The 144,179-nt window shown below is 39.4% G+C and overlaps 3 protein-coding genes across 4 annotated transcripts; 1 reads left to right on the plus strand and 2 right to left on the minus strand.

Annotated features, from left to right (window-relative positions):
- Positions 1–26,059: 26,059 nt before the first annotated feature.
- On the plus strand, positions 26,060–60,043 carry ITGA4 (integrin subunit alpha 4). The gene is made up of 28 exons (XM_021531305.2): positions 26,060–26,259; positions 26,347–26,468; positions 32,289–32,395; positions 32,486–32,615; positions 33,893–33,960; positions 34,612–34,741; positions 38,052–38,137; positions 38,462–38,521; positions 38,615–38,752; positions 39,382–39,493; positions 41,106–41,200; positions 41,511–41,601; positions 42,890–42,935; positions 43,300–43,454; positions 44,812–44,966; positions 46,766–46,915; positions 48,332–48,408; positions 50,654–50,804; positions 51,517–51,615; positions 52,044–52,123; positions 52,459–52,545; positions 53,129–53,219; positions 53,900–54,007; positions 54,219–54,338; positions 55,726–55,845; positions 56,377–56,475; positions 56,684–56,803; positions 57,667–60,043. The coding sequence occupies exons 1-28, from the start codon at positions 26,075–26,077 to the stop codon at positions 57,757–57,759; spliced, it is 3,075 nt and encodes a 1,024-aa protein (XP_021386980.2). The 5' UTR covers positions 26,060–26,074; the 3' UTR covers positions 57,760–60,043.
- Positions 60,044–60,664: 621 nt separating this feature from the next.
- On the minus strand, positions 60,665–112,603 carry CERKL (CERK like autophagy regulator). Its single transcript, XM_031505397.2, has 13 exons — positions 112,381–112,603; positions 90,972–91,214; positions 82,494–82,625; positions 77,422–77,485; positions 74,651–74,793; positions 68,556–68,630; positions 67,286–67,463; positions 66,954–67,019; positions 66,602–66,627; positions 66,410–66,518; positions 63,403–63,499; positions 62,053–62,219; positions 60,665–61,241 (listed from the first exon to the last, which is right to left on the minus strand). Exons 1-13 carry the CDS (start codon positions 112,601–112,603, stop codon positions 61,160–61,162), a joined length of 1,605 nt encoding a protein of 534 aa, XP_031361257.2. The 3' UTR covers positions 60,665–61,159.
- A 9,322-nt stretch (positions 112,604–121,925) lies between these two features.
- Positions 121,926–124,315, minus strand: NEUROD1 (neuronal differentiation 1). Of its 2 annotated transcripts, XM_021531306.2 has the most exons (2): positions 124,200–124,315; positions 121,926–123,119 (listed from the first exon to the last, which is right to left on the minus strand). In XM_021531306.2, exon 2 carries the CDS (start codon positions 123,108–123,110, stop codon positions 122,019–122,021), a length of 1,092 nt encoding a protein of 363 aa, XP_021386981.1. In that variant the 5' UTR covers positions 123,111–123,119; positions 124,200–124,315; the 3' UTR covers positions 121,926–122,018. The 2 variants fall into 2 exon arrangements, with proteins under 2 accessions (XP_021386981.1, XP_031361256.1); XM_031505396.2 differs by lacking the exon at positions 124,200–124,315 and having other exon boundaries at positions 121,926–123,125.
- Between the last annotated feature and the right edge of the window lie 19,864 nt (positions 124,316–144,179).

Consider the following 144,179-nt stretch of genomic DNA (forward strand, 5'->3'; position numbering starts at 1 on the left):
TATTATGTTCAAGCCTTACTCATGTGGTGAGCACTTAGACACTGAAGTTGAAATCAATCGCACTGGAGGATACATGACTGCTCATGTATTCAGGTTTGCACAAGCAGACTTGACTTTGTAGCAATCTCATCCAGTCTGAAGCAGGGAGACCCAGAAAATTGCAAATACATGGCTATTTCAGGATTTTGGCACAGAGACCAAGTCCATTTTCCCTCATATAGCACCTGTCCTTTACTGACCTATTTGGTCTCAGATAGGAGCCACCAAAGGTGGGTGAAGGGAAAGGAGCACAGCAAGATTTGGATATTCCATTAAATCTTTGAAGTAACCACTGATTCCTGTAATAGCTCTATGTTCACCAGACATACTGTGCAAATGGGTTGCTCTCCCTGGAAATTGGAACAGAGACTCTATGCATCCCAGATGTTCCTAGGCAGTTTACTTACCCTCCCCTGTGTGCATTTAATTCTCAAGATGGATGGAGAAGGAGCATAAATGGGAAATGAAATAAAAAGTCAGTTTTGGCTCTAAAGTGAAAATGTTACTTATGCTCACATGCAAAATGTAAAGCTTCAATAAAGGCAGATAAACACAGTTTTTATGTGGGGGCAGACAAAGGGCTAAATGCCCAGCTGGTACAAACTGGCATAGCTTCACACTGAAGTTGATTAAGCATAGTGCAGCTTGTGCCAGCTGAAGATCTGGCTTACAGCTACTGCTCAGTATCCCTATTGTGTGGGTGAAATCCTATCTGTTTAGGACAGAATATGGCAACCAGTGATGGACATATCCTGTGCAAAGGCTACAAGAACCTCATAAGATTCAACCTGAAAACTTACACAATTTTTAAACCTCATGAATGCCATAACAAATTCCTATAAATTGAGAGAAAGTACTACTACACAGAGCCTGAAGTCTGGGGGAGGGGCGGGTGTGTGTGTGAAGAGCTTCCAAACAGTAGAAAAAAGGGAAATCAAATTTAATAGCTGTACATGTTTCTATATAGAGTGAGAAATATTTAATCTGTGGCACTTCTACTCAAATATTTCACATCAGATCTACACTCTGAAGCAAATCAGATCTTTCAGCTGAGACAAGAAGCAATTCACCCAGCCTTTATGTTTGTGCACCTACCCTAATGAGGGGGTAGCACCCCAGGCTGCTCCTGGGGCATGCCAGGACCCAGATGCCAACCTTGGGAAGACTCTAGCAGCAACATCTGGCTTTGTGGCGAGGTCTAAAGGCGTTTGTGCTAACAGATCTGGAATAGCCTCTGGGCTATACTCATGCTCTCCTAGGACACATTTTCCTTCTGCTTACCTTTGTTTTGTCAAATATGTGGGGTTCTCATTTATTACACATTAGAAGAATAGGAATTGTCTTTCTATGTGATTCAGCAAGGATGTTTCCTGTGCAATACTTCTTATTTTCCCACAAATTCTTGCCTCAATAACTGCTGTCCAGGTAAAACTCTTGCCACTTGATTTTTGCCTGTTTCATTTTATCAAAAAATACTTCGCAAGATCTAATTGCTGACTGAAAACTTGTACCATGAATTTTTCATCTCATTTTTAAACAAAAAAATGTATTTTGACAAATCGGTTTGCTAAAGTTGAAAAACAGCAGGGTTACTAGTATCTTTCGATTAGTTATATTTCTACACACAGAGAGGTAGAATCAAGCAATACTGATGGTGCACTAGAATTTGATCAAGTTGCTTCTGTTAGTACAAAAATACCAATAAAGGACATCAAGCTGGAAAAGTTGCTACTACATTAGTAGTTGCTACTACATTACATTAGAGGTAAATCCTTTCATGCTAATCTTATGTTTTTAAGACTTTGCTGTTTACTTTATATGCAATACAAAGCTTATGAAAAGACAGATCCTCACATCATAATTATACAATGAAAAAGGACTTCTGAATTCATGGTAAATTTTGTTTCTTTAATTGCTTAACATGTACATATATGACCTACAGAAAAAAAAATATTCCAAGGGTAGGGAGTCTGTTGCATATTTACTTGTGGGCTTCTAAAAATTGTGAGTTTTCTTTGTATGCTTTAATTTACAACAAAAATTTAATAAAAATGGCAAAACATTTTAAAATAATGTCAATTAGGCTTAAATGGATCATGGCTTAGGAGCAAACTAGGTAAGCTAAATAATATCTTGCAAATAGGGCACTAGCTTGTGGCCCTGAGCTAGCAAGAAATATGTCATCGCACATCTAACATTCACCAATATTTAATAAATTAATTTTTACAGTATGCAATTTTTTCTACAGGCGGAGTACAAAAAGAAATATCATGGGATTGCATATGTTAGGTGTAATGTTCTGTGCACTGCAAAAGGTACTTAACAAATTTTAATGCAAGCTGAAATTTGCTTTTATAAACCTCTACAAAGCAAACAAAGAAATATACCATAGAAAAATAATGCTACAAGCATTGTAGGTGTCTAATGGAAAAAAATTCTTTTCCCTTTTTCTTGTGGGAATGAAATAACTGTGATTGTTTTAATTCTGTGGAACTAAGGAGACCTTATTCTTCATGGATTAAAAAAAAAATCAAGAAAGCATAAATCCAGAAAACATAATCCAAGGGAATCAAAAAGGACATGTAGATTAATATGGAGAAAAATTAATTGGAGCATTAAATGTTAAAGAAACCATGAAATGGATAAACAAGAGATCTCTAACTTAACATGTTTTTTAGGGATTTATGTGCAGCTCTGCTTAGCTACAGGCCAATTCGTGGGCTCAGGCTCAGTCTGTCTTGAATTTAGAGTTGAATCTTATGGTGCATTTGTGTTCCCATACTAGGGTTTTATCACATGTGAAATGTCAGAGAGCCAGAGCTGGGGATAGAGATGGTGAAGTGACAGCCATTGCCATGACATTGTGCTGTATTTGAAACTGTCTTGTGGAAACTGAGTGGACTGTGACAACCTAATTTATGCAGATTTGTGATTGAGCTAATTAATAATCTGGGGTTATCACTAAAAAATAACTCAGAAGAGTGAGAAAGAGTTGCTGTTAGTCTGCAGGCCATATTTACACACACAAATTGGAATTTTGGGAAGATATTTACTAATAACCTAGTTAGTACAAACCCCCAGCTATTGTTTCCTTGTATCTCAAGGAAGAATGTAGCCTGCTGTTCACAATGTCCTAGTACATCATATACTAATCTTTTCTGCTTTTTCCGTGCATCTGTGGGTGGGTAGGCTACTGAGCGCAGCCATTCCTTCTAAATTAATTCAAAATGACTGGAGCTAACTTCATAGGGGAATGAAATGTGGAAAAGAATTTTGGCACCAAAAAAAATTTTAAGTATGTCTGACTGATTTTTCTTTAATGTCCAAACACAGATGAATTATACTAGGATGAATGATTAACTATGATTTAGAGGTGATGTCACAAACTTTTAGCACATAGGAAAAACTACATTTACTCGATGAGAAAGAATTTATAACTTACTGTTACAGTCTTGCCTTGTCATTTTTTACACAAAAAACATAAAAATAACTCCAAAAGTGTAAGAATAATGATCAAAGCTTCACCCTGAAGGAGATTTCACACAAGTTTCTCTTGACAAGGGACAGCTTATCCTCATAAAAAACTTGCCTCTCTTCCAGGAAAAACAATGAAAGCCATTAATTTAATTTCCCTTCTGTGACATATTGAAGAAGCATGGCACTAACCCCAGAGGGTGTGGGGGGCCACCCCTAGGGGGACAAGAAGAGAGAGCCACACAACCTTATGGATCAGCTAAGAGTAGTTAAATCTGCTTCTTGTCATAAATGTCGACATCTAGGTGATATTACACAGAGCTTTATGAAATAAAATCACCTCACTCACTGTTCTCCATATTGTTTTTCTTAAATAACGTGCTTCAGTGACAGAAATTTGTCCAAATCTCTTCACAGAGTGGTGCCTTTGTGCTTTGCTACAAGCCCTGACAAAGCAAGTATCAATGTTTTCTTTATAGCAAATCCAGATACAAATACATGTACATTATCTGGTCCACAGCTACTCTTCTTCTTCAGAGATGATGTACCTAACCCTGTCTGATGAGTGGTGAAGGTAAGTAGGGAATCTAGGGAATCCTTAGTGATAATAAGTGTCTCACATTTTTGAGAGACTCACATTTTTCAGTGGATTTCTTCATAGGGCACACAACAAAGTCCTACTTCAATTTTCAGTAGGATAATTTTTCAAACATTATTGTTTAATTTTCAAGCATTGTATTGTTTAATTTCACTTTAAGAACAGCAAAGGTCATAGTAATGTATATTCTAATCCTTGTCTATTTCTATTTATAGTTATCCTGCTCATCTTATTCCTCTGATATTACTCCAAATAGCAGAATGTAGCCTGTTCTTTTTAAGTTAAAGGAGTCTCACAAGACTATTGAAAACATGAACAAAGCCTGTCCAACTTTGCAAATGTGGATCCAACATTTCCATCTGAGACACAACTCAAATTTACATGACTAGGACTAGCAGTGAAGCATTCATGACTATGATATGACTGCTCAGGGCATCAAAATCCAGGTGATTTGGAGAAATTCTCACTGAATGTTTCTTTTTTCCTGGGCATACATTTTCCTGAAGGTTTACAGAGATTTCAGATTTTATGATTTCTGCGTTTCTAACAAATAAAATAGTTTAGTTTCTTCTATAATATTTAGAGTAGAGCTGTCTTTTTTAATTAATGCATACTACAAATTAATGTAGTCCACTGACTGACATACAACATTTGATGACAAATCCCTTATTTACAGTGCTGCATCTGCTAACAAGTGTGGTCTCACTGATGTATCCAGCTCTTTAGAACTGTTTTGTTACATAAGTACTCTCCAAACTGAAAATTAATATGAAATGTTGTATCACATTCATCTTTTCTAAATTAACATTCTTCAGTATGCCTCCTTGGTTAATACAAAGAAGGCACAGATTAGAGTCTTTTCCATTGGGTATAACAAGGGGAATAATCTGTCATAAGATACTAGTTTGGAATGTATCTGGCAGATTTATGGCTATGACTTTGGAAAATGCTGGGTTCAAGAAGTAATTTCAAGCATTCTTTTCAATTCAAGCAATTTGGCTGCTCTGGGGAATTTCCTCTTGTTGGTACCAATATTGACTGTATAAAGTACAGGGAGCTTGGAGCAAATATTTGGATGTCCAAAAATGTGCTTTCATAAAGGCCATATAAAATAAGCCCCTGTACCTATATAAGTAACAGCATCAGATCTGCTATCTATTAAATATGTTAGATCCAGGGGAACTTTACTTAAAATATCCTTGTGAAAGGGTAAGAGCTGCAGCACAGCTCTGCTCTCATAACCATGAGGTTGATTTACACAGCCTCTGTCCCTACCACAATTTATTCTTAACTTCATGACCAAGAAGATCAGTACTGAGACAGCAATAACATAGCTATCATTGATAAATGCTTTTTCCCTTGGGCATTCCAGCCTGAGTAGTTGAGGAAACTTGAAGTGAAAAGCTGACTTCATAACTTTCCAATTTCTTTGATCTGGGTCAAGAAGGGAATCAGAGTAAGAACAACAGAAAGAGTATATCAGATAGTGATCCTCTTAAACAGAAACAGCCTTTTAAGCCCACCCTGGGGCTGGCCTGCAGAACCAAAAGAAGCTAAACATGCTGGAAATACTTAAGAAAAGGACTCAATTTTAAAATGTGTGATTGATACCTGAAATTATTGGTGAATTATACAAAGAAAACTATTTCATAGCTCTAACTCTATTGGAAAGGAAAACCTTCCCCTGTTGGGAATTATCTAAATTAACCTTGTTGTTTCTTTAAATACTTTCATATCATTTACAGAGACTTGACTGTCATAATAGGTTACTCTAAGGTTTGTGGACAATAGACAGACGCTTACCACTGCAGTTCTCTCTGAGGTTAACAGGACTCTGCATGGTTAAATATCACTCATTGCCTTGACAGTACATAATACCCTTAATTCTTTACACACAGATCAAATGTTAATATTGGAGAACATCTGTTTCCACTCATATATTATAGAAAAATACCCCAAAGATTAAAAAATTAGTAGCAGAGTTGGGAAATTTTCTCTCAAAACTTAAGCAATCATAATGTTAGCAATCCCTTCTTTCCTGGGTTGCCTGGGCTTTATATTTTTTTAGTATTTCATTACTGATTTATTAGTTTATTCTCATTTTAAATTAAGCAGCAACAGATACTCTTGTTAATACTGAAAAAATATATTTTGCAGTTGAACTTTTTGAAACTTGAACAGGAAAATAAGATATTTGAAGGTCCGTCCATTCCATTCAATTTAGGAGTGACAGGCTATTTCGTTCTGTCACGGGCATTAAGAAAACAGCAGCAGCAGGAAGAGAACCACATCACTCAGTGGCACAAAATCTCCCATGTGTCTGCTAAGCAAAATGGCTATGGCAGGTACATGGTGATTTCTGTTCCAAGATACGTCACACCCTTTGCAGCCACACAATTGCCAAGGGCTTGCCCCACGACTCAAAGCAGCACAATGCTCCAACAACCAACACACCCACATCCACCCAGACTTCAAGGTATAGTACTTCAGCCTCTGGCTCTGCACAGGCTTGGAGTTTGAGGAGGTGTGCCCAGGCAAACTATTTTTTCATGATTTACTGATTTCTAAGCTGGATGGTTAGGAAAAGCCACCAATGGCCTTATTAAATCACTTATTAAACCCCCTAGCATGGTCATTAAAGGGGACAGTTGGGAATCTCTGGAGCCAGAGCCTAAGGATGAAGTGACCCCATTAGTGGGCCTTTGGCTGTCCCTGGAGGTCACCCACTTCTGCGGCTTGCAGCCTTCCCACCCTGAAAGGCAGCAGCTCTACAGTGGCCAAAGTGCCCAGGGCAAAGGGGGATGGGCTCTCTCGAGGTCAGAGTCCCATCTTGAAGCAGCCCTGGCTCCACTGTGACTTTGCTGCGTGACCAGACAAGGGTTCACAAATCCAAGGAACCACATCTTCCTTTTTTATTTCCCCTGTGAAAATTGTAATGAATATTAAAAATTTCAGTCCAGTTGACCAAACTAAAACTGCATATCTCAACAGAAAAGGATTCTCATGGGAAATTTCTGCCCAGATCCAGTACTTCTGCTCATGACTGAGATATTCTTTCTAGCTTTTCCACGTATCAAGCTTTTTTCAACATATATATCACTGATACTGATTTACTAAATTAAGAATTTTTACAACAGTAGCCTAGACTTTTTTTAATTCAGTGGGAAAAACTCTAGGGTCTTGTCTCTACCACTTATCTGGATTTTTTAAACAGTTTAAAATCACATTATTACATTATATATGTTCTATTTGTCACAAATGGTGGCAATTTAATTCAATACAGTAGCTCTGCAGTTTGCAGGCTTTTATAAATACTTAACAAGTAACTTTACAAAAATGTTCATGCTTGTTTCTTCTTATTAATGTTTCATTGTTGCAACATTGTTCAGTAAGATAATAAAATTATTTTTATAGCAAGCAAGACATTAAACATTTTATAAGAGGTTTTATTTGGTGAGTTAGCCAGGTATGACCTCCTAGATAAAAATTCATCTGCAGGTGAAATACCTTCCTTTATGTCCTTCATTCCTTTTTCCACCTACTGCTACTAAACCACTGTATTATATTAAGAAAAAAATTATAAAGATAATGGAGAAATTACTGTATCAGCATCAACATTTTCTCTTCTTTTTCTGTATCTGCTTCCTATTCAGTATGGGAGTCATGCTAAGAGCAGACGTCATCTGGACCTTTCTCATGTAGAGTTCATGAAGGTTATCATGTAGATAACTCCAATTAGTGTAATAATACCTCAAATTTTTGCTTAGAAAATGTCTTATCTTCAGAGAGAAAATAAACCAGTGTAGGAAACAGGGAATAAATAAGCTGTGTTATTTTCTTCTGAGTTGTCTCCCTACATTTTAGAGAGAGCTGGTGGTACTGAAGATTTTATCTTTAACTACTTCCACCTGGCTTCATTTCTAACCCATGGGTACATGACTTGATCAAACCTTTGGGTTAGAAACTTGTTTAGAAAACAAAGGAATGTTTTCAGCCTATACAACTTCATTTTAATTTCTGTTGATAGCAACCAATATCTAACAACAGTGTTGACACAACCTCCATCTTAATACACCAAAAAAAACTATATACCAGCGATCCTGAACTTCTTCCTTTGTCCTGTTCTTCCACTCATTTTATTGTGTCCTTCAGAAATCAGCCCACTTTACCACTTACATAAAATAATCTCTTTGATCTTTACTTGAAATCAGATATAATGTTCATATATAAGCAGTGCTTCTACTTAGTAGTCTTTAAAGAATTTAAAGTCTTCTTTATTGTTGTTTGTAACTAATGTATCTCAGTTATATCCAAGTACCCTCTCAAAATTTTATCCACAGCCAAGGTATATAGGGATGAAAATGCTCAGTCTTCCAAATCCCCAGGCCTTATGGAAAAGTGGCCTGGAATGGCTTTTTCCTGGATCTTTTCAAAAAGTACTCAGATATGCACTCTGTAGGGCAGCAGAGTTTAGATTCTCTCAGGGCATAGTTTAGGACAAGTCAGAAGACAGTAGGAACAAAAAGGCATTAATGGGAAATAGGAAGAATTGGTAAAAATTAATCTGAAAAAAAAAGACATTCCATCCCTTCTACTCCCTTCCCTTAAAAAAATGTCACCAAAGCTGGAAATAGAATTCTCTTAATTTGTTTGACTTGTAAGTTTGTAAAGAAGAGGAAAATTATGTTTTATTGTTTGAAAACAGCAAATTATGTTGCATGAATATTGCTGTATTGAAACGGGAGTTTTAAGTTTGAGTGCTACACAATTTTCCCTTCTTTGCACAGGCTGAGCTGCTGGTTTGCTTGTACATTCCTTAATGCATTTTATACCATTTAGTATAAGGTCTTTGCAAGACAGAAGCCTTTTTTCTTGCATACCCCTGGAAACATAAGCTAGCTAGTATCTGTACTTATTTGAGCATATAGATGAAGCCAAACTACATGTTTGTAGCAGACCAGAAAGACCTATCCAAATAGAAATAGTTCATTGTAGCTGCTGTGTCACCTCATTGCCCACTGAGATGGTTAAAGTACTTGGCAAACTCATGTTACAAAAATTCTAGTAAAGAAGAAATTAGCTCAAGAATCTAAAATCCTAGCAGTGAGCAAGTTTTATTTTTTTCATAAGCCCCACAGCAAAACTGGTCATGCTTTAATCACTTTCAGAAAGACCAAAAGAAGCATGAATATTTTGACATTACATCCTCCTGATGGACCTGGTTTTGCTGAGGTTTAGAAATCAATTCAGTAAATGCCTAGCTTTGGTTGCTTCAAATATACTCTGCAAAATAATAGATAAGAAAAGTGTTTTATTGTACAAACAGAAGATAGAGATAAGAGACTAAGCTTAGATACACAGTTAAGATACTGAGTCTTTTCATGTTTCCTGTATGCATGTCATTTATTGTAGTTGATAAAAAAATCCAAAATGCCTTGCCTTCCTGGTGCTGTTGTTTTATGCTACATTCTGTGAAAATGAGTGAATTATAACATATTTCAGTTAGTAGGGAAAACCATAAATTTTCAATTAAAGAAAAATACGCATCATAGAACATAATAAAGAGGAAATCCACTTTGTTTTCTATTTTATGCTTTACTTTCAGCTCAAGAACATCCTAATCTGCATTGAAAGAAGATCAAAAAACTGAAGACTGTTTTAGTACAGAGGAATGCTTTAATAAAAATACCATTTAAAGCAGAAATGGTGCTTTTTCTTTCAGAGGAATCTTCCCAGATTCATTCTGCTTAAAAGGTGCATGACGTTTACACTAGGATATAAAAATCAGTAAACCCCCACCATATGCTATCCTGATAACTGAGATGCAGCAGTGTATGGCAGCTCTCATTTGCAAGAAGATAGGAAAACACCATTTCTGTGGGGTTGCAGTTGACACTTCTAGTGTTGAAAGCTGTGCCTCTATGAAGAAAACTGATTCTACATGGATATCAGAGCACACTTAACCTTGGATGGTCACCTGGGAACAGGGTCCACAAAGGAGCATCTAAGTAACCCAGCCAAACACTATTTCTCTAACACAAGATGATCAAAATGATTAAGCAAAGGTTTGTCATGCAAGCACACTTTAAGCCAAGGATGGCTGTAGAAGACCTGAGTGTGATTCAAAAGGTAAAAGAGCAAACTTGTGTAATATGTAAAAAGGACAAACAGCATCACTAGCTGTTGGCTAAAGGTTGGATTCAGTACCCATAATAATTAAAGCATGTTAACAAATAATTTATGTTACCCAATGTCTTTAATATCCTACGATTTTCATTCTAAATTTCTGAAATTTCATACTTAAAAGATGTCAGATAATTTGGACTGCTCTCCAGTGTACCTTGGCTCCTGAAAACAAAAACCTTAGGAGATGAAAACTGGAACATGAAACTCACAAGAAAAGCACACATGAGAATATTATACATCTGGCATTTTTGGATTAACATTGTCACCAAAGAATGTTTTATTGTACACACAGATAGAGTTGCTTACAACATGTTGTAAGAACATTCTTGACTTCCTATCTATGACTTATTTGCAATACAGAAATGAATGGCTGAAAATAAGAATTGAAACCTTGTCATCTTTTCCCTTCTAGTAGAATCAGATGAACATTCAAAAATAACACTGTTTACTACATGTCATTTTTCCTGTTAGAACTGAACAACAAACCAATGATTTTACAAAATTTGCTTGCTATTCATCACTGCTCACTGACACTTGTGCCAACAAATTACTGCCTATGGATTATCTAAAATGTAAGGATATTATTTTCACATAATTATATGTGATAGATCACTCAAGTCACATGTTATTTAGCTGTTAATTAGTTGATGTCTGTTCCATAAAAGTGAGCATACCTGAAAATCATTTACCTTTAGAATCCCTAAGTCATCCAGTTCCTGGAGTTGGGGTTGGAGTTGCTTGTTTCTGTTGTTGGTTTGGTTTTTCTTTGTTTGTTTGTTTTTATTTTGTGCTGAAGATATAATCTGACTAACTAGAGACATCTTTCCTGGTAATACACGGAGACGTCAGATTTGAAAGCTCATTCTGGTCTGAGTAAGCTGCCTAACAAATTTTTCATTTCCTTTTTCCTTGACATACAAGTCTCAAGTAATAGGAGAGACATGCTTGATGTCATTCATATACACTGTTCACAGATCCTGCTCTCGCTTTGATTACCTATATGTGCACTCTTGTCTCACTCTATCCCTCCTCAATGGCACACCATTTCAGACACCTGTTTCATCCTTGGCTTGAAACTTTTGCCCTTTGTATTACCTTGAAGAGTCATACCTAATATTGCTCTTACTTTGCTCACTTTAGAACTTATTGCACCTGTCCTGAACCAAAAAATCTATATGTAGTGATTACCAGTTCAGAGGGTGTAGCCCAGTGGCGGTTACTTGACAAGTGGTTACCAGTTCCAAAGGCTGTAGCCCAGAGTCCTGCTGGAACCCTGGGAATCCCAAACAACATCCATACTCCTCTCCTCCTGCCAATGAAAACTTGGACAGGAGACAGGAAACCTAGACAAATGTTAGCTTCATGATTCCTTCTGCAACAAAGATCCCCAAACATAATTTTACTGATGAGCGGAGGCAACTTTTTCAGTACCTATTTATGTTTTCTTTTCAGAACCTAATTATTTTTTCTTTTCAGCAATTATCTCAAGGATGAGTTCTAGTTTCAGATCTACTGCACACGTCTGAAAGAGGCACACATGATTTTTACTTGGAGTTCCTTACAGTTTTTGGACATTATATTTATGTTAAAGTTACTATAAGCAGTCTGTTTCATCTGGCATATCACTCACTTCAGTCAATGATACTTTTGTGGAAGAACTAAAAGTTGAGCCCAAGACTTCCTTCCACTATGTTACGATGGTGTATCTATATTTCAGACAGAAACTAAACACAGTTTTCTTTCTTTCTAATATGAAGAAAATAGAAGAAATTTCTTAATTTCCTTAATTTGAAATTGTGCAGGCCAAGTACTAATAATAGTTTAAGAAAATATGTGATTTACATCTTTTATATGGGGGGGTCAATATGATATTCAAAGTATTTCTAATAAGATTTAAGTTAAAACTGTACTGACACAAAGATTTCAATGTATTTCCTTAAGTAAGCATTTTCTTTAGTATCCTCTAGCTCCAATAGTTCTTCTTTGTTAAAGAAAAGATTCAGTGGCTACATGCTGCGGGCATTTGCTCTGACTTTTAGGAGTAATTTCCAATGCTTTATGATTATTACATTTGTATGGGACAGTGATTATAGCACAAGAGATTACTGAAATACAAGTATTTTTAGACATTGGGGAGCTGTACATAGCTCCTGACTGCATCTGTTAAGATCTTGTAAAAACCAAAGCAGATGCTGCGTGGTATGCAAACACTCTCAGTTGCAGAGATCATGTGTGCAAAGACTACAAAAATACTCTCTAAAAAGTAGCTGTGATTATGATCAACGTAACAGGCAGCTAAGACTGAATTCTGTCCATTTAAATTGCATAATCCACACAAGTTTATGGGAAAACTTCAGCTGTCACTGAAACTGGTCCTACTTGTGGTAAAATTGCTCTCAAACATTTCATGTCAGAAATGACTGCTAACAGAGGCAAGTGGAGGGAAATATTTTAGATAGATAAAAATAAATACCTACTGCTCAAGGAGTGATTGAAAATAATTCACCATACCAGATTCTCTGCAGGCATAAATCAGTTTAACTCCAGTCACCTCTCATCCCCAACCCTCTCTCAGGCGCACACTATTTAGCTTTGAGACATGGAATAAAAGTCTGCAGTCTGCCTAACAAACTGTATTGCTGCATGTTATAGTTTTTAATATATGATCTGCATGATTTACTATGGTGTATTTCTCTACAAGTCACGGCTCACTGTAAGCTCAGCTGGCTGCTACAGCCTTAGATGGCAAACACTCACTCCTACACATGCATCTATTGAAGTCATACCCTGTGCTCAACTGATTGGATCCAGAGTTGCAATTCTAATCTAAATACCAGAACTATACATGACACTTCCTTTGTGTTTATGAATCTGCTTCAGATATCTCCCCAGACTTAAACAAACCTTTCCCTACTTGTAAATAGCACAGTGCTTGCTGCATTCTCTCTTTACAGCTACAACAGCCCTTGTTGAAATACAGTTGGCCATGTTTAAAGTGTAATTTTAAAAGATGCATAGGCATCAGTTTTAACCCTTTTAAGACATAGTGATTTTCCCTTTCCTAGGGGTACGTGTGTATATACAACTGTATCTATAGCTACATCTGTACCTACATTCTACATCTTCCCGTATTTAAAGTGGAGGCCAACAAGGATAAATAATGAGCACAATACTCTTTAATATTTTCATAAATTATCTCGGTGATGGGATCAAGTGTAGCCTGACGAAATTTTCTGATACCAAACTGATGAGGGAAGAGGTCATTTCAGAAGGGAGAGTCATGCTGCAGGAAGGCAAGAATAGGCTGGAAGAGTGGGCTAAAAATAACCGTAAAGGCCTTGAACCTGGTAAAACATAATGCAGGAGCACAGCACAGGCTGGGATCTCCCTGGGGGACAGCTCTGTGAAAGGGATTGAGGATCCTGGTGGACAAGCAGCTCAGTGGGAGTGAACAGTGCTGCTGCAGCAAAGAAAGCCAGCAGGAAGGACACTGGGCTGCATCAACAGGGGCATCACCAGCAGAGAGCCAGAAATCATTATCCTACTCAGTATCCCAGCATTATCTTCCACCTGGAGGTGCTACTTTCTGGTCACACTTGAAATAATGTGTTCAGTTTTGTCCCTGATACACCAAAGAAAACCCCAAAAACCATAAACAGGCTAAAGGGGATGCACAGAGGGGCCACAGAGATGATCCAAGGTCTGGGAAGCCTGCCATATGAGAAAGTGCCACAAGAGCTGGGCTTGTTCAGCCTTGGAGAAAGGTTTAGGGGAGACCTTATCACCGTGTTCCCATATTTAAAGGATGGATGGATGGATGGATGGATGGATACAAAGATGAAAATTCCCCTATCACAAGGACTCATATGGAAAAGACAAGTGGTAATGGTTACAAGTTGATCCTGGAGAGATTCCAATTGGACACAAGGAAAATTTTTCACAGTGAGAACAACCAGCCATTGGAATAGTCTCACCAGTGAAGTGATGGATTCATCAACACAGCACAGTTTTAAGATTCAGTTGCACAGGGTGTTGAGCCATCATGTCTAGACTGTGCTTTTGCCAAGGAAGGTTGGGCCAGATAATCCTTGAAGTCCCTTCAAATCTGGTATTCTAAGATTTTATGAATCTTTGACTCATTACAGTTATAGACTCCAAACAATACATGATTGCAAGTGAAATATTTTTGTTTCCAGATTACTCTTCTTTACTCTGAAATTTTACTGCCAATACTTCTTATTGCTTTATCTTTTGTAGAAATTAATATGCAAAATAAGGAAAAGCAAAATCCCTTGTGAAAAATTACGTATTGCTTATACTTAACAGCTAGCAGACATGAACCATGATTAATAGAAGAAAAGTACAATAAAACAAACTTCAGGGAACACTAACATTTGCACTGGGATTTCCATCAGTCAACTTGTGCCATTTAAACATGAAGACATTTGAAAAGCTAAAATTCTCTTCTCTTGTGGAAAGCAGGCCCCTACTACCATTAACTTTTGGGATTAGTCTACCCTTTTCTGAAGAATAAACCTGAAATCCAGCTGTCATTGCAGCTGCTAATGGTTTAAAAAGCACTTTTTATAGAAACTTTAAAAAATACTTAACATTTTATGGCTACATGAAGCTGAGTGACTGTGAACACTGGACCCTAGTATCTGTTTTGGGGCAGAATTGTACTACTGACTGACACATGTGACTAAACAGAGCTATTTGATTTCACAGTCTGCATAAACTGTGTCTAATAGCATTTTCAAGAGCTAAACCATGAAAGGAGAAGAAGCAGCCAACACAAGATGAATACTCAAAAGGCTTCTAAAAATGAGATTACACAAATCTATGTTTAATTTCAAAACAGGTACACATCTCTGGCCTTGAAAACAAAAGATAAATAAAAGAAAGGATCTAGACAAGATGAAAGAGAGAAAAGTTACTCAGTTGGTTCAGAAGGTTATTGCTGTAAACATGAAAGGATATGCCCAACTCAAGCTTTCCAAAATATAAAAGTTTGGTTGATTATCAGGTTTGCTCATGTATTATTCACTGTCTCAGACAAACAATAGCTTTGAAAATGACTAAGTGGTAAAATGGTCAAAATTATCTGAAACATATTTCTTTTTAAACTGATGGCTGCCTTTTTAACTCGGTATTTTCATAAGTTTTATGTTTGTAAAGACCTTTAAACTTAACTTTGAAAGATTTACAATCACTGGGACATGAGGAAGGCTGTTTATTGACTTGTGCTTATAGTAACTGCAGTAGGAGAAACAAAATTTGTTCAGAAAGAGATGTACAATATTCCACTTCCTTCTACTTCTGAAGAAAAAATTGTATCATCTTTTCAGAAAACAGGTTTATAACACTGATACTACATAACAAAGACATTATAACACACTGAATCATTTCAAAATACAAATATCTTGGGAAAATTAATCTAACTAGAGAACCAATTTTTCATACGTTGTACCAAGTATTTACATAATCATATTTTAAACAAATATGCCAGAGTTTTTGTGAGGGTTTTAATTAAAAGATTAACTTTCATTAACCTAAAAAACAATCCAAAAAATCACACTGCAAAGCAAATTTAATCTGATTTTATCTAATGATCATACTTAGTGTTCACGCAGTCCCAGATGAATACACAGATTGTGGCCTTGTTGAAAACAATGGAAAAACTCCATTAGCTATTAAAGGGTTAGAATTTCAAACCCAGTCTAAGCTTGAATAGTGAATAGTAGGGAAAAATCTCTGCTTCATTAAGTGAAATGCCAAACAGCTGTAACAGCTACTGAAGGTCACAGAGACACAGCCCATTGCTGAAGATGTTCAGCCTGTGGTAGCTCTAGATCTGAGTGTTTCTCTGTGAAGCACACAATTTTCTCTTAGCTACACAAAATACATATTCAACATCTTATTTTTATCCGTCTGTGATGACACTTAAATTCTGGTATACTTTTCTCCAAACTGCCTTCTGTGATCTCAGTATGCAGAATTTTTTTTTAGATCAGTAACACTCATTTTTCAAAACAGATATTATGTCTTATTACCCCACAGGCATGTCTGTGGTGCAAACTGTATGCTCATTTATGGTCAGTTTTGTACATGAAATAATCCTGACAGCGACAATAAAGAGAGAACAGTGATTCAGATATGTCACAAGAAAGAAGAAAACTAAATTATTTTTGCTGTTTTCTTATGTGGAAATGGGCTCTCCAATGTAGGTTAATACTAACATAATTTTTCATATAAAAATAAAAGTGCTGCCACATAGGATTTATAATGATGTTTAAATATAGGTGTGGGGTTTTATAAGTAATCTTTCTACTTGCTCTAAAATCATGACCATAAAAAGAAAACTGTACTCTGCCTAAAAGAAGAAAACCTTTTATTCTTAAAATTATGGTGCAATTGCGTATCTCTAAGCATTATGTCATAAATACAGTGCTGTAGATTCTCCACTCACCTTATCTCAAACTGAAAAAATTCACATATAGAGGACAAGATCCTCAATTGTTTTTAAATTCTGCAACCCTCTGTACAGTCTCAGGAAGGATTGTCATGGGTAAGCTGTAGTAGGAAAGGGCTACCAGAGGTGACACTTGTAACAGCTGTAAACCTCAGTGAGATATTTGTATAACCAAGAGCTGGAACCTTTGCTTATACCTCGTATGAGAAACTTAACATCACTTTAAAATCTGTAAAAATCAAAAATGTATGGTTTCTTACTGTTTAGTTATGAAGAATTAGCTTGTTTCTTCTGCAGGCACTAGATCTTGATTATGTCTTCGTTTATCATGACTCTCATGGAACACTGCACAAAAAACACGTTTTTTTAAAAAAGCACTAAATCATGCTTTATGTAAGAGAGTTAAATAGAGAATATAGTTGTGATATGACATAAATTAATTTAAATATACCTTGAAAACTGTCCTGAATATTGGTTATACCTCAAAATTTATGGCTCCAGTCTACTTAGACTAAAGCAATATTGTGGAATTCGAAAAGGCCTGGAATTTTGTTTTGGGTTGACTTTGGCTGCCAGAGAGCCACTTAGCTTCTTTCTCACTGTCCCACTCAAAGAGGATAAGAGCAGAAAGTATTATGAAAAAGCTTTTGGGCCGAGGTAAAGCCAGGGAAATCACTTACAAGTCACTGGCATCAGGAAAAGATTGATCAAGTCATGGGAAAATAATTTCATGCCAGTTAAAATAGATTTGAAGGCAAATTAAAACACCACCTTCCCCAACACTAACACTTTTGTCTCCCACTCAATTTCACTCTTTCATTCTGAGGTCCCGTATATCCCCCAGCCATGTCCAAGAGGTGCAGAGGGGATGGGGAGTGTGAGGTTACTATGAGTACATGAAAGTCCCTTCCTGCCTCTCCCTCCTTCTCACATTTTTTTCCGAGCTCCAGTGTTCATCCTGTCCACAGGCTGCAGGTTCCTGTCTCTGGGCTGAAGTTTCTCTCCACAGGTCTCAGTTCTTGTCAGGAGAAGCTGCTTCAGTGTAGGCTCCTCAGGGCCACGGTGGCTGCCAGGAGAACCTGCTCCAGGCTGGGTGCAATTCCTGCCACTTGCTACAGTGTGTGCTCTGCGGGGCCATGGCTCCAGCCAGGGGAACCTGCTCCAGGCTGGGTGCAATTCCTGCCACTTGCTACAGTGTGTGGGGCCATGGCTCCAGCCAGGAGAACCTGCTCCAGGCTGGGTGCAATTCCTGCCACTTGCTACAGTGTGTGGGGCCATGGCTCCAGCCAGGGGAACCTGCTCCAGGCTGGGTGCAATTCCTGCCACTTGCTACAGTGTGTGCTCTGCGGGGCCATGGCTCCAGCCAGGGGAACCTGCTCCAGGCTGGGTGCAATTCCTGCCACTTGCTACAGTGTGTGGGGCCATGGCTCCAGCCAGGGGAACCTGCTCCAGCACAGACTGTCCATGGCCACAGGACTTGTCAGGAAAGCTCTGCACCAGTGTGAGCTCTCCAGGCCCACACTCCTTTCATTGCTACACAATGGGCTCTCCAAAGGCAGTAGCTCCTCCAGGCCATATCCACTGGACCAGGATGAGGTCCCGTTGGAGCCTGGGTACCTTTCATGGCGTCTCGTCTTTGCAGGCTGCAGGAGTCTCTGCTCTGGCGTCTGTGGCGCCTTTCCCACTCCTGCCCTACCCCTGGTGCTTGCAGGGTTGTCCCCCACTCTTTTCCTGCCACGCCTCAGCAGCTGAGCAGCACTTTGTCCTTTGTCAGGGACTGCCAGCGGTGTCCTGAACATGGCTGCCCGGCACAGCCCTCAGGAGCCACTGAGGGAGCCGGCCGGAGCCGGTGGAACCGGCTGTGCTCACTGCAGGGTGCCCGCCAGCCTCTGCCACAGCGCGCCTGCACCCCTGGAGCCCATGGCCTGCCAGGGACACCCTAAGCAACCTGCCAGCAGCCCCTCCAGGCTCAAGGCACAACACCTTCCCTGCCAGGCGACACGGATTCACCCGAGCCTCTTCGGTCGGGACAAGATGGGGGAGGAACACAGGGAACGTGTGGCGGACATGGCCAAGCCCTGAGGTGCCCAGCGCAGCAGCTGAGGGAAAACAAATACACAAATCCAAGGTATATTTACATTAAATCCAGCTCCCAGATAGAGCTGGAAACTGGTACAACTTCAGTCACTGAGTCTCTAACAAGGAGCTCATGTATGAGCTGATCTTGCAGTTCACTAAAATTCCAAGCCACAGCTGCATGGTCCTCTAGGACATGAGTGATTGTCTCACTGGAGTTATTAAACAGCCGGTTTCACCGTGCTTCCCGCTTCTTTATAAATGTGTATGCAGAGAGTAACTGCTCCACGTGTCTGTACAGATCTCCCCACAAAGACACAGACCAGCAAGCGAAGTTGGATGCAAACTACCACTCATGTGCAAGACACACACATGGCCTTTCCTTGACTTTTGGAAGTACTTCTGTTTCATTAAAAGGAAAGAAAATAATAGATCTTATTCCTTCCTTAGGAAAACAAGGGTATCTTTGAATTGTAATATGTTGTTTTTAAGGGAAGACTCCTGTGCTGAAGTTGGTTAAGGTATCTTATTTATTGTGTTGCTGTAACACACAATTGTTTTGGGAGTGGTGTATTTTAGCCACAAAAGTTGAGTATCAATATTCTTTGAAGAAAAAATGCACTCAAGGTATTCTCTCCTCAGACCAGATATACTGTGGTGCACCTGCTCAGTTATAATAAACACTTGATTTAAAAAGTTTTTCAGACCTGATCCCAATGTATCTAGCACCTGCTCAGTTATAATAAACACTTAATTAAAAAAGTTTTTCAGACCTGATCCCAATGTATCTAGAATGTGTAAATTTTTAGAATAATGGAAAGGAAAAGCATGAGTATGCTATGAATTCTCAGGTCCATTTTGCAACAGAAGACATAGCCCATGCTATATGAAATTAAAATATTAATGTACATGGTTTATACATGTATACTGGGCAATAAGTCTATAGATTTTACAGCTGCACAAAAGGCTACATACATTTCAAATACATCCAGCTACAATAAAAACATTTCAGAAATAAACTGAGAATTAGGACATGTGAAAATCAAACCTAAAAAAGAAAATATTAAAGCTACTACATGCAGTACTCTAAAACAGAGCAAGGACAACTCAAAGAAACTTTGTGAAGCAGAACAGTATCTCATTGGTTTATTTCATTACAAGTTTTCTAGCAACAACCTGTAACATGGTTTATAGTGCCCATTATAAAAAAACAGCCAAAGAAACAGGCAAATAGACACAGACTACTTTGGCAAAATAACAGGAACAGCTAAGGTTACCTGTAAGTGGATGAACTCTTAGGAGTATACCCTCTACATTCTTTGTTGTCTGCCTAGTCTCAATACTACTACATTTTCCTTTAATCCAAGTGTAACTTGAAAAAAAGTTCTCTTTCAAATTTCAAGACAATGATACAGATTAGCTCTTGTTCCTAGAAGCCAACAAAAATTCTTAATGTCTAAATTGCCAGAGTCTAAACTTTTATTGGACCTGATAACTATAAAATCACAGATACACAGCTGTAAAATGACTACTTACAAATGTAATGCCAGTACTTGGGCATTTGAAGTTGACATTTTAACAACTCTGATAGCTTGCCAGAAAATTTTTGTTTTCCCTAATTTTTAAAGAGGTTAATAAATTCATGAAGACACAGTATGGGGAATGGATGGGTTTTGAACTCATACTAAGAGTATCCATGAAAGGAGTACAAGAAAAATATTAATATACTTACATAAGAAACATAACAATCTAGAAAAATCTTTTCATCTCTTCTGAAGAATGCCAAAAGTCTCATGTTATTTATATGGCTATAAAAAAATCACCCAGTTTTCACTGCCTTCTACCATAATTCCTTCTTATCATATTGCTGTACTGGATCATATACAGGACTTCAAGCTAGCATCAAAAAAATGACCAATTGATGAGAAATATTTTTCATATACTCTCTCAGGAAGCAGAATCAGACATAATGATTACCATCCTTTATAAAGGTGACCTGGAGTCCATATTCAGAGGTATGATCTCATTGTGATGTAGTCTGATGAAGCACAGGATCACATCTTGAAAAATGTATGTTATGGTATACTGAAGACAAGACTGAAATTGGAATGGCATTTCCTCCAGGTGTTTCCTTTCAACAGTTCTCTTCCAACAACTGTTTCAGTTTGAGTTTTTGGTGGATTATTTTCAAGAAATAAGGAGGTCTTGTGATGTAGTTTTCCTATCTGAAATATTAGCTGCTTTCACCGCTGGAAGAACATGGTCCACACACATCCAACCTTTCTAATTTGAGGGCTGTTTTCATAGTGCTTAGTTTTTCTATGGAGACAAAAACTTTCAGCCTCAGCATCATTTGACTCAGTTTCTAAACTCTTAATTGCCCAACTTGCACCAATCATTGACCATACATATTTTTTGTTAGAAATTATTAAAAAAACTTACAAATAAATGACAGAGACAACAAAGAACCTTATATTCCTTTCAAAATATTCATTTAAGTGTTCTTATATGGAAACCTTTGTAAAATAAAAATAATTAAGGCAATCCTGTATAACATAACACTGCCATTGTATTGATACATGCACATACTTAAACACTGATGCAAATTGAAACTAACATTAATGGTAAGTGCTCCATAAAATCATACCTGAGTACAGAACTGATCCTCCTTTTCAGCAAAACTAATATCTATTGTTTAAATAGCCAAGCTTGTGCTTTTACTTTGTGCTCCAGTTTATCTTGCTTAGCAGATGTAACAGACCAATGTCTAACTTAAAATGGCTTTGCAGCTAAGAAATAAATTTACACAAAGTTTTTTCAGATTCTGTTCCATTCCCATTGCATCCAATCTCATCAGCAGACATGTGGAATCTATGGAAGTACAGAAATATGAAAAAAAAAAATAGAAACACAATATCAATAAGTGGTCAGAATGTTTTCAGTGTAGAGATGAATGTGTTGAAATGTTGATTCATTATGGAAAATTAATTATGGAAAAGTGTTGATTTAAATAAATTATTATTTTTTATGTTGAAATTCTCTGAACATACATATTTCCTTTTTATCTCAAAGAAATTAGATCTAACTAAAATATTTGTTTTTAAAAGTTATAATAATGAAAAAAATGCTACAACTCTGCTGAACCAGACTTTTACAAAGAAAGACACAGAAATGGTGCATGAAAACACTCTTTGTTTGAATTTCAGATGGGAAAGTTTCAAAAGTTCAGCAATTCCTTTGGGATGGGAAAAAAGGTTACTGCCCAATTCCTCTCAGAAACAGATATTTTGTTGTGTCTGATCTTGCAACTCAAGAATCTTTGACAAAATTTTAAAAAATAAAAAAGGATATGCAATGCATCAATCACACATATACATATAATGATTAATTTCCAGTCCTACCTATCTGTAAATCAAAATGCAGTTATTAGTTAAGCTGTTATTAACAATAATTATCTTTTGTTTGCTTCTTCTAGTCAGGTTGTCATAGTCATTGTCTGTATGACACTATTTTATGTTTAAATTCTGGAAAGCTCTTTTGGCAGATCAGTCTTTACTTCAGCAGCACAATTTTTCAAGGGAAGAAAAAACTTTTTAAAAATATTTCCTAAAAGGACATTATATGATTGTAAATATATGATAAGCTGATTAAATTAAAAGATTGTTTCTCTTTAACTGATTCTAAATGAAATTCAGATCTCTTAAGAGAATATAAACAAAATGATACAATTAAGACCCTTGCTAACATTTGCTTCTTTTTGGTGCATCAGACATCTGTGCTTAATTGTATTTGTCAGTGGACAATGCAACCTCTTCATGAGAACTCACATGTATCTTACAGCAGAGGGAAGATGAAGTTTCTTGAAGACAGCCTTAGAGGTAAGAGTGTATTTGCCTTCTATAATTTCTCAGATGACAGCATATGAATAGTAGCTTCTGTGGCCAACTGCCATTGTTGGGGGGTGGAGGAGGAGAAGCTTACATAAAAAGAAGATGTAGTTATGGTCTGACCAAAACCCTAAATTTTCCATGTTTCAGTAAATCAGAATGGTTTAGAAACTTCAAATTTGAAATAGCATTATTTAAGTACTTAGACAATTTAAAAATTAAACTTTCATGTCTTTCTAATTAGGAACAGGATCCCAACCACTGCTTGTTTTTATTTCGAATTCAGAGTAGATGTGGAGACACTCTTCCATAAGCAGCAGTAGGCTTATGTGGCACACAGGAGACCAGGGACAGCCACAGCTGAAAGCAGCCATATCCATGAAGATTTTTATCAACATGTGCTTTCATGTATTTATAACACAGCAAAAGCTTTTATGTGATCAGTTACCCAACACCAGCCCATACACTGGACTTAATTTAATACAAATGCCTTCCAGCTTAGGGAATCAAAAAGTATATATTCCAAAGAAGAAAGGTGACAAACATTCAGTATGAATGAATGTCAGAATCAGTATGTTCTTTATTCAGTAATTTTCTTACCCTTCTTCTCACTAGCACTGGTGAAAAGAAAGGAAAGAAATTGCTTCGTTTTAAGTCAGATGTGTAGGTTTTAACTTCGTAGACTTGCTACTTGTAGAAAGCTAAGGCTGTTACCTGAAAAAGTTCCTAAAGCTGCAGCATCAGGTTAAACCATCCTATAAATACAACCAATACAACTGGCCAGCTACAAATGTGATGTAGGTTTGGGGGCTTTTGTCTGAGTTATTTTTAACCCAGATCACTTCTCTGATGTGTTTCACTGCTCAGACACTGAACAGTATCAGCATAACAGGGTCACTGTATGATTCAAGAACAAGCAGCAAGAGATGAGGACAGTCAGATGAAATGCACACATCTGCTGTAAAAAATGTTGCCAAACTGCAGACTAATATAATTAACAAATCATCCCACTGGCTCCTCTGAAATTGCCTTAGATGGTGAACCAAATTCAAGCACAAGAGGCAAGTCACTGGGATATTTTTCTTCTAGTGTTATTAACCCACAAAGGACTGTGAGAGATGTGCTGTTGAGAATGAATAGCAGCAAGATGTTTTGGGGAGAACTTTTTTTATTATTTCAGGATAACTTAGATATAAACTGATACATAACTGATATTTGATTTGTAAATACAGGTACTTGGCTTCCAGTGTTGGTTCCACCTTTTCTGCAAATTCTCTAAATCTCTAATAAAACTCAAATTCTCTCTCCATTACTCCATATTGTCAGTTGCATTTATTCTGATCTCTTTCTAGTACCTGAATTGTACTGAAACCTGCAAAAATTTCTCAAAATATGGATTTCTGACTCTCCAGTAATTTGTATTCCACTGATTTCATGGATGCCTGATGGATCACTATCACATGCACTCTAGCAGAGTCTAGGAGACAACACACACATTTCCTCCTGACAGGTGATATAGAGCTCTCAATTTCATATCATAGCTGATAAACAGTTATGTATGCATCAATAATTGAATCCCACCACTTTACAATCTACCTTTTCCTGTCAGCTAGGAACACAGCCACTATCTCAACATGGTTCCAACATCACGGTGGTACAACCATGTTACAATTTTTCACCAACTAAACCACAATTTAGCATTTCAGTTTTGATTCATGCTTGTTTTGCTGCTTTGAAAATGAGGGTGAAAACTTCTTGAGTAGTAGAAATGCAGATTCACAGCTGCTGTTGATTGTTTTAACTCCTTTGATGTAAGTAATTGGAAGGAAGATGAATAGCAGCTGCGGAGCTGTTTGACTCCTTTGCACGAAACAGCCACCGCTCCACATCAGTCTCATCCGAAGAAGCCCTCTGATGGCTCTAGAGATGAGGAATCAAAAAAAGATACACTGATGACTGGCTGTCAGATCTTCCACTGTGCTGATCTCATTCCAGAAACTACACATCTGCATGTTTCACTCTGCATTGCCTCAGTGCCCCACTCTGGTAGTTGCTCAGCATTTTGCAGAAACGTGAAACTTTCCAAGGGGGGTATTTTCCCAAGAGTTTAAAATGCCATGTTCTAAATTTACATTAGGGAAATCTCACTGTTATTTCTAATGTGTATAATATTCAATAGTTGCAATCATACTGGATTTTAGTCCAGATTCAGTAAGTAATCTTTGTAAATAAATTTTTTTTTAGAAGTTCTTCTGTTCTTGTTTCTCAGATTCAAAATACTGTTATACATAGCTTATCCATATACAGGGATTATTTTAGCAACGGGGAAGACCTGGTATTCAAAGGATTTCAGTAAGGCAAGGTTTGCAGATAGAAATAAAAGCCTTGATTTCAGGATGAGCACAACTCAGTATGAGCTAAATCAAGAGTCAGCAACTGATTGCTGAAAACACGCACAGAAATGCTCCTCACTAAGATCAAGGGAGCCCTTACAAATACCAGATCTCTTGCACAATGCTCAGTTTCCTTTGTTCCTTTGCTGTCTGGAGGCATGGCCGCTAACTTTGTCAGCAACTGAAGAACTGAATAGGAATGTGCAAAAGTTACTCTAAAATGTACAAGAAGCGATGGGGGATTGTTTTGACTACATGACACGTGAAAAGGAAGGCGCCATCAGCAGTCTTGTGCAACAAGTCTTGGGTAGGCCAGTGCCCTGCTTGTGCGGCACTGGTTTCAGGAACCAAATACCCACACCGGGGGACAGCAGGCAAGGCTCCCTCAGCACAGCGACTGCGTGGAAGGCTTTCAACACAGGGGTACTGGGTTTCTTCTTAAATCTAAACAGAAAACTCAAATCTTCTCCACGCTTCCTTTCTCAGAACACGGTTCTGCTCTTGAGCCGCCCGCCCGCTGCTCGGCGGGAGATTTTAGGATAAGTTTCCAGTAACTCCTTCCCCCTTTGCGGGCTGGGCCGGGCAAGGGTGTCGAGGCGAAGAGATGGGGACGCGGCCCTCTCTGCTCCGCCGGTGCCTGGATAGCCGCGTCCCACGGGGGCAGTGCCCGGGGACGCGGGGGCCGTGTCCCTTCCGCAGCGTCCCCGTGGGCGCGGACGGGGCGGAGAGAAACCCGACCCCCGCCGCCTGGGCAGGGAGAGGGGCTGCGACCGCGCGGGAGGAGGCGGCGGCGGGGCCGTGCGACTGCCCCGTCCGCGGGGACACCCCCAGCCCGCGCTGCGGAGAGGGCGCCCCAGGGCGGGGCAGGGCGGGGCGGGGCGCGGCGCTGCCCTCTCGCCGAGCGGAGAGGGGGGAAGCCGGCGTCGGAGCGCTGCCGGCCGGCGGAGCCATGCGGAGCTGCGGGAGGGCGCGGGGCGCCGCGGGCTGGGCCGCCCCGCTGCTCCTGCTGTGGCAGTGCCTGCCGACGGCGCGGCCCTACAACCTGGACACGCAGCACGCGCTGCTCTTCCGCGGGAGCAACGGGACCTTCTTCGGGTACTCTGTTCTCCTGCACCGCCACGGCGAGGAGCGATGGTGAGTCCCCGGCCCGGCCGCCCCCGCGGGGGCCCGTCGCGCCTGGTCCTGGCCACGGCTCCTCACGCTGCCGTCTCTGCCCCGCAGGCTGGTGGCGGGCGCGCCCCGGGCCAGCTGGCCCGCCAACGAGTCGGTGCTCAGCCCCGGGGACGTATTCCGGTGCCGGATCGGGGGGAACTCCAGCGGAGGGTGCGAGCAGCTCCAGCTGGGTGAGTCGGCGGCGGGACGTGGGCGGCGGCCGGGGCCGGACGGTCCGTGCCCTCCGCCGTGCGCGCACCGCGGCTCCGCTCCGCTGCCGTGCGGGGCGTGCTGGGCCCTTCCGGCTTAAACTGCGGAGCGCTCTGCTTCTCGCCCAAGGGCCAGATCAGCGCTATCGCCCAAGGACTGCAGCGGCGGCATCAAGAGAGATAACAGGCACCAAAACTTAATTTGGAGAAGTTAGGTGTGACAGATACCGTTCCTGCAGCCGTTTCGCACCTTTCAGCCTCCGAGTCAAAAGCCCCATGAAAGTTTCGGTCTGAGCCTGCTCTGCGGAGAAGAGCTGGTGTAGCTTTCAGGGCAGCGGGTGATTGTAATAAGCGCAGGGATGGGAGGGTGGAAGTATGTGCCTAAGTCCTGTTTTCTCCTGCAAAGCATTCTCTTTGTAGAAGTCACCCTGAAGTAACTTTGAACCACAGTTGTCTTGCTGATAGGTTCTCCCTGCTTGCAGATTTATTGGAGTTTCAGGTGAACAGTTATTCATTTAACTTCACTTCTCTCTATCTCCACAGTCTCTATACTTAGGAGATGTAACTGGCTGCACTTACTCAACTTTCAAGCGTTTGATACTTGTTAAAAAGGGGAAGGCTTTGCACTGGGTTGCCATGAACACGTGTGAATTACTTTGGTTTCTCTTCCTGTCCCACTTGCATACAGTGCTGTTCACGCTATTTGTGTGCTATGAGAGAATCCTCCTCCACTTGTACTCAGTCACCCTCCGACCAAGAGTATCCCATCCGTTATGAGCACATCGCCCAGTAAGAAGCAGCGCGGGAAAAAGGCTATCAAAATATTTGAAAGCAGTAGCACACCATGAACTGGTGGCTGTCAGGGTGGAGCTCAGCGTTCTGTAACCAAAAAAATACTAAACCAATTATTTTTCTACATGTCTGTGCATAATACTTAGAACTGACAGGTTCTAGCCTTTCTTTTTTTTTTTTTTTTTGGCTACAAATCAATATAAGAGTTTCATTTTGTAACTGGTCTACAAAACCTAGGGTACTTCAGTGGTGTTTTTTATGTAGTCCTATAAGAAATAGACAAGCAGTTGTTGCTAGAAAGAATGGAAATTAAATTTATACCAGGCCAAGTAGTTTTTCGGAGTTTTGTTGATTAATTTCATTCCGGTACTATAGCCGTTTAAAAGTTAAACATAACAAAGAGATTTTTTTTTTTCTGACTGCCTGTTTATTATGAGGAGGCTTGCAAAAAGTCTAAGAGGTCAACTAAAATGGTGAAGTAACATATGCTAAAAGTCAATAAAAATAGTCCTTTACTGTGTGGGGGAAATAAAGGAAGGGTTGAAAGTTTCAGGTTCTTTGAAACCTACAAACATCTGCAGTGGCTCTCAGTTTGCTCATTTAGCCAATGGAGAAACAAAATCTCTAAAGAAATAATATGATGGGATTTTCTTCAATAGTGTAAGGGATTCTAATTGAAATGAGGCAACAGGTATATGAAAAAGTTTATGTGGTTCCAAAGGCTTAGCTTAACATGGCCTCTATTCCCAGAATTAAAGGCTGCAGGTTGCACAACATACTTTTTAAAACAACAGTTATACCACATGATATTTTTGCAAACTAGGTTTCCATTACTGCTAGATGACATCTTTGCATCACTAAGGTTTGCCTGTAGTATTTCTGAAGTTAAATAGAAGCTGAAAAGAAGTGCTGTATTGTAATACAGGTCATTGAGGTCAATGAAGAAGCCAAAGGCAGCTGTAGTCCATGGGATGTGAATGAAGTGGTATAGTATCTGAGGTCAGAGAAATATGCAGGGGAACTTGGAATTACAAAGCTGAACTTAATTAACTCTCATCTAACTCATTCAAGTTTGGGTTCTGATCTCATAGAATAGGGAATTTCCTTAGAAAAATGTGTGGCAATATATTGCACTGCTGAACAGGCACAATGAGAAATAAGTGTTGCTATCTTGCTCTTAAATAGTTGAACTCGCATTTTGTTCTGGTAAAAACATCTTTGAGGTGGTAACTTTCTAATTATAAGTCATGAAAAAGTATAGGTGATAACAGGCAATAGATGTGGCTTTCCAAATGTGGGGGCACTGTAAAAAATGGGTGTGAATTACTTAGAGATACAAATATGTTAAAATACTTTGTCGCTCCTTTTCACTAAAGTAGCCTTGAAACTGGCATAACTAATTAATGAAGGATTCATGAACAATTAGGAAGCCTCTGATCACACAAAACTGCTGTTGTCTTTTTATGTGTCACAAGTTCCTATCTGCTTCTTCAGTAGTAAAAGAGCTGCTGGGAGCAGTCTTATGCTGCAGTCATCACAGCATCTGGGATAACTCATCCAGACATACTTTAAAGAATGTTATTGTTCTTCAAGATGTTGCAGCCCCTGGGCCGGTTTAAGAACTGAAAAAAGTAATGAGATATGCTAGCAAGTCTCTGTTTTCCTAGCCCCTCATTGGCACTTTTAAATCTCTCTCTGATAGATGAACAGAAGAGTTTTCAGTCTCTTTTTGAGTACTAGTACTTCTGTTTAAGGTGTCAAGTGTTCTAGACTGCAGATTAATTTGTATTTGGAGTATTTTTAAATAATGGCTTATGTTAGATGCAGAGGCTTGTAATCAAACTTCAGGCACAAGTACAAAATACAGTGCTTCAGGTCGAAGCACTAAGTGTCCATCTTCTCGTCTTGAGTGTCAAATCCTTGCTCGCATCAGTTAGGGGTACTCACAGATTAATGCAGAGGAATTTACACAAAGTTCCTTATGTTTTGACCTATTGAATTTTGGACATATAAAATATTACAGAAATTCTTCAATAGCACTGCTGTCTGATTTGAAACGGTGATTGACTGGTTAAAGTATATAGGAAATAATTTGTGCAATTTGCCATCAAGTCTAAAGAAAATATTAGTTTTAGTCACAAATGAATGCAGTAAATTCAGTGTGTACTGTTTTACATAAGGCCAGAAAACTGCCTGCTGTTTCAGTCTTGCTCCCTTCCTTTAAGTCTCTGCTACAATTAACCTGTGAACAAATTGCCCTCTAGCTCCCCCAGCTGAATCGTTACAATGGAAAAGTGAACAGTTAATGGTTTTCCCCAAAGACAGAGCTGTGTCTGTTCAACTTTGATTTCAGTAACTTTGAGTTTTGGTAGTGTGGCTTTTTAATGTTGCTTGCACTGCTCATACATTGCAAGTGACCTCTTTCAAATAGCCATACTATTTATTCCAAGGAACATGGGATCTTCTGGACCTAGGTCTGTTACACAAGGATGGAAACAGGTATCATTTAAAATGTTTGAGGTTGAAGTCATTTGAAATATGTCTGATATTTGAAGTCATTTTCATGTCTGTGAAAACAGAAAATACTTCCTGGGTGAGTAAAAATAGACTTTGAGGCCCTGACACCTAGGAGCAGGAGATGTCAGAAAGCTTATTGCCTTTGCAGCAGACTTCATCATTTTCATCAGTTAGCAATAGGACCAGAGGAGTTATGGGAGGATAAAATGGGTGATGAGAGGCTGTTGGGCATGGAAAACACTGGAGCAAGTTATATACAACTGGTTTCTCAGATGACATTTCAAACATCTGTATTGTGATCCTTGAGGCCAAACCCAGAAGTGGCTTTATAAGTTATGACTATATTTTCTGTGGTTGCATTGTTTCTGTGGATCTGTTCAGAGGGGATTATAGCAGAAGTGTATCTTCCAGCTGTGTAATGTACACAGGCATGGGCAATTACTTATTTCTCAGTGACTTTGTGATAAGCACGTGCTCCTTTTCCCTGAGGCAACCAAGCTGCCGTGTCCTCTTGAGCTTATGCAGTGCTGCTCTGTTGCTTGTGTATAATACTGCATTTTCTCATTTGATAAAGCTTTTATAATGTCATACCCTGATCAGGGACTCATCAGTGTGTCTGGATGTCAAGTTCTTGCTTCTCTCTCCCACAAAAGTGTGTACTTTCAAGGTGGTTGAATACTTGCCAGTCAGAAAAAGAGAGGAAACATAAGGCAGCATGTCAGCAGAGGGCCAGAATAATCCTGAATCAGTATATACTGGAGCAAAGGAAAAGGGGAATGCAGTCCAATGAGTGTTGAGGAATGGTGGTGCTTTTTCTTGTTACAAACCTCTGAAAGAGGCACAGGAAGGAAACACTGAGACAGGCTGAACTTACTCATCTCTCACATCATCATTGTCTGGTTTTATTTGATTTACTGATAAAAACTCTCAGTCTCTTGGGGTCTAAATTTTTTGCCCTGGTCTTCTCTACTTCTTCCATTTCCTGCAAATCCACATACAAGCAAGTCCCAGGTAAGTCATTGTTAGAAGAGGATGGAATGCATTGCTAGAAGGGATTTACCAGAAGTGCCTTGTGCAATTTAAAGGAGGACTAATTCTTACTTATTGGAGTGAATTGGAGTTTTCTTTTCTGGGGAGATTTCAATCAGATTAATATGCTCTATAATTCATGTAAACCATGGAAATGTCTCCCTTAGGAAGTGAGAAGTTTTCCATTACATTACTCCAAAATTCAGTTCTGAAACTAAATTCCACACTTGTTTCTGAAAAGCAGTATATATTCAGTACACGGACGTTCACTTCTCTTATATTGGCTGATAGGAAAATCTATGTATTCATTTAAACTCTCTAATGCACTGGACAGTAATAAATGCCAGTTCTGTTCTCAGCACAGGTGTTTTGTTTGGTGGGTTAATTTTTGCAGGCTTTTTGGTGGGGCGAGGGGTGAGAAGGTGTGGGGTGTGATTTATGGGGCTTTTTTCCATGCAAAAAATACCCCATCAGCATTAGTTTGTACTGTCATCCTCTTCTGGGTAACTAAACTGACCCTTAAACCTCAAACATTTTGTGCTCACCTGTAGCTGTATTCAATCTGAGAAAGTTTTTAAAATTATGCAAAAGAGTTTGTTCAAATGACCTAGTGTGTTTCCTTATTTTATAAGAAGTTTTTTTCATAAACTATCATGCTGATGCATAGAAAATAGTGATTCAACAATTTGATTAATGCTTATTCATACAAACATCTTAAAAATTAAAAACTTCCTTTATATAACTTAGAATAAATGTGTAGCTTCTCCTTACTGTGGGGATCTCTACTACTTTCTAGAAGAAAGAAAATGTTTGCTATCTTGGCAATACTGTAGCCTTTTGGGCTGTGGGACAGTTAGAAGACATTTCAGTGTGTTTTCTCAAAGTTTTAAGAAAGAACTCTATTAAGAACTACCACTAAGATCTGTTAGTGAATAATTGCAACAATGAAAGAAGCATGCAGGACACGCATAGGTAATGATCTGCCATCTCCAGTAGTGGTGGCAGTTACACAACCTTCATTTGATTGCTATTTGCAGTAGAGATTGTTTTAAGTTCTGCTACCAATAGACACATAGTTGGAGAGATGTTTACTTTGGGCTAGACTTTTGGTGGCACTCACAGGTATTAGTTGTGTTTCTTACATTTAGGCTGAAGAGCACTTACAGGGACAGCCCTTCCCCAGAATTGAGTATAATGTCACTTCCTATCTGAGTAATGATGGAGAAGTCCATCCTCACTGCTGGCCTGTCGTGTTCAGAACCAGTATATTCCCTTTAGCTACCCACAATCTTCTTTGCACAAGAAGAAAGTAAAAAAGCCTACATGACCTGTGTGAGACAGAGGTCAGATCCACCACACCCAAATTGCTGAATTGTCCCCGCAGAGTTCTTGGGTGCTCCTCTTACCCACCATGATGTTCTTCACCTTGTCCCTCTGTTCAGAGCACTGGTCTTTGTCTCCTAGGCCATCCCAGTGGCGAGCGCTGTGGGAAGACGTGTTTGGAGGAGCGGGATAATCAGTGGCTGGGTGTCAGCTTGTCGAGGCAACCAAAGGAGGGCGGATCTATCATTGTATGTATTAACCACTGGGCCTGTGTGTCAGACTGCAGCCAGCTTTCTTAGACTTCCGTGTCAAATGCTGTGTTTGTTTTATATCCACAGGCTTGTGGACATAGATGGAAAAATGTGTTTTACGTCAAAAATGAGCACAAACTGCCACATGGTATTTGTTTTGCCATCCCTCCTGATTTTCGAACTGAGCTGAGCAGAAGAATATGCCCATGCTATATAGGTAAGCAAAAGGCTTGAGTCCTTTTGTAGGGAAGGGTGAGCTACACAATTGAATGGTGCAGAGTTTATGAAAAGCTTGTGATGTGTTCTGAGTAGGTGTTCTGCAGCCAAAGGTTTGGAGGGTGAGTGCTGATGATATGAGCCCAGTTTGTGATGCAAAGATGTTTATCACTTCAAAGAAAACCTGCTTTCAAAAGGCAAGAAATATAATTGTAACAGGGCATCAGAGTAGTTTTTTCCCTAACTGCATTGCTGAAGGATATGTGCTCCTCAAAACCAGGCCAGTAGAGGACATCTTTCCTTCCTTTATTCTTGTCATTGCTCTAGAGAGTCTCACAGCAGAGCAGCAGAAATACCTGCAAGTGATTGTTGCCATCTGCTCCTTAGCCTTTGATACAAAGGTTGACAGTGCATGGCCTTGTCCTTGCCTTCTGCCAAGGCTGCTGCTGTAGCATGAGACCTTCAGGGGTTCTTCCTCAGAGAACTTCAGGAGCACAGTAAGAGTCAAGACTTGAATCTATCAATTTATTCCATTCGTGCTTTCCCATTCTTATCTACCACCCACCCAGGAAAATGATCTCATGTCCCTGTGCCTTGCCAATGCAAGGATCAGCTGACAATCTTATCTTTCTGGGCAGACAGAATAATGCTATCAAATGTCCCACTACTGGCTTTGGAGACTGTTACAAGGGGTGGTGAAATCATGTTTTTTATCTTTGGAGACTTTAAGTGTACAAATCTATGTATGGAATGAAGGGAACCCTGATGGCAGGCAGTCAGCAAAGAATTGCAGGAAAACACAGCTGGGACTGTGTTGGATTGCTAGGATGAAAGCAGTATATCTAAGACTGCCACAACACAAACCCTTCATGGCACCAGTGGAGCACAGGGCAAGTTCAGTCAAGATACATAAGCCTGTCAGAGTATGCCCAAAGGATGGAGTGGAAGAGTATCCACATGTGGTGTTCAAGCTATTTGGCTGTTTTGTTTGTAGAACCATTTTGAAAGTATAGCTTTTAAAGTCAGAATATTTCAAAGGCAGGCGTGATCAAGTGATACATAGTGTTTTGAGTTTGTTACAACACTGTATTGCACCTAAAGACTACATAGTGGAAACCAGTGTTTTTAGTTTTCTTACAGAACTGAAAACCAACTTTCTGGGGGATGTGCTGTTTTGTTTTTTTTCCTAAGTTGTCTCAGCTTCTGTTGAAAGCCTGGTGACAAAATGCTGGAACTATGTGCTTCTCATTCTTTTTAATATTTATTGCCCATTCCCAGATCATGCACGAAAGTTTGGAGAAAGCCATGGGTCATGCCAAGCTGGAATGTCTAGTTTTTACATTAAGGTGTGTATTAAAAATACCAAGTGTCTCTGTTTATATACTTACTTTTATGTATAATATCTAAAAGTGGATATGCAAATGCAAACATCAATGCTGTATTTTATTGTAGGTGGGAAAAATAACTCTTTAATTTATTTTTAATTGAATCTTGCTAGGACTTGCATGATAATTCCCAAGTAAGACTTTAATTTTTATTCCCAAGAATACTTTTACACCTTACTAAATCCAAATTTATTTTTCATCTGGAAAAAGGCCATGGCTGTAGCAGAGGGTGAAATTTTATTATTCTCTTCAATCTATTTGATGTAACATTTATATTGCTTACCGTCTTGCTTTACAGAGTAATATTCTATATTATTTAATCTCCATTCCACCCTTAAAATGTAATTTCCAAAAAACTCTTTTGAGAAGAGAATATCTTGATTCCTGCTGTAGTTTTTTGTGACAGTTTAAAGCTTTTAATAATGGTATTTTTATGAAGTCTGGAGAATATTTTCTGTCATTTAGTATTAAACCCCAGTGCTGAGCCAGATGCATTTCCAGTAGCATTTCATAGAATTCACAGGAGATCTAAAGACCATTTTACTTACTTTGCTTATTTTCGTGAATATTTCAATGTGAATAACATGGCTGTGTTTTTTTACTTTCTTTTAGGATTTAATTGTAATGGGAGCCCCTGGATCATTCTATTGGACTGGTTCTGTTTTTGTATACAATACAACTGCAAATACAATCCACTATTACACAGATTCAAAAAACGAAGTGAAATATGGCAGTTATCTAGGTACTTAAAACATTTAACACTTTACTAAAATATAAGCTAAATAGCTGGTCTTGGGGGGAGTGCACAGTGTTTTTCATTGTTTTCACTATTAACCTCAGAAGCAACAGTTCTAAAGATGTGTTCTGATTTTGTTAAATATTATATAGTGATAAGGCTTCCCCTCTGTTCTTTTTATGAGGAAACTTCTCGAACAGTGAATTTCTATTCTTATCATCTCACCACTGACTTTTAACCATTTCTTGATTTAGAAGGGTATGGATCCTTCTGATTAGTAATGGTTTTCATTTCAGTCAAGTTTGAAATGCTGCCAAGAATTTCTTTTTTCATGGAAGGACAGTGGTTTCACATATAACAGGAATATGAAAAGATTTTTACATGAAAGCTGCAAGCAAGCAATTCTTAATTGTATTGTCAATAAGGGGACGTATGCTGTGACCTTTAGAAACAAACTTTCCTCCGATGGTTATCTTTTTTCTTCTTTATTCCAAACATATCTTAGTCTGGGTATCTGACTGAGAAGGCAAACATCATGTCTGTAACCAAAGCCGTGAAGTTCTACTCATGTACCCATAGCCAAGTAACTAGCTGAATTTAGTGCTACAGTTTGGAAAGGTTTATGCTAAAAAAACAACAGCAGCTTCAATGTTCTCACTACACTGAGAACAGCTCATCTGTCCTTCCTGGACTCCTAAGCAAGAATATTTTTGCTTGTGACCATTGGTTTTGGCATTTTCCCTTTCAAAGCTCCGGTTCACGTGGATAAACATTTCCTGTTTCTGATTCCACTCCTCTGACAATAGGAAGCTGTCACATTATGAAATAGCTATTGTGAAACACAGTGAACTAAAACTTCAGAATTCAGTTCTGCAAAGGCCACAGCGACTCTGTGGGAAAGTCAAGCAGAAGAGAGACTGTCTGGTAAAAGGGGATCAGACACCCAGATCCCTAGGGTCAGCCAGTAGAACTTCTAACCTTTCACAGGACAAAATAAGAGCTTCAAAGAAAGCAAAGCTCTAGCTTTCCTATAGTAATCAGCAGAAAAAAATACTGTACCTGTCTAGACAAAAAAAGTTAATTCCAGATTTCTGATTCTACGAGTATAAGAATGAGAATTTCTGTAATAAATGAGTCAAATTATTGACAGCCAGAAATCAGGTCCAGGCAAATGGATAAAAACCATCCAGAACCTGAAATCAGCTGGAGTTTGTTTCACTCTAGTGATCTGGTGCATGTTGGCTCAGCAGAGCCATGTGTCTTCTGAACTTGCCCTTCTACAGGAAAGTGAAGAAGGGCACCATTAACTCATCTGTATGTCTTTACAGTAGCAGCTGTGATAAACCAGGAATTTTGCAATTTCATGCTACTTTAACCTCTGCTCCTTTCCCTCATAATGTGGTTGAAACCCCATAGTATGGTTGAACGGATTTAAAGGTATCTTCCTTCCCTCCCTCAGCATCTGTCCCATCTTTGTAATTATTGAAGACAAAAATCTGTTCCTTGTTAATTCTACTACCAAATTATTTTTTTGAGACATCTGAGCTTGTTGCTCCCTTAAGTAATGAATAAAATTATCCCTACCAAGTGGTGGAAGTGTATTGTGACCAGAGTGTAATTCAAGCATGTGAATACTTACTCTGTTCCTCTACTATCTACTTACTCTGCTCTTGCACTGGTAGGGAGCAAGACATTGGTATCTTTATTTATGTCTTTCATTAAACTGTTAAAGAATAATAATGAAGAAACTAGAGACTATAGGAAGTGCAGTAGTATTGTAGCATTTTCCATAAGTTGGAAGAAACAAAGGTGTTCATATACCAGACAACTGAAAGAAAGAAAGAAATTGGATGTTTGTAATACATAATAGTAGGTAATATTTTCTTGACTACTTCAGAGTCTCTTGGAGAGTAGTAGCTGGCTTCTATAAAAGGAATTTTAAAAGTTATTCAGTCTTTCAAATCAGCTGGCCCTGATGAAAAAGTAACCGTAGTCACTTTAACTGCCTTAAACAAATCATAAAGTAGAAGACAGTTTCTTTTAGAAATCTGAGAAGGGCAAGTAACATTTCAGAAAACTGAAAAACTGTAGTGATGATAAAAAGGAGAAAACAATGAAGTTGGAAATAAAATTTCATTTCTCTATGCCTTTAAATTCAAAGCGTCAGTTTTGTGATTTCCCCTTCCCCTGCCAAATATTTTAATACCATTAGAGAAAAATTAGGTTTTTATGTGATTACTGTAATTTTTGTGTATGCTTGACTTTTTTTAGAAGTCCTTAAGAATTAGCAGTGTTTTTACTTTAGTAAAAAAAAATAACTAGAAAGTAAGTGTCAGAGGAGGTAAATTGAGGTGCATCCTTAATCTTTTGTTGAGTAAATAAAAACTAGGTGTTGACCTTCAAATGATAAATTACTCTGTTACCTCTTTTAGCTTGAAATAGGAAAAGAAAAAGGTGACTTAGTGAGAACTTGAATTCTAGGCAGTTACCTTCACAGATGAAAGATTCAAAGTTTGTTCTCATCTGTCCAAGATGATTTTTCTTTTTTCTCTCTGTGCTGTGAACTTCGGCAGTCATTCAGCAAATGCAAGAGTAGTGGAATAAGTTCTCTGTCTTCCCTGTTTCAACTGAGCTGTAATGTATTCTGGAAAGAGTAAGGATGACTTGTGTAGCTACAAGTTAAGGTGTTAGCCTTTGTTTTGCAGTTCTGTGTCTGGATGTCTGCACCAAAATGTGGTCCTGTTTGTGATCTCTCTCCACGTACAGAAATGCTTTGTGATGTAGATTTATTTACAAAAGCTGATGTAATGTTTTCTTATTGCATAATGAGGCTTTGCAATTTGTTCCCGACATTTTCATGCGTGTGTCCATGGTGCTCTGCGTGTGTATGTGCACATAGAAGTAGCACTACATTTAATTTTTCTTTAATCCAGTTATAATAGTCAAAGAGTAACAGTTGAATCAATTATTTCCACATTCCGGTACTTGGATAATTTTCCTTTGTATTAATAGTAGGGACTTACTGAACAATTGCAGAATATGCATTAATGGAAGGTGTTTGCAATTTATGTTGTCTTTTGAAATATGGCATATAATTGAGTTCTTGAGAAGAAATGAGTGTTTCTGACACTTTTTCCTGCTTGATGGAACTTACTGTCTGGAGTAAGTTTCTATTGTTTTCACTGCTAACTTGCATGAGGTCTGAATGTCAGACTCATGATAATTTATGGTGTTGACTGTTTTTATAAGGTGTGCTCCCATTCTTTCTTTGTTACATAGCATTTCCAGTATTGAGTAGTGCGTTTCTGATTTGCAGGATATTCTGTTGGAGCTGGACATTTTCTATCACCATCCAGTACAGAAGTAATTGGAGGGGCTCCCCAGCAGGAGCAGACTGGTAAAGTAAGGAATTGTCTATAATATTGGCTTAAAGACTATAACCTCACAAAAACACATGATCTTCCAATTTAGATTAATATATTAAAGACAAGTATCAGATATGACTTCTCAGGGGGGGAAAAGCTGAATAAGGAATTAGGGTAGGCACTCGGGATAACATTGATGTGCGGTATGATGTCCAAGGAAGATGCAGGTAGGTGCAGGAGATAGCTGTACTTTGTGATGTTGTGCGTTGTTTTGCTGATTCTTTAGCACATGCTGTAGAGAAAGCACTGGGAAGTGTTTCAGATTACAGTTTGCTGAATTCCATTTGTATTTTCCTTTTAGGCATATATTTTTAGCAATGGGGAGCAACTAAATATTCTATTTGAACTAAGAGGTAAAAAGGTAAATCTATCATATTACTTTTCTGCACCTTATAACTCCTAGCGCTTCTTCATCAAACTTCAAAAATAATGATGATTTCTTGTCTGCACACAGCTTGGTTCTTACTTTGGAGCTGCAGTTTGTGCTGTGGACCTGAATTCAGATGGCTTCTCGGACTTACTAGTTGGTGCTCCAATGCAAAGTACCATCAGAGAAGAGGGAAGAGTTTATGTCTATATTAATTCAGGTTCTGTAAGTATTTTCTCTTAAAAACACACGGTAACACAGCCGTTCTGGTTTAATGGGCTAGGAGGAATAGTTTTCCTCTCTTCTTACCCCATATTTCCAGATATGGAAAAAGCAGCAGTAGAGCTGTGATGACTGCCCCAGCAGGAGTGCACAGCACACCCCCAAAGGCTGCAGTGTTGGCTGTAGCACAGTTACTCCCACCAGGGTTGGAACTGCAGAGAGACAGGGTTCCTCTCCGAGGAGCTGTAGGTGGTGACAGCTTGCCACTGCAGCCACTTTCCAAACTCTTCTCCACTCCTGCTTCCTATTGAACTGCCATCTGAAGAGCAACTTACCAAACCCTTCAGAAGCAAACAAGGAATGAAAAATTTGCATGCAGTTACTGGTACCAGTTAGGAAAGAGACTGGTACTCCTCAGTTTTGCAAACGACATGACTGGGCAGATCATGCATTAGAATAGGCTTCTTTTTATTCTTTCTAAGGTTCAGAAGTGAAAGTGTCATCACTTTACTATTCTTACACTAAATACCTGCTTCTACAAGGAGTTTGGTAGGGTTATATATTGGTATCTAAGGCACTTTGAACATTTTGAGTAGTATTCCATTAATGTGCCATTGACTGTTTTCCTTCAGGAAGCAAAGATGGTAGAGCTGAACATAGAGCTCAGCGGGAGTGACTCATATGCAGCAAGGTTTGGAGAGTCCATAGCCAATCTAGGAGACATAGATAATGATGGCTTTGAAGGTAAGAATACAAAGAAAACCTGTTGGGTTTAATTCTCTCTGATCAGTGGAATGTCATGACAAACAGAATGATTATGGAAGTCTGAGAAATCTTTTGGTTTTGGACTTGACTTTTCTTCTCTGACTTGAAATACAGCTGCTTCACAGTCATTGACAGTCATTGCCATTTAACACCAAGGGACTAGCTTCTGTCTAATGAAGAGCATGAACATAGTGATAGTATAATCTGTAACTTTTGGTGCTGGACCTCAAATGGAATCATTAATCCTGTGTTAAATATCTAAGATGAAGGTTGGGGAACAATTTGACAATTATGTAACAATCATAAAAAAATTGAGTCAAAATTTGCTTCTTTGTCACTAGTAAATACTAAATACATGGGGATTTTGAAAACAATCTTCATGTTGAGAGACTGCTGTGGTAATGTTGAAATAAAAAGTGGATGTAATATGGAGGGTGGCAATAGGAAAAAATGTAAGAAAAAGGCTGGAAGCAAAATATAAAGAGAAATTGGGTAATACAAAGCATTTTCTGTATTAATTAAAAAACAGAGCAGAGCCAACTTCTTCAATGATGTAGACCATCAGTATCAGCCCTGTAAAGATAATGGTGTGTGTGTTGGTGTAGAATCTGACCTCAAGAATGTGTGTGTAATTTTAACAGGCACAACTTGACTGCCCCATTTCATCTCACCGGTAGAGAGATGAGCTTTATTGTGGCTTAGTCACCACAATATGGATTCAGTCAATGTGAATTCAATCAAAGAATTGCTCTGTAAAACCAAACAGTCAAAGGCTTTGTGTTTCTTGTGATTTTGGTTCAGTGCAGCATAAAGTATTTCTGATTTGCAGATAATTCAGTTTTTGCTTATTTGTAAATGGAAGTTCCCAGTTATTAATAGGGACTTTCAAGATGGTGTAAATAATCTCCCCATCCCTCCCTTCACTGTTTGGTTAACAACCTCTGGCTATTTGAACCATGGGAGTTTTTTGTAAGGGCTGTTGAGGGTGCACTGGTGAGTAGGTACATTAATTCAGTTTGTTATGAGTTGCCACACCCCTCTGGGATTAGGTCATCTAGACATGAAACATATCCCTTTGTACCAACCAGCTACTTTCATTTCCTTGTTAAATGCCTTTCCAAGCATATTATTAACTGTTATGGACATTTCACAGAAAAATAAATGGTTCATTTTGGGCACTGTAACAAGAGTACTTGTGTTTCAGTGACTTAATCCATGTGGAAAGAGCAGGAAAATCATGACTGTTTGAGAAATACAAGGCTTGTTTTTTCCTCATTTTTTAAAGACAATTTTGCCTTCTTTCATGATAACCTTTTAACCTCTTAAGAGTTGAAATTAGCATTGCTAGAAATAAACTTTGTCTTTATCAAAATGGCAATATTTGATTGTTGCTTTTCACACAGTAATTAAGGTAGAATCACTGAGCTGGTCTGTACTGTTTCTGTTTGCTTTATATCTGTGTTCAACATTGCCTTTGAATTAAGGCAAGTAAATCTGGTCTGGCATTGCAAGCACCAAGATTTGCATTTCTTCAACTGTTCAGTGGTCATATTTCCTAGTCAATGATCATGGCCAAATTGTTTTTCCACAGATGTGGCAATTGGGGCTCCACAAGAAGAAGATCAAAAAGGGGCTATTTATATATACAATGGCAGGAAAGATGGAATAACACCATCATTTTCACAGGTATGTTTTTTCAATGCAAAATATCCAATCCAGAAAAACCCCAAGTTTAAATCTGAGAGGGTTTTCCCTTTATTTAACGGTCTGACCATCTGAATTACATGAAAAGACTTCAGAAAATTTTTATGTGGTCTGTGATTTCCAGTCATAATATAACCTATAAGAGAGAAAAAAATTGTTTTGGGAGCTTTAAAATGGTTTATGGGATTTTAGTTCAGCAGCAGGATTGTTCTGCTAGCATTTTTCAATGGAAATTGTAACTCGGAGATGAGCTTTGCAAGAATAATTTTCTCTTTTACATTTTTCTCCTCAGAGAATACAAGGACAAGAAGTCAGTAATTCTCTAAGCATGTTTGGACAATCCATATCAAGTGGCATTGATGTAGATGACAATGGCTATCAAGGTAAATTAACTTTGTTTATTTTTAATTTTTAAAAGAACAAAAATTCATAGGGAACAACCCTACTGTGTTGCTTGATACTTTTAACAGAAGCAGAATCTGTTACTGAGATGACATGTCACGTCTCGTATTTTGGGAAGAAAAAAGAAGAGGTAACACTGAGGCCAGGCAGTCAGTTTTCACGGTCATCTAACTATTATTTAAGGACTGAGAACAATGTAATAGTGAGATCATAGTGCACAAGGGGAAGAGAAATGTGATTTATATCTTTAAAGCAGATGTCTCATCTACAAATGTCACAATGAGCTGCTTTGGGCACTGGAAGCATGTTTGTTGTCCAGACTAGTGTGCTAACCTAAATATATTGCTGGCCTTCCCAGAGTCTGCATTTCGACACGAGTCATGGGCTCCTTGACTCTCAATCTGATTGAACAATACTTTAACCTCACTTAGGGCTCATGGCTTTGAGCTAAGACCATTGTGGAATTCTTGTGGCCATGACAAAGCAGTGCTAACTTGGTGCCAAGAATATAGTAATTGCTTTATACATACCATCCAAACATTTTGACATTTTGCAGATAAGTCTTAGGTCAAGTATGTCTGTCCTGCTCTTGAGGATGTAAAAGCATAAAGTTGCCATGTTGTGTGTTCTGGCTCTGTCCACAGAAATGCTATCCAAGTTAATTTGTAATGCTGGCCTAAAAGGCAGGTTGCAAGTAGTCTGCTCACAGGTCAGCTGTTGGTTACTAATCTGGCAGTCACATCCTCATCTGACAATTCACTTTTGCTGCCTCATTGGAGAGGTATATCTATTGTCTGTATTCCCTTCTTGCATGAATAGGTTTCAGTTTGTTTGGAATAAAAGAAATATTTCTCTATTTCTCTCTATGTATAATTTCATACATATAATAGACATAAGCAAATCAATTATCTATATAAAAACTAGTATGTATGTGCATGTATAGCAATGTTGAATATCTGGATGAAGAAAAAGGCAAATATCTCCTACTTAGCTGAGTTGTCCTTCAGTATCAACCACTTAAATACGGAATAGAAATCAAATCATCACATTACCAATATCTGGAAGTCCAGCAAATTAGCTTGCAGCATTTATGGACAGTGCACAAGTGTTTGAGGAACTGTCTTTGAATCCTCGTATATCCCTTCTATTAAATAAAAGACAAATGGTGTCTTAATAGTCACCAGAAGGTGAATATGCTATAAAATGCTTGTACCTAGGAAGTAATTCCTGTTGACAAATTATGCTTATTGATACATTCTTTTTGTGCAGATGTAGCAGTTGGTGCATTTTTCTCTGATTCTGCTGTGGTGCTCAGGTAAGATTGCCATGTTTCAGTACTTCTGAAGACTATACAATTTAACTCTATTTTTTAGTGGAATTTATTAAGTCTCAGCAGTTTAATTTAACCTCATTATATTCTTGATATCTTCAACTTCAATCTAGAAGGCTCTACAAATTAAACATTTAAGTAAACATGTTGAAAAAACGAAAATATAGTTTTGTAACTTTTTGACGTAAAAAAGTATGTGCGTACAACTATTTGAAACTATCTGAAAAATGCAGATAACTTTAAAATTATAATTCTAAAATATAAAAATAGATTGTCAGGGATGGTTAGTTTTTGCAGATTCTGTAAGCTTTATCTGAACATTATTCGTGTTACTCTTTTCTATTCTTAGAACAAAACCAGTGATAATTGTTGAAGCTTCTTTAAAACATTCTAATTCAATAAATCGAACTAATTTGGACTGCATGGAAAATGAGCAGCCTGCCACCTGTATGAATTTGAAGTTATGCTTTACCTATAGGGGACGAGAGGTACCTGGTTATATTGGTAAGCTACTGGAAAAATAATCCACTATACGTATTCATTTCAAATGCACCTACTTACAGAATAATGCTTCTGGTATTTAATATACCATTAATCTGACTTCAGTATAAAATGAAAAGCTGCAAACATGGATACCTTTTTTATATCATTATTACCCTCTAACATCAAGCCATTACACTTCTGTTCAATTTGGAATAACAGCACATCCCTGCTAAAACTCCTGGAGTTACTTGGAGAGACAGAAGCATTAAAAGGGTGATATTTAGATGTCCTCTAACAGCAATCTTCTCAGGCATGGACCAAACCAGATGGGACTGCTGGAGGATGCTGCCTTCCACTTAGCAATAGAGAAAAAACATTCCTTCACAAACTAGCTCAAGCAGCTGCTCTTACCATTGTGGGGCATTTTGTGAAAGAGAGGGAGTCCCACCAAAATTACTGAAAAATAAATCTTGTACTGTATTTTATATAATGCATATTTTGCTTTTGGCAAAAAACTGGTATTGCTAGAAGTGGTATTTATCTATTCATGGTGAATTAATTTAATATCACTTATTGTCTAAATTTGACTGTATTGCCTGAGTGCTTTTAGCCTATTTGTCATGTGCTATTTGTAAACTATAAACAGCCCTGCAAGTACATGGTATATAAAATCAAATTGCTCAACTCTTCAGTGTGAGAACAGACAATAACCTTTGGGAGTGTATTACAGAGAACACATGCAGTGATGAACTGTGAAGTTGTATGTCTTTTGATCTTTATCAGATCTTTTGAAACTCATATTCATTTTGAAAGTTGAGCAATCAGACTGGGTCACCCTTGCTGGATTTGTACATAAGACTTCTTAATTTAAAAAAAGTACTAGTAGAAATTGCAGATAAACTAACCCTTGGCAAAATTTTAGAAATAATAGATCTGTTATGCTCTGAAACTTGCTCACAATTTGTTATCATAGCAATTCATGCTTACTTACATAGAAAAAACTGTGAAGTTAAACAATATTTGTCAGTGTTAATTGACTTAAGTGTTTGTTGTAAGTTACTGTCAGCCCTCTAACTAACTGAAGTGGGTTTTCTATAAATGGATTTTTGGTAGAAAATATAAATACAACATGATAAACTATCCCTGATATAAATGCATGTATCAGGGAACAGCCATGAAGCAATCAATTTTCAGGGTACTGGAAGTTTTTCTTAGTATGGATTTATGTCAGAGTTTTTAAGCAGAGCATTTTAAAATGGATGTTGCAGAATATACTTATGGAAGTGACTCAGAAATTGTAATTTCTACCATAAATTCATTAAGATTGCAACACTTAAATATTTTATAACCTTTATTTTCCCTGGGTTTTATTTTGTAGTGCTGCTTTATAATCTGAGTGTTGATGTGAACAGAAAAGAGGATACACAAGCAAGATTTTATTTTTCCTCCAATGGAACATATGATACAATCTCAGGAAAAGTAAAGATTTACAGCAATATTACTGCCTGCAAAGATCATTCAGCATTTATGAGGGTAATGTAGTTAGTTTTCAGTATGTATTGTTTTGTAAATCATTTGTTCTCCTTTGAAAAGCAGACTGCTACAAAAGAACCTATTCTATTTACAATTGCATCACATAATTTTAGAAGCTTGTCCTCCAAACCAAACATTTTGGAAAAACTGGAAAGTCCTAAACCACAACAAACAATAAAAATCAGTGGACACAAAGGAACCACATTTTATTAAACTCACAAAAAATAGACTTCTCTCCTGTTAGAGCTTATCTAGGAGGGAAGAGAGATAATATTTAGATGTAAGGGGCAATAAGGTCAATAAAATAATGGACTAGTTTGCCTAGTGTTTTCTTTGAAATCCTCAAGGTAGCAATTCTGTGACCTTTTGAAATAAACATCCATCAAGGTGACTGTGCAGTTGATCTTGCACAAAGGCTGGAAAATAAATTTTATTTTCTACAGCTACAAAAAAATCCTGCAGGGAAATATTCTTCAAAGTATTTTTCTTCTTCCTTGGTTTCCCTTACTTTTTGTTTGTGACATGATTAGAAGCCAGTTCTTCATCATAAAAGCTTCAGGGCTGAAAGGAAAGCTTATGTTACCTACTGGAAAATTTCCCAGATGCATCTCAACTGATAGTTGCACCTAAGTGAATGTTGCTTGCAGGAGCAATGGCAAATTGCCACTTACTTTCTAATAATTTTGTAAACTAAGAGAGATGTGATTGACAGCTGACCTTGTACAGATTGCTGTACCAGCATTAGCAGATATTTGTGTAGGAGGAAGGAATTGATTTGCCTCATCACTTCCTATAATCCATCGTTAGGGTTTTTTTTTCCTCCACAGAATTCAATTTTCTTTTCAATTCTTAATTAATAGTGTTATAAGCATCTCCTTCCACCCACTGAGGTTTTTGTACTTGTATGAAGTTCCTGAAGTTAAGTAAGTGTGAATGTCTGTCAAGTACACTCCTTGCAAGAGACAATATAAATTTTATGTATTTTGAGTAAAGGCTAATTAATAGCTAATTAGTATAATGGAAGTTATATAAAGCAGATGCAGAGAAGACCTTGTGGAAAATTATTACAAATTAGATAATATGTGATTTGGCCAACACAAGCTTGCAAATAAGAATTAAAATAGTGGCCATGTGGAAGGACAATCAGTGTCAGTCTACCCCCTACACTTAGGGAGTAATTTAATCAGGTTTGTTACTGTTGATGCTTCAAGCTGTTTAGTTTTCACAAGAAGGTAGTTTGGGCTATGATCTGAACATTCCTACACAGGCAAGGCTTCATGTACAAAATAGTCATTTATTGAGTAGTTCAATCTTTTTAATGCAGAATGGGAAATAAAGGGACAGAAAAATAAAATGCAGTCACTACTTGATTTAGTTGTACTGTGGGAGAACTCCTTTTGATTTCATATGTAAATACCCATTGGGTTTGTCTGGCCTCATTCCACTGGTTAACTTTCTTCATTTTAGCCAACGTTGTCTATTTTCCTACTTGGGCAGTGCAGCCTTTCGTAGGTGTGTGAGGCAGGATTATTGACAGAAGTAAGCTCACTATTCAGTGAGATTTCTCCTCATGGAAGAATCATCCATTCTGAAATGGCTGGTGCTGTCATTGAGCATCTGTTATGCCTTTATGCATTTCTGATTGCCTCCTTTAGCAACAAAGATGTCTGGAATTAGTTTACATTAAGTTTTAGTGAGTTTACTGTTTTAGTGAGTTCTGGGCAACCTTGTAACGTTAAAACATAAGCATACATGTTTTGTCTTATATGATTAACTCATTAGGTTTCCAATTTTCATAGAAAGATGTAAGGGATATCTTGACTCCTGTCCATGTTGAAGCGAGTTATCAGCTGGGGCATCATATCCTACAGAAAAGAAATGTTCAAGAATTTCCACCTCTTCAGCCTGTTCTTCAACGCAGGAAAGAAAAAGATGTTATAAAAAGCAAGGTTAGTGTGTCAGTTCTCTTTTTTCCCAATGCAGTGAGTAAATATTCATGTTTTAATCTCCAGATAAAAAGCTTCACTGAGTCACAGCTTGTGAAAGAATGCATTTTCCAGACCTACACCTAAGGATTGTGTCTTGATATGAATTAATAAACCATAATGCTAAAAAAAGCCTGATTTTTTGCTAAATTTTTTTTACAGAACTTGTATACAATCTGTATTATGATATAAAAATTAAAAAGGTATGTGCAGAGAACTTGCCAGCATAAATAGTACTATATATCTTAGAACCCATATATGAAATTCACTCTTTGAAATATCCATTCAACTACACTATGAAAATATATGAGTCACTTTCCAATATAAAATTGTACTTTAAAATTATTTCTGTTTTAAATACATAAAATCATGATGGTACTAATCTTGAAGTGTTGATATTGCTGAAATATTAGTTCTGTAAAGGCACTGCAGGTTTCCAAATACAAAGTCTGTGAGGGGAAAGAAAGAGTATATTCTTTATCCTTTAGTAACTATGAAATTTACCTTTCTTCCAAAAAAATCTGAACTTATTAAGAGACTTTGACTTGAGTGAAAGTCAGAATGTGCTGAATTTTTAACTTTTCACAATGATAAGCTTCCCAAAAAAGTGGTCAGAGCACCAAGCCTGAGTTCCAGAAGTATTTGGACAATGATCTCAGGCACAGGCTGTGACTCTTGGGGATGTCCTGTGCAGGGCCAGGAGCTGGACTCAGTGATCCTGATGGGTCCCTTCCAACTCAACTTTCTCTGGTTTGTGTAGCTGAGGTACAGTTGGCCATCAGAACTCCTGAGATATGTAAAAGCTTATTTTAAATGGCATGCTTTGATTTCTCATTTTCATTCCAAATTTTGTTTCAGAAACCTCAGAGTTCTAGAGAAAGAAAGAAAGAGGGTGATGTTGAATACAGTGACATAAATGTGCCCTGTAACTCACTGATAACCAAGGCTCAGACACCTGCAAATCATGATGTCTCTGCTCTCATCAAACCTTTCTAACAGTAGGATAAGTAAGGGCTGTGTAATTAAACTCTTGCAAAAATTAATGTGCTGTATTACAGGAGAGACTGCACAGACATCAGTTCTGGATCTTCTAAAACGTTCTGCACTCCTGATGTACTGCTGTAAAAATTGTCTGAACATACACCCACAGGTTTCACTGTGACAGACTGAGTCTGGAAAGCCTCACTGTTATCCTGGATGTGCAGAATGTGTTTGGAAAAGGAAAAATCATAGCCTGATAGAATTGTATGCTAGCAGTAAGAGCTATTGGACACTTCCTGGTGCTTAGTTACTAGGTGGTGGGTTACTTTCTCTGGAAATACTGTTATTCACTATTGGAAGCATAAGACACTGAAGTGCCTTTTTATTTGGCTTTTACAGTTTATTTTTGCAAGATTTTGCTCCCAAGAAAATTGTTCAGCTGACTTGAGAGTTTCTGGAAAAGTTGTTTTTCCAAAGTAAGTAGAATGTAGCTTTCATTTTTTTTGGACAAGATTTAATATGATTTTATTTAAATTATTCCTTAATCTTTTGTATATAAATAACAGTAATTTGCAAATTCTCAGGACTCCCTGAAAAAAAATAAGTAAGGCTGTGCTTAATTGAAGACTATTTATAAATCATAAATCTTCAGGAAATGTAACAGAAATCTATATGATTGGAGAACTGTTATTGCATAATTAGAAGATTTTACAGCTCATAAAATACATCTTAACAGAAACATAAATTTGTGTTCTACGCTTCATATATAACTGGGATAAGATAACACTTCACAATGCATACTCAATATGCAGACATCATAACTAAAATTCTAAAATTGACAAGCTATTGTTTTTCCCTGCTGCTCTTTATGGATATAATGTACTTTCACTGTATGAAGTCTCAATCAGGAGTATAAAATTAAAGATATAATACTCTTAAATAGAAGAGCCACTTCACTGTTTTAAGTTGTATTTTATCAACACAACCTTTTTCTTTATTGACTGTTCTGCTTCAAAGTAAGAAATACAGGTGAGCAAAAAGAGGACACGTACCTGTTGTGAATCTCAGCTATTTAGGTATTTTACATGTAACTTGGATTTTCTTGTATCATTCATCACTTTTAAAGTTGATTCTTCTTAAATCAAAATACTAGGTTGAACAACCTAAAATGTCATCAAAAGATGCTGACAGACATGTAATGCAGATTAATCACACCTGTGTGATCCTGAGCAAAAACTTTGTCATCTTCATAGATTTCAGAGTAAGATGAGTATCTTTCTGCCCACTTTGACTTGTGGCCTGTAGCATTAGTCTTAAGCCCTTTCATTTTCTTAGGCTGGATGGTTATTTTAGTTAAAGACTCAAAAACTTTTCAGAAAGAATGGTTGTGCAGCATTTTTATTTGTGACATTAGAAATGCAGTTTTGTAAGCACTTCCAAGCTCTAAGAAAGAAAAACAGATTACAGCATACATGACATTTACACTGCAAATCTGCTACTGGTGCCTAATGTCATAGGCAGTAGCAGATTTGCAGTGTAAATAAATAGTCTAAATATCTTGATAAAGTGTGAAGTATCACCTTAAATTACCCTGTGCCCCTAAAATCTCGATTAAAAACTAGATAGCTGTGAGGTGATAATTTATTTTGTCTTGACAGAATGCATTCATTATCCTTGAAGAAGAAACACCTTTGGTTTTAAAAGAATGAAATCAAATAGGGATGTAATGCTTTATTTACTGAGTAACAAGTCTTCATGTATACACTATCATGTTTTGTTTAAATTGCTTAGATTTTAGCCTGCTCTGTTAGTTTCTAGTCTGCATCATGCATTTTTTAATGAAGAATGAAATACGATTACCAGGGAAAAGCTGTAGTTCAGCTCTGTTGTAGTCCCAGATGTGCACCTGGTGCTTTTGTGTGCTTGTGTGTTAAGCTGGGAGGCATCTTTGTGACAGCATATTGTTAATGAGCTTAGCTTTAACGTGGGTAAGAGGAGTGAGTGGTGGCTATATAAGTGCTAAAACAACGTTCCAATTTAACCTAAACTTGACAAGCTACCAAAATGTTAACATTGTGTTTTTCTTTAATTTGCTTTTGTCTTGGAACCTATCTGCTTATGCAGTGCTTTTGCCTTCTGTTGCTTTTATAAGTGCCAGCTTCTTTCCCAAAGGTGTTCAGTGACTAATGCTTTGGTTTCAAGCCAGAATATCTGATAAATGTCTATTTCTAGGCACCCTTTCTACGAGTCTTAATTAAACTTTAATGTCAAGCTGAAGTTTACTTTTAGCCCCTGACAGGGTGTCTGTACTTGTAACATGATTATAGAACATTACATAGATCATAAGAGAAGTGTGTTCACTATGCCCCTCTCCAATCCCACATCTGTGGTGCAGAGTGAATGTTGAAGTAATGTCTGAAAGTACTGTAGCAGTGATACATTGCTGTTCTGGCCTGTGAAGGAAAGGACTGGTGCTTGTAAAGGCAGAAGCACAGCTGGACTGATGACAATTTCCTTGCTCTCTCACTAACCACATCAGTCTTTAAGGGGTGACCATCAATAACTGGTCTCATGCCTTAGTTACAGAACTGAGGAAAACCTTCCCTTACACCTCCAGCTGAGCTTTGTCAGAACCAACTGAAACTACCACAAAGGGCAGCTTTGCCTACAGGCTGTTTCTAAAATTACTTTCAATTTATATTATGATCATTAATTTTATAGGCCTCATGATAAGAAAACGTACCTTGGTGTTGGAAGTATGAAGACTTTATTGTTGAACATTTCTCTGCTTAATGTTGGAGATGATGCATATGAAACTCTCCTCCATGTTCAGATCCCTAAAGGTCTTTATTACATTCGAGTTTTAGAATTGGTAAGGAAAAGAAAATCTCAAACAGTAATCCTTTGATATTTTTCTTTTTCAGCCTGGTGTTTTTCAAATTATGTTTATGAATTGTTAAATTTCTTTAGAGACTGAACCTATGCCCCTTAATCAAAAGCTGCCAAAACATCAATTTTTAAATTCTTAGACTTCTAAATCTAAAGTTCTTAGCTACCTAAATCAAGTGCAATTTAATCAATACAGATGACTTATATATTTTTGGTAACAACTAAAATAAATGATAAAAAAAAATATTTGCAGGATGTTGCAGCTTTTGTTTTTGGCTGATGATCATGTTTTTAGTGATCACAAAGATCTCATTGAATCTTTTTCCCAAATATACAAGCTCATAAAAATATTGTAATTGTGCTCAATTTCTGCTTTTTAAAATTACTGTTCTCCATGTAGAATCCCCCAGATGCACCTTTGTGAGTTGGCTTTTAGCATAGTGGGTTTGGATCCTGGTGCATGTGCCTTAGGTTCAGTAAAAGCAAGAAGCAGATGAAGTAACTGATACAATAATCAATATAATCTGTTATTTAAAGTGATCATGGGCGTACTGGATATTGGCAGCAGTGAAATAACAAACACCTGGTTCAGGAAAATATAAAGCATCCATTTTTAGTGTGTGCATTTTATTTGAAATGTCTGAAAAAAAACACCTTTTTTATTTTAATCATTAGTAACTTGTCCTTTATTTTAGGAAGAAAAACAGATACATTGTGCAGTATTAGATAAAGAAATTAATGCAGTGACACTTGAGTGCAGTGTTGGCTATTTATATGTGGATCACAACTCAAAGGTAAGCTGTAAATGAAGTGCCTAGCTTTAGAAACACCTTAAATATGTTATGAGGATTTTCATAGTTGGGAAAAAAAATCTCTGGGTCTCTTCTTCATTCCCAACTAATTTACCATGTAAGATAATCTGTATGTCTCCTACTACTTTTAAATGAATTGCTTAAACACTCCCTGGAATAATTCATTAAGGAACTTTGTATTGTGCATTGACTGATTGTGCTTGGCTTCTAGACAAGTGAGCTGACTAATGCCATGGACATATGTGTTAGGTCAATAGAAAGGGACTAGAAGATACAAAAAGCAAGTATTTCTTTAGTTCTGAATTTTTTAGGGCAAGGAAATTCTAAATGAGCTTAATAAAATATTTGCATTGAAACTGTGTCAAGATACACTATCAATTAATATAAGGAAAATTTTATTTGTTCTACAGCTGGATTATAGTTTCCTCTTGGATGCAAGCTCACTAACCAGAGCAGAAGAGGACCTCAACATCATCATTAATGCTACCTGGTAAAGGCTAATAAAAATTGCTTAATGAAAAATAGTACTAGCTTTGGAAAACAGATAGCTGGAAAGGCTTAGCAAAGCAGGATTGCAAGGAAGTAAATTGGCTGCAAATCAAATAGAGGAAGAAAAACTATCAAAAATATGTAATAGATATTTAAATAATAACTAGGTTTTTGCATGTAAAAAATGTGGGGGGCATTAATGCCTGGCATGTTCTTACCAATTAAATATTTTTATTTTAATAAGCTGAAAGGTCTGCTTAGTATTTTTTACAGAAATAGTATATAACTTATGATGGTGCCTTCAATACAGATTTTTCTCTCTTTGCATTTTTGTAGTAAAAATGAAGATGGGAGCATGTTGCTGGATAACACGCTGACATTACCTATACCTCTAAAATATGAGATTGAGTTAAATACTCATGGGTGAGTCACCTGTTGGTATTACCTGCACATCCACAGAACTGTTGTCTTGTTACTATTCTAAATTCACAAAGTTTTTAAGCAGAAGTGTGACGTAGCTAAAAAAATCCTGGGACTGAGTGAGCACAGCTGTCCTGGGCTCTTAGACACTTGTAAGAGTTTTTTCCCACTACTGTGAGAGGAGACCATTGGTATCTCTGGTGCTTCAGCCTTGTCTCTGAACAGACCAACATGTTTTAAAAAGTGGAATATTTTTTACAAAAATATGTGTTTAATAAGAGCATAGCAGATCCTCAGATTCCTTGCTTAACATGAGTCATGCTCTGGGTTTGTTGTGGGGCCTTCATGGAGCATAGCTTTGGGTGCATATTTATGACTTTTTCCTGATCTGCCTTTTTCAAAGGAAAGAGTACAAATGTAGAAGGTTTCCATTCCAAAGGCAGATGATTTCTATGTTCCTAGATTTACTTAAAAGCAAACTTGGATGTTTTCTTACAACCAGTCTTACTGGAGGTAATGTGAAGCAGAAACTTATGTTAATGATATATAGGAATTCTGTTTATTAACAATTTCTAAACCATTGTAGGTTTGTGTCACCAACTTCATTTGTTTATGGAGCAGAAGAGAGAGATTCACCAGTGACATGTATGAAGGAAAATATCAACTTCACTTTCCATGTAAGAGTTTTCCTTTGTAAACCCTGTCACCCTTGTTTTGAAGGTTAATGTTTAGTGCATCTAATGACAGTCTAGACAGTCAGTAAGGAAACTTTTAAGAGTACAAGGGCACCATTTTGTGCATTAATGATGGGAAGTTGCTGTTAATCCCTCTTAGAATACTTTTTTTTTGGCCTGGCAAATTCTCCACTGAATGATCAGAAAAAAATTTCCTAACACAAGCAGGACTGAAAGTGGTAGAGCAGTTCTGACTGGCTACTTCTTCCTTTCAGAAACACTTCAAAAGTAATTATAGTAAGAAAAAGGAGTTAGGAGCTTCTTGTAAGAGTACCAATAGAATCAAATTTGTCTGCAGTGGACTAAAAGCAGGAGTTTGGACATAAATCTCTCCTAGTTCCTTTTGCACACTCTCCTGGCAGGCAGTCTGTATGACCTCAGGTACTCATCACAGATTAGCACTACTTAGTCATCAGCTTTGGAGGAGGGAAGGGTTCAGCAAGCCCACAGAATGAATGAACAAGATGTTAACACTCCTAGCACAATCCACTTTGGTGACAGCATACAGAGCAGCTGCTACCCCATTCTGTGCTGTTTTCTGTGTTTATATATGTATGGTTTTGTTTCTTGAATAGCTACCCTTGAAGTTCTAACTGTTGAACTCTTCACCTCTTCCCCACAAGGTTATCAGTGCAGGACCAAGCATGTCTCCAAATACCAACTTAGAGATAATGATACCAAATGCTTTTCCACCCAGGGACTCCAAATTATTCAACCCATTGGATATCAAGGTAAGCAATGGCTACTTAATGTATTGGTAGCTGTATGAATTCTATGAAAAAGAAAAGCAGAACAGAGTCAGCTAAGTACTCGGTCTATGTTTGATTTGCTAGCCATGGTGAAGCAGAGTGAACTAGAACAGGATCATCTTCAGCCCCACATGTTTCAGAATTCTGGAAATAAAATTTATATTTTTAATAATGATGTTATATTTATTTTCAGACAACAGCTGGACACTGCTCCTATAATACGTATCCCAGAGACTGTACTGCAGCAGAAAGAAATGAAAACATATTAAAGGATGTCATCACTTTCTTTTCAAAGCCTGCAAAGAGGCACATGGTAAGATCTGTCTTTTGGCATCATGACTGTATGAATAAGCCTTAAGAAAAGAGTGTATCTTATATAATGAAGTCACAGAGCCATCTTCAAAGGATATGTGGTGGGATCTGTGATAAGTTCAGGGTAGTCATAAGTGTCTTTAGTGAAAGGGGTGAGAATTGAGTGGATAAAGTTGATTAATGACACATTCCTGAAGTCAGGGTGGATGACAGGCACCTACAAAAAACTGCCAAGGGGGTATGGAACTGAATGAGTGGGCAAGCAGAACAGCAGAGGAAATTCAGTAACAAACAGAAAATGATGCATCAGGGAAAAACAGGCTCTATTTTAATTATATGCAGTATGCAGATCAACTATTGTCTTTTCCTCATCAAAACAGTGCCATCAAACATAACTAACAGGATCTAGGTAAAAAAAACCCTGAATATTAAAAATAACCGAATTCTAAGGAAGACTATACAAGTTAATAGAAATCAAGAATTACAAAATATGTGGAAATCATATTTTGCTGGGAAGCTATTAAAAAATATTTGGGAGGCTGGGAGAGTGCCATACATGCATGGCCAGTTCCGGCTCATCCCTCTGTTCCTGCTCACAGACCCTGCTGGAGATCAGACACTCCACTACACAGTCCAAACCACAGCTGCTATTTCAGCATTGCATTGCTGAGACTTTGTCCTCATAGAAATCTGTTTCCTACGCCTTGTCTTTGATAAAGTACAACATTATTTAATCTGTCATCTTAAAAAATAACAAAAAAACAAACAAAAAAACCCTAGCTATTTTTAAGAACTGTTAACTTGGGACTTTTAAGTAAGCACATTACAGGAAATATCAGCCAATGACTGAGATACAACCTGCACTAGAATATCCAACCAGTATTCAGCATGGTAGGCTTGGATAAAGAATAATGTTAAAGATATAATAAACATAATCATGTACAGCCTTGTGTTTTTGTCTTCTCCAAAGCTATGTGAAGTGGTGCTAGTTGTCAGTGTACAAATGTAAGGATCAACCAATTACACTGTTTGCACTGGATAGCATAGAGTTATTGTCATTCATCATTATTGATAAAAGCTAATTTGAAATAACAGTGTAAAAATAAACCATAAATATATAAACAAATAATGACACTTGTTCTTTTTCAGTCTTAAAATAATTGAATTTTTAATAAAAGTTACATGTGTTTTGTATACAATTAGGTTGGTCTCTTGTTACTGTACCTTAGCACCTCTGGAATGACAGTGATGGATGACAACCTCAAGTTATAACCTGAGTTTTCAAGAATAAACATGAATCCTTTTGTTTTAGTCAGTTCCTATTCTCTTTAATGCTAAGATTATATAGTTGCTAAGATTAAATTTGAATCTTTCCCTCCCTTGTACAGTACTGCATGAAAAATGACAGCCTTTGCTTACAAATACGTTGCAAGCTGGGAAACATGGAAAGTGGAAAAGAAGCAACTGTTCACTTGCATCTGGAGGCTACTCCTTTACTTTTACAAATGGTAACACATGAATTTTTCATACTTGAGGGGAATATTTCAAGGCATATTTGCAGTATTCCCTGCATATAAATTAAATGTATTAGTATTTGTTTTCTAACAGTGAAACATGATTCAAACATGATTAAATCTAAATCTTTTAGGTTTTAATCTATTTTAGATTGCCAATGCTAAGGCTCAAGGTGATGTATGAAAAACAAAAATACATATTTTAGTTTGTCGCTTTCTATTTATGGTATTTATTGCTTTGCCTATTCTGGCTGGGTTAAGTAGGATGGAGATATAATTTCAACTTGTAATTGTATTTTTCCAAGAAAAGCAGCATGGATGTGGACTTAAGTAAAATCCAACCTGGCTTAATTCCAGCTTCTGGTACTAATTTGTTTTGTGCTCAGAAAAAGACACCATTGTGTGTTTGTGTGGGATTCTGGTTCTGTCAGCAGCTGTGTTATCATTTTTTTGCTGGGCAGGAATCAGTGTGTTAAAGTTATTTTTTTAAATATAGATTTATTTTTTTTTTTTTTTTTTAATCAGGATGATGCATCAGTATTGAAGTTTGAAGTAAGAGCAACAGTCTGGCCAGAAAAAAATGAAAAAGTTATTGAACTACATAAGGACAAGCAAGTTGCATATGTAAGAATTCTCTTATATATTTGTGATGAACATGTTAAAGTAGAAAAACTAACAGCAATTGATATTGTACAATTCTATACATACCTGTACATCAGCAATGAATATAGTGTTAATTACTTTAAAAATTAATTAATTTTCCCAGGTTTTTTAGTATCTATTAGGGGAAAAAAACCAAAAGTTAGCACTAAGCTTATTTTCTGTTTTGCAGGTCTATTTGGAAGGAGTACACCACCAAAAGCCAAAATACCATGTTACTGTGCTAATTATTTCCCTCGGCTTAATAGTTGGTGTTACCTTGTTATTGGTCCTTTCATTTATATTATGGAAGGTAGGTTTTTAGTATTCCTTAGTTACTTTGAGTCAGGAATTCATACTGTTGAAGGATTTTTGGATCTGGGTTAAAGTGGGTTAAAGAATAAATAACATTTTATTATGATCCATCCTTTCTAAAGAAAGATAATTGCTCCTGTAACTTGGGGTTCTTCAAAAGTATTTCTCCATTTTTTCATTTCATTTAATCTTCTGCATGTTCTACATTTTCTGTTGCTCAACATCAAATCACTTTACAATGTTTTATATGGCATCTCATGTTTGCAAATGATTTATATATTTTAATGATATCAAATGGATCACTTCTGTGCAATGGTGCTCCACATTTAATGTCACTTGTCACATGATGACTGATAGTTTAAAACATGGTTTCATACCAGTATAAAATGTTTAAGATTTCAAATTGCAACATAAATACTAAAAAAAATCTGTGCCTAAGTAAAAGAGATAACTAATAAGGATGCAGATCCTCTGACAAATGATTAAGAGATTAACTTCTTTACCTACAACAAGACTTTCTCCATACATCATTTTTGCACAGACATGTAGAAATTAAATTTAACTGAAATATTTTATTACCATATTTTTAAAAACAGTGGATTCTATGGACTGTTAAAGTTCACAAGCCCCAGTCTTTACTCCATACAGGAGAGTATTAGCCTCCCAAAAATTAAAAGAAGAAAAAGCAAACCTACTTTTTTGATTGATGTGTAATAATTAATTACTTGGTATGATGAAGCACTGGCAAATACCAGACTTCATAAATTCCATGCATAGGCATTTTTATTTTAATTAATCTTTTATGGCTTAGATTTGATGACAAAGATTTGCTGACAACAGATTCCAAATTATGTATTTCAGATTGGCTTCTTCAAAAGGAAATACAAACCGGCCCCTCAAGACACAAACAGAAGAGACAGCTGGAGTTTTAAAAGTGGGAACAAAAATGACTAAGATGGAAAATAAACATTTTATTTTAAAATGAAGAAATTGAAATTCAGATTAATTCACAGGAGAAACATCAGCAACAAGAAACCTAAGCCTTGAGCTTACTTGCTCTTACAAAACATGCTTTATTTCCTTGAACTGTATGGAGGATACACCTTACAGTACTGTTCTAATATGAAAATGGTACACCAGTTTGTTCTGAAGTCTCCCAGTAATATTTGAAATGCCACATTATATATATATATATATATGTATGTGTGTGTGTGTATATATATATATATGTGTGTGTATATATATATATATATATATATATATAGATATGTGGTTTCAAACAGACAGAAGGACACTAAAGATAAAGAGAAGAAGAATTACTTACCAAAAGCAAGTATTTGTAGAAAGTAATAATTTTTGGCCAATCCTGGAAAATAAGATCTCAAACTCATTAGCACAAGTTATTATATGATTTTTAAAGTTTCAATAATATTTTGATCAGGCATTCAAGAAGAAATCCTTTCTCATCTTTGTGTGGCATTTTATGAAGAGTAAATTGTCTCAAACCCACAGGACTGTAAGTAGAACACACAGACATAGAAAACAACTCTCAGAAGCTCTGGGCTTATGCAGGTAACCTTTGGCTTCACAGCCACAGCCACATCACTGAAGGTATTTAGACACCTAGGCAAGTCAGAACTTGGAAGGCCAAAGGTGAATTCAGAGCAGGGAATTGTGTGGGGTAGCCTGGAGATGCAGCTGTAGAATGATTAATGTATTGGAGATTATTATTTGTATTCATCTATAACATGGTACTTGCAAGCATGATAGAATTACTTGTTTCATCCTTTCCTCAGACAGTGCTGCCATAAGATTTTGGACTTCTCCAATGAATTATTTCTATGTGGGATTTTTTAAAGCAAGTATTTATTTTTATTTATTTGAATATTTTTCTATAGTACTTATTATAGGATTTAGTGCTGGCATTCTTCCAGAATCTGAAAAAAAAGACAGCAGGCATCAGCTGACAAAACAGACACATATACCCAAAAGACTCCAACTGCCAACCATAATGGGCCAAATCTTATCTTTAGATTAAGTACTTTAGAAAGTACTTTTTAAGAAAGTCACTTGGAGAGCCAGCTTGGGTTCTTGGAAGGTGTCAGATAAATACCATCCAAACAGGCACCCTCAGCAGCCACTTGGCAGAAAGGCAAAGGACTGAACAGAAACATGGATCAAGCCACTGCTGCTACTCCAGAAGTTTCCTCAGCTAGCTAAGTTTGCACTGCCACCTAGCTTTGGTGAAACAGCACAAGCCACAAGGGAAAAAAACCTTCCCCTGCTCCCCAGAACAGCTGGAGAACATTCAGTTTCTTCAGTAAGTGAATTTATTACAGCAGAAGGACAGAGTAAGCCCTGAGGCCGGGCCTTGGATGTCCTTCTGAACGGCACCAGGAATGGAATGTCACCTGTACAAATGCTTCAGAGCTGCACCATCCTATGGGAACTGGCCTGAAACTCAAACCCACAGCAAGTGCCTTCAGCAAGCACTTCTGCTACTAGAGTGCTTGGTGCCATAAAAGTTATGCTGCCCACAGATTCCAAAGGTATTTGGGACCATTTTGTAACTTTTTTTCACTTCATTTTATGCCAAAAATGTGGATCACTCCCAAGTATGTTTTCCTCTAATACCTACAGTGCAAGGACAAATGAATGTGCATATATTTTTTTAAAAAGTCAAAATAAAGTATGTCAAGAATGAAATACTTGCAAATCTGTGTGAAAACTACCAAAAAATGCTTACCTTCCAAATGGCTTTTGTGAATTTTTGCACTTTAACCAAAAAAACCTTTGAACAGAAATTAGTTTGACATTACAGCATACTGTGAAAAATATACCTCAAATACTGGAAGAAGCATTCTTTTCTTTTTTTGAGTACAAACAATGCAAGGAAGTGAAACCAAAGCATTTTATTTATCTTTGAAATAGTTTACATAAGTCAGTACATGTGATAATGATGCCTTGGAAATTGTACACTTTTTATTCAGGTTTGATTGTTAACATGTATATGTTGGCTGCCTTTTCTTAGGATATGAAGCAAAATTATGAAGCTTTTATAAACCAGGTTGACAAAAAATGAATGTACTATGTCCTGATGGTGGCAAGATTATAAAGTATTATTCAATTGCATTTTATTAAAAAAAGCCCAAGCAAGTTAAACAGATGAATGTTGTTTGTTCTGCAAATTCAATTATTTTGTTAAATTTCATTTAATAAATAAGTTAAATCTACTAAATGTTGCTGGAATGCCTTTTTAAACAACTTAAAGAAGCTTAGTTTGAATTGCCTTAGCATGTTAAAAATACTTGATGGGATAGAGTATGAATTTTAAGTGGAAAGTGCTCCCCTGTAACTTGGACAACAGGCAACTGCTTGGGTTTAGGAGCCAAATCCTCTCTGCAGTACTCAGTCCTGTGTATTTATCAGAGATAAGAATTTTTACAACTATTTAAAATCATAGTAGCTATAGATCTCTTGCAAAGGCTTAAGCCCTTGATTTAGCAACATCATACAAAGACTGGATTTCACATTACACTCAACTGCTTCCTGAAGAAAGCACCTAAACAACTCACTTGTGCCCTGACACTGCAGCTTTCATTTGTGCACTGCCTCCTGAATGACTCCCAGAGGAGTGAGCAGGAAAACATTCATTATCCATGGTCCTGCAAACAGAAAAACATGGTTGCTACTTTTCATCTCAAAGGAAGGCAGTTCCCAGAAAAAATAGTCTTAATTTGCTGTCCTCTGAAATAATTGTCTTCAATATTAAGTAAATTACCAAAAAAAAAAAAAAAAAAAAACCACTCCAACACTGTGTTTTACAAGGAAATTATAAAAATTTAAGTCAACTCTTAAGTTATTTATCACAACTTTATTCTCAGCAACAACAAAAACTATGCTGAATAATGTTTCAGTTTTAAGACAGAGAAAATATTAATTTTATACAAAGAGCAGTTTTTAAAATACATTTTAACAAAGGAAAGCCAAACAGCACATCAACATATTCTTTTCTGTTATTTGACTAGAAACATTTTGAGAGCAAATATATTAAGGCAACATTAAAAATCATAACTAGAAATAGAAGTACTTTATTAAAAAAATAAATGCATACATTTTTATTTTGTCATTTTTATTTTTTTATTCTTTAGCTAGAGCTGGTGAGTAGAGGTATGGTTCTGCCCTGATAAAATATATAATTTAATATGAGTTTAAACCTAAAATTAGAACAAATCCTAACCCTTACCAATTAAGCTTCTACTACAACTGACATCAGTACAAGTCCAGACCTTGGAAAGTTGTGCATAGGGGTGAGAACAGGATTCTATATTACAGAATTTCCAATGTGTCCCTTCTATATGCAGTTGCATGTCACTTGAGAAGTCTCAAGGTCATCAGTGTTCACTCCATAAAGATCAATAAGTTGAGGATGCACCCTGTGAAGCAAGGAAGTCAAACTTTATCACATCAACTCTTGCAATGGGTGGGCTGCTTTTTGAGGTTGGTGAGGAGAATTATTATGTACAAGCTTTTATATGGAAATAAATCAGGGTGAATTACATTTTGACAATTCCAATAGGATCATCTTTAGGAGAATCTATTCTATATCCTACAACATGATCTGCCTTTTATTTTACATACCAGACTTATCCTGAGCTGTGTGCCTTCAACTAATCCTGTGTGCATTGCAGAAAAATGAGCCACTGCCCACTTAATTCCACTGATAATCCTCCAATTTCCTATGTATTTGTAGTCTCATTCTTAGATGCTGGATATGGAGACTATTCTCTAGCAGCATTAAATTTTTCACAACTGAAGAACTACATGTTTTTCTTAACTCTAACATGCTGCTTTCCAAGTAGGAATCCTTGTCCCAAAAGGAGCTCCTCATGGAGACACATTATATACATCTCTAAGAAATGGAAGGGTAAAGTAGCAGGAAAGAAGAAACAAGAAGTAATCAGGTAACAAAAAAGAAGACAACTAGAGTGGAAGCTGATGAAGCACCAGGATGGAAAGGCCGTGTGAGTTATAAAAAACCTTTCCAAAGATGAACACAAGGCATCTAAGGCAGAGGCCCAAATGATGGTGGAAGAGCCAGACCCTGCAGTGCAAGCAGTTCTATGTAGGAGCATTCTGAGCACCTAACCCTGGTACCATCTGTGCTCTGTGGAGCTGTAACACATCTGAGACTGCAGCACTAATCTGTTATGGGTATACGGTCCCCAAATGGGATTTGAACCTTACCGAACATGAACTTCTGATGCTTCTTTCATTAGGTCTCCATCTATATTCCAAGGGTAGTTTCCTTCTGCATTCAGACACATATTTTCCTTGGCATCAGGTCCACTTTTAAACCTTGGTTGTACTTTTACTTCTCGAACAGTGTAGGTCTCAACAAAGGGAAAATTGAACTAAACCAAACACAGACAGCAAACGAAGATGAAAGATACAGGTGGTAGCTTAAAACAAAATGGGTTACTTGAAATCTAAAAGCTGGCACTTTTTTTGTCCTGAGTGGGAACATTTAACTCAAGCTTTGACCACATGAGCCATTATGTATTCCAGCTAGTGTTTATAGATTAACCTGGTATTTTTATCCTAAATAGTGCCTCAGAAAAAAATGGTAGCGTCCATTTGTATTCCCATATTGGACTCCCATCAACCTGCAGGTAAGGGGGTATATTTTGCACATACCAAATACTTTCAGAATATGTGAAAGTCCAAGCAGATGTTCTCTGTTCATCATTACCAGTAATCTTGTCCTAAACCAGGCTACTTAGAATTCTAGTAAATGGTTGTTTTAAGCTTAAAGAAGGGCCCACATCTCGTCTGATTTGTAACTAGAAAGACAGAGAGAAAAGCAAGGCCTTCCTCCAAAAGCATAACTGGAAAGCTTAAGCTATTTCCTCAATTCAGCCATTAGTGCTGTCACCTAGAATTTTCACCCATCTCTCCCCCAAACTCCCTGGCTATAGATGAATTCAAACCCAAACCTTCCTGCTACAGTGATTTCACATAATCCCAGAACATCTGAATGAGTACCAGTGTGCTTGGGCCATGCAGTGGGGGCTTTAGACAGCAATAAGATCTGTGTTTGAATGCTTCATTTTTCTCTTCCATGACAGAATTATGACAGTTCTGCAAGCATCATAACTAGATGGGATGCATACCTGCTAAAAATCAGTGCTCACAACCCACTGCTACCAGCACAGCATGCCATGACCTGCTGAAATTACCAACGTTACCAATTTCTGACAGAGTTGTGGGATGCCCCCCCAGTTCTGCATTCTCCATCTCTGTACTATACAAAACTCAGACATGGCATGAGTTTCCTTATTGTGGTGGAAGGGCTTTACACCCATAAAACTATGGTACAACACAAACACAATTTAAACCACAACAGATGGACTGAAATAGGCTAATCTGTATTAGTCTAGTGATTTAAAAAAAGAAAAAAATCAGATAAAAAGGGGCTAATGTATTCTGACAGGAAGCTAAGTCTCCTTACGAGGATGCTAACATTAACTCTTGCAGCTTGTCTACTTTCACGATTAACTGTTCTTTTTATAATCACCAGAAAGAAATTAATGGTACCTGATTTTTTGCACTGCTGTATCTCTTCAGATGCTTTATAAACTCTGTTCGAGAAGTATTTTGTACAACAATAAGAGCCATGCTTCCATTGTTCAACCTGAAAAGCAGACCAAAAAGATAATTCATTAATCTACAAAGAGATAATTCATTAATTTGGAAGTACAGAAGGCTCTTCAATAGCCTAGATTAGAAAGAAAAAATTTTTAAAGCCTACAGAGTAAATTAATAGGATAGTCTCAATAGTTTTTCAAATCTTTTTGCTGACCCCCACCCCACAGATCAATATAAATTAAGCACTGAAGTTATTCAGCATTCTTATATTGTACTAATAACTTTTAGCAATAGCCATTTCTTGAATACAATACATATAATCTAAGAAGAGCTTGCTTTTCTACTTAACAGATGGGTTTTAAACATTGGGGATCACGAACTTTTCTTTTTACTTTTCTCTCCAGCAACAAATAACAGTTACCATAAGTGCTGTGAGGCAGAGCTGTACCCAGAAAGCAGTGCCATGGTGCATGGAAGCCCCCCCAACACAGACCCAGTGCAGATGGGCTCCCCCACCCCCTCCACCAACATCCATGCAGCCCTAACAAAGGCTGCCATCTCCAACTCACACTCTCATAGCAGTTCTTAGTACAGTTCTATTTATACATTTCACCAAAAAAAAAAAAAAAATAAAAATTAAGGACTAAGAATTTTGTATGAGATGAAACAGGCATGTACTAGAGATTAAACAAGAAGAGCCCCCACAGTGCAGATGCTCAGTGGCTCTCAGTATCCAGCCTCCATGGGTATTTTAGCATCACTGAGAACTGGGGTCACACTGAGCCAGTGTCAGTTCCCCCATTCCTTAATGTAATGTACCTGGACACAGAAACTAACTGGAATATCCATGCAACCATGCCTAAGTCCCATTTGAGTTACAGAGCCAGATCAGTGTTCAACAAGAGTATCTGAGAGTGCCTTCTGGAGAGAGATGGTGTACTTCCTATCTTCTGCAATACGTGCATACATTTATTCATTTATTTATTTATTCAGCATCTGTGTTTGGAAAATATATAAGGAGTTTTAAAGAAAATTACTTCCAGGCTACCAGCACTGAAAGGGGTATTTCAGATAGCTACTGAACAGCTGCATCAGGAATGTTCTCAGACTATGGTAGCAGCACTATCTGGGAGGGTAATTGTTACATAAACATTAAGCAAGTCACCTGGCACAGCAGTACTTTGCTGATTCAGGAGAGATGATGACATTTAAAAAGTTGCCTCCTTATCATATTTGTTTCAATAAGAGGGCACAGCAGACTGGACATTCAGCACTAGGGCCTTTCATCTTTAGAAATGACTAAGAATTCTCATTAATTCCCTAAAAAGCATCATCTGCAGTAAAACACAACACCTATGCTGTGAAAAACATATCCCACAGGGCTGCCATAGCACACACAGTTAAATGTATCTGGACACATTTCTGCAAATTTAGACCAGTGTAACTGGTGTTACAGGCAGCAGCCAAAGCTTGCACCCCACTTCAAATGTCTTCACAAGGCAGAAACCTCTTGGGGAAAAAAGAAGAGAGAGAAGAAACCTACACGAGTTCTTTCCATAGTGGGTCTCAAGTCTCCAACAATCAGTGCCACGTTCTTGTTTCCCACATTGAAAAGACTTACAGACAATATGTTAATCACTATGACAAAGGAAGCTCCTGTTTGAGTCTACCCTTCCTACTCTACATACTTTGAGATTATTTTAAAAAGAGATGCAAGAACAATCGTTATTCTTACACACAAAAAAAAAAAAATAGGGAGATCCACTGAGTAGCTGCACTGGGAGAGAAACTGGCTCATTCAAACCTGCAATAAGTGCATGGAGTTGCTACAAAATTCCCTGTCACTGAGAAATGGAGAAGAACAGATAGAAAGAGAAAGCAAAGCTAAAATTCTCATCAGAATTTTCCAACTGACTGGAATATAAAACACTAAATGCAAAACAAAGTCGCTAAAATGGGACAGCATTCAAGCACTATCTTGAGGACTGTGAGATTAGCAGGATCCTGTGAGCAAAGAAAACTTCTCATTAAGAGTTTAATCATAAATAATTTGGTTCTATATTGTTTCCAAGAAGTAAAATTCTACTAAATGAACCAGCAATTTTGAAGAAAAACACCTCATCAATTCTTCCCCAATTTCACTTAGTAACAATCTAATGAAAGAAAAGAGATTCATTCCCTAAACTTCCCTGAGTGTTGGGGTGCTTTTGTTATACATTCATGCACACACACAGGTCTCTGCATTCTTTTTTTGAGGGAGCATTTTGTATACTTTGCATACAACTACAAAGTTTGTACTTGCTATTCTGCTCAGTTGCCAACTGGATACAACAGGTACAAATATTTACTACCTAAGAACTGCTTTGGTCACATACAAAGCAGTCTCTCAAGAAGAAGCTAAAGGAAAAATGAGTCAATGTCAACAACCAGGTTACATACTGCTTTGTTTCCCCAAACCCTGCAAGTAGAAGCTTCATTTATCAAATTCTGAGGGAAACCAAACAAAAAATAATAAGAAAAAGACAAGTGTGAACTTTAGTCTTTAATAATATGAGAAAGACTCATATTTCATTTTTGCTGGCTGTTGAGCAGAAGACGAGGGTCACTTTTATATCAGAAAAAATAAAATTAAATCTAAGGGTGAAATTTCCCCATAAAGGCAAATCCTATGACAGATGACTGCTCCATGACTACTACTTAAGTCAGACTTGCCAACTAATTTAATCACAGCAATTATCCACTCATAATTCTAGTTAGACTGCTTGACCTTATTTGCCTGATCCAAAAACTGATTACAATTCCTGGGATTATCGAGTCTGCTGCAGTCTACGCTCCCTCCCCCAGTCCAGAGGGACTAGACTACCTAAACATAGGCTCATATTCTCGGAAAAGCCAAGGTCTTAAGGTAAGATGTCAGAATTTATAGACATGACTAATTCTCTAAACCCATACTGACCTCGTATTAGGTGCCAAGCCTCTTGGTGCCATTGAACACAGACAAGGGATTGCCATAATGCTCACATTCAGGAAGTGACCCTGAATTTTCTGCAATTGATCCTTGCTACCTAAATATAACAGAGTAATTCTATATTACTCCAGTTAATCAGCCATGGTTCACTTTTAAAAAATCCTAAAAGCAGAAACTCACCTTTTCCCATTCTCCCTTTCTTCTTTCTAAAAGGTGGAAACATGTAGGTAAAAAAAAATTAAAGTCAATTGCACATTTAAGCAACACATACTTTATAAAAAAAGTAACATATTAGTGGAACTGAGAAAATCAATAATAATGAATGGAAGACTGCCTTGTAACAAGATCCTCTATAGGATCCTCTACAGGAAACACTTTACAATATGTACAAGTTTGCAGCTGTCAAAATAAATAACTCCTAAGATTATATCACTTGTTGATTAAACTTGAACAAAGTAAAGAATCTGTACGATTTTATTCTTCAAAGACACATTTCTGTAGCTTTGGAATTGCTTGAGCCAGTTTTACTTACCTGTCCTTTTCATGAGTGTCTTCCTCAATTTGTAGAGGGAGAAACGATAATTCACATTCCTCCGGCCTAGAAAAGTATTGACATTTACTATGATGTAATTCAGTATTCTGATTGTTAGGCACACTTATCAAAGTTAAGATGATTTTCAGGCGATTCTGAATGTACAGAATTTATCTCCTCTTTAACTTGTAAGAGGGATATACAACACATTTGAGTTAAACCTGTCTGCAATTAAGATAATAAATCTCATAAAGACAAAGAGAGCCGTAGTTTATTTCACTTTCCTCAAGGAAATGAGAAATACTAGAAAAACATAACATCTCTTGGCATACTTGAGATCTGCCAGGGTTTTGATGAAAGCAAAGTCCTTCCTCTGGCTGGAGGGCATCCAGCGGTGCTTCTCTGCCAAAGCCAGCGTCCTCGCCCCAAACCCAAACATGGCCGAGAACCCGAAGCGCAGCAGCTTGCTTGGAGTGCTGAAAGTGCACACATCTACTGCTTGAATGTGTCCTAAAATTTCACAGACAGAGAAGAGAAAAAAAAAAAAAAAAATCTGTATTTCAAATGACACACAACTTACCATTTGTTTTTCATCTACTTTAGATGGGGGAAGAACCCCTCCAGACTCCTCTCTCTTTAGGAAATGAATTTTACTAATCAAACCTAGAATCAATCTAGATAAAATTAAGACTCTATCACAGTAGTAATTTCAGATACTTAAAAATGTTAAAGCTATGGTAGAACATTTGGCTACTTCATAAGGCTGCAAAGGGTCTAACTCAATTCTGTGCACATTTTCAACAACAAGAATCAAGGAAAATGTACTGTGCTCATATTTGCATAAATCTCTGCAATTGTTTCACCAAAAACATGTAATAACACCATGTTGTACTGGAGGATATATGGGAACTCTTAAACATAGGTTTTAAATGTATTCATGTTTATATATTTAAGTGTATTTATGTTTACAGTTATAAACATATGATTCTCTTCAAGATAGGACATATACACTTTTTTTAAATAGACCCAGGGCATCTTCCACTGCATTCAGTGTCTCTGATTTTTAAAGACAGGTTTAGATTTTGCCTGTAAAGGGTTTTGTATTACGACTTGAGAAATAGAGCAAAGGCTCTTCCACTGCAGACTGCAAGACCAAGAGCTACTCAAGAGGGACCTTAATCTTTCTTCTCTTTTTTTAATTTAAAAGAAGTTCTAAAGAAAGACTCTTTTGAGAGTAAAATTAACATTTTCTGACAAAGTATTTGCTTTTCTAAGACCCAAAAATAAGGTTTGCACTAGCAACCTACTTTTCCCTTTTAGCATAAATACATTTTCACATTCAAAACCCATTTATTGTGCAGACCCAGTGGCAAATGATACATTTTCTTCTGTAAATACAACTTTCTTATAGAAACTGTTACTAATTAAAAGAAATGCACCTGGAGCTAAAACCAGGTTAGAATCATTTGGGTTTAAAAGCCTTACAATATAGATTACAGTGACACAGCAAAATGCTATGCCTTTACTGAGACACTGGTTATGACAAACTTCTAGATACTGCTTTATTATTTATAATCTGGTAATGAATGTAAAAATATTTACCCATTACAATGTGCAATGTCGCTGTCACTGCATGTTTAATACCATAGAGTGTATGGGCCAAAATATTTGTAGTACCTGTAAAAGTGAAAAAAAACCAAAAAAAACCCTGCTGTAAAAAACCATGAGAGATACAAAATAACCAGGACAAACATACACAGTATTTTTAATTACTGCATGTTCAAAGAAATAAAGCTCGTCCATGAATTGTCTTGATAACAGCAGAAATGCTGAAAAGTATGAAATTAAAACCTTTGAAACTTCCAGAGGCTTATAAAATCTTCTCTGCAAACTCATTCATAAGTGCCATAAAAACAAACCAGTGGAAGAAACAAGCTTTTCAACATATAGCCTGCTTGGATTTTTTAAAACCATCTCCTTAATCATCACCTCTTATGTACCCAAGTGCTGTACTAAGGAACTAGAAGGCAGATTACTAATAAGATGTATTTGGGGAATACTTTTAAGTTGATAAAATAATACCCAGACAGTGTAAAACTGTACATTTTTCAATCTAAATGATATTTAATCTAGTCAAAGATAGCTGCTGTGGCTACATTTTAGATTCTTGGAACACTGAATAAAATTAACTACTGCACATCAGCCTCACAAGAAACAACTCAATGACTGAAAACCAGGGAAGGTGGAATGTGACATCTGACAAAGAGGTGACTTGTGTTCAGTGCACCAAAACTGATCCATCTCACTTTCATCTGCACTGCCTGGACACTGGCAGTCAGTCGTTCCACCAGCCATGAGGAGAGAGAGAGAGGAGGAAGAGGAAGATTTTGAAACAAGGGAGTGAGTAAATCAGATTGCAAATAGAAGAAAAAGTCAAAATCCAGCTATGTCAGCACAGAGTTGAAAGAGAGTGGAAAATCAGCTGTCAGTCTGCAAAATAAAGAAGCAGAGTTCTGAAGGCCCAGGACTGCTGGTGATTGATATGTCAACGCACTTTACCTGGGTAAGAAACATGGAGATATCTATGTAAATTTTGCCCTTCTGCTTTAATGCCTAGGACATAAAATACTGTGCATCAGCTGACTTTTGAATATAAATTTTTTTTTTTAAATCATGAAGAAGGAGCAGTTGTGTCTTTACTAAACAGGAGTCTTTTAAAAAAAAATTTCAAATTTATTTTTCTCATTTCTGGCATTACTCAGCCAATCAGCAAAAGAATTCACCTCTGGAAAAATAAAGGCCTGCCACCAAACAGGCAGAATATTGACTTCTTCATATCACTGCTTAAGGGATAAATAATTCAATAAAAGTTTAATTAAAAGAATAAAAATTACATAAGAACAGTCTAGTACCTAACATTCCCATATAAAAATGAGCTCATATAGATTTTCAAATAATTTTCTTGTTTCAATTATTTAATATTCTACAGCAGCAATAGACAATTCTGGATGTTAAATTTGCCCTAAGTTTTATGGAAGAATTACTTGTCTTTCTAAAGTAGGGGAAAGAAGGGAAGAAAGGAAAAGACTACCACATGTCAAGCAACAGACACTCAATATTTAAAAAGCACTGCTAAAGCATAATGTACCAGATTGAAAAATTTTGTTTATCACCAAATTCTGCTTTTATGTCATGTAGAGTGTAGAAAAAAATGCAGAATTTGCAATTACTGATGTACATAATTACAAAGTTCTAAAGGCATCATGGCATTATTATTCAGGAATATATCTTTGATTTTTTTCTAATAATTTCTCTAAATTAAAAAAAAAATAGCCTAACTGGGAATCTCACACATCCTTAGAGCACCTTAGCCACTGAATGTAATTTAGAACTTCATGGAAAGCTGCCATAACATCAGAGAGAGTGAATCTCTGAGTTCCTGCTATATGAAGGAAGAGAGGTACATCTTTTAAGGTAACAAATACCCAAAACCTACAAAAACCCCTACATTTGACCTAAAAAGCATTTCTTCCCAGAATACTACAAGTATATGCTCAACACTATTTTATGTTTGAATGACGCCAGGGATTTAACTTCCAGATCCAACTAGTTCTGCTTTGCCAGTGAAGGTAGCTAAAAATGTAACTGAAGAATACTCAAATATTTCCTTCAATCAGTACTACACAGCTCTTATCAACTGTTATGTCTCCAAAACAAAGGAAATCACACATAGAAGCAGCAGATTGTTATAAGTCAGGCAAACCATGCTTACTTCCTGTGTGTCAAGACAGGGCAGTTGTTATTCTAAAAAAAATGTTTCACTTCTCACTAAAGATCAAGCTAATTAACGAGCACAAGGTGGAATATAGTTTGGAAGATCAAGCTTGGTATGAGTTTAAGCTGTAATCCTGATTTAAGAGTAATTTATCAATGCAGATGGCAGTAAGATACCAAACAACCACAGCTGAATTCAGTACCAATCTTCAAACTGACTTTAATGAGACTTAAATCTCATTCCTACTAAACTGGATAGGCACAAGTAATTGCATCCTTCTCTTAAATCTTTGGAGCTCATTAACATTTGCAGAAGTAAACAAGGCAAAATTCCACCCTTTCAGGACTCTGAGGAAGATAAAACAAGTTCTGTGTTCAAAAACAAAAGCACTACATCCACCTTTCCACAAGTTGAAGAACTGGATCAAGCACAGTTTTGTGGGAGCAAAGCACCATCATATTCTCTAAAAAGTTCACTTGGTACATGCCTACCAGCAGTTTTGATCCCAATAATGACTGAATAATGTGCCTTATTAGCTAAGTCCTATACAAGAAGGATGCCAGAGAAAATAATCCAAACCAAAACAAGTAAACCCAAAACATGCAGCCTATAAACAAAGTAGAAATTATAAAAGTTATACAAAAATAATGATACAAGCCTTTCTGATTTAAATGGAGATTCAATAATGGTTTTAATGCCATTATTCATACTCCCAAGTAATCTCTTTTCCCCTATGCAAGCTCAGATATTATTTACCAATAACAACTGTTCCCCTGAATGCTATCATATTACTTCAGAGATTAAAAACCTTTGATGCCCATGACTTGCGCTGCTCACACATTAGTAAGTCACATTTTTACTTCTCACTTCAGCTACTCAATTTAATATGAAAAGGTTTTATCCATACAATTTCAGCATCTCTATTTAATATCCAGCATCAGCATTTTTTCTACAGAAACAAAGAAGATTACTCCAAAATGCAATTCTGCTCAAAATATCTACAAATTTTCCTGACATTAAAAACAACTTCCTACCACCTCCTTCCCACCAAAAGTGCAAAAGCATCTCAATAAGAACAGAGTATCTGCAGGTCATGTAAAGCATGACTGATGAAGGTACCAAACAGAAATTGTAGAGAAAAAAATTGTCCTTGGAAGTGCAAGCACTTCTGCAGTACAATTAACTTAATTAACCAGATGACATGAATATTCATAAGGCTGTTAATGTCTCCCCCATCCAAACAGATAAATGTGATGTAATGACTTCCTAGTCAAGCATAGCTAAAATTCTGATGAAAACTGCACCAACATTTTGGTTCTTTGCCTGAAATATTACAGAAATTAACGGTCCCTCAGTAATATTTTATTTTCTGATTTAATTGGGAATCGTGAATTTATTTACATGAACCACTTTGCATCAAAACGTTTACAGGCATCAGATATAGATTGTTTCTTGTTCTGTAACAACTGGATAGCTTTTTTAATGTCCTTCCACAGTTCCCCCTCCCCTTTCTCCAGTTCCCCCTCCATACAGTTTCTTAGCAGTAGTTCCCATAGCAACAAACACTCTTGCTAATGGCCAGCAGTACAACTGCAGGCTTCCCCATATCTCATCCATTTGATTTGGACCACAATAAGGCAGCTCAGTAGAGTATTTCAGTAAAAACATACTCCCCTCTGGACCTCTCTCTTTAGGAGGTAAATTGTTTCAAAAGCATCTTCTTCCCATCAAGATGACTGAAATTTCAAAATGCTGACTTAAGTACTTATTATAGGGGATAAAACCAGATTTTAAGCCACCCACATAATACTATCCTGTAATTCAGTTGCTGTTTCTACTTGGCTGGAAAATCCTAATAATTTTGTACATTGGATTTCTGGTGGGAAAAAAAGTTAACTGACCAGAGTTGTATCCTCATGAGAACAAGTATCATACTTACCTGTTTCCCAACTGAGTACCTCATGGAATATCAGGAATATGGAAATCAAACAAGCAACAGATCACTTTTAAGAACCTATTAGGAGTTTCTCACAATATCATTTTATAAACTGTTCTGACCCTCTTTCACAAAACCTATGCCATTCTGTGTAAGAAACCGTATGGAATTCTTTTGGGTTTACAAGTCCTTTCTGATCACAACATATTTGTCTTAAACTGAGGAGAGAAAGCACCAATGACAGGCACAGTGACCTACCCACAACACGGAGTCAGGGGCTGCAGAGATTCTGCCTCAACACCATCGAGATACTCACAGTAACTGAGCTGGTAAGTGATGGCCCAACTTCTGTACCTTCATTGAGGTAATGAATTTGTCCTTGAGATTGCTGTCTCTTTTGCCAAGGGTTTTTTAACCTGAGAGAAAGCTAATCTTGCTCCTTTACAAGCAACTAATCCTCCTCTTACATATGCAAACCAAATCAAAGCATGTAAAAATCTCTTTGGTCAGCTCAAAGTGACATGCTCCTTTTTTCATAAAAAACTCAAAACAGTGATTTGCTGTTTTACTGGCTGTAGGAATGTTTTCCTTACCAGTTAAAAACATCTGAGAAACTATGTCAAGTAGTCTTAGCAAACATCCACACCAGAGAGTAGTGTTCATGCAAAAATACCTCTCTTCTTTTCAAGAGAAGTGATTCATATAGTAGTCCAGAATCAACCCTGACTGTACTGATTTGTGCCGGTTTTGGCTAGGGTAGTTAATTTTCTTCCCAGTGGCTAATATGGGGCTGTGTTTTGGATTTGTGCTGAGCACAAGGTTGATAATACAGAGATGTTTTTGTTATTGCTGAGCAGAGCTTACAGAAAGCCAAGGCCTTTTTTGCTTTTTGTACTGCCATGCTGGTGAGGAAGTTGGGGGTGCATCAAAAGCTTTCAGGAGGAGACACAGCCAGGACAGGTGAGTCCAGCTGACCAAAGGGATATTCCAGACCATATGACACCATGCTCAGTATATAGAATGGGGGAAGGGTGGGACATTTGAAGTGATAGCATTTGTCTTCCCAAGCCACTGTTACATATGATGGGGGCCCTGCTCTCCTGGAGATGGCTGAACACCTGTCTGCCCATGGGAAGCAGGGAATGAATTCCTTGTTTTGCATTGCTGGTGCACACAGCTTTTGCCTTTCCTATTAAACTGTCTTCATCTCAACCCAAGAGTTTTTCAGCTTTTACACTTCTGATTCTCTCCTTGATCCCACAGGTGGGGCAGTGATCAAACAAGCTGTGTGGGGCTGGGCTGCTGGCTGGGCTTAAACCACAACAGCTCTTGCCAAAGCCTTCCTGCTGGGCACAGCTACACTCCAAGGAGGGAAACTACAAACACTGAAAAGAAGGGACATACAAACCCCCAACACAAAACCACACCACCAGATATAAATTAATAAAAGAGCAAGATGACTTTTTAAGAGAGACAGATTTTCATGTCTGTAAAACTAAAGGAGAAAGTAGTTTTTTGTACACATTTTTTTTTTAAATATAATATACACAATGCATTTCTGGGACACCATTTTAAAATTGACCGTAAGCATAAATCCAACTAAGAATTCTGCCAAGAAAACTGGAGATGTAAAAAAGGAAAATCTAGAAAATAAAGTTTTCATTTGGTACCATTTCTGTCAGGAAATAAGAGTGAAACTTGATCTTGTATGGATCAACTGAAAATTATTTTATTTTTATTCTTTCTCAGCTTCTTCCTTCAGGCAAACAGCTTATCTGTGTCATTACTATAAATTATCATTACAATTTAAAATCAAGTAATTTGTAATCAATACAAATCACTAATTTAGGACATTTGTTCAATAGCTCCCTTACATAACTGAAGCTTTAGCATCAAGAACTGCCTTTAGTAGCCAAAACTGTAAAACATGTCAGAGGGACTAAAAAGAGATGACTAACAAAATGTCACAGTACCTTTCATTCTCACCTGCTGGTATTACTCCAAGAGGAACCGGTGCTCTGACAGGCTTTGATACATATTCTGTGTCTATCCCAGCATCTATCTGGGCTCTGAGCAGTAGACCATGAGCAACTTCACTGACAGATCCATCCCCACCAACACAAACTACCCTATTACAAAACAAAAATGCCAAACATTTCAAAACAAACTCTTCCATAGCTGAACAAACAAGTGGAAGGCAGCTACCCCACACCATATACATAATGATATTTCAAAAAGCTAGAAAATATTCTTTTTTTAACAACAAGCTTGGGCTTCACTGTCAGATCTGTAAATGTTACCTAAATGCTCCTTAAGCATTCTTATTTCTGCTTTCTGAGTAGGAGTAAATATACCTAAAAACTTATGAAGTTTTTCTTACCTTACCACACATCATGCACATAAACTGATCAGATGAAGAACCAAACACATGCTTGAGTGCCTCGGTGGAAAAGCTCTTTACATCTTTCAATGCTGACCCATACAAACATTTCAATGCTTTTTAATTGCCCTTACAGTAACAACTCACCAAATATTGCAATAAAATTAAAAAACACTTGAAAACAGCTATTTTCATACACTATGCAGGCAGTTGAGGGATTTAGCAAAGTATAAAATCCTAGTGCCAGCAATCTTTTGCACAAAGGTACTTAATCACTGCTTCTGGAGCACATAATTAAACTCCCACCTGCTGTGGCTATAGAGAGGAATGCATTTGTCTGTAAAAGCTCTGTTACAGCAAACATTTTTTTTCCTTGTTTTTGTTTATTTAAGTACACATTACAGTGATTCTCCAAATTAGTAAACATATTTTAAGGATAGGAATAGTAATAATACATTCAAAGCATTTATGACAGAAGTGACATAGTTACTTTGGGAGGAATTCACCTAAATTATATTCTTTTCACATATCTGTATGAATGCAGTTGTGAAACTATGTCCAGTCATTCAATCAGGTAAAACTGGTCAGATCTTTATAAGAAAACACTCATTATGTTATTAATGTTACCAAATGTTTAAATCCAATTACTTTGTCTCCTTTAATATTTTTCTTCAGTTTCTATTATTATTTCCAAACTGATTTTTAATCACCAATTTTTAGGAATGTTTCCTCTATATAGCTAAACATTGCCACATTAAATTTTAAAAAATACAATATATAGTTTGAAGAATAGAATATAAGTTTGAAGTACATTTTCTTCCTGCTTGCAATCAGGAGTCATTGCCTTTCTTTTAACTCACTTTTTGTTTATTCCCAAGCTTAAAATTCTCTGTCACAGTAGAAAAACCAGTTAATCTTTGAAGTGTGAAAAACTGTATAATACCCAGAAGGACTTGTATGAATTGTCTTCTGGCTATTAAAACTCATGAAAACAGATATATTTTCCTCTGATTTTGGAGTGCTGTGTAGATAGAGTCCAAGGAATAACACCAAAATGCTACTAATTTTGATTTTTACTATTTTAGCATTAATCATCAAGAGTTGCCTTTTTGGCTGGAAATAGAGATACCATGAGGCACCTGGGATTCCAATGCTAATCAGTGAGAGCCTGCTATGCGTAAGGAGAATAAAGTCTGGAGCAAACAAATTTTACTTAGACTTTGAAGAAGAAAGAGAAAAAGAAACATCTTTCTGAGAACAAAAACCATCTATTTAACCATCAGATGCAACTTTCTTAATCAACTATTCACTAAGGACTGACTAACCCAGGCTACTCTAAATATCCTTGATACTTTAAGCTCCTGACTAGGGAACAAATATATACATGGGCATTGTCTATTTCTGTCTCTGTACAGATAGGAAAACCCAGCTGAGATAGCAGCACCACAAATGCAGTCTCTCTATTTGTCACCAAAGCTCAGCCACAAGTCAGGGGTAAAGAGCCAAAGTGACAAAGTGCCTCAATTTTCAGTGTCGCTAAAAAAAAGTGGATAGCATAAAATGTAGAGTGTATAAGACATCTGCCTGTGGTCTTTCAAAACAGAATAGTGACTGGGGAAATCATAGAAATTATAAAAACAAACAGCTTTGACAAAGAATTAACACATAGGAGTGTCACTTTCAGAAAGCACTGAGCTATAAACTTCCAGTTTATTACCACAAATCATAAGCTTCAGTTTACTTGATATTCTGTTAACCTGGAAGGAACCATAACTCTCCTAGAGAGAAAATCAAGCCCAGAAATTGCAGATTGCTATCTTGTTTACATATTGCAATGAATTAAAAAAAAACATGTTATCTTGCCATTTCTACATTTTTGCATCTCTAAAAAAAATGGATAGCAAAAAAGGTGGAGTATATAAGACACATGACTGTAGTTTTTCAAAAGGGTTCTGTTCTTCCAGCTTGGATCTGGCTACTGGAGAAAGTCTTACAGTGGAAGTCCTAAGTGCCTACCCAAAGATTAAAGATGAAACAATTCAAACATGACTCCGTGTAGAAGATATTTGTGAAAGAAGATATACAATCCAGGCATTTTCTTCATCTCTGTATTCTTACAAATACAGAGACTGAAACCCTCATGAAGCATGTTTCAGAGAGTGTTATGTTTATTTACCATTATTTATGAATCCAAGATACATTTCTATTGTAAGTAATAAATACCAAAGTATTTAATGAGAACTGAATTTCTCAAGTTTCATATATATGAGTAACAGTAAATACTCATTAAATACTCTCTAACATAATTTTGATTGTAATACAAACAAAAAATAACATGATGTGGTTTACTAACCTCCATAGCCACTAACCAACTTACCCATCAAATGCCTGCAGTTCACATTCTTTAAGCACTGAGAGAGCATGTCCTTCATATTCAGTTACTGTGGAAAACATCAGTTAGCAGCAGATTAGATAACTTTAAATTATTCTGTCCATCCAACATAAGGAAAAGAGAGTAACTCAATTCAGATTATTTTTTAAGTAATTAATGCATTAAAAGTATAAGAAGTTTTATTTTACAGCTATCCTAGCTAAAAGGCCAAGCATTTCATTTCAGCTGCTATCAGATACATGGCTATTTCATGCATTTTAATTCAGATAATCCAAAAAGATGTTTCTTGCGTCAAAATGTAAGTTCTAGGACTGACACAGTTGGTAAACTTCAGGAAAATAAGCATATCCTCAGTTAAGATTGAATTACTTCAGGATCAATCAAAGTTAATTGCCTTTGTGTTAGGATATGCAAATTGCTAAATCAAAAATAAGAGGAGTTAAACACAGAAGTATGAAATCAAGCCAAATACCAGTGACAACAGCATATAACACACAGAGGAAGGTGGCACAAGTATACACCAGAGTTCATAGCCTCTGGAGGAAATGAATCTGTCACTCCACATTGATGTCTCTGTGTTTGCTGATACCCTATATAGTACTGTAAATGCCAGTGAAGACAGGATAAACTGGCATACTACAGATGGCACGAAGCATCATAACTACATTTAGCATTTTCTAGGGCAGCTTTGCCAGAAGAGACAGCCCAGCTGCAGCCACCCATCAAAGATTTTTGCTGACTGACATGACACTTGCAGATGGATTTTTTGTGTAAGAATGTGCATCATTATATGCAAAATTACATTAATCTTTCATGCTTCTCTGTCCCTGGTGTTCACATAGTTCAAGGCTTTTCTCCAGTGTTCCTAAACACTGCTAAAATTATTAGTCTTTATGTCTAAAACAATCATTCCATAGCTGTACCTGTTCCAATAATATTTCAACAGACTATTCAAAGGCTGCTTACAAGAACTGAAAACACCCTTATCTCTTCTTATTTAAACAAACACACAAGTATGTGTGTGGACATAGTTAGCGTATGTATCTTTTTTGCCTAAAAAATAAGAAGGAAAACGAAATTGAAACAAAAGTGATACCATTTTTAGACTTCATACTAAATTTTTTTAATATTGCCTACAACATCAAAATCCCCTATTCAGAACCAGAAAAGTTCTAATGGTTGGTGTTTTGAAAATTCTTAATTAAAAAACTAGAGTTGTTTTGATTATATGGAAGGCAGAGATTTATCATTTTGCTGCAGAAACACCTATCACTGTAATAACTTTTGGGAATTGTTTACAGAATTTACTTCCATTCAGGGCCTCTCTGGAATATCAAAGCACATTATATAAGCTACCATATTCAGCCTTGCATTGCCAATGGGAACAATGCCTTTATCAAGATCTGTAGGCCGTGTGAAAAGTGACCAATAAAAGTGTGCATCATGCAAAAATGCAGAAAGGTTCAAATATCTTACCATTGCTTAGCTGTGAAAGAAACTCTTCCCATGAAAATAGAGTTGGTTACCAGGTTACATGCCTTTTTAAATGAACACGATGACATTTAGAAAGTTATGAGTACAGTCTAATTAAAATGGAACAGTAAATAAGATTTATTTTGTAACAGAAAACATGTTCAGTGCTTTCCTAATGTAATGTAAGTTATGCTTACTGTTACAGAATTAATTCACTCAAAGAACAAGGACATGAAAATAAAGAAACCTCATGTCTACATAGAAATCAATAAAGGCAGTAAAAATTACTAATGTTAGCCAGATTGAGAGCAAATCCATCCTCTTTGTATTTAATAGCTTAAGTTGGAAATTATGTAGAATTGTACAAGGCTTAAGATTGGGGAATTAAAAGAAATTTAAAATTTGATGACAGAATGACAGAGGATCTATTTTGACACATAATAACAAAAAGGCAGTCAAAAAAATGAGGTTTTCACTAAAATCTTTATGAGAACATATAGAATATAGTTCAAGTAGAAAACGAACCTAGAAAAATCCAATAGAGACATAAAAAGACCATGTCTAGAAAGTTTTCTGCAGGCTTGACAGCCTCCAGAAGAGCATGTATAAATCATTCTGATAGCTGGAAAAAAAGCTAAGTGTTTGAATATTTGGCATTGTTCCAATTCAGGGGGAAAAACAAACAAACAAAAAAAACTACTCAATGCATTTTGGTAATAGGAAGAAAGCTTCTTTCATTGTTGGAGAACGATCCAGATCTCATATTTGTCAAAATCATTATCATAAGAATACTATTTATTTTTTGACCATTTTAATGCATAATTTAGAAATATTTTTTTTCAATAATTTTTTGTTCTTAAGTGTTAGATTAACAGCATTCTGAGGAAGGACACCAAAGGTGCACCTCATTTGAACTGTCACACATACTCCAAAAATACTTTAGCATCCCCTTCACATAGCAAACAAGAACCAAGGGCTTGGCCTCTACACATAGAAAAAGCAATATAAAATTAGTTCAACACTTTGAAACAGGGGATGCTTTCATGTGATACCTAAACATACTGGCACTCCTGTCACAGACTAAAATCAATGGGATTAACTGTTACTGATAACAGCTTTTTCTCATCCAGCATCAACACCAGTTATCTGTTGGTATTTACCATGTGGTTAAGTTAAAACCAATGCAATTTGTCCAACATTCCTTTCCTTTGTGGTTCAGCCATAAAAATAGGAGTTTGGGAAGGTTGTTATTTTTGCCTAAAAGTCCAGGTTGTAAGTATTTATAAATGGAAGCAAAAAAGTCAAAACTAGGAAGAGAAGTGAGACAAGCCAAGATTCTGTCAGGGTTTCCTTTATTTATTCTTATTTATTTATTATTTTTCTTTAAATTTGTGTAAGATGTTGCAAAATACTAATGTATTTCTAAAATACTAGCTTCAATTATCACAGTTTGCCAGTACTTGCAGGCATCTCAACAGTGGACTGAGATTTTGAAGAACTCAATTTTTGGAAGAGTCACCATTCTTATCCTTAGTTGCCCCATCCCAGCTGCAGCACAAAAAATTGCCCAGTTCTTAAAAGAGGCCAGACTTTATCTGTTTTTTCACCTTAGCCACAGTTAAAAGTACTGCTTCCGTTTAAATTTGCCAATTCACACTTTCTAGAGCTCTAAGCACTTTTTTGCTTACTGCAAAAGATTTGCTTACTGCATGTGACAAAAATAACCCAAAAACCCAGCAAAACACAATCCATTCCATAATACCTTTGGTTATTTTTACTGAAATTATTAAAGCACAGCACACAAAGCCATTTGGGGGAGAAAAAAAAAAAAAAAACAACAGAAAACTCTACAAAATTTTGAAATTATTAGAAAAAAGTAAATGTTACATCTCACTTATTTACATACACTCATTTATTTACATACATGTCTTTAGATTGCCATATATCCTTGGGTGGCAGAAAATATTTCTAAACACATAAGAAGTTTATTCCAAGAGAAGCTATAATGAAGAATAAGATCTGGAAAGCTTGATCAGAGAGGAAGCAACAGCTACCAATGTACAAGACTGGTGGAAAAGAGCTCTGTCTTCCAGCACTACACTGTCAATCTTTAATGCTCTGAAGTGGTTTTAGTAACCTGCAAATTTTTTATTTTATATGAACTAGGAGCCACTTCAGAAGTTCAAATTTGCTATAAAATTTTTGTGCTCAACAAGTTTTAATTTGGCATTCAATGAATTTTATAGATATGTATGTGGAAAAGTCAAAATGCAAACTATCTTCAGTGCAAAAAATGTACAAAAGCCTTCACAATTTCAGTACCTAATACAGATTGGTACACCACCAGTTTTATAAATATTGGCCATGTTCCAAAACAGCAGGAACAGCAAATGGCACACTCCAACTTCACAAAACCCAAAACAATTATGGAAGGAAAAAACCCAGTTCAATTTAGTCGAAATAAATCACTTGGTTTTATTTGAATAGGGTACCAGTGGACAGAACTTTTACTCAGCGCCCACCATCCCCCTCTATTTAAAAAAAAACCCAAAACATAATTCTTAATTATTTAGTTCTCTACCAGCATTGAAAACTGCAATGCAGTTTTCTCATTTTGCCTGTAGGAGGAGTGTTAGGCAGCTAATAAGCACAGGACTATTTCAACATTGCCAAAATAACCTCAATTGAATGACAGGCCATTAAGCATTTTTCTGGCTCAACCAAGAAGTTTCCTATTCAAATTTCAAAGAAAAATAATTTTTAAATAAACTTAAATCTGTTTTTGTTCCACTAGTAAAAATGTTTTTGAAACCTCCACAAATTGTATTCACAACTTGTATTAAAACTTTTTTAAAATTGTGACCGAACAAGGCTAAGTCAATTTCTTTTATGACAGCATTATTAGTCTGCTCACACCCTCCATGCCCTCCAGGTGGAAAACTATGTCTGTGAGAATTAAAATTTATATAAAGCTGCTGGCATTCCCTCTCAGTTCAGGGCATTTAAGAAATTATTTCTACAGAATTCTAATGCACACAATCTTTTTCGCAATTCTTCTAATGTGTCTTTAATCTTCCATTGATGTTACTTTAAACTGTGGGCTAAGTAGTTAAAAAAAATACATGGATACAGGGAATAAAATTAGCAAGATAATTTTCATCTACCATTATTGCACTAGTATATTCTCATGGCTAAATCAGATTTTATCAAAATAATTTTTGTCCTGCAACCTGAACAAGTCATCATTTCATAAGAAATTTAAGGAACAACTGCAAGATGAGACCTCTTATAATTTTTTTAAGCTGAAACTGATATCTAACTGATATTCAAGTCAGTTAGAACAGACATAGGAAAAAAGACTAAATTACTAGTATTGATTTCTATAGGTGAAAAATACTGAATCAATAACAGATTTACTGAAGCACTTTTTGACCAAATAAAAATACATTGTGTTGTATTAACTACAGTTCCTAATGCAATACTTGCAGTTAAAGGCAATAAGGATAAGCAGTAAATTCAAATTGTCTTGCATGCTTAACTATTAGTTTCACAAAGGATTAAATTATACCTCTGAAGCAATTTACCTGTGACATCAGTTTTTATGTCAGCAAGTTTAAAAAGAGGTGCAACTTTTTCATAATAAATGTTAGTGGCTTCTCTTTTGTGGCTGCTCGGATTAACAAACACTTTCAAAGATTTAGGTCTGTTTTGAAAACCTAAAAAGAAAACAAGACATTCAAGATTATACATAAACTGACTATTTTTACAGTTTAAATGTTTTTGTTTTTATTTTTTTTTAATCAGAACCATTACAATACTTGGACAGGATAAGTAAATTACAGTCTAAAAAAAAGTCTCAATTTCTTCTTGCATGTGCACTACTTATCTTTAAATTACAATATTGATTAATTTTGTGTGTACAGCTAATAAACAGGTGTAGGAACCAAAACAAAAAATGCATACGTCACAGCCTAGTTAAACCCTAATTCAGGAGCAGGGTGAATGTGAAGTTTGGGCACCAAAAAAGATAAAAACCCAAACACAAAAATATATCCTTGTTGGAATGTAATGACTCACTCCCAGCAGGCATATGAAAGTAACACCAACAAAACTGATGCAACAATCCAACACTTTTCTTTTCTGAGAGTGCAAATCAAAGAGTCCAAAGGAAATTTTCTTTTTGTAAAGGAGGTCCAAAATTACAAAAAAATAGCAAATTGGCAGTACCATTTGGAAATACAAGAATTATTGTTAATTTAGGCCTTTGGAGTAATAAACTCCAAGGAAATAACACAGAAATACTGCTATGCAAAGCTGGACCTTGTCTTGCACATTGATCCCATGAAGTAATTTTCTTATTTGAAACATGGCATTTTGTTGAAGAGTAAATAACTCATATTAAACCAATAACATTACTTTTCAAATTCACTTTCCTAGAATTCCTGCAATTGCCATAGTTCAGTGAGGCTGCTTTGCTACAAGAAGCAAGCACTAGTGTGCAATATTGTTCTTCTTTTGGTGTTTATTTAAAATGCTTGATTTTAACAATTCTGAATTTTGTTTCAGTATCACTTTCTTAGCCAAATAAAAGCTAGAATGTCTAGCAAGTGTACTGCTTTCAACATTCAAGAACAAAATTAGTAGTAGCCCACAACTCCAAAGGGAGCCAAGAATGAAATCACATCTTCCTGCCCCATGAAGAATATTACTTCAATTTTTGCAGCCACATGTACCCTCAGAGTGTCAACAGGGGCCTCCTGCAGCTCCTTCCACTTACTCTACCTCAACTACCGAACAGGAACAATTACTCAAAGAAATTATAGCTGAACACTATTTCAACATTAAAGAGGAAAGTATTCCTTATGATCAAAGCATTATTATAGAAGTCACAGAGATAATTTTTCCATTTACTTCATCACATCAAAGAATCTTGAAAACAAACTAGCTCCTTATCCAGTTTGTGTCAGAACATTTAGAAGAGTTCTTAAAGATACTGAAGGAAATTATTGAATCAGTTTGCTGCTATAACCACAAAATCATACACCAAAAAAAAAATGTATAACCATGTTTACGTCAAAATGTTGCACAAAGTGCCAAGTCATTGCACGGCAAATTAATGCTGGAGAATCCTGAATGCCTGCAGGAACAAGCACCTGTGTTCAAAAGCACCTCTTTCAAAAAGGAGAAAAAAGAAAATAGGCAACTTGGTGAGGACTGTGGATGTGTTGGGGGGAATGGTTGCTGATCAGCTACAAGAAAGCCTGATGATGTCCAATATGACAAACCCAAAGGCCAGCACCTGAGCCAGCGAAACCTCCGAGCGTGGGACGGGGCCGGGCCCAGCGGCAGCGCCTCAGAGAGCGCGGGCGGCCCCGGCAGGGAGCACGGAGAGAGCTGAGAGCCCGGGCAGGGAGCAGAGAGAGCACAGACAGCTCTGGCAGGGAGCAGAGAGAGCACAGACAGCTCTGGCAGGGAGCAGAGAGAGCACAGACAGCTCTGGCAGGGAGCACCTCAGAGAGCACAGACAGCTCCAGCGGACAGTGCCACAGAGAGCTCCAGCGGACAGTGCCACAGAGAGCACAGACAGCTCCAGCGGACAGTGCCACAGAGAGCTCCAGCGGACAGTGCCACAGAGAGCGCAGATAGCTCCAGCGGACAGTGCCACAGAGAGCGCCGGCAGCTCCAGCGGACAGTGCCACAGAGAGCGCAGACCGCTCCAGCGGACAGTGCCACAGAGAGCGCAGACAGCTCCAGCGGACAGTGCCACAGAGAGCGCAGACAGCTCCAGCGGACAGTGCCACAGAGAGCTCCAGCGGACAGTGCCACAGAGAGCACAGACAGCTCCAGCGGACAGTGCCATAGAGAGCGCCGGCAGCTCCAGCGGACAGTGCCACAGAGAGCGCCGGCAGCTCCAGCGGACAGTGCCACAGAGAGCGCAGAGAGCTCCAGCGGACAGTGCCACAGAGAGCGCAGACAGCTCCAGCGGACAGTGCCACAGAGAGCGCAGAGAGCTCCAGCGGGCAGTGCCACAGAGAGCGCAGAGAGCTCCAGCGGACAGTGCCACAGAGAGCGCAGACAGCTCCAGCGGACAGTGCCACAGAGAGCGCAGAGAGCTCCAGCGGGCAGTGCCACAGAGAGCGCAGAGAGCTCCAGCGGGCAGTGCCACAGAGAGCTCCAGCGGACAGTGCCACAGAGAGCGCCGGCAGCTCCAGTGGACAGTGCCACAGAGAGCTCCAGCGGACAGTGCCACAGAGAGCGCCGGCAGCTCCAGCGGGCAGTGCCACAGAGAGCGCAGACAGCTCCAGCGGACAGTGCCACAGAGAGCACAGACAGCTCCAGCGGACAGTGCCACAGAGAGCGCCGGCAGCTCCCGAGGGACCGAAGCCAGCATGAGGGAGCCGTGCCAGGACAGCCCGGAAGGGCAGGGGCTCGCCGGGCTGCAGGAGCAGGCCAGCCGGCAGCCCAAAGCGTGTCACTGCAGCCTTGTTCTCAGCATCTCCCGAGGCTGGCACTGAAGAACTGCTCCCGCGTTAGGCGGAGGCGCAGCAGGCCCAGAGCTGCACAGAGCTGCCACTGCGGCACGGGGCCGGAGCAGCCGCCCGCAGGAGTCAGCGCCCTGGCAGCCTCAAGGACAAAATCCACCGAAATCTTCCCTTGAGCATCTCCTGTGGCAGTCACAGGCCACCAAGCCGGGCTTCCCGCAGCCGCAGGGACAAAGGCAATGGACACAAGTGGCACAAGGTATATTCCAGTGTGAAAGAAAGAAAAACATCCTTCACAATGAGGGCAGTTAAGCCATGTCCATCCTTAAACATTGTCCATCCTTAGAGATTTTCAAAACTTATCCGGACATGGCTCTTAGCAACCTGATCGTTATTAGAAGCTCACCTGCCCTGAGCAGGAAGCTAGACCAAATCATCTCCAGAGGTCCATTCCAACCTAAAATCTTCTTGAGTCTCTAGAAACAGAAGGAAGCACCGCAGATAGGTACTGCAGTGAACTGCCTTTTTACAGGAATTACAACACAAACATGGAAGTCTAAACAAAAGCTCCCAAAGACTATTAATACATACAAATAACTATCATAAAGACATTATAACAGTGTCTTAATTGAAATACACAAACTAATATTGTTGCAGTCTTTTAGAAGTTATAAAAATATTAAGACAAAAAAATTCTATAACTTGATCATTTGCCTAAAGCATCAGTCAAAATTAAATTGATAACTTATAAGAACAATGACTTCTGCATCAAAAGAGAAAGGATTTAACCAAATTCATAAATGTGCTGTCATGTTTCTTACCTTATTTACAAGAAGCTGTGATCAGCTGGTCCTCCTAACACTCAACCTCCCACCAACACCCAGAGCTAAAAATCTGTAAAAACGGACTTCAGCCATAGATATCTAAGTATACCTTTAAAGTTACAAAAAATAAACCAAAAACACACCCCCAAATATACAAATACAGACAAAGCAGGGGGAAAGAATAGCAAAGTACAGTTTGTAGAAGTAGAGAAAACAGATAAAGTGTCAAAAATTCTGTTACCCAGACAGTGTGAGTTACAGTTCTGCGAAACAGACATCAGGAGAAAACTGAAGGGAGAAAAGCAAACATCACTATCTCACTTCAATGTTTCTGCATATGAGATGTAAAAGTTTAACCCTAGGTGGCAATATAAAGTTTCAAAAATCCTATGAAGGCAAAAGAAAATAGACTTTTCAGCTGGTGAGGGGAAAAAATCCTAGATTTTTGAGGAAATGGTTTAATTTAATTTTTTAAGAAAAATTAATTCATTAAATCATTCTAAACCAGAAACTGTATTTATAATTACATTTGTTGGACTATTGCTGAAAAGCATATCAGGGTTAATACATAAATCCTAGCAAGATTTTCAAGAACCAAATTGATTTACAGGACCAAAGTATTAAGATATTATCTTTGTGAGTATTTGAATATGAATTTGCTTTTTAGAGAGATAAAATACTTCATTGATGAAAATATTTTTCAAAAACAAGTCATTTGAGCAGGAATGTTACATTACTGAAGTGTTTTTATTTGTGCCAAATAATTGCCAACTGACATGAAGGACGATCATGACAAAATTTATTACTTTATCATTCCTGGTGTGCACTGGACACATTAGAATGCACCAAACAACTGAGTTTAATGAAAGCATATCCTGTAACAGCCAAAGATTAAACTTTCACAGAATATTACTGTGAAGCTTCTTTAAAGTGTTTCTGAATAATAATCTTTTAATTGTCTTTAAACAACATCTATATGAATGAATCAATGTCATTGACTACTGTGTGCAACTGATCCCAGTCTGCCAGCCTTTTGGGGCTCCCCTAACTGGTATTCTGCTATTGTTTCCCCTGGCTGCTCCATTTGAAACGAGCCAGCAGCCTAAAGCAGGAAGGCCAACTGTTCCCCTAGTACTAACAAATGTGCTAATATGCACTAGTTTAAACTTGATCTATCAAGTGAATCAGTGAACCATGAAGGGTGGTGGGTCAATCAGGGTGTTCTGAAAACAAAGGCTCCTAGGGCAGCAGAGACGCTGTGCTCAGACATACATCTGTGCTGCTTTCAGGCCCCAGCCTTAGGAAAATGGGTTTATGTTACAAAAGTTAAGAGCCTGGAATCATGTCATTACCACCTACATTTATAAATACTTTATACAACATTAGGAATATTATACATGAGAAAAACTAACAATATTAGACAGAGTCACTGATGTAACTATGGAGACACCACTGTTAATATTAACTAAGCTAAGTTAATGTTTAACATTAATGGTTTAATTAAAACTTCATGCATGAAGTTTCAGGCTTTCATATCAAATCCCCTTGTGATAGATAATACAGAACAGTAGATAAAAATAAAATGCACTTTCTGCTTATTTTGCTACCTTATCATTTATTCCTAACCACATTTACAGTCTTTTGTTAATTTACAAAATTTTTAACTAAAGCTTTTTCAAATCAGCTGTTAATAAGTCTTATCTTGTTTTAAAAAATGGATGAGCATTGACAACTGTCCATTTTCTCTCATTTTTGAGCCTGCCTCAACCCTTTCAGAACCACTGTGTAAAGGATTGCAAGATGTGCAGAGGATTTCAGATGAAACAGTGAATTCTACTGACACAGTGAGTTCCCACATGCTATGCCTGTGAATCCTGTACGAAAAGATGAGATGTATAAATGGAAATCACAGAGTGGGGTGTGCACCAGGGCTGACACGAGGGGACAGCACACTAGACCCTCTCTAAGCTGCCCTTTGGGGCCTTACAGAAACCAGCCCAGAGCCAAGGCTCCAGAGGTGCATGAGGATGGCAGTGGTTATCTCACAGCAGTTTAACACACATGTGATGTACAGATCAGGTTTCAGGAACACTCTATCAGTGAGCAAGCTCTTCATATCTAGCTGGCATGCACTGGAACAGCAGCAACAGCAGGCAGAAAATAGGAACGAACTTAAATATGGGAGGATGGTGGCACATATATTTTGTTATCCTGTCATACACACACAGAAAGAATCATAATAGCAGTCACTGTAACTAAATTCTAAACACTTATATCTGTGTGTGCTCACTCACATGATAACAGGCTTCATAAAAAATTATAGCTCAGTTAAATTTTAAATTGAAGTACTCTGAACAAAATCAAAGTAACATAGGACACTCACTGTGAAGATAACAAAAATTAATAGGGGAAAATCACGTATGAAATATTCATGCCAGACACAGATCACACTGTAAAAAGGAAACTGTGTACATGAAACTTATAAAATAAAATACAAAAGGTATTTATAAAATAACTTATATTTTATAAATATATTTTATATAAAATATATTTATAAAATATTTTTTTTTAAATCTTGATTAGAAACCTCCAGATAAACTTTGGCTCATATTATCACCAATAAACTTGCTATTGTTGTTCCCTAATTAATGTATATGCATAAAAACCTATAATCTTGTCAAAGGTAAACAAGCATAAATTGCATTTATCTGCAGAGGAAACACACCTGTCAGTAATATGTATTCCCATTTGTCAGAATGTCTAAATATTACTGACCAAATATGGGGTTTTTTTCCTACTTTGATAAATCACCTGCTTTTACTTTGATCCAGCCCAGAAACAATAAAAAAATCCTTCAAATAAATAATGTAGCAGTTAATGAAAAATCACTTTATGATCAGACAGACTGAGGAGGAGGGAGGATAGGGAGGTAATATTTACTGTTTCAGAAGGATAAAACCAGAAGCAGCCAATTTGAGTTCATTAAAAAGAACTATTACAAAAAAAAAAAAAAAAAAAAAAAAAGAAAGAAAAACAAGAAAAAAGCTGCAGCAAAAACTATGAAAATCTTTTACTGTTTTACACAGAAATATCAGCCACTGAGAAATCAACAGAACACAGCTTCATTGTATACTTTTAGTTCAGACTTAGAAGAATTTACACATTAGCAACTGGTATGATGAGGGTTTCATTTGGTTATATTTATGTCTCTGAGTCCTGTTTATTCCTGAAGTAGAAGGCTGATCAGAGATCCAAGAAACATCTGTACAAGGTCTGAGCTTCTGGAGAAAGACTGAAGCAAGAACTAGAAACAGCATTGCACAGAACACTTTTTTTTCCGGTTCAGGTGGCTTCCAATTACAAAGCTATAAAACAGAGGCTGCACCTTGAGGTCAAGGCAACCTGAGCTGGAGATTCTACAGCTTTTTTTTTTTCTGTGACCATATGGTATCACTGCTCCTGATAGATGGAGAGTAATCTAGGAACAAAACAGACATTTGCTCCTTATGCAAATGTCCTTGCCTTTATGGGTAGCTGGAGATCTACAGGAATCCTGGCACTTCTGCAGATTGAGATACCTCATGATAAAGTCTTTCAAAAGGGGAAAAGGAAAGGCACTTCCCATCTTCATTGGGAAAATCCAAAGCAAACAAACAATGCAAGAGTGCACTATTAATAACTTATGTTGTTTCTTTAATATTTGCTTGTGAAACTTTAGTAGAAGCACACCATAAATTCTTATTCAAAGTGTTGTTACAAACACTACAGATGTACAAGATTTGAATTCCATAATCTGGCTCAGTCTTAACAATTCAACTGGAGTTCTAGTAGTGTGTTGCAAGATAGACTGCTTTTCTTCTGTAATAAACAAACTCATTTGCTACAATCTGTAAACAGAGACACCTTTTGGAGTTAAATCAGAGTTTGGTATTGGGGAAGGGATGTCATTTTGGGTATTTAAATCAAAAGTGTGCTACATTCTGTGCCTTTCAAATATAAACTACAGTGAAAAGCTTGAACTTGTGGGGCTCTTTTCCCTATATGGTGAATATTTTCTCTTCTTTTTGGTAGAGTTTCCATAAAATAAAAAAAACCCCAACCAACTAACACTACAATTGGTTAAACAAAGCATCATGAAATTTGCATTAGCATAGGCAAACACAGAAAGATGCTTTTAAAGTAAAGAATTGCATTCCATCCCTATTGTCAATAAATTTTGTATCAAATAATGCAAGAGGAATCCTACAGAACCTTAAGAGCACTGCCACCTGTGTATTTATGATGAGGAAAGTCTCTCCCCATTAGGCTCCTAAGGAATATAGAGGTCTCAAGTGGGATTTCCTAAATCGTCACTAGAAAGTTCCTGAAGAGCTCCCAGAAGTGCAACTACTGCAGTACCATCAGGTGTGATGCAATTTCACGTGAAAATATCAACTAAATATGTTTTTTGTTTCAGAAGCAGATTTCCCAAAAGACTCTTCAGTAAGACTAAAGAAAATCACTTATTTTCAGTAGCTTCTAAAACTCTTCCAAAAATAACACCAATTTGTTTCATTTTTATAGACATATTAGTCAATTATTGTCACTTTTATAGATTTTACACTTGACCATGTACAACTTCAGTAGTAAACATTTGCCAGAATTAAGATTCCTATCTGTGTCTTAATTTCCACAGGTAAGATGTTTCTGAGCTTCAGTCAGCCTCATGTATTGCCAACAGAAATAAATGTGACATCAACCTCAATTAAATGCTTACCATTTAAAATTTCTTTCAGATGTCTAAACCATGACTGACAATGATCTTCACTTAAGTTATTTAAATGGATAGCACAGTCTGTAAGCTTATTCTCTTCTTTATTCAAGCATTTAAAAATTGTGATACCCAGCAAAGTACCACCTTTTTTCTGCCCTGCAAAGCGACGACGTTTCAGTTTTACTGAAAATACATCTTTCATTTCGATAATCTCCTCTTGAGCCTGTAAAGCCACACTGGAATCACCTGTAAGGGAAAAAAAAAAACAAAAAGAAAAGCATTACTACAGTGACTGGGAGTAACAACTAAAAGTATTGTTAGGGCTTCATCTCTAGGTTCACTTCTTGCATCTGTTCATGCTTTCATTGAAACTTATGACATATGATTTCCCTCAATCACTGGTCTTTTGTTTTACCAACTTTGTTATGTACCCAGCTGAACAAACAAAACAATTTCAAAGAGGTTATTTATTTACTCAGCTTTCTGGCGTTCAAAAAAATTATTAAATTTTCACACTCTAAGAAAGACGTTTTTAAATTCGCATTCAAAAAGCAAATTCTTTATTCTATTCACCTAAATCACAGCAATCATAGCAGTTATACTTGTAAATCATAGATTAGAAAGTGTGCTATGACCCAAGCTGACTATATGCTCCCTATATTTTTTCATTTGCTACAACAATTACCTTTTGTGTTTATAGCAGAAATGTGTCAGAAAACAGTCAAGAAAAAACAGTCAGACAAATAAGCCAAAACTGTGTTACCCATTTTTGCTTTCATTTTTGATTTATGAATTCAGTTTAGAAGGCAAGAAAAACAGTTCCAAAAAAGTTCTTGCGACAGTTCAAGATCCTCGTCCCAGGGAAGGTTTTGTTATCTTGTGGCTGTTATTTACATGGATACTGTGGCTGCAGATGCTACCACTTCATTTCCAAGTGCCTTTTGGAGATCTATCAACTGAGGCACTATGGTACAGGCTTCTCCTTTTTCTGCTCTATTGAGCTGCACTCAGATTCCTCAAAACCAAAGTCAAATACACAAACCGAAGGAAAAATATCGACCTTCCTGTAGGTATTAGATTCTTTGGACACAGAAAGAAAATTTTCCCTGCTTTCTTCATAATTACAGCAGACCTGATACAGCATATCAATAAAGGTCCCTTTCCAGCCCAAGGCAAGAAATGCTAGAAACCAGAAAACTTCCCCAAATCTAGCAACAACTCTGGATTCTCAATAGCAAAAACTGTAGCAGATTCTGTTTGATCAATAGATGATACATGCTGTACTGGAGTGTTGGGAAAACCTATTTTAATTGTCACCCAGGGAAAGATGGACAGCGCCCCCTGTTCATTACACCACATGAAGATAAGGGTTTCAGAAAGTCATATACTTTTTCTGGGCAGGAAAAAATGACTTTGTCAATTCTTGTGACAATTTGATACTGGCATTTCTCAACATAATTTCTGAAAGGAGGCTATGCAGTGATCTTTTCTCTATCCAGGAATCCTGGATGGCTTCTCAGCCATGCTAACACAGCTAAAGCTCAAGTCAGTATAACTTCTCCTCACAATTCTCAACAAATCCATTTTTTTTCCTGTTCTGTATCAAATTACCTGCAACAAATAGAAGCATGACCTTGTTATAATTCCCACATATTTTTCCCAACTTGTTAGATTTTATCGTCCTAATATCTCCATAAATCAGCTACTAAGGTGTAAAACTGGGCTGAAATCATTCCGCTCCTAGCAGGAATACTGGGACAAGTAAATGTTGGTGTGCATTGAGATAGTACACAGGCAAGTCCATATTTTCAGAAGTACACAGCAAATAAACAGGAGAAAACTCACCTAAATAATTTTCTTAAAACCCCCAACATAAATCCTGAAGTACTGTACACAACGGCTGAAAAAGTATTTTCAGTCAATGTATCCTTAAAAATGAGGGAACTGAGCGGGAAAAAAATACTGTATAACGGATTCCATTTGAACTAATATTTTACAGAAACTCAAAGTGAACATTGTACAAGCAAACTTGGTACTAACATTACTAAACCCAAGATCTAAGTTTCTGTCAAAATTTGTACTGCTCTTCTAAAACATTTCAGGGTAAATAGTCTTTGTAGGCCTGAAATTAAAAACTGACTGGTGAGGTCCCAAATTACCTAGAACTACATAGTTTAATATCTACATTAAAGACTTGCTTTAACTTTTAAAACAGAATTTTTGAGGGGGTCTGCTTAGGTTTTTTTCACAACGTCTCACTGTCAGACATACAGTGCGCTGAAAATGCCAGCACACAACCTCAATGTTTTAGGAGAATGGAAATATAACCACAACCATTCTGTAGCAGTAACTAAGCTGCAACTTTCATTTCCCCAGACCAATGCAAATATTCTGAGTTTGTTTTTTAAATACTTTTAAATAAATCATTCTTTAAAATAAACCATATTTTGGATTTAACTCTTAGTTTTGCTGAGGATATCATGAACTCTATTATGCCAATGTTATGAATGTGCACCAGAACTAAGTTACAAACTTTAGCCTGTTTATCCAGCACAAGTCAAGTAAAATGGAGGCCTGATAAAACACTTTTTATTCCCCACTAGCTTTCATAAAATGGCATTTAGTCTTAAGCCAGGTAAGATCTGAATTTTCTTCTCATGACTATTTCAGCTAGTTATTTACTTGTTTGTGCATTTTCCTCTTCCTCTATATTTATCAAATTCTTATGTTGCTCAGATGCACATCAAAACTATTGATATTTAAAATAAAATATTCTTACTAGTCAGCACTAGACCTTCAAAACCACTATCTGACCTTGTTGGTTCTACAGGAATACATTTCCAGAGGCATCCTGGAAAAGGATATAAACTCTAGGAATGCTGAATTGTAAAAACCTTCATCCTCAAGTTTTTCTAGAGAAAATGCTGAATTAGCTAGTAGGATGAGGACAGCCCATTTTATCTTAAAATTGTAAAGAAATCTGCATAAAATCCCAGGCATATTCTATAATTTCCATTGTCTCTGCTTACTGAAAATAAGACCATCACAAATGCAGCATAATTTTATAAAACAACCCAAATAGAGAAAATTTAAGTCATGAGCTGTATTTATAAAATATTTCTAGAATGAGGTAACAACCAAGCTTACTTTTGCAATAAAGTATATATTGTATTAGACACTTTTTAAACTTTGAAAACCGCATTGGCTCGTTAGTATTGTATTGGTTATTGCGAGCAGTTTCAGGACATTAACTGTCCTCTCACATTACTCAGAAAGATATTGGGTACCATCTGTTCTTGCAAGAGATTTAAGTGTACATCTATTAGATATCATGCTATTTATTTAATTCAGTACCCACTTCCCATTGTTGTATCTTCTGAAAAAAAAAAGTCAATTTAATTACAAGGAATAAAGATAATCTCTTCTACCAGGCTGCCTTGTCATCATGAAAGCAGAGAGGGAACCTGCATAAAGTAGGTTACAAGCATTAGGAAGAGCAAAACTAACAGCACTTAACATTTAACAAAGATCTAACAAAACCAGAATATATGGCACTTTAAAAAAAAGTTACTATAAGCCAAGGGCTTGTCTGAATCAATCTCAGCACATCTGTCTGATGTAGAGCGTAAACAGGATTAGAGTTGGATTTATCTGCTTGACGCTAATTGTACTCACAGTTTCTGCACATGTCCACTTTTTTTTTTTCCAAATACAGCATGAAAAAAGAAAAACCTGCCTGGATAGATGAATTTCTAGGAAGTTTTATGCCCCTATTTGTCATCTCACTAATTTCAAGTGATGAGACTATCCTATCTTTTTCCTATTTATGGTAGTCAAATCTCTTATTTAACAAAAAAATTATCTCTGAATCAACTATACTGAGATAAATCAAAAGATGAGGAACTAATACACACAAATAGAGTTTAATTGTAAATAGTAAACCAAGTTTTAATTAGTTTAGAGTGTTAACTGCCTCATGTTTACAGCAAAATTGATGAAAATATACACAAAGAAAAAGAGCATTACTACTGAAAAAATAGAACAGTTTTAAAGAAAATGTGGTATTTAAGTATAAACACCAACACTTCAACAAGGAACCACTTTTTGGACTGTTATCTTACCACAGAAGCCCAATATCTAGATGTGATACTTAAGGACTTGATTTCCATAACAAATATCTGAGTACATGGAAAATACCAGAAAACACACATGAAATGTGACTATAATTCAAGTACAAGAATTGGACACTAAGCAAAGAGTGTTATACTCCCTTGGTCACAAATGCTTCCTGTGACCTTTGACAAGACACCTAGCCCTCCTGACTATAATGATTAATTAAACCTTATACACATTTTAGTCCCTCTGCCCCACTACATTTTCAAAGTTTACTTCCTTCATAGTTGATTGATACAGCTGAGTGCAGTGGAACTTAACAGAAACAATTAGAAATTTTAAAAAATCATCAAGACCATACTAAAGAAAATACAGAAATACAGTGATCAGTACTTATTATAGAACTGCTTTATTATGAAACACTTATTTATTATAACATTGATCACAGACCATCCTACACTGGATGAACACTACTTTCAATATAACAATTTGGGACATACAATAAAATATAACTATATTAATATAAACTAAAAAAGAAAAATAGAATTCTAAATATAATTATTTTTGACAGTATGTCTATAAATCTATGTTTAGGAATATTTAGTATCATGTCTAGTGCATAAAAACCAGCACCTACTAGCCCATCAGTTACTAAGCCCATTTTTCCCTCACTGTAAATCAGCAAAGCACAGAAAGCAGCATGCAGCTGATTCATAAAACCTCTACAGTTTTCAGCTACTTATTGATTAAGAAGGGCTGGCAGTGAGAAAAGCAGATATGATCTTGCCAGAAAAGCCAAGAAAAACTGCAAAGCTTTTCTGGCTATTTAGCACTTATTTAACTACTCTAAACATGAGACAGAAAAGCCATTTCAAAAAACACATGAATTTTGAATGATTTCTTATTTCAAAAAGATAGGTCATGCAACACTTCTGGTAAAATTTGATGCTATGCCTCTTACTCTCTTCTGCAAGCAGAGAAAGCAAAATTCCAGTTTCTGTTTGCCAAAAGTATCAAACGTAAGCTGAGGAGAAGGTGGTACAGCCAGGGCCAGGTTGGGGAAGGGCTGGTTTTTCTTTGAAGATTAGTTTTACATTACTCTAGTCCTTTAAAAAGGTGTTACAGGAGAAGTTTAACACAAGTAAGGCCCTAATCCAGAAATGCATTTCTCAGACTGCGTGCAATAACCTGCTTGGGAGCAGCAAGGAGCTCAGAAAGTATTACAAGGGACTGAAGGGATGCATCTCGGTTTCTGCAGAGCTGGAGAGAAAAAGCAGGGTGCAACTACTCACTTCACCTTTTAATGGCAGCTATTCACTTGCAGCAGCAGCTGTATTCCTTCAGGGCAGAAAACTGAGCTTAAAAACATCTGACAGGAATACAACCCATTTTCATTCTCCTTCTCTAGAGAATCTTAGGGAGAAGTGATGTATTTTGCCAAGCAAATGCAATTCCTTCCTGCTAATCCCTCTCTCAATACAGACACCTACCCTCCACTCCCCAGCCATGACTGTGCAGTCCAGCCCTTTTCCCCAAGTCTGGCTCTGGGCAGAACCCAGCTGAGTCAAATCATCTCCTAAAGTAACAGAGCTTGCCCACTTTTCCCCTGGTTTATTCTTCTGACACATTGTTTAGTACAATCAGTTCAACACAAGTCCTACAAAACTAGAGATGCTACAAAATGCTATGAAAATTCACAGCAGGGAAGAAGGAAGACCTGGGACTGTCTCCTTTCATCAGGTAGTCAACATGGCCTGAGCCAATCTGCTGTGCATTTTCCCTTCCAATTGTAACTCCCCAAAGAGTCAGTAAGAACTGGAAAAGAAGAAGTCATCTTATTTTAAACTACTATCACAGATAGCTACCTCTAAAAAATAATATTTTTACAAAGAATAGCAGACATATTGTAAAATAAAATTCCGGAATAAATTTGTACTTCAAGTCTCAATTTTTCAACACAACACTGGCCAAAAAATCCAAGTAATTTTCCAATGCAAATCTCAGTCACAGGATAAAGGCTTACATTACATAACAGAATAATTTCACTTATTTCTAAACACTTTTACTATAGTCACAGCATGGGTAAATCCATCTAAAACTGTAACCTTCTACCTTTCCACTTCTCCTCTTGTCCCTCACCACTTTTCAAATGGTTCTTTCCTCAAGACACTACAACCAGCTGATTCCAGCCCCTCTTCTCCACCATATCTGTTAAAAACGAATTCTCAAGCTTCTGAACATCCCCACCAAACCACAGGGCTGTTGCACATACAGCCCCTGTGCACAGCATCCTATCACAGCAACTGAAAGAAGGGCAGCTTTCGGGGACAATTGGTGTAGTCCTTGAAGTCTTGAGCTGCATCAGACTCAAGCACTTAAAATTTGGTTAAGTTTCACTACAGCTTTAAATGATGGCAATAGGCAAACTTCCAAAAAGAACAACCATCACCCAACTACTTAGTTCTGGCAGAACCAAAAGAAAAGAGGATCCCACACTGTAAGAGCATAGTTGAGTACAGCTCAGAGGCTGGCTTTGCTGGAGCTGAGGCCTTGTGGAGAAAGGCCAGGCCTGGGACTTCCCCTCTGAGCATGACCACATCTCAGAGCCATGCTCATACCCAGAATCCTGGTCAGCAGCCCATGGAAAAGGCCTTCCTGTGGTCATGAGGCTCATCAGACATCCATCCATCAAGCTTTCATTACTGTCTTGACTCAGCTCTCACATAGAGCAATGAAGTACCCTGCTTATTAACTACAGGCTAATGGCAGAATTTCATTAGAAAAACATACTGACACTGGCAGTTTGAAAAGAAGTCAGAGAGCTAATTGAGTAAATACCTCTGCAAAAAAAGTGTGATTGAAGCTTTAGCAGAAGGTCTAACGCTGTTCCAGAGAAAAAGCTTCAGCTTAAGGAAGAGGTTCCCCTTCATTCTACAAATACATTTGAAGGAGATGATTAATTTTAAAATAGCATAAAGATCTATTGGGAATAATGCTAGAACAACAAGGTAAGCTGAAAAGAAGCAAGGCAGACAAGGACTGATTCCCATCCTGAAGCATTTGAGAGGATGCATTAAGCAAAAGCTTTGCTTTTAATAATTACACTTTCTTATTAACATCAGAGCAAGAAAGAGGTCACTGGAAATGTACTATAGAAAGCTCTACATTTTATATTAAGAATATGGCCCACATACTGCCTAATTTCATAATATGATTTGGCAAGTAGCTGCAAACCTTAGTGGCTTAAACTTTGAGGCTTTTCATTTAATTAGTAAGAGAACTTATGGTAGGAACTTCAGAGTAACAACATGGTAAATAGCATCACTGATTTCCATCATTTCCCAAAACCTCCCCAAACATATGTATCAAATTAAATGATTGGTCTTACACAGACCAAATATACAGCCATCATAAAAGGGAAATTATTTTGTGAGAGATTTCTGAAATAAAGAGAAGACTGGTATCTAGTAGCCTACATGATTTAATAGAATGGGCTAGCAGAGCTGAAATATACTAAAGAATCCCCAAAGAGGAAACATGAGCTTAATTTTACATGTTCTTGAAAGCATCTCACATATACAATGTTTTGTACCTACTTATTTATGCTACAATCACAGCAATTACTTCTGTCATTTCAGAAAATAAGGGGAAGTGGGGAAACAAATTACCTCTTATGGCCACATAACATTACTGAGTTTGATTAATACAAGTTAACAATTACTTTTACTTGGAGTCTTGCATTAGATCTGCCTCAACCTCAAATACAGATTTAGAAACCATCCATATTGCTAAATATAAGTGTTCAGTGAATTCATCGTGTCTCAAATATCTGAATTTTAGTCTCTTCTGGAAAAGGTTTTCAAGAAATATTTTCTTCAGGAAAAAAGAACAAGCAGCCCATTCTAAAGACAATTCAACTTCCCTCTGTAAACTTGATAATTCATGTACCCTAGCAAGTGATGCTTTTAGCTATCAAAGCATAGCTATCAGCTGCTAGATGAGCTCATCCATGAACTTCTATATGTTTGGCTTTATCCTCATTGATCTCTGGTCTAGTTCCTTTTTTTCAGAGATTTATGAAGGAAACTCTGTGATCCTTTGTATCATTGTATCTGCTTCTCCTGCACTAGCCCAAGGGCAAGACATGGCAATAGCACCACCAGAACCTCTGACAAGCATAAAACCCTTCCCTCACCCCAACACTCAGCTGCCACTTAGGAACAGGAAGAATGCAGGCTACACCACTTTGCCTGCAGGGGTGAATAAATCCTATTTTGTTCATGTATACCACACTAGTAACAAACTTAAAAGAAAAGTACCAAAAAACCTCCAGAATTTTATTAGATAATCTTTATAATAGAGATTTTTTTTTCCCCTTTCTTCTTATGGACACTGTTCATATTTCTCTAACTTTATAAAATATTTTTTCATATAAAAAATATAATTTATATTACATGATAGATGTACAATACAAAAATTACTTGGAATGCAACACCAAATTCAAGATATTCTTAGTCAATTGTGCAGTATACAAATTAGTACTTCATATAAAGAGAAGGCTTATGAAATGCAACACTCCAGAAGCTTTCTTGTATTACAATTATTTTTCTTATATCGAATTGACTCCATTTGCAATGATGCATAATTCTGAGACTGAGGAAATTGCATTCTCAGACTGTCATCAATTTTAATTTTCTTTTTTTGTAGCTTAACACTATGACATAGCTCTCACAAAAGATTTGATACCAATATGATGTGACACAACTGAACCAAACCTTAATTTCACTCACAGTGAGAAATCACAGGATTAAGTAACACTGTGCAGTCTTTTAGAAAAGTTTATTGCTTCCAGATGGATGCAAGTTTCCTTTCAGCACTGATTTTATCTTCTGTACACAGGGTGCCAATGTTACTATAAATATAGTCAAAAGCAGTTATAAAGATAAATTATTAAAATATTGACACAAACAAGCTCATACAATAGTTCATCTCTGCACAAAGTAAGGATAACTACATTAGAGTGCTGTGTGTCTCACAAATGTTCAATAGAACAACATGCACACCCTTTTTAGAAATTACTACCCGTACATGAACAAGCACAAACGTCCAAGGTATCCAGAAAATGATTTCTAATTCCAACTGCGTGCTCTTTGCCCCATGTTGTGTAGTGCCATGTGTTTCCCTGCGTGGTGCCACCAGGACACCCACCTGTGCCCGTGGATCTGCACCGAGCTCAGGGCACGCTCACTGCATCGAGCAGCAGGCACACTGCAACACACCCGTGTCAAACAAAAACTGCAGATAAGAAATATCTCTGAGCTAATTTAAATTGTGGTCCATTGCATCAGACGCTTATAAAGTCTATCAACAGGCCTACAAAATATTTAGCAGAAAAAAATAATGCTAGGCAATATCTGGTTAGTCTATGAAAAATTATATATAATGCTATTCTGAAAATTAAAATGCACTCAAAATTATCAGGTGTAGCCCTTAGAGTTGTTTTAATATTTTATGTTGTTATACCATTCAGAAATTATATTAATAAATGGTAATGAGTCATTTAAATATTTTTTGAAATTTTCATGAGATTATCAAAAATCTGGAGATCTCCATTTTGAATTGTGACATAATCAGTGCATAAAGTAGAATAAGTTAATGCATTTCAGAGAACATGCAGAATTCATAAAATGCTTTATGAATAAAATGTCAACATTGAGTACCATGAAATTCAACATTAAGTATAGAGCTAACTTTCACTTTTATATCAAATGACTGTATTAGTATACTAAGTACATATATGGAAACCTACCTATTTTCTGACTGCTTTAAAACAGAGCCACTCATCAAAAAAACCCTCCAAAGAAACACACCCCAAAATGCTCCACAATGTCTGCTTTGCATCCTGGCATGCACCAACAACTTCAAACAAACCTCTCCAATGTACTTTATGCAAGTTATTTGGCATCTACTACCAACTCCTCTTACCTCCAGTACAGTAACTGCACTTGCAGTTCACATTTACATTCCTAATCCTAGTACTAAGTACTAAAATCAAACTGAAAGATTACTTATTGACATATAAAAACAAACAAACAAGCCAATTTCTGATCAGTCTTCACTGTTGAATAAATACGCCAGATGACAAAGATGCACTTCAATTCTCCCATAATTTACAGAAAATTTTACTTCCTCAAACTTCTAAATGCTAGCATTACACTAGTATGCACAGGGATTGTCACTATGAGGCTGAAGTAAGTATCTTACTTGCAGATCCTATGAATTTTACTCACAGTATCACAATCTTGCATATGGTGGCAGAGTCAGGGAGCAATTCCCATTCAGAGCACCCACACAGCAACAGAGATGCATCTTCAGACTCTTCAGCACACACTTGCACAGTGTGTTATTGTTACTATTCCATACATGTTTTCCTTTATCACAATATTAAGTCTATTTTTCCTCATTTAAAAGTAAATTTAAGAAATATTAGTTTTTACACATATCCAGACGCATATTACAAATAATACAATAATCTTTGACTTAGCCATAAAGTGAATTAGTGCAAGAAAATTATCACCACCTGTGTTCAAGTAATAATCAGTATTGATATCTTGGCACACATTTTTAAGTGGCTGACATAACAAACAGGAATGGATGTTTTATATTAAGGGTTTTCTTCTGTGAACATCAGAAATCTTCTCAAATATATTTATGGATAAATAAATATATTTTTCAATAAATAATTATTTAAATAAATATAATTTTTTCCATAAATATATTTATGGGAAAATACCATCAAAGTATATTGAAGTTACACTTTTTCCCTATCTGAAATTGATCAAACTAGACCAATTGCAATTGTTTTAGACTCTTATCCTATACAAGTCTATGTCTTTGGAATTTACCTTCCTTTCTCCACAACAAAAATAAATATATAAAAAAACACCCAATACTACAATAATTGGAAGCAGTCACATGAACAGTATTTTTAAGGGAATTATGGATAAGAAATTCAAGTTTCCTATACAGTCTGCTCCTGCTCTGTAATTCTTAACCAACATTTAATAAAATTAACCCCTTTGTATTTTGTTAGGCAAATAACATACTTTCTTTAAGTGGTACTGTTTCACCAATAAAAAGAAGTACCTTGCAAATGGAAGGTTAGGCAAGCTGAAGTTCAAATTCTATCATCAAATCTTGCTTGGCACTGCAGACACTGGTGGAATTGCAAACTAGTGATGTGTGTGCTTTTACTCAAAATATCCTTTAAATATAATTCAACTGGTTTCTGGTATGTAAGAGCAGCAATACCAGGACAGAGCAAATGTCCATCTGTCCCAGTATCTTATATCAAACCATAGCCATAGGCAGATGCTAAGAGAAGAGAAGGAATAAAGAAAGCATTTATTCTGTTTCCCACTAGTACTTTTCCATTCCCCACCTGTTTTCATTTGGGACATCCTGAACTGACTGTGGTTTCTACACATTTAAGAGCAGTAAAATGAGACCTTCTATCTCCATCTGAATCCACAAAATCTTTCAGCATTAACAATCCTTTGGCAGTAAGTGTTACAGTTCTCTTATCTATTCATTTGGTTTTCAGTCTGGTTCTGCTCAGCCTTATTAGAAGCACTTTATTTCTTATGCTGCAAAACTGCCACCTACTTGTTCCAGACCATCTCAAGTACTTTCCTTGCAGACCAAAAAGTGCCAGCCTGGTCTGCCACTCTCATCCAGAAGCCATTATGTACCTTTACCCACTGTCACCCCTTGAACCTTCTCCAGTCCCACATTGCCTTTGCTGAGGACACTGAACTGCACACAGTATCCAAGATGTGGTTAAATAACTGCTGGTTTATAGAGCATACAAACATCTGCTTTAGTCTCTACTTACGTTCTAATTATCCTTAACATAATAATCCTAACAACTGTTTAAGTGACAGATGACATTTTCCACATGATAAACCTATAATCATGCACATTAGGAACAGTATAGCTTCAGCTCCTGATCTTTATTCCAAGATGATGGCATTCAAGTAAGAGATCAATACACTAATAATTTCACTATGTGTAATTATTCACACTCTTGGACTCACTGTCCTGTTGCCTAGTCAAATCTGTAAAATTGCAATACCTTTGAAGTTGTGCTGTAGGCAAGAACTTACTTTATTGCTCTGCTCCTGCATAAAATCAATATTGTTAAATGCTAATGAAAAAAAAAAAAATAGTATCTGCTTTAAGCAAGACAAACATTTGGGTACATTTAAATCATGATACATTCAGTACTGAATTTCTGTGTGTACGTTCCCCAAATGGTTTCCATAAAACAAGTGAGACCTAGGGACAAAATTTCAAAATCACCACCTGCTCATCTCCATCATATTTTAAATAATTAACTACAAAAAAAAAAAAAAGCTCTTATTTAATTTTAACTTGTACTGCAGTTAAAAAAAGAAACAAACATTGATCATGTACATATTTCTCTCCTAAGCATTGTTTTCCAAACCAACTCCAGTTACTATTAGCCCTGTTTAATGAGTGTGTTGCAGTCAAGTGACCAAGAAACATTACATTTGACATTAAATACTCAGAGTATTCTTTTTCCTTAAATAAAAACAATACAAAATTAAAAATAGACATCTGTATACAATCTTTTCCCAATCATGAAAACATACAATACACTTAGGTTTACCAGAGAATGTCAGCTGCAGAATATATGGAATGAAATCACAAATCTGTTCAAAGTTTGAATCTGACATGAGTTACCACCATCTATAGCCATCTAACTGTTAGTATATTATTCACTGGCACCACAATAATTTTGATCCCTAGCTAATCACCTCACTCCAAGTTCAATTACATAGATGTGACAGAGCAGGCCTTTGGGAAACCCAAAACCATCCAAGTGTGAAATCTTTCAGTGCCTTTCTTGACAGAGCATTTTGACAAGTCTCTAAAAGGCCATGCAACAAACAGGAGATCAGAGAGAGGACTTGGACAGGAGCAATCTCATTTTGAACCATCTTCAGAACAGTCAACAGATCAGCCAGGCAAAGATGTGCTATTTTCACATAGAAACACAGCAAATCACCTTGAATGTTTTCCTATTTACTGTTAGCAACCTATTTACAAGAATTTTCACTCCTTAGAATTACATAGGGCTTTCTTCAAAAGCCATTTTCATATGTTATTTTTAAGTGACAATACTTGTTCTATTTATACTATGCTGTACTAAAACAACACAGAAAAATATAACTACAAGATAATTTTTAAACTTTTGTCAAATGACAGGAGGGTAATATAACAATGAGTACTTAATTACCCAAACTCAGCTCAGTATGTGCAAAACAGCATTATACTTATTCATAAGGATTCATTGCTGTTACCCTTAACTTGATCGTTCACGTGTCAAATTTTGTTTTTCCAAGACTGTCTGCTCTGTGTAAAGATCTGTTTCCAGGATACCTATAATTGTGCAGTACATAACATCTGTTGCTTTGCATTTTGAGAGCCTCACAAAGAATACTTTCCTATATTCACTTGAGTGTATGGACTGGCAGAACAGATATATTGTCACAGTTCAAATAAACTGACAACTACAGCAACTATTCAGTACTGAAAAGCATCCAGCTACCATCTGACGTTGCTCAAACAGGCAAAAGCCAGGAAATTCAGAGTTCAGCACTGAATTCTGTTAATGAACTGACCACTTGTTTAAACTTGCAACACACAGGTGAGAAATAGCCATATGCTAGAGACCAGTGAGTTACACCAAGTCATTGAAAAAATTGTTGTCAGTGATTTAAAATATTCCTATGACAAGTAAGTGAAAAACTGGGGAAGGAGGAAGTTCCACCAGATCTTAAACATAAGTGAATTATGTTTCATCAAATCCCTTACAGGTAGGCTACCAGACATCAAGTCTCACACAAAAAAAACAATGATGCTTACAATGTCCATTTTCTTTTATAACACCTGAGTCACTGTTCAAATATTCTCTTCAACTAAAGAGGGAAGGGTTCCTAAATCACAGGACAAGAGTTCCAAAACTACCTCCCTAGAGAAATAGTTTGAGACGTACCATCCACACTTTTAGTCCACAGACACCAGTATTTTTGAAACAACCTGAACAATTGAAAGGAAGGTGTTCTAGTCACTTATTTTAAGCCAGCAGTTTAAAAAGTTTTTAAAAAAATCACAACCCAAAAAATTGACAGTTAATATCTATGAGACAGGAATCAATTTAGAAAAGGATCTTGGTAAAACACAATTCTATAGTAGTCACAGCACTAAATGGCAAAAAGGTCAAATTTTGAAAGGAAACAGCAGATACCACCACAAAACTAGCAGATGTTCCTAAAGGATCATCTGTACAAAAACATAAGCATATGTGAGAGAAATCCAACACTATCACGAAATCAGTTGGTGTCTAACATAATAGCAGTTCCTTATGGCAATATGGTAATACATGTATCAGATACTCAACACATTATGGCTTTTTGTCTGCACATACTGTTGCAACATAAGTCATAAAATCCAGGACCACTGATTTCCTCAAAAGGAAAACATTCATTCCACAACCCACAAATGTTAAGGAACACAGATTATTCTGTTCTTCAGATTATGTTCTCAGATTTTCAACCACTTAAGCTTTTTCATAAATTGCTTTAGTAGGATAAAAATACCTTCGGAGTACTGCATGTGCTAAATAAAACCTTCCTTCTAAAGGCAGTGCATAATATAGCCAGATAAACCTAAAGCAAACAGCAAACAAAAAGGGATTTCTTCTATCCAATATCTATTTATTTGGGTTTTACATAATTGCAACAGTATCTATTATTTACTTGCTGCTTCTGTAACATAAGTAGTTAACTTGACATTTACAAGGAGAGTAAAATTGTTTCTCTAAGTTTAGTTTTATTGATTCCAACAAGAGCAGGTGGCAGACTTCCCTGCTTTTATTTCTATTTTGCAACTGCAGAAAAAAAAATGCATTTTTATGCATTTTCCAATTAATTACACTTAAAAGTTAAGATAAGTAGGAAACATTTGATGCAATAGAAAAAGACAAAGGTGCATAAGAGAGGGGTACAGATTCAGGGATGATATAATAAATGACAATCAAAGAAAGAATACAACAGCATTTAGGATCTGAAAGAAGGGCTAAAAAAGTTAGTATTTCTGAAGGGCCAAAAACCAGGATAATTAAGAAACTGAGACAAGAGACTTCTCTTAGATATGGGAAGATAAGAAAACTTAGATATGGGATTTGACTGCATATTCTTTAATAATTTAAAAGGAACACTCATTTACACTGAGAAAGAGCTACAGTATTACAGCACTATTGTGGATATTAAAATATCACTAGCATGGGTATCAAAGATTGGTTAGCATATCAACTTTTTTTTGATATACACCTTTGGATTCTCTCCATCATGTTCTATAAGCAGGACCATCAATTGATTCTTGCACACCTTTGCCCAAAAGGCATAGTCAAGAGTTGTCAACTACGCTGTGAACAAGAAAATTACAGAACCTTGATTTTTTTTTTTTAATAAATTCACATTCTACTTCTTATTACCTTATTATGTCTCCTCTAACTCCCCAGTGATTCCTCACCCTGCAGCACACACCCTCCCACCACAGCATCACCCTGTATGTCTCCCTGTCTGCCCAGCAACAGCTCCAGCATCCCCTCCCTTCACTCACACCCTCTCCACAGTACCCACAAATCCCTCCCACACCCACGGGGCACTGCCCCAGAGCCCCTGCACCCACAATACATCAGCTCACCCCCACACAGAGCTCCTGACTGCCCCCTGATCCCCTCCTATCAATCCTCCAATCCCCACCTATCAATCCTCCAATCCCCACCTATCAATCCTCCAATCCCCACCTATCAATCCTTCGATCCCTATCAATCCTTCGATCCCTAACTATCAATCCTTCGATCCCTAACTATCAATCCTTCGATCCCTAACTATCAATCCTTCGATCCCCACCTATCAATCCTTCGATCCCCACCTATCAATCCTTTGATCCCCACCTATCAATCCTCCAATCCCCACCTATCAATCCTCCAATCCCCAACTATCACTCCTTCAGTTCCCTCCTATCAATCCTTCGATCCCCCTGCTCAGTGCCAAAGCCCAGCCCCAGCCACGCCTGGCTTGTTCCTGGTGTGCCAACTGCCCCATGATGCACAACGTGCCAAGCACCCAGCCAGGCACCAGCCTCACTCCCCAGGCAGAAAGGAGGAGAGGAATAAAGCAAAACACAGCCTTAGCTGTAATAACAGAACATGGAAAAGACTTAATCATTACACAGTGCTACAGGAGAAACAAAGGAAAAAAACCCAACCACAAAAAAAAAAGCCCATCACTTTAATCCAAGCCTAAAACTTGCTGAGTTGATGGCCTACAAGAGCCACAAATTCATAAACAGAAAGTTTTGCATTAAAAAGACCATAAAGAAGGGTTACTTTCTAGGAAAGCTAAATAAATCCTGTTATTCAAATTCCCATAGCATCAGAATCCAACTCACTAATGCAGGCAACACTTGCTGTGTATCCAAACCTGAAGACACAAATATAATTTTCAAGAACTGGCAAAGGAACTTTTTTCCTGGAACAAATATTTAAATATCTGATGTCTCTCTTTGGAGGTAGAGAATTAAAGTGCATATAAAAGGCCCTATCAGATCTCCAAAAGATGTTAGCCCTTTTTAATGTAAGCAAAGAGGTGCATCAATGTGTGAAATAAAAGAAAGAACAGAAAGAATGAAACAACATAAATTGTACCACAAACACATGAACTGATCTTCAATAAAGGAAAAAAACAAAACAGTCCCCTGAAATAAAGAACAAATTTTAAGACTCCTTCCATAAATATTTTTCCATTTCCACAATAAATTGTAGATTAGTAGATTATTTTGCAGCTTCATGCAGCATTTTTCTAAAATACATTAATTTTACAGACTTCCTGGGAAAAGATTTGAGAGTCTTATAACTTCAGACACCATGGGATTGTTCAAAACTGCATGTTTTAATCCATGTATTAACATGGCACATGAATACCTCACTTTCAGTTACGCTTCATATTTTTTAATTCTCTTCCTTAAAATAGTTCTTCTGTTTGGGTAGCAGGTGAGCCACTTGGACAAAATATGTTCTCTACATATCAGAAGTAGAACCAAAAGCTTGGAATTCGGTCCTCTTGGAACTTCAGTAATTCACTTTTTGTAACAGCTAGTTTCCACTGCCATTGTTCCTGACTGACCGATAGACTGACAGATGTCTTACTTTAGAGATCCCAAACAGACTATTGGTATCTATTTCAGCCACATCTGTTCCTAAATAGCCTTGGCAACAGGCCACTATGCACTCGGAATTAATTTTAAGTCCTTTATTGCTGACTCTTTCACTGTTGAAATACATCAGTGATTCTTTTTCCCTATTGCTGCACTTACATAGAATATCTGTAAATCTATATTTTAGATTAATATCAACAACAACTACAGCATACTACAGATAAGACTAGTATACTTAAACAATACATTGATTCGTTTTAATTAATTATAAAGTATATATTTTTTATTTTTATCTTGTTCATCGTGAAATATATATTCAACAGTACATTGACCTCTGGATTACTCCAAGGTCTTATTTCCTTGTTCTTTAATTAATTTAGAAATTATGTTCAATTACCTATACTTAAAAAAGCAAGTTTTATCCAGATTATTACTATTATTATCCTGACTATTTAGTCAGCCCCACCTGCAAGCTGTCAGTCAGATAATGACTTAATATACCATTCAGTTTAGTACACTAAACACACAAGAAATTACACTTAAAAAGTTTTTCAGGATGATCAAAATCCTCCAGGCTTTGCATACTGGTAAAGCACTGGACAATTGCCAGTTTTGTTACACTTCCTGACAGAAATCTGCTGAAAAACTGCAATTATTGTCAGTTTAGAAACTCTGTAGCAAACTTTAAAAACATGATGGAGGCTTTAAAAATTATCAGAATTAAAGTCTTTATTTAGCAACAAAAAAAAAAAAAATCATATGCATAAAGAGGATACAAATGATCTTCTGGGAACTTTGAAAAATCACATATAATATTCAAATCTGTACTTAACATAGTTTTATCTGCTATAGTTTTGAAGCAGCATTCCAAATGAAAACCTCCACAGTTCAGGGCTGGAATATCAATAGAGAAGTCTTGTATTTTTCTTAATTTCCATTATTATAGCATAGGAATGCCACATAGAAAGAAGCTAGAGAAAAAAACTACCAGCTACTGACTGTGAGCTTTGCTTTTCACTGGGGCATCCAGGGCACTGTTAAAAGCAAGCGACCAGCTACGGGTCAGAGGGGTTGTGCCCCCAGGGGAGAGAACAGGCTCAGCTGAGCTGCACACCCAGGCTGGAGCTGCAGCCTTTCCAAGGGGACAGCTGAGCCTCACACTTGTCCACGTTCCCACCTGACACATTCACTCCCTCGGGCTCCACACCCAGCTGCCTGCCCAAGACTCATTTCTGCCATAAGCTTTGTTATAACAAATAACACACAAAATTCATAATGGGTCATGCTTATTTCAGAGGTAGGAACTTTGCTGTAGAGTGAGCAATGAAGAAAGCCATCAAAAATCATCAGCAAGCATGGGTAGTGTCATGGTTTGACACAAAAAAAGAATTTTCTCAGAAAGAAGAGGTCAGTTTAGATATTGAATAATTGAAGGTAGATAGGCCAAAAGCCTCTTGAAGACAGAAGCTGCAGAACGCCAGGACAGAGTAAAGAAGGAAGTCCTCTGGATAATCAGGCTGCCTAGAGCCCCCCAGGAACAGCACAGCGGAGAAGAACTACACATACATCATTGTGATGTGCCTGGGCCCAGGCACAGCAGATGTCCCTTGTCTGGGAACTTTGAGCTGCAGCTTTGAGCTCTGGTAGAATCTGGAGGAGCCAAGGCTGCACAACCTACCACGTGTAAGAACAAACAATCGGAACCACGGAGCTGCAGATGACAAACGACAACTTCAGCAAGACAGGAATTCATCTAGAGAACTATGGGGGATAGGAGATTAGGAAAAAGGGAACAAAGCAACTACCTTATAGTTCTCTGATTTTGACAGGCTACAGCAATTGCCATAGAAGAAAGACCTTTCCCTCAAATAGGAAGAATTGCTACATATGAGTCCAAGCAAGTGACATTCAGCAGCACTTGCAAAGAGTGAAGACCTGGCTTGACCTCCCAGAGCCTCAGGCAAGCTACATTATGAAGCTTTTGGGTTGGAGAGAACATGCATAAGCCAAATCCCAGTGGAAAGACTTGTCCAGAGAGCTGTTAGCCATCTCTGAACACTCCACTGCTGTACGTATGTACGAATGAGACCCTACCACAGATGGCTCCTCCCAGCACCAGTACAGAACACCCCAGGGTAAGTGCTACTGGGAGCCAAGAATGAGGGAGAGAAAAAGTATTCAAGTTCCAGAATTTGCATTTGACTGCTGCAACTGCAGCCTCTCAAAAATGAAACTATTCAGCAGCTCAATGCATAAAACCAAATTGTCAGAGAAAGAAGTTTCAGCATATATTTAATGCATGTGCAGCAAAAGCCCAAATCCTGATAAAATTGGCAGCAGCTTTTCATAGTGCTGCTTTCCATAGGGCTCCTGAAGTCCTGCCATCTGCTATAGGTCTGACTGTAGGCACTGCATACTTCATTACCTTTCAGGAGCTATGAAAAGTTTCTGATGCCTGTATGAAAGTAGCAACTGAGAGGGATTAATTTTTCCTAGGAAAACAAACAAACCAAACCAGCCAAACAAACAAACAAACAAAAAGTCAAAAACACACAAATCCCAAACCACAGAATATACTCCCCATCCCTGGAAGAATGGGGCAATATACACCAGAATCTATTCTTCCTGTCTGAACCTTAATATCCTTCAATGATGATGATTACAAGACAATTACAGACCTAGTTCCTGATATATGGCAATTCAACCTACATTAAAGGAGGCAAAATGTAAAGTGACACTCATATTAGAGGTCTACACACAGAACTAAATAATTAATAAATCACATTACAGATCACATACACAGAGACCTGCAGATAGTCCCAAATGAGAAGGAAGAGAGCCTTCAGCAGTAAGTACCAGCATTACACAAGGCACCAGACTGGCTCCCCAAGAGGAGGGACTGTGTCCCCACACCGGCTGAAGGCAGTCAGAACTCAGTGGTGCAGGTATTTAAGTGTGAGGGCAGCACTGCATTAACTCGGTTACACTGTGCAGAGAGAGGAGTCAGCGGCAGGGCACGACTGTGTATTTATTTGTTCAATTTCGGTAGCTCCGGTATCCCAACATGCTTACATTAAATGAACCATAATAACTTCATCTGCGACTACTTCTTTGCTTCTCAAAGTGCTGACTCCATGGCGATGAGATCTTACCTATAGGAACTTTTTAAGTTCTGTCCAACACTCTTATAAAAAGCCCGACAACCTAACCATGCCATCCCGGAAGGCAAACACGCTGCCTGGAAACTGCATTCCTGAATACAACAACTTTGACTCCTCTTTCTTGCAAACACTGGGAGGTCACTGAAATAAACAAGCACGTTTAGGAGGGTGTATGCAGTTTTACAACTATGTATATGCTTTCACAGTTTCTAGGAGAAAAATATCTATTTGGATACGTTCAAGCAGCATTCCCTTGCTTCTTAAACTTTTGTACATAATTTGTTTCACTTGATCAAATCCTGGAACCACACTTTCTCAGTGTGTCCCCGTGTGAACACCACAGAGAAACGACGTGGCAAAAGAAGCCTCATCACAAAACTCAGGCACATCCCGCAAAACCATACTCTCCTCTGTGCTCTACTTGGCAGCTCCCGTAGCTGCCAAAGAGTATAAGCCGGGAAAAGTTGATGCCGTAGAAACAAAATCAAATCCTCTTACTGCTCTGCCTGGGGCTAAGAGGCCTTAAAAACATGCTCTCTACCTTCTGTCCCTTTCGTATGACCCACCAAGAGGACAAGATTCTTGCCAGAGAGAGCTGGTTCAGGTACAAGACACTCAAAGCATTATGAACAATTTCTTTTTCTTTTCAGTCAGCAAAGTAACTTCGAAGGGAACAGAGGTGCCCGACAGCACTGCCTTTAAGCACTTTACTGCAATCCCGGCTTAGGGTGACTGCCCCGCGCTGCCCCGGCCGCCTGTCCCCGCTGGCCGCACAGCCCAGCCCGCCCCGGCCCGGGCGGACAGCCCTGCCCCGCCCTGCCCCGTCCCACCTGTGGGGCTCTCGGGCAGGATGGGGCTCCAGCGGAGCCGCCGGGCGCTCAGAACCACGTCGCAGCTCCTCTTGCCGATCTCGAAGATGCCCCTGAGGAGCGGCTCGTCCCCCTCCCGGGCCGGCGGGGCCGCGGCCAGCGGGGCCACCCTCCGCCGCCGCTCCTGGGGCGCGGCGCGGGCGCGGCGCTGCGGGCGGGCGAGCGGGGCGGCGGCACCCGGCATGGCGGCGGCGGCAGCCCCGCTCCGCCCCGGCCCCGAGCCGGCACCCCGCTCCGCCCCGGCCCCGAGCCGGCACCCCGCTCCGCCCCGGCACCCCGCTCCGCCCCGGCCCCGAGCCGGCACCCCGCTCCGCCCCGGCCCCGCCGCAGCGCCCGCCGCCCGCCGGGCCCAGCCGCGCCCGCCCCGCCCCGCAGGCGGGGCCGCCCCGCCCGGGGGCCGGCGGGAGGGCGCCCGGCCGGGCCCTCGGCCGGCAGCGGCGGGACGGCGGGGCTCGGCTGCCGGCAGCGGCAGAGCGCGGGGCGGCACCGGCCGCACCGCGTCTGGTGCGCTGCCCGCGGGGAACAGCGGCCCGAAGGCACTCGGGCATCTCAGCGCTGTTCTCTCCTCAGTTACTTCTCCGAGGAAGGAACGCTCCCACTACAGAAATTAATTTTCCTTGTCAGAGTCACACGTCTTCCCCTTTTCTGTTATCATTAACAGTATTGCTATTACTTAGTTTCAGAAAACTACGACACGAAGTTCTAATAGCTCTTCCATACTAAAAAGGCTGTCTTTAACAAGTTGTGACTCTGACATACCCTTAATGTAAAAACCATGCTGGCATTCCTGCTGCAAAAGAGATTATTGCCATAAACCCGGGTGGAGGCATCACTCAGCTGTACCCTTCATTCATAAGAATGCAAAACATTGCATTCAAGCAAAACAGTGACTTGGAGTCTGGTACTGACTCGTACTAGAACAGATCTGCTATCAAGTGGGCCAGTGCAGAAGGAATACCCAGAAAGGTTGCAGTCATCCCTCATCCTCAAAGCTTGAATGCAGAGGAGGAAGACCACTTTACTCTTGCTCTATAAATTACAGACTTTACTCTTTGGAAGTATGACAGCTTTACTCAGCTGCTGTAAGATTCACTGATGACAATCACATTAGAGTGCAGGGCCAACTCCCATTCATAACACGCTTCTGAGTCTGTAAGGGCTAAACTTGTACATCTATAAAGTTTTCGAATGTCATGGTGGCTTGCTAGGGCGTGAAAAGGATATTCTTAAATAAGAAATTCACTAACTCTATCTTTAATGTTTGTAACAATACAAATGTAATTGTCCTTCTGAGAAATAAAGCAATACATTGAAAACATTGCCCTTTGCTGATGGATACAAGATACGGTTTAAGCCGCATGTTAGAGTATCCTGTGATGTTTAGCCTTGTAGAAGCAAAATGTTGGTTGCAGTCAAACCAGCCAAGAGCTCATGAGATGATGCATGTTCTCAAGGCCTTTGCCTTCTTTCATAATTCCATAAAAACAGTACCAAGCTGCTTATTATGTAGCTGAGAAGACAGGTTTAAAACACATTCTAAAAGTCATCATGGTACAACTTTTTGATGCTTATTTCTATCTATTACTTTGTCATGTTTAAAGTATATTTGAAATATTTGTTAAATATGCAATCCATTTTCAATTTGCATCAAGCCATTAATACAGCTTTTACTGAAATGCATTCATCACCAATTTGCCTTTCTGAATCACATGACCACATAAGGTTTATGTTTGCTTAAAGCTTTTAGTAATTATATCATTTTTGGTTTTGTCCCTTAGGTCTTCTTTGTTGGCATATAAATATCTCAACTGCAAAGTAATCAGATAGAATAAGGTATAAATAATTGAAATAATGTGTGGAGTGTAGAACTTTTGTGCAAAATATCTTTAAGCAAAAAAACAAACTAGTGATGAGGCAGGAAAAACTGTGAGCCAAACAAGAGCTTGCCTTAACATTTATCATTCTGACACAGCAGTAGATGAACCAGCTCATCTGTTACTGTTATTTGGTGTTAGTGATCTTTATGTGTTTGCCCTGATGGCATTCAAGAGGAAAGCTAAATCATTAACTGGAAGATAAAGCACAATATGAAGCTAGAGTAAAATCTCTTTTGAGGCTGTATGCCCTGTATAATTCCCTGCAGTCATTTGTATTTGTTTCTGGGACAATTTATTAGCCTATACCATTTAGTGTATGTTATATATTATGACCAGATAATTTCTCCTAAGGCAGAGGAAAAGGTAAACTGAACCCTAAAATAATAGTGTTTTCAGTACTACCAGTGGGAAACTACTGCAGTTCCTAAGAGACTTGTAATATCCTTCAACTGATGTAATTACAGCTTCTAACACCTTCTTATAGGCATTATTTGAAAAGTCTATTAAAACAGTAACAGTTAAGGTACTACATATATTAGATAAAAACATAAAATAGTAAGATAACTCTACAAAGTGATAAAAACAAAATTCTGTACATTGTGTTTTTGCTGATGTTCATAAATCCTCAATGCCCACAATTCTTTGTAAATCTGAGGCAGACACTTTTTTCCTGGAGGGAAAGGTTCCAAACAAGTCTATTCTAACAGACTTTTATTTTTAGTTATCACAAATTTCAGAATTGCACACTGAATTTGGAAATGCATGGAATAGTCCAGCAATATAATTTTATCAATTTTTCTAGGCTATGTCTGAAACTCTCACACATAAAATTCCCTTTAACTTTCTTGTAAGAAATGGTTGTGTGAATGATCTAATGTAGTATCTTCCGTGATGTTCTCGTATCAGAGAGAGAAGATGCAAGACAATCAGTAGGAATTGTATAGTAGGCATTCGAGCAGCACAGAGCACTGAGCCCACATGCTGAGCAAGGAAGTCTGGGGAGGGTGTTAGAATTCATCAAAGACCTAAATCATCAGCCAAGTTTATAATGATGAGGCAGGTCTGGATCAGCAGGGTCCAGAGCCAGATCAGGACTGTGGCTGAGCTGCAGACCAGCATCACACAGCATCTGTAATTGAAAAAGTTGTAGTCCCAGAGTGAACTTGAATAGAGCTCCAAGCTCATGCGTAAGGTCAGTGAGGGGGTTACAGGTGGGGATGCTCAAGGTTTTTAAGGCTCAGTAGTGACCTCACGACCTTGCAGCCAGAAGCACAAGGGGAGAAAGTCTGAGGAACAGTAGGAGCAGGCTGCTTCGTAAAGGAAATGGGGTTTAGAGTGATTACAAGTCAGGTAGGATCCCATGTACCCGACCAAGGCAAACAGAACTGTGTGTAGCTAAGTTCCACAAGAGCCCAAACAGCCAGACAAACCCCTTGTATCAAGGTAGGTCCAGCACCAAGCTGAAAAGCAGAGTCATTAGGTCAGGCCAGGTGACAGCAGGCAGTGTCAGTGCTAGCCCAGCAGCCACCAGGGAAGCTTGTGTTATCAAGGCAGGTCCAAAGCCAGACAAGTTTGTGGGTCAGGACCTGGATATGGCACAGACATGACTGCAATAAGATGAAGGCAGACACCATGCTGCCTCTTCTAAATCACAGATCTTGCATGAGGGAGGGGACATCTCCCTCATGGTTTCTTAGAGTTTGTTCTCAGTTTTTGTTGACAAAACCAGGGGAGGTTTTATCCCAGGTCAGAGTGCTGGCCTTGAGCACAACCAGATGGCCTAGGGGAGGGAAGCATCCTCTGGACGAAGAGGTTGTAGGAAAGAAGCAGAGGAGCTAAGCTCTCCTGAATTAACAATGTGTCTTTCTGGAAAGCATCCCTTGCTCTCTAGATGCTAAGAAGTAGTGAGAGCCTCAGAACTCTTTTCCAGAAGAACCTTGTGAAGTGAAGAAAGAAGTAGGACAACCTGTGACAGAAATAATGACTGAGGGAAGCATAACTAGTGTTCACTGAAGAATAGCAAGCAGGTTAAGCTTGCTATTGGAAAATATGTCCTCCCACCTCAAAAAAAGTGTCTGTAAAAAGGCAATGAGGGATTTAGGCCAGTTTTGGATTCATAAGAAATGTGATGTTCAAGTTAAGGAACAGGAATTTAGACAAAAAGTGATGAGGGGACACTCTGGGGAAAATATCCTCATTCCAGAGCTTTTGACTGAATATTTCTGGTAGTTGACTTGTTTTCTGTAGCTAATGGAGACTTCCTTCTGGAGAAACCTGAATTTTGAAGTTGGCAGCATACCCTTGGCTTGTATGTTTTTCTGGCTACAGTATGTGTTTATACAATGAGAGTTTAGTGTATAGTCAGTTATACTTCAGCTGTTCATTCACAGATATGAGCTCTCCTATGTATGCTCCTTTCTTACATTTCTACTTTAGAAAATAATCTTTTGTACCTCTTAATATTAATTCAGCTCTGAATTGGTTTACCATAAAGTGACATTAAGCAGAACACCAAATTTTTTGCATGATAAGCAAAGCCATAAATTATTCCAAAGGAAAATGGTATAAATGGTCTGCAGAAGAGAACATTACTATTGCTAAACATCTTCAAATTTTCAAAAGAAGGAAAGCCTTAAAGAACAGAGAAAGAAAAGTAGGTAAGGAAATGGACAAACCTTTGCAAAGAGAACAAAGACAAGTGAAATTATTATGCAGGTATAAGAAGCTGCAGAAATGCAGCCTGAAGTTGCAGCCATTCCTGATATTCCCTGATAAAATGAACTTAAATTATTCTTAATCAGAACAACAGAGGAAAATGTGGTAATAGGAAGAGTATGAAATGAGAATGTATTGATCAGATGATATTGTCTTTTCTTTGCATTAAGGTTGGTGTGCTATCTTTTTAAGGTAATTTTTTCCTTCTGAATCTTATTTTCTACTGCTTTCTATTGTCACAGTGTTGGTAAACATGTGAATATTAGTTGCTTTTATTTCATGCAAAATGCAGTTAAGTCTATGCTGCAAACTACTACAAGCTAGGGAACTGAAAACTAGGGCTGATATTCTATGTTTTACATACCCTGTAGGCAACCTAAATACTTAAGAGAATGCTTTGAGAGCACTGTCAGTTTTAATTTTGTATTGCATAGCCTCTGACAGTTTGTTAAACACGTATATGAATTATTTAAAAAACACTTATGTAGATATTAGTATATTTGTAGAGCTTCAGCTCACTGTTGCAGTATGTATTTATGTACTATGTTTTTCAAGGATTTTTTTTATAATATGGGATTTTCAGCTAAGGAAAGAATGGAGACCATTTATAATTTCTGAAATAATTACCATAGAACCCATCTTGGTCAATAAAAATAATGAGCAATTTCTACATATTTTCCCTGATACAACACCAGGCAGAACTCCAAGTTTCATTTCTGTTCTCCCTCAATAGAAATGAGTGAGAAATGAGCGGGTTTTTTTTTTTTGTTTTGTTTTGTTTTTTTTTTAAATCTTAAAATACTTTATATATATATATAAAAGAGAATGAAATGTAACTCTGTGGTTTTTAAAACTATTTAAAAGGATGGTTCTCTGACCAGAAGTATTGTATTTTTTAAAAAAAGATAATAATGTTTTTAATATGTCAAAAGCAATTGATAAGGTCATGGTGGGTGTAGTTCTAATCAGTTACAATATTGAAATAATTGCAAGATTTCTTTACTGTTACGGAAGATAGAAAATGATTGTTTTATTTTCTATTTTACTCAGTACTTAATTTAGAATTATTTCTATTAATCCTTATTTCCTCTGGAATTGCATGTTGCTTTTCCGTGTTAGTTTATTAAAATTCTGTAACAGTATCTTTTGGAGAAAGTGGCTCTCTGTTTTCTTGTGGTGAATTCAGGAATCTTGTTTTTTTCTGAATCTACTTCCCTTCGCCTGGAGACTCCTTCTGAGTGCACCGGACCAAGGTCTGATGTTGTTCAGGCACATTTTTCTTTTGGGCTAGGTAAAACCAGAGGGTTCAGTCTCCCAGGCATCTTGTGGATGTATCCTGGAATTCCATCATTTCAGACTCCTCAGCTGTGTCTGTCACAGCCAACAAAGGGTCCACAACCTCCGCAGATCCTCTTCTGTTGTTCCAGAGCACCAAGAAGGGAACAGCAGCAAGTCGTGACTGTTTCTCATATACCGTACCTGCAGATTTCACCTCAAGCATGCGCTGGTAGCAGAGCAATTTCTGCTGTCAGAAGTATGTCATGAAGAAGAAGAGAAAGGCCATTGGTCACAACCAGCCCTAGAAATAGAGTTTTGGGCCTGTGCTGGCTAACCCAGTGTGTGTGTGGGTACAAATCAACCCTAGAGTTGACTCTGCATGCGGAAGTTGGATAATCCCACTATAGCCTTAGTTAATTAGCGATATGTTCGTAGGACAGGAACAGTGTGAGTAATTCTTTCCATTAAAAGAGACCTTGATAGATCTTCCTGTGGGAGTTATGAGCAGAAATTTCAACATTTGGCTTCATGTTAACAGTAGGAAAGAAATATCATGGAGACATCAGAAGCATCAGCAAAGCGGGGGAGGGGGAAGGTCTCCAGCATTTTATAAGGGTGGTGGTAGGGAAAAAACCACCCAAAACTAATTGAAATAAGAAAACTTGCCAGTAATTTGTAAAATAGAGCCTCTAGTTATGAAAATGCCTAATTAATTTTCCTTATTAAATTGCTCATAACATTAAAATATTACTTTCTCTGAAGTATCACAGTAGCAAATAGTGAGATAGCCTAGGTAGATCTTTTAAGTAGGTTGCATTGGCTGGAGGAGTTGAATTTTGTTATTAACAATGGAAAAAGAAAAGGTAATCAAAAAGGTTTCTTGTGCTTTGGAAATGCCTTCCAAATATTCATTAAACATTTAAGCGACTAAATTTGCAGAATATGTTCCTGACATTGGCACTGGTTCTGTGGTATTTCTCTCATCAGATGGAAGTACTGTGTGTTATGCAGAGTGCATTCATGCATAAACAATATCATTTTCATAAATTAAAACCTCCCCTGCAGAAGGAACATCTGTGCCTGCCTTTGAATAAAAGATGGTGGCATGTGAGTTGCCCCTTGACTGACTAGAAGAATCCTCGTATTTAGGAAGAAGGCACATAACCAAAAGGCAAGCAAACCTGGGTCAGCTTTTCGAATTTTATCTGAAAAATCATCATTCATTTATCTCCCTCGGGTTATCTGAGGCACACTTACCTGTATTGCCACTGATTGTGAAAGGTTAATAGGTGCTTGAAAAGTTGCATTTTGCATTCTTTCATTTCAGATTCAGCAACAGTTTTCTAGTGTGGAGCTGCAGGCTCCGGCAAAATGCAGGGAAATGCTGCAAAATGCATCAGGCGGCATCACAATTAAATTGTAGCATGTTTTTAACGGGGAAGCCTGGCAGCAGGGACTGCTGAACTGCTAGGACAGGTTTGCCATGCTTACACGTTGGATTTCCATAGCTACAAACACCTTTAAAATAGACGCCAGAAGCTTGATTTCTCCTGGGGGAAAGAAAATGCCCTCATCCACAGGAAAGCTTGTTTACTTTCTGCTGGGTTTAGCTGAAATATTTATGAAATACCTCCGCTTTGTGACAGACTTCATATAAAGTATTTCAGGTAACGTCTTAAATTTGTTTCTGATGGTCGGAGGCAAAGACCTGTTGATAATTGCTGCTGGTCATTAGGGGAATTGCTCTCCCGCAGGTTGTGTCTCGGGGTTTCTTAAGCCTCAGAGTAATCAGCGAAGATTAAAGGAATACATTTCCCGTCTGGGAAGAGGAGGGATGGCGTGGGTTCGGGTCTGCCTTGCCCGGGGGAAAGCGCACCTGCTGCCGCCACGCCGGGGCCGAGGCGCCCGCTCCCGGTGTGCGGTCCCGGCCGGGGCTGAACGCGGACGGCCCGGGGCCGGGGGGCAGAGCCGGGGCTGAACGCGGACGGCCCGGGGCCGGGGGGCAGAGCCGGGGCTGGGCTGAACGCGGACGGCCCGGGGCCGGGGGGCAGAGCCGGGGCTGAACGCGGACGGCCCGGGGCCGGGGGGCAGAGCCGGGGCTGGGCTGAACGCTGCCCGGGCGGGTGCGGGAGCTGTGGCAGCCGCAGCTCCCAGGCGAAGTGCGCTTCTGCCCCGTTCCCCTCATTCAACAAATCAGCATTGCAAATAGCCGGGTTCGCTGTAAACAAACGAACGCCCCCGCCGCCCCCCACCCCGAGTGCTTCTCAAGGTAAGTCAAGAATCCGTGTCCATTTTTTTAGTCCAATTTTATTCTACAAATAATAAGTGTTGCACCTTTCATGAGCTATCCGAATAAAACAATAATCCCATAGGAATTACTCACACTAAGAAAAAAAAAAATCACATTTAAGGAAAAATGCAACATTCGACCAAATGTTCAATACTATGTTGTTGCCAAAGGATGGATATTTTTTTCTAAAATCCCAGTGTGCATTACACCATAATATACAGGATTACAAACAAAATTACAGTACAGATTGATTCCAGTTGAACCAGCGTTACATTTCAAACAGCACTTATTCTGGACTGCATTGTACATGCAATAGCTATTGTTCTAATTACGGATTAAATGGTTTGAATTTGTTTCAAGCTACCGTACTAATCGACTACAATAGGTATATAGCCCGACTTTTAACAACCTGATTAGATTTCGGTTCAGATTTATAAGATGAGCATATGACAACCACGGATTGTGTGAACATGTATAAAATCATGCATTTATAGCGCCTGGAAACATTAACACCTTCAAGTTATCTTAAAAAAAAAAAAAAAAAAGAAAGAAAATAAAAACCAAAACAAACAAATCCAATAAACCAAAACCACGGAATGCCAAGGGGTTCAAAGACTAAAAGAAACAGTGCAAATTGTATGTGATAGTCAAGCAGCTTTTGATTTAAAAAGGGTGTTGGCATTTGCTTATAATCTTTATATACAAGTTTGTGCAAGTAATGTGTTGAAATGATATGTTTTAATAGAAAATAAGTCTATCGTTCTTATATCTTCTCAAGACCTAGGGGATCTGGTTCTTATTGTACGGGGTAAAGAAAAAGAAATAAAGAAAATAGGGGAAAAAATGGAAAAAGAAGAGACTTGGATGGGAAAGAAATTGCCCGGATTGTGCATTGTTTTTTTTCTTCTTCATCTATTTCAAAAGGAAAGAAGTGCTAAGGCAACATAACTTCTCTAAGCACTTTTCTGCTGGTTTAAATTAGTTAAATAATTTTGTATAAATTAGATATAATTCTACCTTTCCAATATGTATAAAAATTGATGAAGCTGCATGGTTTAAAATAGGAAATTCACGTTATAAAAAGTCATTAAAAATTCTGTACAAAATCACAACAAAATAATTCAGCATGGGAAAGGTAACAAGTAGTAAAACGTTGGTTGAAAAATATAGATTTCATATATATTTTGTAATTGGCCCATCGCTAGTTTAAAAATTGCATAGATCCTAATTATTGCTTGTGATTTTGTTATCCCGATCAGGTAATTGACGCGATCCCAATGCCCCTACCCCAATTTACAGCGTCGCTGCGCGGAGCGGCAGCACAGACAGCGGGCGAGCGGGGCCGCGGCGGCGGCGGGACCCGCCGGGCCGCCCGCTGGAAACAAGGCGGTGGCGGGCGGCGGGGCGCGGCTCGCCGGCCCTCCCTGCGGCGGGGAGGCTCAGTCGTGGAAGATGGCGTTGAGCTGGGCGCTGAGGACGCGCTCGTGGTGCGGGTGGCCCTCGTAGGGCGCCAGCCCGTCCACCGGGATCTCGCAGCGGGAGGCGGCGGGCGGGAAGATGGCGGCGTGGGCGGGCGCGGCGGCCAGCGCGGCGGCGGCGGCGGGGTAGTGCATGGAGAAGGCGTAGCTCTTGTCGAAGTCGGCGGCCGGCTCGTGCTTGAAGGAGAAGTTGCCGTTCACGCTGAGGGGCGGGCTGAGCGGCCCGTCGAAGGCGGGGCTGGCGCCCTCCGCCAGCCCGCTCTCGAAGAAGGGCTCCAGCGCGGCGCCGTAGGCGTGCGGCGGCTTGAGGTGGAAGAGGTGGGAGCTGTCCATGGTGCCGTAGGGCGGGCTGGGCAAGCCCGGCGACTGGTAGGGGTAGGGATGCGCCGGGAAGGGCGCGCCCGCCGCCGCCGCCGCCGCCGCCACGTGCGGCGGCACCTCCTGGCTCTGCTCGGGCAGGAAAGTCCGCGGGTTGAGCTGCAGGCAGCCGGCCACCAAGTTGGTGGTGGGCTGCGACAGGCCCTTGCAGAGGGTCTGCACGAAGGACACCAGGTCCGGGCTCTTGCCCGAGCGGAGGATCTCGGAGAGCGCCCAGATGTAGTTCTTGGCCAGGCGCAGGGTCTCGATCTTGGAGAGCTTCTGCGTCTTGGAGTAGCAGGGCACCACCTTGCGCAGGTTGTCCAGGGCCGCGTTCAGCCCGTGCATGCGGTTGCGCTCCCGGGCGTTGGCCTTCATGCGCCGCAGCTTGAACCGCTCCATGCGCGCCTTGGTCATCTTCTTCTTCTTGGGGCCCCGCCTCTTGGGCTTCTGGTCGTCGTCTTCCTCCTCCTCCTCTTCCTCCTCCTCTTCGTCCAAGTCGTCTTCCTCGTCCTCCTCCTCTCCGTTCCGCAGGGAGTCCTCCTCGGCCTCGGCGTGCAGACCCTCCAGGTCCTCCTCTTTCTTGTCCACCTCGTGCTCCTCGTCCTGGGAGCTGAGGCACTCGTCTGTCCAGCTCGGGGGGCCCTGCGGCTGGGGCTCGCCCATCAGCCCGCTCTCGCTGTACGACTTGGTCATGGTGAGCCTCTGCATGGCGGAGGAGACAGAAAAGAGACGTGTCAGCACCCGGAGCAGCGGCCGTGGCCCCGTGCGACCGCCCGCGGGGAGAAGTTGCTCGTGCTTCGCTCCCCGGTCCCGCCGCCCCCTCCCGAGGGAAGCCCTGGATTCCCCACCGTGCCAGGGCAAACTTTTAATTGTCTCTGCGTTTCTGCCTTGTAATTAAGTTGACATATGTTCAAATACCATTATGTAACTCGCCGATATTAGCGGGGAATATAAGCAGATTATGCGTGCGGGAGCCAGCCCGGGCGGCACGACGCAAGTGGACCAAGCCTGGGTTGTTTTGCTTTGTTTTGCTTCAAAATAATATTTAAACATTTTTACCGAATACGGGAAGGAGGACACACGGACACACAGGGCACCTGCAGGGACGGATAGCTCCCGTGATGCCCGTCCCCGCCGCTCTCCGCGGCTCCCCCTTGTCACCTCCCTGCGTGGGGCTTGTGCCGCCCCGGCGGGCGCCGAGCACCTGCTCCCCGGTCCCGCCTTCGCCCGCAGGACTGGCACTGGGCGCCCGCGGCCCCTGCCCGGGGTAACAGGTGCGGGACCGGCCCCGGCTTCCCGTCCCCGTCGTCCCCTCTGTTGCAAACGGGTCCTCTGCTTCCCGCGTGGGGTTGCGAGGGCCCCCCGGTAGCGTCGGGCACACCGGGAAGAAACAATGCCGCACGGCCGCCGAGGCACAGCCTGCGCTGCGACCGCCGAGGAAAGGGAGCCGAAAGTTCGGAGGTGCATCGGCGGAGGCGCATTTACATATGCAATATGCGTCTCTACAATGTGATAAAGGGACGCACATATACACATTTATATGTGTGCATGGACGCACATACACATTTACATATATATGTATACACACGCGTACGTGTGCGTATGTGGATGGATACAGGTGTGCCCGCACACACCAGCGGGAACGACCGCAAGCGACAATAAAACCTGAAGCCGTTCCGGCAGAGGCATATCCCGTCCGCCCCGACGTCGCAGGGTCCTCTCCCACCCCGGCAGCCGCCGCGAACCCTTTTCCCGCGGGGGTAAAACCCGGTTTCCCGTTACCTCCGTCGCTCAGCCTCTCCTGCGCGGTGACGGTCTCATAACCCCGGCACAGCTCTCCGTGCGGGGGCGCCGCGCGTGTGTGCGTGTGGCGTTTTTTTTTCCCGAGGTTGCCCGGCGCCGGGCTCCCCCCGTTATATAGCGGGACGGAGGATGCGCGGCGGGGGGCCGGCACCGGGACCCGGCCGCCGCGCGGCCGCCGCGCCCCGCGCGCCTGCGCCCCGCCCCGCGCCCCGCCCCGCCCGGTGGCACGCGCCATATGGCCGCCCACGTCAGGCGCGCGGCGCCCCCCCCACGTGACGCCCCTGATTTGTATGCGGCCGCGCGCCCGCCCGCGGAGCCGCCACGCCCGCGCTGACCCGCGGGCCGCGCCATCTGTCACCGCCACAGCACCGCCACAGCACCGCCACCGCCACAGCACCGCCACCGCCACAGCACCGCCACCGGCACCGCCACAGCACCGCCGCGGCACCGCCGAGCCGCATTGTTCCCATTGTTCCGGGCGGCGGCCACCGAGGGTCCCCGCCGCCCCCCCCACATCTCCTAACGGGCGCCTCCGACCCCCCGAGACTCCCCGTCCCAGTCCTTGTCGCCCTCTCGCCGCCACCGGCCCCCTCCTCCTCTCCCGGTTTTCGCCGGTGCTGGGGAAAACGGACGTCCCGGGGCTGTTGTGACACACGCACACGCGCACCTGCCGGCTCGCTTTTCACGGGTTTTCGGTGGGAATGCTGCCGGTTAACGGAAAGTTTGGAAGAAAGACGCCGAGTGGGTGGATTTAGAGTCTTTAAACGCCCCGGCGGAGTTTGCAAACGCCGCCAAACCTTAGGGATGCGCTTTAAGGAGGGGGATAGCCCCTTCCTATTATAGCTGTGCTACCGGCTCGCATTATCCGGATATTTACTCAATAAAAATAGAATTATTTTCACCTCTTGAGGCTTTAAATGAGAAACAAATAATTCCGCCCTGAGGAGATGGATTTGGAAGATAATTTTCCAAGTCGGGTTATTTCTAAAATGTTTCTCTCCTGTGGTGACCTACATAGCTCGGGGCCGGCGGGGCAGCGGGAGGGGACTCCGGGGATGTTCGCCTTCCCGGTAATAAAATACAGAGGGCAACCGGCTACTTTTTGTTGTGTCAAAGCCGGCCAGTACTCTGTGGGAAGCGGGAAGCACCCGGTCCGGCGGGTGGGGCTGGAGCGGGCACCCTCGGGCCACCCGCGGCTGCGGCCCTTCCCTGGGGCACAGAGGGGCGGGAAGCGCCGGTGCCGACCCACCGGTGGATAGCCCCTGCCCGTGGCGAGCCTGCCCCGGGCCACGGTCCGGCAGCATGCCCGTACCCTGGGCGGCTGGGCCGGGCCTCCTGCAGGGCCGGCAGCCCCCGGGAGAACGCGACCCCATTAACGGGAGCTGCTGGGGCAGCGCGCTGCTGGAACGGACGCGTTTTGGAGGCAGTGAGGTTCGAACGAGTTTGGAGAGCGCAGGAGAGAGATGGGTCTGGTCCATCCCTGTCTCGGTTGATGGAAAATGTCCCTTTGAATGGGTCTGTCTGGGAATACACCTAGGAATGTGGGGCGCTGGGGAAACGCCCGGCAAAAATATTGGGAGGGCACCGGCACAAAACTGGATCTCGGGGAGCGGTGAGAACTTTGGGGTGCTCGTGTGCTTCTGAGTGTGATGAACACAGTCAGTCATCTTCCCTGGGAGCAAAACAAAATCAACACGTTGTCGATTGGCAGGTAACTAGAGAGACAAATGAAGAAGCAGGCAGTCGGACAGAGGGGCTTAAGCCCGCCGAGCCCGGCTCGTTCCGTCCCAGTCGGTGATTGATTGGCGAGGGCACCCTCGTGGCCGTGGAGGAGCCGGGCCGACAGGTACGAGGCGCTGCTCCGAGCCGCCCGTCGGGGCCAGGGACGAGCGCTGCGCTGAGGGGGCGCCGCGCTCTCTGCCGCTCCGCCTTCATCATTCCCGCTCTTCCCGCTGCTTCGGCGCTGCTTCTTCACCCGGCTCTCGCAGGCAGTCGGCTCTGCCTCCCCTGCTCGGGCCGTCCCCTGGCTCAACGGCTCCAGTTTCCCACCTTCCCCGTTCTCCTCTTCCCCCAGCCGCTCGGTTTTATCGCTCCAAGCGTGCCTATTTTTTTCTCCCTGACCTACAGACTCCTCCTTCTCCATCTGGCTTCTAATTCGGCTTCTGTTTATTTTTCCTCCCGAATCCTTTGATTTTATTTTCTATCTCTATTTTTTTTATTATTTAATTTTTTTTCCTTTTGTCTTATCATTTTCCCTTTCTTTTTCCTTATTTTCTTTTTCCTTTCCCTTACTTTTTCTTTTTCTTTTTCCTTTATGCCCTTCCCTCCCTCCCTAGCTCGCTTCCCGCCCCCCTCCCCTCCTCCCGCGGCGCGGCACGCGAGCCGCACGCGTCCCAACAAAGCTCGGTCCGGCCCGGCCGCCCCCGCTCCCGCCCCAGCTGCTGCCCCGGCCGCGGCAGGAGGCGGTCCCGGGGCCGCCTGGGGCCCGCCGCCGCGGCGGCGAGCGCGGCCCCTCCGCGGGTCGCCGCCGGGGCCGAGCCCTGTCCCAGCCGGGCGGGGAGGGGGGGTTCTTGCGGGGGAAGCAGCGCCGTGGAAACGCCTTACAGTTGTCCGGAGCGCGAAATCCGCTCCCGATGAAATCTCTTGGGTTTGCGGCATTATCTTAATTAAGATAATTGATTCATATTGCACCTGCGAGAGTGCGGGGAAAAGATGCCTCCCCAAATAGCTTGGAGCTATTGGAGAGAGGAAGCCGCGCTTATAATTGAGCGAGTGATTTACTGCCAGGGTAGCCCGCGCTGCTCGGGCTCTCTCCTTTCGCTGCCAGGTTTCCCGTTCTCTCCCTCTCCAGAGAGGCACGCACACAAAACACGAAGGTTATCCTGAATAAAAACAGAGAAGGGAAAACGTCTCTTCCCGCTGTCCCTGTCCCCCTGTCCCACCCCACCGTGGGCACCGTGGGGCTGGAGCCGCCGCCGCCGCCGTGGGGATCGGGCTCGGGAAGGGCCGGCTTGGGTTTGCCCGCGGTGTTCCCCCGCTCGCCCGTTTCCAAACGCTGCGGCGAGAGGAGCGGATGGGAGCGGAGGGCAGCCCCATCGCCCGGACCTCCCCGAGCTGCGGCCAGCCTGCTCGGGCTGCCGCGGCTCGGCAATCGCGGCGGGAGAACAGCGCTGTGCAGAGCCGCTCCGGTACCGGCTCGGTGGGGGTGAGACCGCCGCGTAGCGTCTCTCTAGGATGCAGTGTACATCTGGGCTCCAAAATTGGTACGGCTGATTAAGGTGCCTTTTCTGCTCTTTTCCCCCGTAAACCTCAGTGTATTAATTTTATTGAGCCTTTCCCTGCTAGATAAATGCTGTTGTTATTTTAATTCTATAAATGTAAACTTCTATTTAGTTAATGGAAAATACATCACCACCGAGGTTTAATTATCAGCTTTTTAAATTACTCTTTTAGTCAAGTGCACACAATTATGAAATCACAATAGATTTAAAATATAATTCAAATTGATTAAAAAAAAAAAAACAAATCAGAGAAGTACGTACCATTAAAGCAAATGTCTAAATTGTTTTGGTAGGCCGGCTACCTCCTGAGCTACAGTCTAAATAGCGTCAGCACTCTTTGCTATCGGTGTCAAACCACCTCTGTTATTAGGAAAAAGGATTCTTATCAGAAGGGATTTAGATGCTGTTGTAACTGCAAAACCTAATTATTTTTGATCCAGGCATTTACCCCCAGAGAGTCCCACCTTGTTTAAATAAAGTGTTTTCTTTCCCCTTGAACAAATGAATTTCCATTTGAATTAAATATTGATAATTTGACCTTTTAGTTCCTTTAACTAATCAAAAGGAAAAAAAATCCAAATGTAGATCCTAGTGCCTTGCCCTAGTGGGTCTTTCCGCTTGAATAGACACTGAGATTAAATGAGTCAAACTTCCTCTTTCACTGCACTCTCTTTGCACTAATTGCTTATGCAAAAATGCAGATTTGTATTAATTAGTAACTCCACTGATTAGTTCGGTGGTATTTTCACGTAATAAATCATGCTGCAGACACGATTTTTGGCACATCCCCAGTAGTGGCTCAGGATGCAATAAGTTTTCCATATTAAATAAAATCTTAGCCTAAATCTACCTTTTCGTTGCAGGTACACTGTGTACCACCTGCTGTACACACCTGCTACGGGAAATTACCTTCTGTCCCTGGCAAGCCTCTTTCCTTGATAATGCACTCCTCTTCACAGGGTGTAGACTTCAAAATGGGACACATGAATCACAGCATCAAAGAAGGAGAGAAATCTGATGTTATTTTTAACCCTTTCAAATGAATAGTGCTCATTTTTTAAGGGGATGAAAGATACATGTATCTATGTAAGATGCATCAATGTAGATTTTTTTAAATTTTCTTTCCTATGCCTGGCCACGTTATCTCCTTTTACAGCGTCATTCACTGTGTGCCCAAATTATCAAACCCAAGCCCATTTTTATTTTGTACATTTTTTTCTCTTTCCTTGAGCTGCAGAGGCTGAACTTGTGCAAACATCACACTTGTTAGCTGGAGCTCACATCTCAGTTGCATGCAGAGGCCTCAGCAGCAACAAGACTCCACAGCATCTCTAATGGTATCTACACAGTACCAAACCCATCCCTGCTTACATGAAACCTCTATAAAAATCTCTCTAGATCACACACAGGCTGATGCACTGCCTCCAGCAGCTGAGATTTACGTGTAAAAAACCTTTCCCAATTCTTTCTAAAATCATCCTAGGTATTACCTTTCTCCTGATTCCCTCAGACTGAGTGGTGTATACGTCACACCGTGTCCTCAAGCAAGGCAGCACAAGGCATTGGTGTCATATTTACCACAACAAACAATGTCAGTTGGTGCAGTGCTTGTTAAAAAGAATATGAGGCTCTAAAGGAATATAAAAGATGATGACATTGGTGTCATTTCCTCACAGGTGATATTTTCAAGGGCAGATTGCACAGTCTTTGTCTCTTTTCTGCTAAAACTCTCCCTCACATAAGCAGGACTGTTGCCACAAACACACTTGCAGGATCTGGCCTTTGGCCTCAGTCTAAGCAGTGCAATGGGGTGGAAGAGCATCAAACACAGGTGCCAGCAGATTATCCAAAGCTTTGCTGAGATTAAAATCTTGTCTCAATATGAGTTATTGCATATTCTCTAAATAGAAATCTCCTTAGTGGTGGCTTTAAAAGGTCTGCTTTTGTTTTCCTTTGAGAAAAAAATAGCAGTTGAACCCCAGCCTGTGCAGATAAAAGCTTATGTGTTTGTTCCCTATGGCCATCCAATCTGAAAATTTTTGCCAACGTTTTGCACTTCCTAGCAAATCTATTGCTTCTGTTAGTGCTCCTTTATTGAAGAATGTTAAAGCCAAAATGCTCTTAAAGGGTTATACACAAAAATGGTCCTGATTAATCTCAGAACATGGTTACTTGTTTAAGCAATATCCTGAGAAGAAAACAAGAAAGGTTAAATCAATGATCCACAGGGATGGAAAAAGAGATTCAAATAATCATTAAATCTTATTACGTAATGCGGCTTTGTTTTTACCTCTTGGAGTGAGTTCACACCTGGATCTGTGCTTTAAGCACTCCACAGTGAGCTGGGCACGATGGAGAATCATTTCCCATCACAGTACAGTGTCACTTCCACAGCTGAAACTCTTGCTAAGCATTTTTGGTGTGTATGAGGATATTCTTAGTTACACACATCACCACATTTTAAGAGATGTCCTTCCTCTGCCATTCCTGTTACTGCTCCTTTTTTACCCCTGTGACTGTCACTGTTAGCTCACAACATTGTGTCAAATGCCTAAGAGTGTGTGTCACCACATGGGACTGCTTTTCAGAGGTGCTCCTGGGACATCAACCATCCCAGCTATGAGTGTGATTATCCCAAAAGTACACTGACATGGTGTGCTTCTTCTCTGTTTCTTGAGGAGGTGTCTCAACCTCTAATCCACAAAGGACAGGATAAGCAGTAGATAGCACACTTCGTTTGCCCTCTTCTCACTGCAAAGATTCACAGAAAATCTTGTCATTCAAAAAAGCATTTTTGTTCTTATATCACTTCCTGCAGAGTGTGATTTTATTGTCCTCCATTGTCTGGGGGCAATCTTATAATTCACCTCCAGGAGGTATGCATATATTAAGGCCCTAGGGCTGAAACCAAGTACAAGCTAGACATAAATAAAATTTAATTATGTTCCAAGGACTTTCAAAAGCAAATGTCCATGAGGTTCAAAAATATGTCCAAACACCAAAATATTTTAAGTTCTTGTGCAAAATTAACTTTCTGTGACCTTTCAGCTGGGAAGATGCAAGCCTTGTTGAGGTGCTCAGTGTCAGAGAACTGATGGCTGTGACTTTGACTGGGGGAGAGGTGTGGACAAGCTTGAAAAAAGCAGTAGATGGGGAACAGTCTCCACACTGTAGCCTGTCAGGCACTCTTTGAAGAAAGGCTGGCTGCAGTGGAGCTCTGGCATGAGCAGGCAGTGATGCAACAGTTAAGGATGTTCTGGCTGGAGTAAACTTGCAGAGAGACATCCTTAATGCTGAGCATCAGCCCAAAGCTCTGGGTGGGACTATTTCTGAGGTGCTGGGACTGAAGTTGTGTGTCACAATGCACACTCACTTCTCTTGTGTAACAGGTAGATCTTTCCTGTTAATTTGCGATGAGTCTTGACCAGGAAAACATTTCTCTTTGCAAATCATCATCTGAGCCCAGAGAAAAGTATGTCCTATAAACCTGTAGTTCTGTCATCTGGCTTATTCCTTCTGTTAGAGTTTTTTTTCTCAATGCTGAACCTTTGCTTGGTGTATGTGGATTCCCAAGAGAGGAGGAACATGCTTGTAAATCACTGTTTTCTCTACAAGTGAGCTCCAGTTACATGCCACTATGATAATATAAATATTTACCCATTTTTTCTCTCTTTACCCTTGCAAGTGGATAAGAGCATCTGGCCCTTTGTTAATAATCTATTGTCAGTTTGCTAGAGCATCTTGTTGTTTATGTTCACTTGAACAAGAGCAAATAAATAACCCTGCTCTCCATTGTTTTGCAGAGCGGGGTCACTGTTGAAAGGGGGTGTTAAACTTCTCCTTCCAACAGAAGTGGAGAATTCTCACCTGAACACTCTTCAGGTGGCTTGCAGATCTGTAGTCAACAATTGCACATGTGAAGCAGTGGAGAAGAAATCTATTATTTTTGTATTTCTGTGGTATTTAAAGAATCTTTTTCGATACACAAAAAACTCAAAACCAATTACAAGACAATGAAGAATGAGATCTAGCATTTTTACAACTGACTTTTTAAAATCGTTGGTGGAAGAAGAAATATGGAGTATAACATTAAGATGTATTTTTCAAAGATCTATTTCAAGCTATCCTCTGTAGTTCCTCTGTATCCATGTCCTCTTTAGGTAGACTGATGCTCTGTAAAACTATCAATAAAGACAATGACTACATATTCTTTCCAAAATTAATTTAAAGGTTACAGTTGTCCAGGATTGAAAAGCAACTGTCAGCAGGTTGCTTGTTCTTGTTTGGTTTTCTTTTAAACTGGGGTGGGTCAAGGTTCACATCATCTCTACCTCTGATAGATTTGCATTTCTAAAATGATTTATTATTGAAAAGAGCTGGTAATTTCAGCTGGTGTCAGGCATTTACTCTATCTCAAGTAATTTATAGTCCCTTTCTTCTACTATAGATCCACAAGTAGTTACAAGTTTCTTGGATCACCTTGATTTCAAATTTTCTCTTGAGAGCTTGGGACAGCTCATTCAGCTGCTGTGGACAGATGTGTGAGAGCTGTGAGCACGAAGGAGCAGTGATGAGGAGTCAGCCTGGCCAGCGGCTGGCAGCACGGCTGTATTCCCACCCTGGGATTAAGGACTGAGGAGAAGAGCCCGAGTGTGACAGTGCAGGTGCACGTAGCCTTGAGGGCTCAGCAAAAGCCACGCGATTCCTGCATGCAGTTGGAAAAATGGAACAGCTTGATGCTGCTCAGGCTGGGAAGCTCATTCCCCCTGCCTACTTTTCTATTTCTCTCTTCCCTTTGCTCTTGGTGTAATCTGCTCCATCCTCTGATACAGATTTTGTGTCTGTGACACTCAGTTGAGAAAGCCCTTTTGTCACTGAGCTGGCTACATTGTCTCATAGAAGACCTGACAAACACCTTCACTCATGCAGGATAAGAAGCAGAAGCACACAGCCAGGAGAGAATAAGGACTGCGAGAGAGGGGGGAAAGGAATAGAGGGAGACCCTCACTTTTTCTGCTGCAATGTGATTCTGCACCGAGCCGTCAGGACTGGTGGCACTGCATTGTTTTCTGCTCCTTACTAAACTATCTGGGATGGGCTTGCTGAAAACATTACCAGTATAGATGAATCTTTGATCTGGCCCAGTATGGGATCACATTTACAATATTTTGTCCTTTTCCTCATTTTTAGCTTTGTAGGAATGGCAGAAGGGAAGTCCTGCCTATCTGAGTTTGGATCTCTGAAAAAATGATCCCTGAGAGGTTTTCAGTGAAGCTGAAGTCTCCCTGGATGGCTTAAGCCCATGTCATCCTACCCATTGCACGTCCATCTGCAACATGTTTCATTCTCACTCCAAGTTAACTCCGATGTGTCACCTGTGCTCATCACTCTGAAGAACAGACACACAATCCTGCTTAGATCTACATTTTCTGTTTGAAGAGATGGCAGCTTTCATTTATCTGGCCAATAGAATTGCTTTAGTCAGTAACAAAACCAGCAAGAAAATATTCAGCCAAATACTGATTTTGTCTAAGACCAGGTAGGAGGGAATTCTGTAAAAGGATTCACAGCAATATTTGGGAAGAAACAGACAACAGTCTGCCTCAGACTCAGAGAAGGAGGCATTCAGTGTCCATCACTAGTGGCACAGGAATTCATGCATCAACCATCAGAAGCTGGCTTCTAACAACCTTAAGGCTAACATTTATTTAATAAAAAATTTAGTGTTCTCTATGAATTCTTTTTACAAAGAACTGAAATCATTAAATAGACTTAACGCTAAAGGCAACTAAAGCAAGGCTTTGCTTTGTTTTGTTTCCAGTTAAGTGCATGAGAATATATCTTCATTTCTTTGCATTGAGATGCAAATTAGAGATAATATTCTTTACCATTATGATGAGGTAATTTAAAAGAGACTAAAACAAGCCTGTAGTGACATACAGAAATTAGAATATTAAAGGAAGCAAAAAATAATTGATCAGATATTTTGCTTCCTACAGGCAACAGAGAAGAAATGGAGCACCTGCACAAAGTTCATTTGTGTGTATTACTGCTGTGGTGGAGAGATGGATGGTGATGGGGGCAGTGCTGTGCAGATGAGTGGGAGGAGTGGGGGAGGACGTGAAACAAGGTAACTTAGAGCCATTTCTGTGCTCATTTGCCTCCTGCATTCCCAATCAACTTCCAAAATAAATTAGAGAAGATGAAGAATGTCTCCAACTTACACCAGCTGCCAGTTGCCTTGCACAATTAAAATGTGCAGAGAGGTGCTGCAGTGCTCCACGATCTGCAGGGCCACAGGAGCTCACAGCATTGCTGCTGTGTCCCCAACAGGCCCCTCTGCCTGTCATGCAGGACAATGCCATGCTCACACAGCAGCAGGATTCTGTCTGAGGGTGCTCCGTCCTGCTCCGGAACTGCACTAATGTCTGAGCACAAATTGCCTTTATTCCACCTCTGTCCTCAGTCCAGCTCAGCACATATATAATTGAAGATGGCACAGAGGGGTTGCTGTAAAGTCAGCAATAAAGTGATGATAATGAGAGTGACCCTCTTCTCCTTTGCAAAAATTGCCTGATTTTTGAGGCAGAGAAGATGGGGATGTCTTTTTAGTGTGTACTCAATAGAGAAAATATTTATTAGATGATGAAAATAAGAAAGATAACTCAAACAAACAAACAAACAAAAAAACCCCACAAACCACCACCACCACAACAAACAAAAACAAAACCAAAAAACCAACCCCCCACCACCTTCACATTTGCATTTATTTGGAAAAAAACCCAAACGTTCTGGCATATTCTAGACATGAAGCAGTAATGCTCTGTGTGCTCCATTTATTTCCATAAGTAATTTCATATATATGTATATATGTATGTACTGTAAGATTACAAAGCTTGGTACAAATTATACAATTCATATGCAAAAAAAAAATATTATCTGATGCTAGACTGTGTCATTCTGTTTAACAAGTTGGCAGAAATAAGTATCTAACTGACATTTCATCTTCTCAACCCCTCATGGGGCTCGGCGCCACAGTCGGTGTTCCTGCGGGTCGCGCCCACCAGGAGATGGCACTGAAGAACTTGTCCTACAGACAGACCCGAGAAGGCAAAAACGCAGCTTCACAAACCGCGTCTGTGCTTGTGAATACGAAATAATTCGAAAGGTATCTCTCCTCGGTAGTATTTGCTTTTAGGAAGGACTCAAGGCTTTGTTTTTTTGTTTTGTTTTGTTTTTTTTTTTTTTTTTAATTTTTTTTTATTTTGTTCTCAAACATGATGAAGAGGCTAAAAGGAAACCAGCCTCAGTACCTAGTGAGTGCCATCTGGGTTTGCCTAGTGATCCACATTGTAGTTTTCTGAAGTAGGTCCTACAACACTGATAAGCTTTCAAAAACAAGGTCTTATGAGCAAAAAGTGTTCTTCTCATATAATTATTTTTTATAACACCTGTTTTCAGAATGAACAATCAGTTCATTGAAAGTTCTTTTGAATAGAACTATAACTGTGAAGTGAAAAAAAGGCATTTTAGCAACTTCATGTGGAAACTTTTTTCAAACTCTAATAAAAAATGCATAGGATTTTCTAGTGACATGAATATTTCCACCTTTTAAACCCTTATCTGATATATGCTAAACCTTTATTTGGCTTCTTGAAGAATTGCAATAAATTCAAACTCTTGTCTTAAAATGCAAGAACGGTACTTTCAGATAGGATCCTATTATTGAATGACAGGTGAAGGGATGTAAATCTTTCAGATGTAGAAGCAAAGACATGAGAAGAAATTAGCCATATATAATATTTTTGAGGAAAAGTCTAGTTACTTAAGAAAATTCAGAGATTACAAGATGGAAACTTGCTCACATTTCTTTCCCTCCAGTAGCTGTTACTTCTCATGAAGATTGATGAAAATGTCTTCAACATGATCTAAATGGCACTTATGCCTCAGGGTTCCCTTCACGTCTTTTGATGCGTCCCTGATCAGGCTTTGTTTTGGGAGGTGTGATGGTATAGGACCATTAACCGTTACCAGTAAGTGCTAATGTTAATTACATTAAGCACAATCCTCCAGTTGGTCCATCTGTTACTCATTTTTTATGTGTTACCTATTATTGTTTGGGGTTTTCTCGGTGCTCCGGGAGGATATCTTCTAGTTTTCTTATTGGCTTTATTTAAAATACGTTAATTTATGTATGCCTTGATAAAATACTTTAACACATTTCAAATTTAGCTTTCATTTTTTACAGAATTTTTAAAATAATATTTTTGCTTGTGGTTTTAGTATTTAGTTATGGTGTTGCACCTGAACGTATATCTTAGTAAACTACTTCGACATCTTGTATTTCATATAGTGTGCATCTTGAAAATTATGTGTCATATTTTTAGGTGAATTTGGGCTGTTTTCCTCACATTTTAACATCACGATTTGTTTCTTTGCTATCACTGTGTGCAAATACATAGGTTTTCATTTCCCTCGCAGTACTTCCCTTTATTTTCCTGGTAATTCTAAACTGAAATTTGTATTTTCGGTATTCACCTGCTGCTTTACTTCTGGGCGCACTCAGCCGTGCCACTGGCTGAAGGCGCAGGGACAGGCTGCTGATCCCGGCCCGCAGCGCTTCGTGCACCACAGCTAATTGCTGCGGAGGCACAGACCGGCAGAAAGCGGCCACATCAGGGTTTAGATAATCGCAGCGTGTTTCAACTGGGGCTCCTCGCTGCTGCAGCCGCCACCCGGGAGCGGCGCGGGGCCGGCGGGCGCGACTCCGGGACAGGAGAGGGACAGGGAGAGGGACAGGGAGAGGGACAGGGAGAGGGACAGGGAGAGGGAGAGGGAGAGGGAGAGGGAGAGGGAGAGGGAGAGGGAGAGGGACAGGGACAGGGAGAGGGAGAGGGACAGGGACAGGGACAGGGACAGGGAGAGGAGCCGGGGCAGGGACTGGAGAGGAGCCGGGACAGAGACGGGCAAAGAGCTGGGAGAGGAGCGGGTGCGGAGCCGAGGCAGGAACGGGGGAGGAACCGGGGCAGAACGGACGAGGAGCTGGGGCAGGAATGGGCGCCCAGCCGGGAGAGGGACAGGCGTGGAGCCGGGGCAGAACGGGCCAGGACCCGGGAGAGGGACGGGCCAGGAGCTGGGACAGGGACGGGCTCCCAGCCGGGGCAGAACGGGCTCCCAGCCGGGGTAGAACAGACCAGGAGCCGGGGCAGAACGGGCCAGGAACCGGGAGAGGGACGGGCCACGAGCCGGGGCAGAACAGACCAGGAGCCGGGGCAGAACAGACCAGGAGCCGGGGCAGAACAGACCAGGAGCCGGGGCAGAATACACCAGGAGCCGGGGCAAAACACACCAGGAGCCGGGGCAGAATACACCAGGAGCCGGGGCAGAATACACCAGGAGCCGGGGCAGAACAGACTAGGAGCCGGGGCAGAACGGGCCCCCAGCCGGGGCAGGACGGGCCCCCAGCCGGGGGAGGACGGGCGCGCAGCCGGGGCAGGACAGACCAGGAGCCGGGGCAGGACGGGCCAGGAGCCGGGGCAGGACGGGCCCCCAGCCGGGGCAGGACGGGCCAGGAGCCGGGGCAGGACGGGCTCCCAGCCGGGGCAGGACGGGCTCCCAGCCGGGGCAGGACAGACCAGGAGCCGGGGCAGAACGGGCCCCCAGCCGGGGCAGGACGGGCTCCCAGCCGGGGGAGGACAGACCAGGAGCCGGGGCAGGACGGGCTCCCAGCCGGGGCAGGACGGGCGCGCAGCCGGGGCAGGACGGGCTCCCAGCCGGGGCAGGACGGGCTCCCAGCCGGGGCAGGACGGGCGCGCAGCTCCCTCGCCCGGGCAGGGGGGCTCGCCGCCCCGGGGGAGCCTCCTCCGGCCGGCCCCCTCCGCCTTTGGGCCTCTCGGCCCTTCCCTGTCCGCCAGCTCACTGCCTGGAGGCTGGACAACGCTACAGAAAATCCGAATAACTGGGTTTGGGACGGGTTTAACCTGTAAATCTGAGCACGGAGAGAATGGGAAAGCTCAAGTTTGGACTTTTCCCTCCCACATTCAGAAACTTTCTTAGAATTAATCAGGAAAGTGGCCCTGAGAACCAATATATTAGTAAAATTTGAAGTTTCATTGAACAAAACGAGCATTTGAGGCTAAAATTCAGTTTAGGATCTGGGAAAACAAGTGTTGCAGCAGCAGGATTTCTGCTGGATTTTCAAAGCCATGGGGTTAATATAGCCCTGTGTTAATGTCAAATTTGGAGCAGCCATACATGTTTGGGCACCCGCAGGCTGACAGTTATCACTCAGTTTAGGTTTTGGAAAATGTAATTTGGAGACATATGTAAGTTAGGGCTGCCTGAGGTAAGGGAAAAATAGGTCTGGAAACATATAGTGGTCTCATTCAAACCACCTGAGCAACAGGGCAGTTCAGGACAAGTTCTAGAAAATCAGATATCAGCAGCAGTTTCTGTGGTGATTTGAGATGACCTCCCAAAAAATAATTGAATACCTTTATTCTTAATTTCCACCTAAGTCTTGTGTTCCCTGTTATGGGTGTACACTTACAGATAGAATTACGGGGACATGAAATACTGACAAGAACATTTCTCTCTCCAATCTGTAGGATACTCTGAGGCAAGTTCAAGGCTGGGTTTGAATGCTGCATTTCTATTTTTCAGGACTTGTAGGTCATCTTGAGCTTTCTAGAAGTCCAAGAGTAAGTGTAGCACAAGGAGTTAGGACAGTATTGTTCACAGATGGATCTCCCCTGCAATGTTTGGCAAAGTTGCATGAGATCACTGGGGACTGGCCTCATGAATCTGGTGCCTTATTCTTAATTTTCAGGCAGGAGTGGTGTTGCTCTGCTTTTGTGAAGGCTTTGAGGAAATATGAGAAAACTAGGACTGCAGGATCAGGTTTATGTGTGACCTTTCAAGGTCTCTTCAGAGAGGAGAAAATGTGGTACAAAATGAAGGCTCCACCTGAAATTTTGGATAGCTCTCTTGGAAGTTTGAAGATTTGGTTTTGGGTAACCATACAAATAAATATCAAGCTGAAGTTAGGAGAAGCTAATGTGGTAGTTTAAATTTTGGAGTCACTTTAGCAACAGTTTATCGTATCTATTTAAGCAATCTAGTTACAGAGTAGAGAGCAGTACTATGCATTTCAAAGTGCACACTGGGTTAGTACTCAGATGTGGATAAACTTCAAAGTAGCCATGAGATTCTGGGGTTTGGTAAGGGCTAGTGTTAGAGTTTGCAATTCTGCAGAAGTAAGTTAAGATTTGCAGGTTACTTCAGACTGTCAGATGACGCCTGTTAGCTTGGAATCTGCAATGATGGATTTCAAGAGTTGAATTTTTTTGGGCAGCAGGTGGTGCCTGGTCTCCACGATCCGTTGCGCGGCTCGCTGTGACACCGGGTGCGGCTGCACGCTGCCCGCGCAGCACCGCTGCTGGGACTGCCGCTGCCTGTCCCTGTGCAAATCACCGAGAAAACTGGCAATTGTGGCAGGAGGGAAAGTCAATGTGGCTGCATTTGAAGCAAATCACGATAATTACAATGAAGAATATCAGAAGTTAAATGAGAAAGAACTCTCCCCCTGCCTCACGCAGCCAGGATGCTGCAGACACATCCACGCCTGAACCTGTCTCTGAAAAACAGGACGGGGAATCCACATCCGAAAGCACGCACGCACGAAGATCAGTGCTGGTGATTTCAAGGCTCCTGTGGACATCCATGGGGCGGACACCCCAAGAAAAGTGCTGAGTACAGTGGTTTCCAGCTCATCTTGCTTGGCCACAGCATTTTGAGATGGGAATTTGCCCTCAATGCTCTCCTTTCCATTGCCATGAACTACGATAATGTTTTCAGACTTGCACAAGTGACTTGGGAGACTGTGCCCTGTGACATAATTCATCAGAAGGACAGGGATGTCCTCCTGTGGCAGCCAGAGCAGTCCCCGGGCCAGCACTGGCTGGGAAGCCGTGGTAACATGATGCTCTGCCTTCTTCCACTCTGCCAAGTAAGAGATGCTCAGCAGGGGAGTGTGCAGTACTGGCACTGGCATGAACAGCAGTGTGAAGCTGCAGCCAGGCAAGACAAATTAGGAAATGAAAATCATGAAACAATAGACAGTGCTTTACTGTCAAAATGTGCCATGGAAATAGATGGGCTGTGAGAGTTTCTTTTTTTTTAGCACGTCTCTTCATTCCTGCTGAAGATTTTAATTTTGGATCAGAAAAAAAAGGCTCAGAGGAGTAAAAGGATACTTCTTTGGTTTGTTTGGGAAGTCTGTAAAGGCACATTAGACAAATGCTAGCAGTAAGGGACTAAGAATCTAACAATGCTTGGAAACAAAAAAATACATCAGTCATATTTTTTGTTTACTATACCCTGAAAAATAAAAGCAGTGGTGTCACCGATGTGCAGCCCCTGGAGGCAGGTACCTGCCCCTTGGAGCCGCTGGCCATGCTCCAGCTCCTGTGATCCAGAGCCCTGAGGGAGCACCCCGGCATGTCAGCGTGTGGCCAGAGGATGTGACGCTCGACCAGCAGGTGCATTCGAGTTCTGTCACACAGAGAAGGGAGCTACATCCACAAGCTGTATCTGTGACACGTGCATAATAACACAGTGCTCTCAGAAAAGAGAAAGGTTTTCTCCGAAGTAGCCTCCGTTGGCAGTTGCCATGTGCTGTGTCTGTCCCTGTAACACAAAGCAGATCCCCACCCGTGCTGGAGGCAGCGACTCCTGCACCCCATGGAGCAAATGAGAACAGCTGAGCACTTGAGGGTTTGCTTGTGCATGTATAGTTAACAAACACAAACCCATTTACATTGTTAAGAAGTTTTAAATCTAAATTTCTATTTAAATTATTCCCTTGTCAATTGGAAATATATTTTATTTTCTGAAAATACTGATATTACCTTGGCAGAACATAATGGATCTGGGCTCTTGGAAGAAGCCTTACAGGTTTCTTTGACACTGACAATTTTCAAAATTGATTTTCAAAAATTTTCAAAATGAAACTGTTTTCATTTAGATGCCAAAAAGCCGGTTAAAAATATTTGCCCCTGCAATTCCTGTAGAAATTTGGTATTTTCCCGATATGTGGTGTTTTCAATGCTGGCACTTGGTGGTGCTGCAGCTAACAGGTTCATATTTTTCTGCTGCTGTTTCTCTGCTGTGACTTGTTTACTCCTCTCCTCCATTTGCCGATATGCTTGGGCCGTCATCAAGGTCCCAGAGAAAAAATTTTATTCACATTCCTGAGGAACTACAATTAATTTTTCAGCAGTTCTTAAGTTAATGATAAGAACCAGAATAACAACAACACAACTGCATTTATGGTGCAGTTTCCTTTCAAAATGCATAAGCATCATTCAAGTAAAAAAGTGCAAACACAGGCAAGGTCCTGTAATTGTAAGCATCAGCCCAGAGGGGAGGCTCCAAAAATGACCTCGAGAGATCATGGAGTCCATCCTCTTCATGAAGGAGCAAGGACAGCTGGAGGTCTGCCCAACTTTCCGTGGAATACCAGTGTAGGCTTTATGGGAGTACCTCAAATGCTTCGGTGTGTTTCCCATGCACGATCCTCGCCTGAGCGAAGGCAGAGGTGAGGCACATGGAGTATGGATGCTTCAGCCTGAGAGGCCAGAAATAGTTGTGCATGCCAGCAGACACTGCAACTGAGATTGTGGCTTGTTCCAGCATTTCTGTGGGGTTCATCTGTAAGTCCATGGGTGCCAGGAGGCAATAGGAGCTGCACTCCATTTTGCTTTGCTCTGTGACTCTCCAGGTTTTCCTCCTGACACCCCAGAAGCTTGGCATGCCCACTGCCCTTCCCCCCGGGAGTCTTCACAGCTGTTCATGGCATTAAGGAAGATCCTGCAGGTGATCCTGGCATGATCCCAGCAGGGTTTTTCTCTTGGGAAGGAGGTGCATTCCTGCATGACTGTGATGAAAAGCTGTCTCTGCTCCCACTGCACAGGCTCAGCTCACCACCCTTGCACAGGTCCAGACTCTGTTTCAGTCAGGAAGTATCCCATAGGGACAAATGACCTTAATTATTAGGACAAAGATTACTTGTTTAAGTGCAGAATCTTTGTATTAATGCAAGAAATAATCAAGACATGTTGTTGTAATTAAATTGAATCTGTTCTTTCCTCCCCAAAGATTTCCCTCTCAATCTAATTTATTATTTGGTTGGTTAATCATTAAAGACTCAAAGCAATGATGGTCCACACATGATAAGCACGACCTAGAGCCTGACTATTACAGGCTTCCTGGGAAGTGCTCGGGTTTCAGGCTCCAAAAAACCAATTCTGTAGCTGGCAAATTGCAGTGAACACACAGGCATGGAAGAAATAAGGTTCAGGAACACAATGAATGTGCTCCTGCTGAAACAACAGAGACACTAAGCTGATGTGGAAAAATTGTCTGCTTAGTCAGGAAAATATGTTCTTGGTGGTTCTGTGTGGTGAAAGCCTCAAAACATATGGGATCAGTTTTGGACACATTTTAATGCTTTTTAACATGCAAGCTTCATACATCATTGGTCTTGATAGTAAAAGTGAGCTGCTTGACACAATCTGCTGCTTCACAAAGGCTCATTTTATGTGCTTTGGATTTGGGGCAGAAAGAGGGAATTATGTGCCAAAAGAAAAAAAAAAAAAGAAGAGATGCCATTGTCAAATTATGAATGGGAGAAATTGGAACATATACCATATACCACCATATACCATATATTCAAGCTCTAAAAAAAAAGTGGATGTTGCCAGGATCTTGCTCAGCAAGAGACCTGAGATGACCAAGGTTCTTCTGCATTTTCCCAGTGCTGTTACTCTCTGTCTTTGTTGGGGATGCTCTGACAGCTAGCACCTCCACCTGGGTTTAGGTACAGGCAAATTGTGTGTTTACATTGTTTTGTACACACTGCTACTCATATCACTGAATTAATTTTTTAAAATGTTGGGGAAGAAAGTAATCTTTGGGAAAGATTGCATGCTTTTAGATTTGAGAAGGTGAAAATCATATTAAAATATATCTTTATTGGAGAACAAAGACTTGAGATAGCAAAACCAAAATGATTCAATCCATTTTGAATGAGACCTGTATATCAAAAGGTATGATTCACTGTGAATGAAGAAAAACTTGCCTTAGACCACCACTTAGTAGTTACTGAATATAAAATGTATGCACTCCGATTTAAATAAAGATGACCAAGAAAGAGTCTGAGAAGGACCTCAGCATGAACCTTATAGTAATATTCTATATGCAAATAATTTTAGTATTATTATGGTGCAAGCTTTTCTGCAGAATTAAAGGAATACTGGGTGTTAGCACCCAGCTAACTCACAATCAGAAACTGACAGGGAAGAACTAAATCTTCTGCCATGTCAGATGTTCTAATATATAGACTGTATTGGGGAGACAGTGGGAATTGGATAATCCCATTCTGAGCCAAAATGAACACTCCCTGAGGAAGCTTTGCTGGCTGGCACATGATGGATACATGATCCTCCCAGGAAGCACAGCTATATCCAGATCCTCCTTTCTACACCTTCTGCATACCTGGGTACCGTGGCCCAAAACCACTTCTCTAGGTTGTGATCCCCCTGCCAAAGTACAACATTTAAGAGTCCACTTCACTCCAAGCTTTCCATGAAAGATGTAGGAAAATTCTGTAGAGGTCCTGTGCCTGTATGGGTATGTAAGAGAAACCCTCAGCTGTTGGAGCAACTGTGGCAGCTGCTGACTGACAGACCCTTACTGTGATTAGGTCTAGCCTCTTACTCCTATAGAATGAATACCTGTGGGCTAGAAGGTCTTTTTTAATTGTTGCTGGTTGTTATTGTTTTTTTTTTTCTTAAAGGCAGTTTCTGACCTAGCCTCACGGTTCATACTGTGGAAAACAACCTCAGCACATATCAATGACTGATTTTAATAAACTGCTCCACATAAACAGGAAAAATGTGGTGTTAAAATGTCCTGCTCCTCAAGACTTCACTCTTATTGCTTCATACAGAATATCATGCTCCTAACCAGAGCTGGAAGTAAAGCAGTTGACTATAGTACATATGGCTCAGATTACAGTGTTTGCCTCCTCCAGACCGTGCCAAGGCAGATGAGAACCTCTACAGAGCATTACTCTATTAACTGCATCATTATGTTCTTAAAAAAACTTCTTTTGTCTTATCTGTGTACCTATAACCTGAAACCTGACTTCCTGAGGTAGGTGATATTACAGCTTCAGCGAGCAGAGCCTGTGAGACACAAAGCACAGTCTCCTGATGAACTGCCAGAAGTTTTTGACAGAAAACTTTCCTTTGAAAGCTGTTTTGATTATTTTTGCCTTATAAATACATATAAATGCTATATCTCATTTGCAGGCTGCTAAAGTGCACAAAAGGATCATGGCCAGATGCTTTCTTTGTGCTTTGTGCTCTGGCTGAAACTTGTAAACAAGCTACAACCCTCAAAGCAAATTTTGGGTTACGCACCCTGCAGGAGGTGATGCCTACTCTGCTTTAAAACCATACATTGTGAGAGTAGATGCTACCTTTGATTTTCTTCCTCTAAACATTTAGTTTATTATAGTTTAAAAATAAAAGTTTCAGTCTTTTATCTGTGCTGTGCTTGAAGCATGTAATATTTGCCCCAGCAAAATGAGGTAACAGTGAACCTTGACTGAGGA

Source organism: Lonchura striata, chromosome 8 (assembly GCF_046129695.1).
Source record: "Lonchura striata isolate bLonStr1 chromosome 8, bLonStr1.mat, whole genome shotgun sequence".
Taxonomy (NCBI): Eukaryota; Metazoa; Chordata; class Aves; order Passeriformes; family Estrildidae; genus Lonchura; species Lonchura striata.

What these genes read in the sequence shown, in the direction of transcription:
- ITGA4 (XM_021531305.2), top strand. Translation starts at nt 26,075, where the DNA reads ATGCGGAGCTGCGGGAGGGCGCGGGGCGCCGCGGGCTGGGCCGCCCCG. An exon ending in GAAATATGGCAGTTATCTAG is followed by an intron (nt 34,742 to 38,051) that starts GTACTTAAAACA and finishes TCTGATTTGCAG; the next exon opens with GATATTCTGTTGGAGCTGGA. An exon ending in ACATTCGAGTTTTAGAATTG is followed by an intron (nt 50,805 to 51,516) that starts GTAAGGAAAAGA and finishes CCTTTATTTTAG; the next exon opens with GAAGAAAAACAGATACATTG.
- CERKL (XM_031505397.2), bottom strand. Translation starts at nt 112,603, where the DNA reads ATGCCGGGTGCCGCCGCCCCGCTCGCCCGCCCGCAGCGCCGCGCCCGC. An exon ending in TCTGAAAGAAATTTTAAATG is followed by an intron (nt 82,626 to 90,971) that starts GTAAGCATTTAA and finishes TTTTCTTTTTAG; the next exon opens with GTTTTCAAAACAGACCTAAA. An exon ending in GGCTTGGCACCTAATACGAG is followed by an intron (nt 63,500 to 66,409) that starts GTCAGTATGGGT and finishes TCTGCTTTTCAG; the next exon opens with GTTGAACAATGGAAGCATGG.
- NEUROD1 (XM_031505396.2), bottom strand. Translation starts at nt 123,125, where the DNA reads ATGCAGAGGCTCACCATGACCAAGTCGTACAGCGAGAGCGGGCTGATG.